Source organism: Poecilia reticulata, chromosome 14 (assembly GCF_904066995.2).
Source record: "Poecilia reticulata chromosome 14, P_reticulata-male-v2, whole genome shotgun sequence".
In the NCBI taxonomy this organism is placed as follows: domain Eukaryota; kingdom Metazoa; phylum Chordata; class Actinopteri; order Cyprinodontiformes; family Poeciliidae; genus Poecilia; species Poecilia reticulata.
This window is the reverse complement of record NC_088843.1, coordinates 25,922,537-26,066,715: the sequence shown is the minus strand read 5'-3', so window position 1 is coordinate 26,066,715 and position 144,179 is coordinate 25,922,537. Positions and strand designations below refer to the sequence as shown.

The 144,179-nt window shown below is 37.5% G+C and overlaps 1 protein-coding gene and 1 long non-coding RNA gene across 4 annotated transcripts; both read left to right on the top strand.

Moving 5' to 3' along the window:
• Nucleotides 1-28,706: 28,706 nt before the first annotated feature.
• Nucleotides 28,707-92,528, top strand: LOC103476252 (polypeptide N-acetylgalactosaminyltransferase 10-like). 2 transcript variants are annotated; one of them, XM_008428458.3, is made up of 14 exons: nucleotides 28,708-28,982; nucleotides 44,519-44,615; nucleotides 46,833-46,971; nucleotides 55,032-55,198; nucleotides 79,186-79,371; nucleotides 79,990-80,173; nucleotides 82,123-82,240; nucleotides 85,555-85,662; nucleotides 87,046-87,267; nucleotides 89,482-89,598; nucleotides 90,203-90,352; nucleotides 90,524-90,757; nucleotides 91,826-91,987; nucleotides 92,148-92,528. In XM_008428458.3, exons 1-12 carry the CDS (start codon nucleotides 28,818-28,820, stop codon nucleotides 90,686-90,688), a joined length of 1,818 nt encoding a protein of 605 aa, XP_008426680.1. In that variant the 5' UTR covers nucleotides 28,708-28,817; the 3' UTR covers nucleotides 90,689-90,757; nucleotides 91,826-91,987; nucleotides 92,148-92,528. The 2 variants fall into 2 exon arrangements, with proteins under 2 accessions (XP_017164188.1, XP_008426680.1); XM_017308699.2 differs by lacking the exon at nucleotides 85,555-85,662 and having other exon boundaries at nucleotides 28,707-28,982.
• A 31,016-nt stretch (nucleotides 92,529-123,544) lies between these two features.
• LOC108166869 (uncharacterized) lies at nucleotides 123,545-126,964 on the top strand. 2 transcript variants are annotated; one of them, XR_001777259.2, is made up of 5 exons: nucleotides 123,545-123,690; nucleotides 123,831-124,016; nucleotides 124,109-124,240; nucleotides 126,443-126,515; nucleotides 126,606-126,964. It is a non-coding gene; the product is annotated as an uncharacterized LOC108166869 (long non-coding RNA). The 2 variants fall into 2 exon arrangements; XR_014091011.1 differs by having other exon boundaries at nucleotides 124,106-124,240.
• The last annotated feature ends 17,215 nt before the right edge of the window (nucleotides 126,965-144,179 follow it).

Here is a 144,179-nt window from a genome sequence, read left to right as displayed (position 1 = left end):
TCCAGTGTCTCCTCTGGTTTTTCTATTCTGGGAAATCTCTGGAATGCTTCATTGGAGCAAGTGCCTGTAATTTGATTCTTTCATATTTTCACTGACTTCTTCACATTAATGAAAATTAACACGGTGAAAAAAATTCACCGTGTTGTACTTTTCCTTTTGGCGGAGAGCTAACGCTAAGAACGTAGCTGTTTGCGAAGAAATGCTCCGTCATAAACTGATATCCAGTTAATGGGTTTATGAAGAAGAATTTATTTGTATAATTTTAGTATTTGAAAAGAGTTTTGATGTGTTATACACAGGTCAGGTTTTTTGTTCGGTTGGAAGCTCGGTCGGAGCGAGGATTGGTCTGCCATGTGCGACGTGCACATTCACAGACGGGATTCAAGATGGCGAGCCAGGCCTAGACCTTCAATAGACCCTTTTCACAGTGACGTCAGACAATGGCTGCCATAACTCAAAACGGTGTATCTTTACTTCCGGTGTGATTTTGCCTCAGGAAACCTGACTGAAAAATTCAAGGATACTCATTATCTTAAGGATATAATAAAAGGTAAGGTTAATAACAACATTTAAGTGTTAGATAGCTGTTATTACTCATTGTCAATCCACCATTCTCTCACTCTGTATAAAATAAACAGACTCCAATCGGAGAGTAAACCAGCTAGCAGCAGCTTTAGCCACAGTTGGGAAAATATATACATATGTCAGTGTTGTAACGTTAAAAGGTTCACTTTCTGTATTAACTAATAAAACAGTATTTACATGTTAGTCTTCATCAGTCATTGTCAATTTACCATTCTCCAACTGTATTTAAAGAAACCAGCCTCCGATCGGAGAGTAAACCAGCTAGCAGCAGCTTTAGCCACAGTTAAGAAAAAATACACACCGCTCTGTCAGTGCTGTAACGTTTAGATTCACTTTATTTGTCAACTTTAATAAAGTGTTAGATAACCGTCATTACTCATTGTCAATCCACCATTCTCTGACTGTGTAATAAACAGCCTCCGATTGGAGAGTAAACCAGCTCGCAGCAGCTTTAGCCACATTTGGGAAAATATATACACCGCTGATTGTCAGTGCTGTAAAGTTTAGAGGTTCACTTTCTGTACCAACTGTAATAAAACAGTATTTACATGTTAGATAGCCTTTATCAGTCATTGTCAGTTTACCATTCTCCAACTGTATTCAAAGGAACCAGCCTCCGATCGGAGAGTAAACCATCCGCTTTCTGCCAAATAATTTACATATTCTGGTGTGATTCATAATTTCTCCATTTGTTTTGTTGTCCATCTTTCTCAACAGTAGCCGACCTAACAACCTACCATATCTGAGATGGTCTTGTTCCTCTGTCCATGGCAGGTTCATGGCAGGTTCAGTCAATCAGCTGTGGGACATCTGCTGCCTAACATCAAACTATCATGGGCCTCTTGATTTAAAAGGAGACAAACCAGTACAGAGCCTCCCTGCTCCTGCGAGTCACACTTCTTGGATGAACACTCACTACTGCTAGCAGCTGTTAGAAATTAAATCTTTGTGCATCTATTCTGTAATTAATATCGTTATGTATATATTAATACAGTGGTCCCCAACGGACCGGTCAAGACTTGGAAATTTTGCTGCGGCCCGGGGTGGGGGGTGGGAGAAGGGTGATAACCGTCAGATAAGGCTTCTGCATGTTGGTGTTCCCGCTAAATCCTTAATATACCTAATTTGGGTTGTCTTGGCCTTTTTATCGTAGCCTGTGGGGTTTTCCCTGACTGGGAACGAGAATACAACCTGTTCAATGTGACAGGTAGCCAATCAGAAAACGCGGTGACGTAAGAACAGAGGGGAATCCCAAACAGCTGACATATCGCGCAACTGTGAGTCCGGTGGATATCGGAGATGATATGTGGAAATGTTATTAAATCTAAAGGTCATTATTATGTTTATTCAGTTAAAAATGTTAACTATGAAAAAACATATTCACCTCCAAATCATAGTGCAGCAAATAGAGCGGCTGCTCCCGTCGTCTTTCATCCACAGCCTTTTCTTTTTGTTACGTCTTTTATCTCTAAAAATGACTCCACAAACTATCACTACTGCTTCGACATCGTCATCCGTGTTTGGTTATTCTAAATTCCCGTTTGCTATCTTGGGAGTTTTACTGAATTATCATCGTGATGTTCGTGACTGGAATCGGTTCGTGTTGCTCCTGCCTTGGAGACACGAACCGATCGAACCTGTTGTACTTTTATCAGCTCTGTGGTCACAGAGGTTTGGAGAATCCGCCGACAATTCTTAAATCTTGCCGTATAAACCAGACTAAAGGCTCACAAGTTCTACTCATCTCCTCTCTACCGCAGCCCAAAGGCTCTGACTCTGGTCGCTATGGTAATGTTTACATATCCCTTCAAAATAAGGTACAGATGCGCCACAAAAACAAACATTTTACTTTCGTGAAATTTTTAACTTATGTTAACTTGACTAACAGGATCCCCGAACTTGTTTCTCTGCAACCAGACAGTCCCATCTGGGAGTGATGAGAGACAATGACACCGAGCTGTGTGGCTTATATCCACAGCCTGCTTGGTCTCTTGTGGCGAAGCAGCTTGAAGCTTCATTGCCTCATTAGCAGCCGGTCGCCGCATGTTACGCAGAGCGGGCTTGTAATGTGGGACTCACCTACCGGTCCGGGATAAATCCATTCTCCTGTCTCTTCTCTGGGCCTTTTCCCCTTTGCAAAGAAACTTTCCAAAGACATCTGATTTCTTACTCATTTTGCTGCTTGTGGGCTCAATGTTGGCCCGCAAGTAACCGAGAGAATCCGGTTAAAGAATTTTCAAAATAAAAGATCCTCCAGACTCAAATAATACATAAAACGGAAATATGTAATTATTTCTTGCGCGGCCCGGTACCAATTGGTCCACGGACCGGGGTTTGGGGACCACTGTATTAATAAATGAATTTATGTTGTGTAGAGTTCTGTAAAAACTATTGTAAATAGCTTCTCTTGAGAAATCTACACATGTGCAACTTTTACATTTAAATTGCTTCTTTTTGTAAATTTTACACATTTGGCAACAAAGTATGTGGAGGAGAGGAAACGCTAAAATTAAAGCTGTCATTGTGGATTAAAGTCATAAGGTTTGTGGCTGTTTCTTTAAAACATATATTTAATAATTATATTAAACACTGTACATGGTTACTACATTACACAAACATAATTACTACAGTTAACAATTTAACCCTCCAATTATGTTCGTTTCTGAGGTACAGCAATAATGTTCGTGGGTCAATTTGACCCGGAGAGTGTTTAGTCATGCAATAGCGTCAGAAACCAAAAAAAATCCTCCAAAACTTTTTTGTATCTGATTATTAACTCCAATACTAACCATTTCAATCAATATTTGTGCAACAATGTTTTTTTATTTCTCACAAATAAAGGATCAATGACGACAATTTACTCATTTGGACATAAAAAATGTGATTTTCAATTTTTTATGCCCACTGAAAAAACCTAAACACAAAATTACACTAACTATCCTTGAAAGTGATTTTTTGTAAAAAAAAAATGTTATATTACATTTAGATTTTTTTGGAAGGGATGATCTTTATAATTGAACTTGAGACACTTTTCTGCTCTGGGTCAAATTGACCCGCTGACTAAAATCAAGACAAATGATTCCTGAAGATGATCCTCCAGCTGGATTTCCAGTTTAAACCTGCATGTCCAAAACATAACTGGGTTTTTCATCACATGCTGCCCATATTTAGCTGGTGTGGAAGGCATATACTACGTAAATGAGCAGCGACCTCTGAATGCCAGGGGTGATCTTTATGAATGCCACAAGTCTTTCATCCACTGTTACATCAGGGCCTGGATTATAAAACGGAGGAAGTTACAACCCACATGTTCCACACTGATCTATTAGCTGCTAGTTTGTCTTGTCCATCGATTGTCAAATCGGATTACTGTGGAGAAAAGTCTCCAGAAACATTATGGCCCAAAATATTACCCTGCCTGTCTCTGCATCCCTTAGACTGGCTGTTGATTCATTCTTTGACTTATAAACTCTGGTCAGAATGAGGACCTCCAAATATGCATGTAAATGCATTTGGTCCAGCTCCTTCCAGTTCTCTCTAAAAACTCACCTTCCTTTTAGATTTGTCATTTCAAGAATGATTTTCTGTATTGCACCAGGCCTGAGTAGCTCAAAGTTTGACTTGATGTCTGTAATGCGAGTTACTGCCATCCTTGTCGGCCCTGGAATGATCAACAAGAAGTTCCTGAGCTTCCAGGGTTGTCATCTTTTTATTTCCCTGCAGCTCATTTCCTGATCTCTGACAGTGACGATATCACGTGTACCTTCAGTGTGTAATGTGTTTAGGACTCCCTTGCAGAGAGTATTTATGTTCCCCTCCACTTCTACTAAGTGTCCACTCAGTGTGGGTGGAGTCCACTGGTCCAGTGCCGCAGTTAGTGGTGTGATACCGGTGCTACAGCAGCACTTCAGCAGCACTTCAGCTCACTGTTTAGTACTGTGAAATATAGGTGAACATTCATCTGTTCGTCCATTTTCTTACACCCCTGTCCCTAGTGAGATCAGGAGGGGTGCTGGTGCCTATCTCCAGCGAGACTATAGGTAAACAATTTAAAGAAAATTTGTGAGTTTAAAAAAAAACATCCACATTATTAATGAAGTGAAAGGCTTAGTTAATCTTAGTGTAATATACAAAATGCCTGTTTTGGCAGCTTAATGTATCGATCTACCAATTAAAAAGCAAAGCCCAGAAGGAAAGAAAGAAACTGAAAACTCAGCAGTATGGTGTGTTTTGAGCCTGTCAGTTAAATTAACAGGCTTTTCACACAGCAGATAGCGGTCGCTTAAACATTGGAGCCTGATGACTCAAAAGATGTTCATTCCATTACAGCAAATACACAGATCCAGTCATATATCTCTCTATGATGATCCAATTAAAGCAATGTTGTCCCATGTAATGCTCTGCTACCACTGTACAAGAAAACAACACAATAAAACCAAAATAATGTCGTGTCTGAGAAACAAATCTTTTTACTTGGCTCTGAACTTGCATCACCTCAGCCAACCGTTTATCCACTGCCGGCTCATATGCAGCGTTAAGGCCAATTTAAACACAAAACCTGGGAATCAAAAGTAAACACCAGCTTGTTCTATTTGCAAAGCAAATACTTCATGAATAATAAAACATTGGGCAGATGTGTTTTTTGCTCAGGAAAAACCAACAGTTGGACTTTCAGAGTTGGTAAATTGTCTCCAAATAAGGATTGTCCTCACAATTTAAAAGAATTAACTCTAATATGTTTACATCACTTCTGTGTTTAAAAAATTTTGTTAAGAAGCAATCTGTACTCAGATTTGTATCTTCATTGGCTCTATTCAAATTTCTAAGAACAAATAGGCAATGGGATTAAAGAAGGTGGAGGGGAGAGTAAATGTGAAAATGTGTCATGTGTTTATCCAAAACTGTAATAAGCAAATTACCAGCTCAATCTTTTCTCTAAAACAGTTTGAAAATCATAAACAAATTAAGAGACCTGCAAATTTCATATTTATGTATATTTATTAATGTATTTAAATCTTATTCCAGCAGGTTTATTTTTAAGTTATTCTTTAAATAAACAACAAAATAATTAACTAGAACATTTCTGAAGAAATTTAAATGGGGCCTGCCAAAGTGTAAGCTGCAATGTACTCAATAGCATGTGGAGAGTCACAAACATGTTGAGTAACATGGACTTACTCCATTCTGTATGTTATAATTAGTGTACAAGTTAAAATGAGCCAAATTGCTAACATTAGCCTAAATGCTGTCGCTAGCATGTTGTTTTACATTTTCTTCCTCGATTCAGTATACTAATTGTACTGTGGTTATGAATCTTCTACAGGAGCATTAAAATTATTTGAAGGTACAGAATCAGCCTAGTAGGTTTACATTCTCAGGTGAGACACTCACCTGGTGTAAAGTTAATTTTTCGGTACTGGAATTGCATCGAGGATAAATTACTTTAATCAAAGCATGTCATGAATATATGTGCATATATTCCATCTTAAGTACATAGCATAATAGTTTTTTGTTGCTTTTTCCACCACTAGTTGATATAACACAAACAGCACTATTCAGAGATGCAATGAGTTTATAGCTGCAGCCCTGATGCCAACATCTCCAGAAAACATATTAAAGATTGTAGCTTGTGTTACACACATCACGGCTGGTGTCGGTGTAACAGATGCTGATTTTCCTGTAAAAAGTCTAGAACAGGTAGGAGTGATGAGGCAGAAACAAATCTGTGCTTCACTAATCCTCCTGGAATCTGTTCTGGTTAAATATGTAACATTTCCAAACAGCACCATATCTGATCTTTCTTCAAAATAATCATTGTGTGCACATTATTGTCTTTGTCGTTCTAGACAATATACTTATTCCTGTAATAAACAGTGTTAGATCCTTTAAAACAAAGGTACAGCTTATGTCACACACTTAAGTCTCAGAATAACCCCCATTTGCTGCTGCATAAAAAATATACAATATATTTATTTTTTTTCCTGTACACCAACATTTTCACAGAAAGACACAATATAGCTATTCAGATTCGACTCATGTAAAGAAAAAACAATCTAAACATGTCAATAATACTTTCCAACAACTTCCAGAACCATTTTATTTCAAAGCTGATAACTGATGGTGTATTAAGCAATCTGTACATATAAACAGATCGCAATTCAGCTCCTGTACAGTAGGTTTGTACCTCAGCTAACTAGAACCGCCGTTGCCCTTTTTTCTCCCAGCGCCCGTTAATTCAGTTGCTATGACAACGGTAAATAAAACACAGAAGGAAAAGGACTAGTAACGGAGAGTTCCACCGTCCATGTCTGTAGTTCTAAAGAACAGCTCAGAGGGACAGACAAAAGTCTACGTCTATTTTGAGTGGCACTGTTTTGTCAGACTTTTGTTTTGAGTTTAATTTGGCTTGTTTTGTGTTAATTATGTCACCACAGTTACTCGAAATGGCAACAAAAACTATCTCCCCTCACGAGATCGAGCTGCACGTTTTGATGTATATTGTGAAGGGGGCACGCAGTAGTACGAGCCGCATTAACGGTACTAGGAAGAGACAGTTATTTTGAGGTGTAGAACAAAAGGTACTTGCCTATGCATTGCTATGGCAGGCCCCAATTCTGAAAAATTATAAATTCAAGATTTCCCCTAGAAAACTTGCCAAGCCTGGTAGTTGGGCGCTAGGCTCATCCATCCAGTGGCCCGTCGTGTTTTAGGGTTAAAAATGTTTAAAGTGGACAGAAAAAGTGCAAAAGTGTGCCTTTGACCTGTCACTGCGCCTGTTTGTGAGACTACTCACTGCCTCTGTCTGGGCCCCGTTGCTATGGTAATTAATTATCTGCACCTGGGCTGGCTCTCTCTGTCAGAGAGTATGCTGGAGACAGAATTTTTCTACTTGTGAGATTCCCAGCATCGGTCTCAAGGACCCTGACAAAAAACCATAAGCTCTAGCAAAATTTTGAAAACATTTTACGGTATGTCATGACCAACTTTTAGACCAATAGGGCGATATTTGTGCCTGTGAGGGGGAGTTAAAAGAGTTTTGGAGTCAGAAATCCACTGTGCTGTATGTGTGTTTCAGAGAGAAAGATTACTGATTCTGTGAGACACTCAGCCTCGATTTTTCTCGTTTTTATCAATTTATGTCATTTTAACTCAGAATCTATAGGTACCTGCCATGTATGGCAGGCACCTATTGCATTGCATGGCAGGCACAAGTCAGTCACTGCTGTCCCTATGCATTGCTATGGCAGGCCCCAATTAAAATGCAAGGTGTACAATTTTAAACCATGTTGTTTAACCTTTTCCCCCTGTGCATCTTTGTCAAGTTTTTTATAACCTTTGTACTTAAAATGAATACAGATTTGTATTCAGATTTGTATCTTCATTGGCTCTATTCAATTTATAACCCAATTACAACCAGTAATTTGAGAACCTTGGATCTAAATCATTTTATTGCTCTGGCTAGATTCAGGTTCAGGTTTACTCAACTTCCAAGGGAAAATCAATGTTACAGCATAAAAAAAGACAAAAACAGGCATAAAAACCAAAAGACGGGCAAACTAAGGGACAATACAGAGTTCCAAAACAACATGAACAAGATGTTGAGTGTCTGTCTTGATAGAAGGTGAAACTTTACTCCAGTCTCAGATTTTCTTCCATAAATGACACATAGTTAGCTTTCAAGAAAACATCTCCATAGTGTTATGCTGCAACACTACCAGCTTTCAGATGATGGATTGAACAGTGTTTAGTTAGTTATTGAAAGTCTGGAATATTGTCTTATAACCTAGCTCTGCAGTTGCTCAAAACCTTATATCAAATCGTTCAGCTGTGCTGGTTGGTCTTCATGATGTTTATTTTTGACTAATTAATTTCCTAATAAAACTCTGAGGGCTTAATAGAGCAGCTGGATTTATACTGAGGTTAAATTACACATATATGTGGACTCTGTTCACTTATTAGGGGACATGTAGAGGCAAGTAGTTGCACAGAAATGTGTTTATGTGTATATGAGTGAAAAGAGCTTAATACAACGCATGGACTGATGATGGATGGTTGGATTACATTTCTTGATGCATAATGAATTTTTATAATAATATTGTGATGTTTACAGTCTCCTCATTGATGTACGCTCAATACAGTTCTGCTGATGCAACACCAACCCAATCGCCGTCTCTCTATAGCTGCTCAGATTTTCCTTCTTTTTTCTCTAATGGTTATCTGCTGTGATTTGTTCCCGTTCTCTCAGAGCGCCACCTCCACTTCCCCTGAAAATCTTCTGTCACTTATTTTGTAATCCAGCCCAGGAGCATTCTTGGTCTGGCTCCATATGGCAGGGAGCTGAGGCAGCAGCTGGCCCTTTATCACCACACAGAACCTGGCCAGATTACACACTAACACACTTCAGAGAATTAGAACTAAAATGAAGCACGCAAATGCGAAAAAGCATTACCACCTGCACTCCTGCGAAACGCCAGCCAGATTACACAATGCATCACAAACATCAGGGCAGAATTTACATGGAGGGTGACACAAAGCGGAGCGCGAACACAGGAATCATGTGGATGCACGCAGTCGGATTTCTGGCACTCTGGAATGTGTACCCATTTCAACCAAAAAAAAAAGACAGACTTCATGCATGTTCAGACTCTGCCTGTATGATTTTCTCTACTTCTGTCACTTTCCCAGTTCATCAAAGGTTTCGTTTTTGCATTTTGTCGACGACGCTGCCACTTCAGAAGTAGAGAGCCTTCTGTGCTTGCCCCATCTGTCATTTTCAGCCACTCCACATTTTGTTCAAAGAAAGTGATGGAGTGCTCCTCGTTTCTTGGATGGAAGTTACTTTCTATGACCCCTCGCAGGCTTTGAGATGCAAGGCACGTTGAAAACTTGCAGCTGTTTAGTCATCATGTGACTCACAAATGCGTGACTCTTTGCATATGCCATCTGAAGATGAATGAAAACCTGCCGACCTTATTTAAGATTCTCACCAACCCTGAAAGACTTCAGAAAGTTTCTGATATGCCAGGGCTTTAATGCCTTAAAACACATATTTTCGTCTGTTTTTGGGATTAAAGACGTCAGACACTGACACTCTTCTGTCACGATTGAAACGCCACAATCAGAAGATACATCTACAAAACAGAACATAGATTGGATGTGTTTTATCTCAGAGATAACAGAGCTAGCTGTCTTTTTAAAAAAGAAAAACATGCTGTTTCACAAGATAAATAGCACTATCTATCGGCATCTAGATATGTAGTTTCTAAGTGGTGTTGAAATTGAGGTTTCTGTGTTTGTTCTGGGTGAAAATAGCAGTGCATGCTAAAGTCTAATGATAGGTGAGACAAAATGACTTTATTAATGCACTTTAGAAAGACAGAAAAAAGAATTGTTCTAAAATTGTATTATAAAAAACAATCTGGGCTTATACACAATATTTAAATCTAATGATGTTCCCAATATATGCAACTGTTTCCATACTGTAAGATTGGTAAAAGGTTGTCTGTGTAAGAAAACCCAGCAATCCCTCCTTCTGAGCGACAGTGGAAAAGAAAACTCCCCTTTTAAACCTGTTTTTCTACTAGCTTAGGCTTATGCAAGGTCAGGTCCAGGCTGGAACTTCAAGTATCCCTCTTCACATCAACGCTCTTCAGTTCTTTCTAGTGGCCACTGCGGTGTAGTGCAGTAGCGCAGCACTTACTGTTTTCACGGAAAAAAGTGCTACCTGTGATTTCCAGGTATTTCCGAAGTTCTCTGCATGTACTCCTCTTCTTCTGGACAACTTTATTTATTTATTTACTTTTTTACTCCTCTATTAGAAATCTTATAAGGGATAAAATAATGTTTTTTTCTACTTTCAGATTATGGTTCTCTTATCTTGTAAGAAAATTGCTTCACTCTGCAATACTTTGGTAAAGAGAAACCTTTTCACAGGCCATCAATTATTATTTAACCAGCTAAACAGGATGTTTTTCTGAATAATGGAAGTTTTCTGCTGGTTTCTTGGCTTTCTACGATTTTTTTTGAGCATGTGTCCAATTCAGTTTTTCACTCAAAACCTATTTTGTGCACTAATTTCCTCTTATTTCTGGTTGCATGCAAATTGCTTGGGTTGCTGCTAACATCTGATGTGAATTTGACATCAATCGCTCCATTAGAACTATTTTAACCTAGAAACACTTTGATGTGCACAATCAAGCAACCCATCATACATACAACCGTCCCCAATGGTAGCATAAAATATTTAATCCACTGCTGAATTTGCAATCAATCCCTTTGTGACTTGTGCTCCACTCCTGACACATTGGCTGCTCTGTGTAACAGATGGGGCCAAAGCTGAATCATCCGACTGTCTAATTTATTATCAATTACTTGATTTCTGCCTTGTTGTGGTCAGATACATTGATACAGTGAGGACTGACAGTGAAAGCTCCATTGTGCACATAATCAATACATCTCAGCTAGAGGCTAAATTGGCACAAGCTGGAGCTAAGGATATATGGCACCGTCAAAAGGGCAGCTCATTAATCAGGTCCAGTAATCTACTCTATTATCCATAGGTCGGTTGCTGACTGGCCAGAGACAAATCCTTATCTGCACTTTGTAATGTCCATAAGAGAGGGACACCAGTCACTGCGAGTCACTTTTATACCAATAACCTGAATCTATGCTCGAGGTATGAGAAAAGTTACCCAGCATGAGCTCAATACAATGGCTTAATGATGTTTTTTTTTCCCGCAAACAGGCATTTCTAGAGATCGTGATAATATATCTAACTACATTGGCTTTCATGAAAAAGATTCAGTGTTCCCCATGATTTTGCACAAATTTTCAATTACAGAAGGAGAAATAATTTTATAGATAAGACCTTAAGGATCATCTAAAGTTAGTTATGAGAGTCAGATCCGATGTGGTCTGACAAACCAACAGTGTTTTTCTGGACATGTTTAAGACAAAGTACAAGTCAAACTAGTCCACATTTTTTGGTTTTTCTCATTTTATTAATTTCAAAACTCCATTTGTCATATACAGATTACAGTGTTTTAGCTGTGAAGTTTGCTAAAATATGTTAAAAAGTCAGAGTAGCAGACCTGACATCTGTACATTTACACAGTTAATATTAATCATTCAATCGTAAAACTGTTTAGGTCACCATTAATATTTGTTAAAGAATTTAGGATTGGTCACATTATCACATCCATTAGAATAAATCTTTTTAAATTTTTAAAATACAAGCAACAGATATCCCAGGAAACAATTTAAGTTAATACATTGCATTTTATGTAAGTGTTTTCTTCTTTACTGTCATTTTGTTGTCCTCCCACTACAAATGTGTGCAAAACTTTACCAATATTTTTTGCAATTGCAGTGTTTCAATTTAAAAAGAAACATAATTTAAATAACATATGAACAAGTTTTTTCACACAATAAGCCAGTGAGAAACATGCTCTGTCATCATCCCCCAACTACTTCTTTGTGGTTTGTGCCAGTGGCAACATCCGGTTGTTGATCATATGACTGCAAAAAAATAGTGTGCAGTTTTGCAAAATAAATAAATTTCAGTATGGTAAAAATAAACAAAAAAAACCACCTCACTTTTTTTAACAGACACGTCTCCATTAATTTAGAAATATCAAATTATGCAATTATATGGTCAGTGAAAATGCTGCTAATGAGAGAAGCCATCTGCTATTTTTTGTTAACAGGGTTCCCAGGTGTTAGATGTTTAGGGTTGGAGTTCTGTTAATGGATCATTTATTAAAGATGAAGCATGTACATTAATGAAGAGTCTGACTGAGACAGGATTGGAGAACCTTTTTCAGTCAGACTGAAAAAGATGCTGTTTAGGGTCTGGTAGGGAGGGTCCACATACCACATACATTCTTTAGGGCTTGTATCTGACTTGCTGCACAATTTTATGCAAATAAATATAAAAGTCTAAACTCAGACATAACAGAAGTGTAAGCAATGGCATTTCTGTGGTAACAGAAACCACAATGAAAATACAAGCCAGACACGAATCGATTGGAGAGTTTGTGAAAAAAAAGTGGATGCTTATTGTTATGGAGCGCCGTTTGTAAAGATACACAGTAAAAAAATTAACAGTAATTTGGGTTATCTTGAGAAGTTATTTTGTTTTTTATTAATTCATCAATGTCACTGTTGCAAACTAAATATTTAATTAGGAAGCTAAGTACTTAGTTTGAAGCTGAACATTTAAATTGCACATAAGAGAAAAGGTTCCTCACTCTTGTTTTAAAAGGAGTAATGACTTGTAACATGTTTAACTCTCTCAAAAAGGTTAAAACATGTTGGATTTTTATTTAACTTTCAGATAATCCTGTGTAAATAAAGGTGTTTTTTTTCTTCAAAAAATGCAGTTTCAGAAATCTCTTTTTTTAACATAAAAATGTAAAGACATGGTCACACAATGGTTTTATAATTATGTCTAGTTCAGTCATCATTCTTTATAAAAAGACTTTAAAGGTTTTGGTGTTTTATTACTAACACTGAATGGATAAATTTATTCTAGAGTTTCTCCATTTTCTTGTGAAAGATGCTGGAATAAGGTTTAAACAGCATTTGCAGAATATTCTACGTTAATCAATATGGAAATGATCGCTTTGCTCATCATTCATAAAGAAAAAGACACATGGGAAATAAGGAAGGGAAGAAATAAGAGGAAAGAAGATAAAGAAGAGGTATAATTGCATAAGTTCATTTTCTACCTATTCCCTGTGCCTGAGTTTTTCATATTTGGGGCATGCCATAGCAACGCATAGGGAGAGTCAAGCAAGTCAGTCACTGCCTCCATGCATTGCATGGCAGGCACCTATTTTTCTTCACCCAATAGAATGTCTGTTTATTATTAATTTTTCTTCCATCAACCGAAATGCGGCCCGAACCGCTGCGTGCACCCCCACAAATGTGGTATCATAAATTGTGGCTAGATCACGGGAGGGGAGCTATTACTTATTTCAGCAAAATTAATGGTGCAAGTACAGCTTCGTCAACATGTTTCTGACTCTCCACAGGTTTTTGACTACAATTTAGCTCAGCTTAGCATTGATGCTAATATTAAGCATCAGAATGCTTTTCTTCCTTATTAGAAATGTTTTGTATACTGAATGGAGTAAGTAATGACAGAGAACATGCTAGTGATGCCAAACATGCTGCTGATAGCAATCACGCTAAGATTAGAATTTTGGCTAATTTCACCTTTATTTCAGCAAAATTAATGGTGTAAGTACAGCTTTGTCAACATGTTTCTGACTCTCCACAGGTTTTTGACTACAATTTAGCTCAGCTTAGCATTGATGCTAGTATTAAGCATCAGAATGATTTTCTTCCTTATTAGCAATGCTTTGTATACTGAATGGAGTAAGTAATGACAGACAACATGCTAGTGATGCCAAACATGCTACTGATAGCAATCATGCTAAGATTAGCATTTTCGCTAATTTCACCTTATGCATTAATTTTAACAAAATCAATGGTGCAAGTACAGCTTCGTCAACATATTTCTGACTCTCCACAGGTTTTTGACTACAATTTAGCTCAGCCTAGCATTGATGCTAATATTAAGCATCAGAATGCTTTTCTTACTTATTAGCAATGTTTTCTATACTGAAAGGAGTAAGTAATGACCAACAACATGCTAGTGATACTTCACATGCTACTGATAGCATTCATGCTATTATTAGCATTTTGGCTAATTTTAGCTTATGCAACATACTCAATAGTACAAGTACAGCTTAGTGGACATGCTTCTCACTCCCCACAGGTTATTTACTACATTGCAGCTTTCTTTAGCATTATTGCTAATTTTAGCATCAGAACGCTTTATTAAAAATCCGACAGGCACACTTTGGCATGCCCCGTAAAATTTCTGCAGGAATTTTCTAGTTCTGCTTAATGTGGTTTTGGGAAGACAAGGATCTAAAGTTGGTAAATACAAGAGAGACTTTCCAATTATAGACCCTATTCCATCTATGGTGAGGGAAAATTATTTTTGCATTATTTCAAAGAATTCCCACTGCCCCAAGGTTCTCATCATTTCAGTCCTCAAGCCTTCTCTTCCCTGAGCCATCTACTGCTGCCTGTGAGAACTCTACCTTTTCTTCAAAGATTTATTTGATATTCAAACATTCAACATTTTGCTTTTTGAATTTCTGCGCAGATCACGCTGCCGTTTTGAAAGATTTTTTATAAGATGCCCTCGTCTGACATTATCGCTATTGTTTTAAGTATAAAACCAACCACCAGTTCAGTTGAGATTCTACTTGCTAAATATTTTTTAAGAGAAGTTTTAAGAAGCTATCCAAGACCATTAATAACCCAGCTGATTAGTAGTCGTGCTCATGGACATTCATCTCCCAGTTTAAAACATGAAGTTGACTTTGACTTTCATTTGACATCCTTACATCCACTTACAGTAAACGTGCAACACATTATGTGTACTTCTTCAGTTTCCAGACTCAGTCTCAGCACTGAGCCTGCTTTATCAAAACTTTGTACTGTACTTGTCCTGTCCATAGACAATGATAAATATGCTGTTTTATTTTAGCTTGATCTTTGTGCCCTTCAGGGTTTGGTTGGTCCTTCAGTAGCTCACTGCCTATTTATCTAGCAGATCTTTATCAGTGGAATTTGGTAATTTTTCTTCCTGTACTGCTTTTGATAGTCATACAGTTCCTCAATGATTAATCTTGGATCCAGTTTTATTCAAGTTTCACATACTTCCCATGGGTAATATGTTCTGTAAACACAGAGTTTCATCTCACTGTTATGCAGATGACACTCAGATTTACTTACCCTGTAGTCTCAAAAACCAATCTAATGTTCCTCTCATTCTCAATTGTGTTAAATTAGTAAAATGCTTTATGGCCAATATCTGTCTTCAGTTAATTGTTAAGTTTCAGATGATTACTTTTGGCCCTCCTAAAATGCAGGCAATTCTTGGAAGCTAGGAAAAATTAATTCTGACTCAGTGTCAGACAGATTAGTCAGGACGTCATTTAAACATGAATGTTTGCTTTTAACTGTTGGAGTTTGGCAACAAGGACACTAGATTTCTTCTTATAAGAGAAAGGGGTTCTTAAGTTAATCTTCAAGAATTATTTTATTCTTGTTCTAGACATTTTGGAAGGTAGATAATAAAAAAAAATGCTTAAAAGATGTACTTGCACAACACCGGTTTAGAAATGTTCCAACCATGACAGGTTGCACTGGTTCTTCAAAATGGATGCATAACTCCTGCAGAGAGTTTCAGCATTTCCACCTCATTTTCTAAACATGCCATTTCTTCTGTCTGTGTCTGAGTGTGCAACCCTTATTGCTGTCTGATTCATCCGCCCTGTGAGGGTTCATATCACACACATGCACCTGTCATTTCGAAGCCTCACTGCTGCATTTCCCAGCTGTTCCGTCAAACCTGTTGACAGCTAGAGCGCAAACGTAGCCAAACACCCACGCTGTGAGAGGAAGAAAGTTGCCTTGAAACTTTGAAACCTGGATTGAAGAATGCCCTGTTGGACCAACCCTGTTGTCACACCTCATATCTCTGTTTGGTTGATGCTCTGACAAGCTATTATTCTACTTTTCAAGCTTTGGGATGATCGGAATTTCAATGTCGTCTTTGTTTGTCTGTCACCACTTCTTTCTCTATGTCACCAACTGCGTTTCAGTTAACCATAAATATGCACAAATCAAAATTCTGAAAATAAATTAAATTAAATTAAGCAAATATTCAAAGACACCAATTTAAAAAAAACTTGTGCTTTTCAATAAAAAGTTTAAGTTTTTTTTCGGTGGTGTTAAAACGGATGTATTTTGCAAAACTTAAATGGAAACACTTTTTTCATATTGAACAAATCACCAGATCAACAGCCGAATGTTACTATTGGTGAAAATGATGAAGAAGATGTCAAAAGGAGGATGGTTTGTTTTGGGGGGTTTTTGGACAATGTGCAGCTGACTCCACCACCTCTTCTGTCTCCCACCGGTCTCAGCTTTCATTAGAAAAAACTCCGAGCACCAAGGACACATAGCTTCTCTTCTCTCTGGCTTGCCCGGCTTGGGGCCATTCAGTTCAGCATCACCCATTCATCCTGGGCAGTAATATCTCAAGAACCAAGAAAGGTAAAGTAATTCTCTCCATCACATAATTATTTCTATTGATCACTTACCAAACCTATTAATCCACTGTTCTTCCTTCAGGTCCCGTTGACCTCGAAGAAGGAAAACTTTATGTTATTGTTATTTTTATTGTGACACAGTGGGTCTGATAAGTTTTGCTTAGGACTTAATTTTCTGGTTTATTATTGTGACTGTTTGGTTTCTGAATGACCAAATTTGCCTTTGTGACTCCTGGTTTTAGTTGGAACTCCACAAGTTTAAATGTATTTTTTTCATCATGTCAGACCTGTGGTTCATTCATTCTGTCTTTGCTGCTTGTTAATGGTTTACCCTGCATTTAGACCCCTCAGCCTTTAACCTCTGACTGACACATGACTTTCATACAACATAGAAATTCTGACATGAACGTGTAACTTTTAATTTTAATGAGCTTAAAACTCCTAAAGTCAGTTTGAATTTCAGATTTTTTTGACTGCATTTGGCCTCACTAATGTTGTATTATTTGACTAGAATTAATAAAAGATCATTGTTCCAGCTAAAAATACTTTATTCTCTTTGACTCAGAACATTGTGTAAGTCTATTAAGCTACAAGGGCAAAGTACTGGTTGGACTAGATGGAGTAAGCACTGAAGTGCGTCTGAGTGATCTTTTCCTTCATATTTTTATTCCACCAGTTTGTTCCAACTTTCTATGACATTTAAACTTTAAAACTTAGGGGAATCTTGTTGGCCTCGTCTTTGGATTAAAAGCTTCCTCGAGACTTGTATTTGCATATTTTAATAGTGTGAAAGAATTAATGTGTTTGAGACCACAATTCTTATTCAGTGCCTTAAAACATATATAAAACAATATTTTGGCAGGATTATACATATTTTATGGCCTTGAGGTGCAACTAATCTGTGAAGACAGACTTCTCCATGATAGACTTCTAACCCAGCTGGCTTGGTGTGTTTTGTAGGAATATTCTGCTTAGTATTTGGTTCAGACTGCATTGTCATATAAAGATGAGCAAAAATATTTCAGCCCTGACAGAATTAACCAATTGTGGAAAGGAATACATTCTTAGAGTGTTTCACACCTGATAGTCTAGAAGACTTGGTTCGACTTGGAACCAAAACTGTAACATTTGTTACATATTCAACTGTTTCCCTTTTAAGTGGTTGCAGGTATTTAAAAATATCACATCTTTCTATACATTTTTCTCCGTATTCGTGTTTGTATAACTGAATTTGATAGAAAAAAAATTCTGTTCAACCATGTTCAAAAGTTAGGAAGTACATCATGGAACAAAGCAATTTAAATGAATGCTACTTGTTTTACCAAGAAGGGAAGTCAAGTGACCTGATCACAATTACATATTACTAAATACTAGTGGTGAATATAGTTTAGGTTGGGTGAATTAATTTGTGCATCAGAATAAGATAAACCAGAAATATCTACAATTCCTATAAATGTATCCAGATCATGTTGTTAAAATTCATTGCAGTATGATCATTCCTTCCTGGAAAAGATTAATTTAAATAATTAAAAGCCTCCATAATATGACATTTAATACCTTTGATGAGTGCAGAAAACTTCTGATTAAAGCTATAAAATGTCAAAGGCAAGATACGAATATTAATGAGCATTTTAGCTGTGTCACCTTTTGGTCATTAGAGGTCATCTGAATGTAAACCGTTTGAAAATACCTTCATCTTTCAATCCCAGGTAAATGCACAGCTCTCAAGCAGATAAATAGGCAGCACCATCTGCCAAACTCATTAAGGTTGCACTGTTTATTTAGAGGCTGATGAAAGTATTACGGCAGCAGAGGGGAGATGATAAATTAGGAAATGGGTGGAAAAGTGGATGGCTGTGCTTTGTTTATATAGCAGAGAGACGGAGGGTTTTGTGAGGATGTTTAGAGTGCAACAAAATACAGACAAACACGTCCGGCTCGCTGGGTGTGATCGTCGGCGCTGAGAGAGGATGATGAGGCATCGGAAAGAGACAAACTGCGTAGACGGAGATGGACAAACATAGGCAGAGAGATAAAAATCCACAAACAGAGAAAGATCAAAGTATTAGAGTGGTGGGAATGGAAATACAGCATGTTTATAAGTCGGAAAATTGGAAAAGGGTTGGTGGAAAGTGAATTAGCATTTAGAGCAAAACAGCAGTGAGGAACAGAACTGCAGAAAAAAAAACACGCTGGATTAGATTATTCTGTCAAATAAGGAAGAATGAACTAATTTACATGAAACTAAAAGGTTCAGAAGCTTTTAGAGGTAATAGTTATCCAGATAAAATTGGTTTTAGATACAGCTTGAAAGTTGCATTGATGTTCTTATCCAATGTTTTCTTTTTCTTTTAGTCTAAATCTGAGGGAATGTGTATTTACTTTTATCTGCATTGTTCTCTGTTTGTTGCATTGTTGAAAAGAGGCAGCCTCTTGGTCATGAAAAAAAAATGAATAAAAGAACTCAGAGGTTTCATTCTGGATTAACATATAAGAGAAAGATAAAGAATCATATTCTGTTTTATTGGCTAGTTAATAATTTTTTATGCAATTTGGGGCTGGTCATAAGTTCCTGCTTCTTAATGCATTCTAACCCAAACAGAAATATGAGCACATTCCTTCAGCACTGACATTTCTTCTCTGGTTTCCTCGTCAGGCTAGAGCAGATTTGAAGGTGTTACTGAGCTCTAAGTGGCTCAGCTCCTTCACATCGCTGACCTCTGCACCTTTATGCCCTCCCCTGTGCTCTCCAATCTCAGGCCACTGGTTTTTTAAAGATTCCTAAAGTTAGAAAAAATACTCTGCTGGTGCACATGCTTTTTCTTTTCTCCATTTTTGTGCAACAATCTCGTTCAAGATATTTGGCCGGCTCTCTGAAGGCTTTTAAAGCTAGTTAAAGACCCACTTGTTTACTCTAACTTGCGTGTCTTAAGTCTGCTATATGTTTATTTTTCTATTTAAACTGTTTTATTTCATCTTCCAGTGAGTGGAATAAATAAATGAACTGAAAAATAGCTTAATAAACATTTTACATGTTCTTGTCATTGTCTCAATTAATTGAATTTTCTATGTAGATGGTATTTGCCAAGTTTTTAATCAACAATGCATGAAGTAACTAGACTTATAAATATGTGAAGGAAAATTTTGTGAAGAATGAAAACATTTTTCATATGTTTTTGTGCTCCTTTTGATGAAATGGGCTGACTAATTTCTAGCTCTTCCTAGTTTATAATCAGGTCTTCTCTGAGATGGAATAAATATGGAGCAAAACTAAACCAATAAGTACACTAATTCATTTACAGGCTTCAAAATAAATAACATAACCAAATATTCTTCCCTGACTGGGACTTGGATGGCTCTTGCCCTGCAGAATCTCCTGGCTAAAACAGGAGATTTGTCGAATGAAACCTGTTGTGGAAAAAATTATTACCAAGCACTGTTCAGGTAAAATCACTCAGTCATGTTTATTTATGAATTGTGCACAACTCAGAGAGCTCGTAGGACAATCAATCATGAAGCAATTCTGGATGGAAAGCTCTGCCAGGCAGAGACAACACAGGAGTTTTATACCACGGATAAAGAATTCAAAACAAATGGGTGAGACAGTCTGGTTCTCATGCAGCTGTAGAAACAACTTCTAACCTTATTCATGTAATCCAAATAGTTCTTTTAGTGAGAGTTCACAAGCATGTCAGTTAACATGATCAGCAGATGTTAACTTATAGTAATTTTCCACCACAAACCCAAACAGCTTCTACAACAGTTTTATTGTAATAGTTATTAACATAAAGAAGAAACAAAATTGCCTGCAAATAAAAACCAGGGGTTTAAGATCTCATGTGGATTTTTTTTCATCCTTGTTTTGTTTTTAGAGCGTTTTTTAGTTGCAGATTTTCAAGCATGGGTCACACATGGACCTTGCATGACCTTCAGTAAGAAAATATATCAGCTGTTGAAAGAAGAAGACAATGACTTCAACATCCAAGGAAAATGAATTAAGCAAACAATGTCAACAATCTGGCATGAACGCACTTGAATCTGCACTGAGGGACTTAAGAACCAGCATCTTTTGGCATTTCTGCCCAGATGAAGTCTACTGATCAAATAAAAAGATAAGGATTTGTGCCCACAGTATAAATAACGACCTTAGTACAAGCTACATGTATCTAGAGAGGCTGATTTTTTTTTTAACTCTCCTATGTAAGCAGCTTGGGAAGAATAGAGATTACCTCATATGACCATCAGGTAGCGATTGGGATTTTTTTTCTTCTTTAAGCGCTGCAGCCAAAGCTGTCAGGGTAAATAAATAAACACCAGGAGTGTTAATGTGATGTAGGAGATGTAATTACCGTGGGACCAGAGATGACACATTAACAGATGGCACTGGTTCAGAAACAGCTCGGGGAATATAACAACCTAATCTCTTTTCACTGCCAGTAATGCCACGAGTCTGAGGGAATTCTCCCAGCGAATAATTATTTTAACAGAAATCTGGAGTGGGCTCCGCTATTGGCAGTTCAGAACGCTCCCAGAACAGCAAAATGTTGGCTTTGGACAGTGCAGGCACCATCGAATAGAGTGGCATGGATTTCATAAACAAGTTCAGCTGAAACGCTGCTCTTCAGAGTCTTCTAGCCTTACAGTTTGTGTTTTGGTTTTCTTTCTTTTTTTTTTACCCAAGACTGTTTGGGTGTTGAACTACAGCTGGTACTGAAAATGATTTTAAAAATGGGCTTACACGACCAGATCCACTGGCTCATTTTCTGTTCTGAACTCGCATTACAATATTTATCTTGTTTGCCCTGAGAGCAGGCTAATGCCACAAACACAACATAAGATATCAGATTAGTGGTACCACTAGAACTAAAAAAATATATAAATTTAAAATGGTCCAGTTACAATAATTCTAGTCCATGGGTTCCCAAACATTCCCATACCTCAACTTTCAAAAACACTGATCAAGTCTGCTAAAACCAAAACATGTACTGTTTGTTTCTGAATCTTGTCAGAACATCATCGCTTAACTCTGACAATATTTTAGACGGTCATATGCTGTCTTGATGAAAAATTTGATCCTGTTGTGAAGATTCCGATCATAATCCATGATCACCCCTAGATTTCTGGCTTTATAAGTCAACAGACTGAAGGTGGACACTGATTTCTAGTCTGTGCTCTTTTGGTCCATGACATAAAACTTCATCTTTTTCCCCTTTGTTTAGGTAAAATTTTGACACATCCAACTATTATTTTGTTCAGTGCATTCAGTAAGTAATTGAGCCTGTTTGAAATCACTTGGTGAAAGACTAATGTACAACTGTGTATCATCAGCATAACTGTGAAACTCTGTCTTATTGTTACGTAGCATCTGAATGAGAGGAAGTATGTTAGTGTTGAAGAGGAGATGACCTTGAATATGACCTTGAGGTACTTTACATAACACACAACTGCTATTTATGTTGAGAAACAGAAGCAAATCTGTCCAATCATAGACATAATCAAATTCAGTTTCATACATTCCAGTTTTGCCTTATCAAAAGACAATGTAGTCAAAGGCAGTTTTGGATTGCTATTGTTAAAAAGATTTAAAGACCGAGGGGATCATTCCTTTCAGACTGCTGCACCTCGACTCTGAAATGAGTTTCTTTTGTTTCTACTCGTCTCCAGAGTCCTGGCTCATTTAAAGACAAGCTGAAGACATTCAAACATGCTTATATGCTTTCCTTAAGCTCTTTTTAAAAATAGTATGGGTTTTTTTTTTTTTGGTATCTGTATTTAGTCTCTTCTTTTTATTTGCTTTATCATGTTTGAAATGTAGGCATCAGCAACCCTCCCGACCACACTAAAGGGACAAGGGTGTAAAGAAAATGGATGGATGGATGGATGGATGGATGGATGGATGGATGGATGGATGGATGGATGGATGGATGGATGGATGGATGGATGGATGGATGGATGGATGGATGGATGGATGGATGGATGGATGGATGGATGGATGGATGGATGGATGGATGGATGGATGGATGGATGGATGGATGTTTGAAATGTTATAGAAATGTCCTGTCATGGAATAGTTGAAAGGAGGATCCAAATGCAGATAGGAGGCAAACAAGTGAAAATAAACAGTTATAGTTAAAAAAAAAAAAGTAAATTAAATAATTTGTTGTGAAAAAATAACAATTTCCAACCTAGTGAGAAAAAAATGTCACATTTTTATCAAATTCAAAAATAACCATGTTATTGTTATTATGTCTTATTTTATGATCCCAAAATAACATTGGTTGACCTGAGATTGGCTTTAGAACAAACTGTCAAGACGTGAATTATTGTCATATACAATACTTTCTATTCCCTTAGGAATTTTTAAGATGTTATTTTAAGGTCGCCCAGTTTTCCAGTAATTTATCCTTTATACTGCCAACAATATTTAATTCTACCTTTCTGTATTTCTTGTTCGGTTTTCTGCTAACAGCTTCAAACCATTTGAATCACTTTGTTTCTCTACAAGGATTATGTAAGTGCTGTGAACAGAGCATTGACTCATCCATCATATTGTTCTGTAATCTTTTAAAGTGGTCTCAACTGATTGTGTTTCGGGTTTTCTGAAGGTTTCTTAAAATTGTCCTCTTATTCAAAGCAAAATCGATAAAAACTGAGCTTCCATCTTGATTTTAAATGAATGTCATGGTTCAACAACATTAGGCTCATTATTTTACCCTGTTATTTTGATATCAACTATATGCTTCTTGAAATTTTGAAGGATTTTGGCTCTTTGTGTTGCTCATGTTTTGTTTTGTGCCACACCATTTCAAATAACTTTCAGGAATTTAATTTATATTTGCTTAATCATTGAAACATACAAAAGGTAACAGTTCAATAGACTATAGTACTTTGATACCACTAAATTGAATCCTGACAAAGATTTAAGATAAAAACCTGAACCTGAAAGATGAAGCATCTCCAAGGCCCTATAAAGTGTTTTCAAAGTTTCCTTTAAAGACGGTATTCAGATACTGTTCTTAAACAAGATCACAAATCTATTCATGAACACATCTAAAAGAGACACACACAAGAAAGTCAGTCTGCTTGGAAGGAAAGTATGGAAAAATTAAAGTTGGTTAAAATCTTTGCACAGTGCTGTAGCTTAACATTTCCCGATATATTTAAAGCATGTGGAAGTTTTTATTTCTTCCTCTGTTAGATGAATTTCCCCCCTTGAACTCTCCTGAGTTTAGCCCTCATGATTGATTGCTGTGCTGTACAGACATAGCCAGAAAAACTGAGCATTTATATGGGAAGCATCTTATGAGAACAGTAAAGTGGAACCATAAAACAATTCTGCCTCCGTTCCATCGCTCTACCCCGGGTCCCAGTCATGCCTTATATTATTCTTCTCAGTCTTGCAATGTGCGGCGGTAATTCCTCTGGTGAATTACCACTTCTTGACCTTTCATGGCATTAAGAAAGGGCACTTTCACACATAAACTGTGCGTGGAGACTTCCTCCAGCCTCTTTAGCGGCAAACGAAGGAAAACAAACACAGCGAGGGTGTTTCATCAGTGCAGTTTTTATTGGAAATAATTGTGATTAACACATTATTTTGACATGGGTGTTCTTACTATCAGTCTACCAACAGCAAAGAATAGTAATGTAAAACTCATTCATTCACATTTATAGAGCTCATGGCTCAAGTAGCTACCTGAAAACACATAAAGCAGAATGAAAGGGACACCTATTTCTTCCAAATGAAGGTTCATGATGACTTACAAAAAATGTAAATGTTTTGAGCACCATGTTTAGCTCTAATAAACCAACTGCACTGAAGTTACTGAACTGTAAAATGTCAAATACCCCATTCAGTACTAGGTCTATGTATAATGCCACACTCACGCACTGAAAAAAAAATTTAGCTCCAATTTAAAATAAATTGTTGATTTGTTACATGCAATAGAATTATGTTTTTTCATTTAATTTATTTACTTTTGTTTAACTAACATGACAACTTGATAAATACAATATGTTTACTAGGACAAACTTAATTTTGTGACTTGTAACAGATTAATTCATTTGTTTAAGTTGGAGCATATGTTTTCGGTTTTCAGTGCAACTGCTGTTTTTATTGAATTTACTTATAACACTTTTGAACCTGTATTTAAAACATCTACATGCACAACTTCAGTTTCCATTACTGTTCGGATTTCTTTCTCTTGGATCTGCCTTTGTCCTCTGGTTAACGATTCATTTTGTGTCATAGTTCAGCTCCCTTTGTTTATGAGCTTCCCTTTGTTCCTCTTGCCTTATTAACAGTAGTTTTCAGTGTTCAGAATTGCTTTCTTTTATTCCCCTTGTGCTTTACTAAATTCATCTTCAGTTTCATGATTTATCTGTGAAATAAACTAAAGATTCTAATAAAGTCAGTAAAAACCAAAGCATGGTAAAAACATTTTTCAAAATTTAATGAGCGCTAATGGAAACCACAAGCTCGTTGCTAACCGGATTACAAGCTAACAGACAGTAGATGGTTGAATCTTTCCTGGCAAGTTCACTTACGGAAAGACTAAGCACATATTTGATGTTTGCTCTTTGATGCAGTTGCCCTCCAGGCACCAAATCAAACACTTCACAGCCATCGGATCCATGCTCTCTATCCCTCATTTACATTCATTTTACTGTTCCGCAGACATATGTTCAATTTCCTGTTTGTAATTTTTTTCTCTTTTCACTGACTGATGTGTCTTCATTGTTCAGTTGCAACTGATTCGGCCTTTTTATCCTCTGACACTCGATGAACAAACCCTCGTTTCTGAACCAGTGAAGCATCACACTAATCTCCTCTAAAGCCTTGAATCTGGTAGTCTTGCATATTAAAGCAGAAAGAATGAGGAAGTGGAATTTTCTGACCATTTAAAATGTAGTGTGTTGGGGCCTTTATCTCTTTTATCTTGCGTAGCAACAAAAGAACATCCCATTCCTCTATCATCCTCTCTGTTCATAGGAGGCTAAGCTTACAAAGTCTGTTTCTGTGTGAATTGTGGAATGGTGTGTTTCAGGGACTGATGCTTCAAAATCTTCCTCTTATGTCAAAGCGTCAATCTGCAAGACGCTTGCGGGGGTAGGGAAAAAATCAGCAAGGTAATTTGGAGAGCATCAAAGCTCAAGGAAATGCTAGTATCATTATCCTCTGATAGCAGAGTGCTGATTGACTCCTTCTTGCTGAAAGCCATTAGCAGAGCTGATTCAGAGAGGACTGGGCCATGACTTTACTGATAAGCAATTACCGAGGTGTCATTCTGTCCCGACGAAGTGAGCCGTGAAATCTGCTCCTCCAGGTCACATAAACAGAAAGTTTTAATCAACGCTCACCAAGGAAGAGCAACAAAAATACAGCAAGATGCTTGGAAAACGGAGTGTAACAGGAAATGTTTGTGTTATATTCAGTTTTTTGGCCCAGCTGGACTAATTCTTAAATGTGGCCCTGTTTTCTAATTCCAAAAGATACAAATGCAATGTCTTTTAAGTATGTTCATACACCATAAGTATTATCACTATTGCTCACTTTAGAACCACAAACGACAATGTATGTTTTAGAGGCATTAATCCATCCATCCAACCATCCATAGCAGGTTGCTATTGACCGATTACTTTGATTCAGGTGTTGGATCATGGTTCCCCTGACTTTCAGGCCTGTTACCAAAGGTTAAGTTATCTTTAGATAATCTTTAGATAACTTAACCTAGTTACGTAAAGATAACTAGGTTATCTAATCTGTGCACTGACCCTTGTCAGGAGAAACCCCAGCGAGAGGCAGAAAATAATTTCTTTGTGTTCAGAGTAAGAAGGTGCATGGCATACTAGTAATTTTGATCCTGTAGGGAATATGGAAATGTGTAAACACCATGATAAGTGAGAAATAAGTTGTTTTGATCCATTAAAGCCTGAAGCTCTGTGTGTCTGAATGCATTAATGTGTCACTCCAGGGAGTGATTGTGCATTTTACTGACAGTTTGTTCCTTTTATTGATTGTTGTCACATCAGCCATGTGAAGCAGACAGCTTCTCTGTTTGAATATTTAATTTATTCTTCAATCGTTTCCTCAGAAAACACATGTATAGAGTGAGAACACAGCTTCTCATGTGATCCTCAAATTTATCCTGCAAGTCTCTTTAAAACTGCCTCAAGTTCGAGAGAATCACATCTTACTGGAAAATGTTCTCTGGTATCTTTTCAAAATAAAAGCGGCGCCACACAAAGCACATTTATACAATGACGCCATAATAATGGAATAATAATAATGGAAGGTTTGATTTTTTTTTCCCCAAAGCTCGCAATGATAAATTGATTAGCCTAACAAACGTGACTCTCACAGTACAGAAGAACATGTCTTGATGGAATCTTAAAGATCGAAACATATTTTTTATCATCCACTGAAAATGTGGATGAAAAACATGATCGCTCTCTTCTGGAAAAACAATGTGATCTGGCAGACTCCTTAGAAAAGGAGGCTCGTAGCAAGGAAACTATCTTCTCTAGTCCTCAACTGGTCACTGAAAATGGATGCATTTTAGGGAAAACACAGGAGATGGTGGATGGTGGATGGTGGATGGTGGATGAGCTATTTTAGACACAGCCACCTGAGAGGAAGAAGCTTTCATTTCAGGCCTGGGTGGAGTTATGCGCCCCCATTGATCAGAAGATTTCTGTTGAAATTACTGAATTGCAGCACGCTTCACTGGTCAAGGAAACTGTCTTCTCCACTCCTCAACTGGTCACTAAAAAGGAATCCTTGTCTAAAACACCAGAGACAGAGGATGAGCTATTAGTTATTATTAGTTAAATATTACTTGGTGGATGTTTTAGTTCTTGTATTCGTCTGTTGAAAACTGCGAGGGCAGCACGGTGGCAGAGTTTCTCACTAATTCTCTAAAAATTGTCACCAATAAGTTAAAAGCCTACTCTACTGATGATCTGAGTTTGTGTGTGGGTCGCCATTTTTTTTTGCAACTGAAACAAAGAGCACTGCATTCCACAGCCATGAGCGCCGCCAGGAAACTTGGGCCCCATGACAAAAAATTACATTGGGCCCCACTGCTGTTACAATTTCTTGAGTCTATTTGACCAATAAAAAGCGGCACAATTTTAAAGGCATGCAAGTGCCTTGCTTTCTTGTCATGACAGTTTGTTATGAGACAGATAATATGTGAAAAGAGGAATCTCCTCTACCTCCTCCCTGACCTACTGACAGCTAAAGATTGTGATTGACAAACCCACCTCATGCCTCTGATTGGTTGTTTCTAGAGAGCACTGGGAGAAGGCAGAGGAATTAAATTATTGTCAGATAATCTCTGGGGGTTCAATGTAAATTTGAACGTGTTCATTTTGGTCTGGGAGTGGTAACATTTATTTTTTACTGAGAAAAACAATTAAAAAAACACATTATTATTAATTTTGTAATTATTCTTTTTTCTATTTCTATGAAGAAAACAAAAAACAAAAACAAAACTATTTTGTGGAGGGTCAGGGGGCCTTGGAATTGTCCCAACTTCCCCCCCTTAACTTTGAAGGTAACACTTGATTGTGCTATGAAATGGCACTATGTGCCTGGTAAACACATCAATACCCCTTTAAACTGTTTTACTTCCATATTTGACAGTTATCTTTGCAGGGTCCCAATTTGCAGAGACCAACAACCTAATAATCATGCTTTTGGACTGTGGGAGGAAGTCTCCACGCTGAGATTTTGAACCCAGGGCAATTCTTGCTGCAAGGCAACAGTGCTACGAACTGAGCCACATGCCGACTTAATAATTATAAACTTAATCACATACTACTAATAATAATGATCATTTTAAAACTTACCCATTCATTCATTGATTTGTTTGTTATTGCCGAAACATAAAGTTTTTGACTTAAGTCATGAGCACTTTCAGTGTTTTACTTTGAAAGTCTGATCCGGGTCTGACGTCACTCATGATATTGACGGAGCTTTTAGAGCAGCGGCTCCTCCGTCAGTCGGAGTGAAAGTTGTCTCCGGCTGGAGCGGAGCTCCGTCAGGATCCCGGCAGCTTGTTTAGTTCTTCCTCCCCGGACAGAGAGAGCGACATGCGGCGGAAGGAGAAGAGGCTGCTGCAGGTCACCGGGCTGCTGCTCGCCGCGGCTCTTTTCTTCCCGAACGTCGGCCTTTGGTCTTTGTACCGGGACCGCGTGCTGGACAGCGGCTCAGCGGGCTCAGCGGACGGACCGAGCCGAATCTCAGCGCTGCTTCAGGTAAGGCGGCGGTTTTCTGTTCAAATAACCATAATAACAAACTGGCTGAGAAAATCCACACATCTGCGACTGAAAGCAAATAGAAACCACAGCTGAATTTTTTAACTGAGCACCTTTTTGCTTATAGACTAGAGCTAAGAAATGCAGAATTGGGACCTTGGAAAGTTGTCGGTACAGTTTCAGCACGTTGGAGAGCGACAGGAGTTTCATAGAAGAACCAGCTTGTCCAGGCACGAATATTCCGCATGATTTGCTTCTGTAAACTGAGAAATAATAAAAGCACAACTTCACTCATCATTCATTTTAAGCACGATTCTCAGACCCAGACAGGGGATTAGATCCGGCTTCCCCCAGGGTTCGAGCTTGAACATTTCTAACTAGCATGATGTCAATCAATCAGATCTGTGTACCATTTTGCATATATTCAAATATAACACAAATCACTTTTATAGAAGTTAAAGCAAAGGAACAAGCACATTAACAATCAGGAATCAACAAAAAAAAAAAAAAAGAACAAATAAAAAACTGAACTTGATACATAACAATTTTAGTAGATAAATATAATGAAATGTCATATATCATACAGAAAGATAAGAGCCATTTGGAAACATTTGGATGCTAGAATTCTCTGTAAAAATAAACTTTCACCATAGGAATGAAATACAACCAGAGGAAGGCAAGCTTACTTAAAATAGGACAAATATGTTTTGAAACCGGAGTAGAAAGATGTTTATGCTTTTAAAATTGTCAGCACTCTCCGCTGTCTTCAGAAAAGCTTGTTCCAGTCAATAATGCCTCCTTTCTCTCTGGACCGAAGTCTGTAGACTAAAAGCAAATCTTAAAAAAAGGTTCGACTAAAACTATTAATATGTCAATATTTAATAAATGCATCATAAATCAGTTCTAAACCATCCAGGTAGAGATGTGCTATTAACTATAACCAGCTCAGCAGATCATAGAGTATAAAAACTACATTAACTATTTCTGTCAGATGTCATCTGCAGCATCTTTTTTTGCAAAACTGACTGTCAGCATGTAATACCAGACAAGCACTGTAAAAACAAACCAGACATACTGTTAGAAAAAGTCTAAACAGAGCAAAATAAAACAACAGTTTTCATGATTTCAATCTTTGTTTTGAGTAAGTAAAAATAAAACTTGAGTATGTCTGTTTAGAGCTCAGCTTCTCCTTTGTTACGATAAACCATAAAATTACGCCAAGCCTTCATTTCATTTGTGTTTTGTTTGCTTAAGATGAGAAAAGGACAAAGAGGGAAATGTTTTATCAGACTGATGAAGGAGGGTGTGATTGTGGGACAAACGTCAGTGACAAGCTGCTTGGATGATGTTGGGAAGACTTGCCTTCCATCGGAGCTGCTTCTCTGCCTCCTGTTGCTTCACTGAAGCAGATAAAAGTCAATACCGTAATCCCATTCTGGTTTTCCCACATACAGTCTAGTTAGAGACATTTGTAGCTGGTTTTCTCTGCAGCTGCTGCTGAAACAGGTTTGAATAAAACACAAACAGGATGAGCTAGCTCACTTACACACTCACTGATGTGTTAGATAAAGCAGAATAAAAAAAAATATTTTCACAAAGAAAATTGCTTAAAATGGAACTTTTATTTGGGTTTGTTCTAATTGCTGCAGAGTATAGATTGCAGAAGTTTGAATTAGCGAGAACAATGGATCTTTTCAGCTTTGACTAACGGTGAATAAACAGTTTTCTCCATTCACATCTTTACTGCAAAGAACACGATCATAAACATCCAGTCATCATGGGCATCCTGTTGATTTTAGAGTCCAATAATCAAGTTAGAGGCAGAAGTTTGAATTGAATCTTGATGTTATGTAATCGATTATATACTTACCAAATCTTTAACGTAGTTATGATGAAAGTTCTAGAAAGTATTTTATCGGCACCTTTAAGCTTGATGTAAATTTTCCGTGCTATGTTTGGAGGGCCCAAGTTAAGACTTTCAAATCTCGGAATTACAACTGTCAAGCATGGTGGTGGCAGCATAGTGCTGAGGTGCTGTTGTATATCCACAAAGTGAGGGGAATGGTGAAGGAGTGAGATACATTTTAAACTCTTGAATTTCAACTCAAATCAACAGCTTTGGACACAGAAAGCGGTCCAAAGCAATATTCTGACACATTTTGCAATCAATTGCATTTTAATATCAGTTCAGTTCTTTAATTAATCATAAGGGAAATGATTAATTAAAATTAGATGTTCAGCATGGCTCTGTGAAAGTACAGGTAAGCACCCAAATCAAATGAACTTTAATTTGAACTTTTAGGGATGAATGTACTGGCCACTTTATTAGGTACACATTGTTATGTTGGACTCTTGTTTTGCCATCAGAACCACTTTCATTGCTTATGGCATAAATTCAAAACATATGTTGAAAACATTCACAGTAGCAGATATTCTGGTTTAAAAAGCTGTTGTGGCTTTTCTATCATCTGTAACCAGTCTCCCTTTTTTCTCTGACCTTTGACACCAACAAGGCATTTCAGGCAGCACACCTGCTACTCACTTGGTTTTCTTTTTCTATGGAGACCAGTGAGGGATGGTTGTGTTTGAAACACTCCCACCATGGTGGTGTTGGTTCTTCTGGCACCAACAACTCTGTCATGTTCAAAGTCACTTATATCCTCTTTTTCCTCCCCATTCTGAGGCTCAGCAGGTCACGACCTCTAGACGCCTGAATGTACTCATTTGCTGTCATGTGATTGGTTAGATGTACAATTTCTGCTAACAAGCAATACAATTCATGTACTGTAAGATCTGTGAATATTTAGCCTAATTATGCAATTATAAAAATTCACCCTAAATTAAAATGTTTGTATTTTGGGTCATTTCAGCCTGGAAAAGTAATGGTTAAAAAAGAGATCCTGCTTGTTTTAGCCAGAGGCGTGTTTGTTACATTTGTTTGGGCAGACTTTCAGTCAAGTCAACTCAGTGGATACTTGTTTACTGTACATATGGCTGTCAGAGAAGATAATCTAAATAGCAAAAAATGTAACACAATAAAATTATTTTAGGCTGTCTAATGGATTTAGTAACGGGTTGTAACTTTGCAGTGATGATGGTAAAGAGAATTTTTCTGTGAAAGTTTCTCCCAATCTGAGCTTGCTTATTTCCTATAAGAGGCATCAAAACCTCCCACTTGCTTTGTGTTTTTGCATGTTTTCTGAAACTAATAGGTTAGGTTTTAATCCCTCACTTTCTGGGAGAGAGGTTTAAGTTTTCACAAGTTGCAGTCTGTGTCGGGTCCTCTGTCCACTCTGCAGCTCAGCAGGATTCTGCATAATGGCTCCTTTTTGGAAATAATGGGCCTTACAGTGGATCTACTGCACTGTTTTTCTCTGCAGGGTCTTCTGCAACCTGGAGTTAGGAAGAGAACAGAAATCTTTGTGGGGTTTACACACATTGTGACGGGTTTGTGCAGCTATGAGCTGGGTTTAGAGGTTCTGCTCCGTACCCAGCCAGACTAGTGCTCCAATTCTTGTAGAGATGGGATGTGCGTCGCAACATGTTAGCTGTTTTGTCAACTTGAAGTGACTCTGTCTGCATATTCGGGGTTGAGAACCTGTGAAAACAGCCCACAGAAATGTTAGGCTGCGCTTGGCCTCAAAGCAAAAAGATTTAAAAACATCATATATCATCTTTCAGAATTTGTATTTAGCTTTCATGTGAGTGTGTTTAGATAAAACAAGCTGGGTAACTTAACTTATGATCATAATCTTTAAAGGATCTTCCCTGCTGTTCATAAATCACAGGGAAAGAAAAAGTAGCCAAATGTTATTGATTGTGGTGTTTTATAAGCTTGCAAATGGTGTTCCAACTTTAGAATTTGCGTTTTCAAATGTCCCTCGGGAAGTTGCATTCCATATTTATGCTTTTTGAAGCTATCAACAGCATTCTGGGGTAAATGTGACTGGATGTTTGGCCTTTCTCCTTGGGAAAATTGTTAGGGATCTTTGAAATCGGATCGTTTCCTACTTTTAAATGATAAAACCAAGTCCAATTTTCATCAGTTCTCTTCTTCATTATTAAATTCATTTCATGCAGGGTGGAAGTGACACTGATAAGAAAGAATTCCCTTAACCTGATGCTGCCTCCACCATCTTTGACAGTCTCATCTCAAGTCATCCATGCTGATTTTTTGTCATTGTGGTCAAACCGAGTTTAGTAAAAGTCTTGTGAATAACCAAGTTTTAGATCCCAGTTGCAGTGAATCATGAAAACTGACTAGAAAGTTATTGCCAGTGGAGTTGACAAGTAACAAATATTCTAGAACATTCAGTACCAATGGTAAAAAAATAAAAATATTTTTTACTTGCAGTTGAACTAAGCGACTATTTCTTTGAAACTCTATATTTTAACAAAAAATTTTCAGCAATTTATAATTTACATCTTATCTTATATACTTTCTGCAGATTTTCTGGTAAATAAATTTGAAATAAATACTAAATCATTTGGAGTAAATGTCATATAAACTATGATATTTATAATTTATGAATGTCATTCTTAGTCCTCAACTAAGAATAAAGTCTAAATTTAATGTTGTAGTCGCAGCTGCTGCTCACACTCAGATAGGATATAGATTCATTCCCTGGACTGAGGTAGAAATGGGTATTTTTGTGCACACAAGTTTTTGCATTCCTGGACAAAGCAAAAGGATGCTCTCAGCTCCCAGCACAAATTGACTTGTCTGTGAAGTGTCGGAAAGTGGAGGAAAACGTGGAGCAGAAGGTGAGATAAAAACAGGAAAAGCAGGTAATTGTCTCCCTGGGGTTCTGTGATCTAACGAAAAACAGAAAAGAAGACGGAGGGAAAAAAATCTCCTCTTGAGTCCAACCTTCTGAAGGCTTTCACTTTTAGCATGGAAAAAAGAAAACAGACAGGTGGTGTTGACCCAAGGTGGTCGAACTCTTTGGTCCGCAGAGAACAAATGCTCAGATCTGTTTTTTATCAAATGCACGGCTTTGCTCTTTTCCCCCTGCCAAGCAAGGCTCGGTAAAATGTAGACATCTCTTTCTTTCTTTAGCTTGTGTCGTTTTCTTACTTTACATCCATCCAGCCAGCCAGGCATCATATCCTTCTCCTCTAACACCAAAGGCAATATTTCTCACTCCTGGACCTTGGTGTCCACAGTCCTTCATGTTTGAGATGGGTTCTTCTCCAGCACACCTGATTCAAATGATTGCTCTACCTCCAGCTTGCTACCAGGTGCTGCAAAAGACAGAAGTGTGGCAGGCAGAAAGGAAACATGTAAAAGATGTAAGAGATGGAAGCCCAGAGGACTGGGGCTGAGAAACACCCATCTAAGGTGTTCAGAGGCTAAATAAAGTAGATACCTTGACATTGATGAGACCTGGGTCTGCCCTGGGCTGTCCTCCCAGTGAGATCCTGGTCAGATGTCCAAACCACCACAGCTCAGTGATTCTTGAGAATAGGGACAACATGGGTTTTAATTTTCCCCATTTTTTTTATTTTTATTTCTCAACCTTATGTATGCAAATATGACAAATAATGTTTAGGAAATGTAAAGATGCTAAGGTGCAGGCTCCCAGTTGCAAAATTCTTTTAAAAAATGATATTTTTAATCGACCTGACCCAAGAACGTTGTCATCACCATCTGACAAAAAATAAATTTAAAATAATTTTTTAATTACCCTATTAGTGATGTTTTACTCATTTTTACAGACAAATGCTTCTCAAAAAACAAAAAAAAAATATTTAAAACAAAAAACAACAAAAAGTCCATCTGACGGAGTTGACACAGTACTGAAGGTGGTGACAAACTAGTGAGTAAAAAGAAAAACTTGATACATGTGAAGTAATGCAATTCATGTAAAATGTGTTAAAATGAATTAACTACACATTTAAGTGAGATTAAATGTGCAACAATTTCACTGAAAGAGTCACAAAAACTCTGATGGAGTTGACGCCAATCTGACGGAGTTGACAAAATACCAAACTACCTCAATTTATATGATGTTATTCTGAAGGAGGCCATATTGTAGCTCATCAGGTCCATGGAATCTTTATAATATACCAAAATTAAGCTTTTATTTTACAAAATTTCATCACAGTTTTGTAAATTGTCAGTTATGGTGTTGACACATCATGGTTGTGACCAACAACTTAGGAATAAAAAGAAGAAACAACTAAAGAATAACATAAGCTAACCACAGCTAACTAGCCCTCTTAGCAAAGGAAGAGAAAGGAAGTGGTCATGGGGTCCTCAGAAGTTCTGGTGGCCCCCATTAATGCTTGATTTCTTTTACATTCTTTTTATGTCTGATGGTGTTGACAAATTTCAATGGAGTTGGAAAATATATAAAAATGATTTTTAATTCAATTTATTGATATGTTTATAATTATTTATATGACTACTTATACTTAATTGTCATAATATATAATTTTAGTATTTCTTTAATTGTTTTAAACTATTATAATATATTGAGTTCTGCTCCAGGACAAAGGCTTTTAGAGGCACCAGCAACCGACTATAATCTTTAAAATAAAAAATATATATATTCTGCAAACACCTGGAAAATATACATTGTTGTGCTCACATGACCCAGGTTAGTTTAGTCAGATATTTGAAAAAATTATATTTTGTGTAAAATTTATTCAAATTTTGTGCTTTATTCATAGGACCTATTTTGTCCCTATTCTCAAGAATCACTGAGCTGATTCCTTTAGATGTGGAGAAGCAGAACTTCTACTCCAAGCTACTGATGGTGGAGCACTTCAACTCTAAGGCAGAGCTCAATTCTGGTTCTGTTCGTCGTGATCCATGATTCTTGACCAAATATGAAGGTTGTAAAGTAAATAGTTGTAGAAGAGCTTGATTTTAGGCCATCTTCACCACACACTGGAGTGAACCTCTCATTTTTGCAGTTGAACCTGTGATTTATCTAATTGTTACTGCTATATGAAAGATACCATACTAGAGGAGGAGAATCTCAGAGGAAGCATTAAACCTGTTTCCATGGTAGAACCGTGACGTTAGAGTTACTTTGGTTGAGGCTTTGCAACAACAAAACAGTCAATTTGATCAAATTTATCAATGTTCACAATAAAAAAATCACAAATGATAAAATACATGTCGATAGCAATAGGTCATGCATTTAATTTGCAAGTTGCTTTCTAGAACTTTTTAAAACTCAGTTTTATTACAGAACTTTCAGATTACATTCAAGAACCTACAGGTTTCATTCCAGAAAATATACATTACAGTACAGAACTTTCTGGAGCTAAATGATTACTTCCTGGGCACTTGTAGGAAGATTTACATGACCTAGCAGAGTCTACATCTTTTTCAAAAGTTGGAGGTTATTTTCCAAGACCTATTTCATAGAACCAACTTGCTACATTTTACAACTTATGTTTTCTTTTTGTTGTTGTTTTTTTCATGAAACTTGCAGGTTACTTCCTGGACCTTACATAATTTCATTTGTACACTTATAATACAAATGAAACGGTACATGTCAGTTCATAAGTAATCTATCAGTTATGGAGAAGTATGACCCATAACTCGGCCATACTTTTCCATTAAAAGAAGTATGGCCCACAATGTACTAGAACTATAACAATGTACTATATCACAAGGCAACAAGGACAAGACAGATATAAAGGCAGGCAGAAAAGTGATAGCATTTACATAAATTATTTCATTTAACCATAGCAAAAGAAAAAAAAGGACATTGTCAATATTTTAACCTTCTTTGTTAAAGTTGGTCAGGTAGTGCAGCAAAAAGTTTAAAAAGGACAAATTTGACCTGTGAGGGTCGCTGCCATTTGTCACCGATCACGTCGTCTTCTCGTATTTCTCTGGAGAAAGATTTTTCTTTTAAGCTGGAACACGTCAAAAGAAGAAAGAAGAGAAAAGTTATTGTCTCAAAGTAAAATTTGGCACGTCTCTGCTGAAAAGGTGCCATCGTAGATGTTAACGTGGCATTTCCACTCATTGTACAGGGAGTTCTTTTTATTTCTGGGCACTGAAGACCTTTTCAAATCTGTTCCTGTGCGACAGGTAGGGCTGGCTCAGGGAACATGTTTTCTTCCTCCTTTTGGGAAGCCTCACGTATTATAGTTATTTGACATTAATAAATGTGACAAAAGAAGAGGTTTTTTTAATGTATTTATAAGGTTAATGATGAACCTATTGAGTCAGAATATTTTTTAAAGTTAAAAGTTCATAAATATTTCTACATGTTTAACTACAATTGTTATTTGCTTTTAAATGTAACTTCTCATAATAGAGGTTCATTTGTTTCTCATTTTATCCTATTAGAGTGCTTTTGCTGTGAAGTTGATATTTGGATGGTTCCTCTTCCAGCAACCAATGAAGTGAAAATTTTGACCTTTTAAGTTACTGGTGGATAATCCTTATGGGTAAATACATATTCAAAATGTACTTTTAACATTTCTTGGAACTTTAAAATTGATATTTTTCTGTCTTGCAGTTTCAAAAATATTAATTAACTTAAAGGAGTTTTTCTTAGGAAAAACTTGTGAATGCAGCAGTTCTGCAGCCTTATTGTATATTAAGAAAAACAACTTTATGTTGGCAGGAAAATTTATTCCATATAAAATTGTATATTTTTGAATAAATCCATGATCCCTCACTGATTGAGGTGGAGAATACATTTTAAAGCACAAAATATTCAATTTTACCTTCCATAATTTGACATACTGAAACTGATTTTAGAAAACAAAGCTTTAAACAAAGACGAGTTTATAATTGATTTATGAAGCCGTAAAGAGAGGAATGGAGCTAAATAAGTCCAAAAATGACATGTTTCAATGTATTATGGAAATATTAAAAAGTTTAAGTTCCAGCTCTTTGCGCACAGTATTTATTGTTCTCAACGTACTGCAGAGGTGTGCTCTATTAAATTGGCCTTTTTATGCTGGCATTGAGAAAACTTGGCAATATATGTGCCCGTGATTTAATAAACCTTAAAACTTTCAGCCTTAAGCTTCATCTTAAATCTAAACTGAATAGAGCAGAATTCAGCGGAACTGGAAAAAAAGTTAAATAAAGTGAACACACGGGTCTATGTGGTAGGAAAGAAATGGATGTTCCAGCAGAGAGCTGGGTTAATGCGGTGTCCGGCTTCATTTCTTGCATATTAGTGTTGAGTTATTAGGACAGCTTTTCTGGGAGTTATATTCCCTTGGCTGTTTGTTCTCTGCAAGGTCCTCTACAACTTCTGGCTACTCACTTGTGTGACTGTATGTGAGAGAGGCTGGGCTGTGGAGGGGGTACGTTGGGCCAGACAGGGAAAAAAGACTCTCTGTTTTAATCACCAGCATCTTTTCTCTCATGCTGTTTTTCACAGCCTCGGCCCACTCGCGCAAAGTATAGAGACTTGTGCAAAAAACAGTATGAAAATAAGAGTTACTCTGAAGCTTTCAGAATCAGCTTTTATTCTCTGTGTTCTGTTGCTCAAGGTCTCGTTGGAGCGGAAAGCCTCAGTGGAATAAAACATCCACAGTGGCTGAAATTTTAATTAGAAGCAAATGTGTTGGCGTAGCATCACTTCCATTCATTTGGAAAATACACAGATGGACTAACACTCTACTTGACCCACCGAAAGCAGCAAAAGAAAGTTTATCTAAAATAAATTCCTAACTGTCTTTGTGTTCTGGCAGTGGAACAATACAAACGTTTCAGTAAGTACGTTTGTTTTGTTTCCTGGATGAGGATTAGATCAACAAGTCTGTGTCGTCTCTCTTGCAGAAAGTGAGTTTTCAACTTTGGGTTTTTAGTGATCTACTGCTGATATATTTGGGAGATTGATCAACTTCATCACTTGCATTTGAAGCGATGAATCTGCTCTAAAAGGTGAAAAGCAGTAAGTTATACAGATAAGAATTCCCAAGGAGGTGTTTTTATTATAATTGTTTGTCTCTTTAAGTTGTCCCATCCTTTTGTCCTGAACGTTAACATTGACCATGTTAACGTCGATCTGCTGCTCTGCTGCAATTTGAATAGATATTTTAATGCCAGGCAGATCAGAAACCCCTCCAAAAGCAAGAAAAGGCAACATTGGTTAATACCACCAAAACAAATGTGCAAGACTAGCGGTAGTTGGAGGAATGACTTTTGCCAAAGACAAAAGAGAAAACGTGCAACCACTAAAACCTAATGTATTTTTGTTTGCGTTTCATAAAGAAGGAAGTTGAGCTCAGTGTCTTCTTCAGAAGTTCCCATGTTGTTTCCTTCAGTGGTTCTTGGTGCAGCACCACCACAGGTGAAGGAAGGAAAAAGTTTTTCAAAGGGTTTGGTTCATTTGACACACTGCACTGTAAAACCAAACTGCACCAGCTGAACATGTAATAAATGTTGAGATTTAGGATAGAATGGGTTGCTTCTTTACGCTCTATGCTGAAGGTTTTCAGATCTTCGCCAGGAGCAAACAAGGGAAAAGGGGAGATGAAAGTCTACTTTATCTATTGATATAAATCCTTTCCTGCATTTGAGTTATTATAATCATGATTTTTTTTTTTTTTTTTTACAAAGGCAGTTCCTACTGCGGGTGATGTTTTTAGCTCAGTACTTTAAAGAAGTGTGAAACAGATTTTTTTTACTTCTGGATGAAAGTTATATGAATAAAAAAAACATTAGGAATTAAATGGGAAGAGAACTAAAGTTAGGGCAGACTGCTGTTATTTATGATGCCTCAGACCAAACAGAAACAAGAATTACTATACTACTTGGAAAGAAAAGAAAAGATAATTTTGAAAATCTTAGTCAATAAAACATTGTTGTCAGCAAGTACTCAATGCACCAAGCTTCTGAGATGATGTGGCGCTGGATCAGTGCCCTTGGCAAAGCTAATTTCTTTTGCTATAATGGCCGCATTATTGCAGTTCAGAAGAGCTATCAGAGGACTCTACGCCAGTTTCAAAAGCACAAATTTGAAGAAGAGAACTGACTCATCTGAATTAGCTAAATCTGTCAGCTTTACAAAAATCGACCAACAGCAGCTTCACACCTTGTGACTAGTTTGCAAAAGGAAAACGAGAAATTTAACAACCAAAATGCTTCATTGGGTCCCAAAATGTCCCTAGTTTGTTAGGAATGTGGCGCAGGCCAGACATAAAGAAGGGAATGTTTATTCTCAAATGTCACAGACTGTCAACTATGTAGAATAAAAATGAATCAATGCAAGAAAAGCTGCTCATTTTGATTGTTTTGTTGAAATATTCACTTCCACTGGAATTGTCCAGTGACATGAATTTTCAAAAATGTCCTTGGCTGTGAACACAATCGGTCTTTTCAATTATTTCGAAGGCATAAAACTGAATAAAGGTTCAGATGGGTCTACTCAGAAGTTTATCTTGCAGTTAAAGAATTTGTGCATTTCATTCTCTTGTGACAGTTTGTATTTCTCAACATGAGAAACATGGGACTTAAAACGTTTTTAGCTTGGACCATCTCTTCTCTAGTCCAGGCAAGCATTGATGTCCTTGATGTTTTTTTTTTCTTTCTTTTCCTTCTCTGTTGCTAGAGGACCCAAATTTGGGTCCTCGGCGCTTGCCGCAACAAGATCAATTAAAAACACATGCTATACATTTATCAATATAGGCATATTGCATATCCACGTAAAGGGAAAAAGCTCTTCTAAATGATAGGATCGATATTTTCTTCCTCAACAACACCCAGAATGAACACTAAGCAGATTGATAAAAAGAAACGCAATTAGACGCTAACGAGGCTAACGAGGCACACCCGGTAAAAAACGCAATAGTAAAAGAGCAAGGAAGCCTGATATACTAAAACTATTAATCAGAGTAAAGCCGAAGCTCTGCGGTTTTTAACAATACTAGAGTCACCACGCTACGTGCAAAACTCAATGAACCAGCAGCTAAAGAAGAAAAACAGAAATAGCTCATTTCACGAAGCTAAAATCAAAAATCCAGTCCTACCTTTGCCGTTTCGTGGTCATAATCCATATTAGAGTAAATATTTCCACCTGGTCCGATAATCCCTTTTCCCTGAGTACATCTCAAATGGTTTTTGGTTCGGCACAGAGGCATTTCCGTGTTTTATGTGGATTCACAAAATGCCGGGTCAAAATTGGTCAATTTACGTCACATGCCTTTTTTTCGCTGTAATTGGTGAATGACTTTAGTTTCCGTATTAATGTCAACGCCCTCAGATTCTATTGGCTCTGACGGTTCGAACGACATGTCAATCGTCAAAATTGACCAATGGGTTCCCGAGAAACTGCCCCGCGTAGTTTTGAAAAAATGAATGGGGAATTGGGAGGTTTTACGCACAGAGCGCAGAGCGCAGCTATTGTAATGTAATTATGAGATATATTAGTTTTTCCTTTGATCATATCATTTTGACAACTTAGTTTTCATTGCTATTTGCATTTTCATTGTTGTATAATTCTATTTGAAGTGTTATTGTGAGTTAATCTGTTCCATTTTCAGTCTATTACAAATTGTCTATTTTTTTCTCTTTTTATGAATGAATGCAATGTGGATTTTTCAAAAGAACCCCCAAAAACAATTATTAGATGTAATTACTTATTTATGATAAATAATAATTTATTATATGAAAAGAATAAATGATTAAAACAGACCCTACAGAAATAAAAACTAAGAAAGTTCAAATGGCACAAATTGTGCCAAAATGGCTCATTTGGAAGGTCCGCCTAGATTTTTATCTAGTAGCACCTCTCTAAAACTCATATGATTGACTTTTTTTTCATAAAACTTGGCACAGTAAAAGGTCAGATTGTGTACTGTTGTTGCTACTTTTTTTGGCTTTCACTGCATGTTTTGAAAGGAGCATTCATAGATTGAAGTGGTTTTTTTTAGGCGGAAATTGATTTTTTTCTTAATTTCTGCTGTTTATCATATTAATACACTTTCCTCAGTAACAGGCAGGGTGGTTTTTAGAGCTGTAACATGTTCTCTAGGGTCTTGCCTTTGTTTTGATACCAAAACAATTAAAATAAACTCTGTAGTTCTTGAGATACATTCAATTCATTTTGGGCATGTTATTTTCAGCCATATTGCTCAAAAGGAGGCCTGGAGTCGAAGAGAAAATGCATGGACCGAGGCTTTGGTCCATGCATTCCCTTCTGTCTCTTTCAGCAGAGCTGTTGCTGCACATTTCTCACAGTTTTACCCTGAGCTGCTTCTAAAAGATTTCAAAATTTTATGAAACAAAATGAAGCTTAAGGTGTTGATTTGATTTCTACGTTTGTTGAATATTGTTAGAATTGTGCTTTGAAAACATTTTTTAAGGTTGGCATTGCTGAGTCAATGTGACACCAGAGGGAGGTTGCATAATAGCAGCATCATAGACAGGTGGTGTAACTTAGCGGGAACATGTTTGACTGCATGTTGTGGTGACATTTAATTTTCTCTCATTTGCTTTTTGGATTTTACCTCAGTGGAGACTATGATGTATACAACTTAATGGGTTTTGATTTTGTTACTTAAACACTTACAAAATACTGCAATTTCTCTAACGGTGTTGATTTTGTTAACAATAAAGACCAGGCATGGAGTTGATCAGTGTTGGAGCTTTGTTACACGGTGGGCCACCATGCTTGGAGATGCACAGCTCAATACCCAATGATTAGGGGATGTTGAAAGAAGTTCCTCTCTCAGGAAGTTTTGATCGCTCTCCTCATTCAAGGAGTTGCTCTTGACCAGTATTGGTAAATTGGCCTCTCTTGGATGAGACACAAGCAATCAGAGAGAGGGTTCTTTCAGAGAAAAAACTTTGTGCTTGTTCTCAGCTATCCAGGTTTGACTGCCCTTGATGTTTTTCTTAAACAGAACTGGCTTTTCTAAAATTATTTGTCTCTTTTTGTGTAGAGAGGCTCTCACACCCAATGCTGTGCAAAGCTCTGAGTCCTCTACATAATTATGTAGCAGGTGGACTCAGGATGAGGCAGTTCTGGAGCCTGCTGGGCTCTTTGACTGGAGCTGACCTTTCACCCCAAAGATTATGGTGATCCTGAAAACTGCTCTTTTAGCAGTGGTACTCTAAGCAACACTCCATTTGAAAAACTGTTTTGATAGAAAGCAATAATGCCTGTATGCTTTTCTTTGAAGGTAAACAACAAAGCAATGACTAACAATAAAACCTAAGAATTAGACTGGTTTGCGCAATTTCAGATGGACTGTTTCATAGTTAATGGCCATGAAGATATTCTACTTGTGCAAGAATAGGGTTTGGTTTGGCTATAAATAAGTATAAACAATTTTAATAGTTATTTTTTAAACCTTTTTGAGGCCTTTAAGGCCTTTGATGGCCTTTATTGGAAAGTGGACAGAAAATAGGGTGAAGAGCCGATACCAATACATATGTTTATTATTTAAGTATGATAAATCATCAAACGTTTTACCTTTAGGTGTTTTTGTTTTTTTTCTTTGAGTGATTTTGTAAAAGGGAATCAAAACAAATTATATGCACTGATTTCTAAATAAACAAAGTGCAAACAAAATATGATTGGAGAGCAAATTAAAACAAGATCTTTTTTTACAAGAAAGTTGGGAAACTACAATACAATTATGCCATCCCCAACGAGTTGTTGCCCTGGTTGGTGGCCAATGTCACCACTGAATGAGAGTAGGTTGTTAAAAAAAATATGAGTTTTTCCTTGGGGATCAATAAAGTATATTCTGGTTCCTATTCTTTTTTGTGTTTGAGCATTTTATGATGAATGAATCTACAATTGATCAATTTGCACAATCATCAAAAACCATCTCTCAGTTAATATATAATTTCCCCTGAGTATAAAATGTTAACATAAAATGTGGAACGCACCATGACTAAATGATTTATTGTTCTATGGAGTGTCTCCCTCCTTCACTGATTGGTGTTTCTCCTGAAGCCATTGTGAGGCAGAACAGAAGCAAACAGAGAAAAATTGCAGAACAGCTGCTGCAGACACTTTACACGGTCCCACGGCTCGCCAGCGCCGTTTGTTTGACTGCAGCGCTATCAGCCAGCAGCCCGGTTAACAGTATTCCACACAGTCAGCCGTGTTTCTTGTATTAACAACGTTCCTCTAATTGCGTCCTCCCATGGAGCTAATTAATTTACCATTGTGCTGTGATCCTATAACATCTCGAGCCACCGAAAGTCATTTCTAAAGCAGGCGGGAGAGAATTTCATGAACGGCTGCTTGTGCATTTTAATGCACGGCGGAGAATAATGGCTCGTGGTGAGGAGCGTGTGTTCACAGGGATGAGAGTGAATGTCATTTTGCTGTGTGTCAAACAAATAAAGAGCAGGAATTCTTTGCCTTTCCTTTGTGTAAATCCACAGCTGTGAGTAACAGAAAAAATAATGGAGGATTCTGGATGGCAGCCAGAAAAGAAAGCTGATGAGGATTGAAAGTGTCTGCAGATGTGCCTGTTTTGTTCAAATACTTTTTTTAACATCTGAAACAGATAATGTAACCTGAAATAATAAATTCATTTCAGTCTATATCTTATTGTTTTTTTTTCTCTTGTTTCTGCTCCTTTAGGGGCTCAGCCAGAAGGTGGTTCAGGTAGGAGTTGACGGTGTGCGGCGAGTCGACTGGCACGACCATGAAGCAATAAGGAGAGATGCGGCTCGGATCGGTAAGGCCAAACTCATTGCTGAATCTGTTCAGGCCACACAGACATTCACTGCTTTTCTATTTTTTCCCCGACTTCTTTCCTTAATTTCCTCCAAGTGGATTTTCTACCACATAACCAGCATGAATCAATATGGCTTGTAGCGCCCGGAGTTCATAATTAAACACACTTAATCTTCGACAATAAGCATTGATTCTGCCCCTGGCGTTGAGTTAGAAACAAGTGAAAGGATTTAATTGGCTTTTGTGGAGTTTTGAGAGAAACTTTGGATGGAAAATTACCTGAACTTTTGAAGGGAAAGGTCTAAGACTAAAAGATTGTACAGTGCTTCCTTTCAATAACTCAGTACTCAGGAATTTGACAAAAGGCAGATGTAGAAAAACTAGCCAATTCTGCTAGGTGAACATTTTTCATGTTTTTTTGATATTTTCCAACTTAAATACATCCAATTTGAAAAAAAAGTGTAATCAGAAGGCTCCTACAGAGATATGCAAGTAGCTGAGGAGAAAATCAAAACATTTTAATGTTATGTTAAAACAGGGAAACGTATAACACTCAAGAGATGTAACCTTGAACAAAAAAAAATTCAAGTATCATATTCTGTAATTCCTGCCAAGTTCTGCCAAGTTCAAGAATAATTCTCGGTTCAGTATTCAGCTCCAAATTACTCACAGAAAATTTTCCTATTCACAGTTTTATTATGTTCAAAAGAAAATGCAGTTTGAAAAGCTGAAATATCTTGGTTGTTGTGCAAATGCTATGCTGACATTTGCACAACAACCATTCCAGGAACATCTTTCATTTTCTTGCGCACTGATTGGCTGTAGCTTCAAAAGAGTGACATAAGGAAGACTCAGAATGTTGCCTTTTGTGGTAAGGAATATTTGGAGTTCATAACTATTCAAATAGGTAGTTGTAATATTTATATCTGAATTATTTGAGGTATCAATTAAGATATTTGCAGGCTGCTGTGATGCTAATCCTCTTGATTACAGAGGATCCACTGTGTACATATAAAAAAAAAAGAAAATAGTTCTAAAATATAATAGCTTTTCATCATAAATGACTGTTATTTTGACTAGAAATTGCTGTAAAAATTAAACAATGACTAAATATAACTTTTTCCAGAATTCTGTAAAACTAAGAAACACAGGTTAGAACCAGAAGTGGATAATAACTTCTACTTGAGTAACTTAAAAAAATAAAATAAAATTAAGTGTATTGTTACTGCATTGTACATATTATTTTTACTTGAGTAATATTCTTATGAATTTTTCCAAATCTTTTTTTAGTAAAATTTCCAAATCTCTCCATTTTTAAAAAACTTCACTGAATAAAGAACAGACATGTTTTAACCAAAAATACACCAGACTCAAATGTATGGTCTTATGTTAAAGTGAGACATCATGTTTTTACACAAGCTTTGTTGTTCTAATGTTGTTTCTGTTTACAGAAAACACTACATATTGCCACTAGGTTTACTTTACCCTGTTGTAACATACGCCTGCATTACCTATTGCAAGTATTAGTATCATACGATTTACAATGAACAATTTAAAAAACTTACTCATTTGTATTATTGTTTGCAGTGAAGTCCTTAAAATATCGGAATTCTAACTTGAGTTCAGACGTCACAGAACTTTGAGAAAAACAGTTAAAAAGATGTTAAGTTTGACTTGTGTTTTGTTACAGTACTTCCCGGTACAGTACAGAGTTAATTTGCTTCACATTAAGAGTGAATTTCTTTGCTTTATGTCTGGCACTGATAATAATTGAACTAATAATGACTCAGACAATTTCAAAGGAAAAAAAAAAAAGATTACAAAATGATCAAAAAAATCTTACTTCTTAAAATTAAAATGTAAACCAATTAGACTTTTAATAAAGAAAATTTAAAAGGATATAAAATAAATATTTTGTATAAGAGCAACATACTAAAAAGAACAAATACAATCCTGAGGAATATGGTTATTCTGATGCACTATTAGGGTCAAAAGGGGCAAAAGAAAAAAAATAAAACAACAAGGTTCATTTAAGATATTTACAAGAAAAACCTCCAATTTTTGATAATGAAAGGCATAATTAAATGTTTTTTATTATTATTATTTACTCCTCCTTGTCCGCCTATTTTCTTTTATTTACAGTGGTCTTAGTACTGTGTCACACTTTCCCCAGTAATGGAAAATTATGAAAATTTAAAGCTAAAAACGTGTTCTGCAGGTAACGGTGAGCAGGGGAAGCCGTTCCCTCTGACAGAAACTGACCGGGTCGACCAGGCCTACCGGGAAAACGGCTTCAACATTTATGTCAGCAACCGGATCTCTCTGAACCGCTCCCTGCCTGACATCCGCCACGAAAAGTGAGTTCCTTACCAATAAAACGTGAAGAGTATGAGTGGGTGTGCTTCAAAATAACTGAATCACTGACAGTTTTCTTGACCTGAGCTCCCCTACAATAATCTGTTAGTGCTAACAGATACATTAGAATAAGAAAATCAATGCTGCAACTCAGACAGATCAAGATGTAGATGAATGATGTGTTTTTGTTGCTAATGAAAATGCAATCTGCAGGGCTTAAAGAGCTTCGGCCGGGGGCCGGATTTCCGGCTTTTGACCAAACGGTCCACCTCAACCAATCTTTATGGTTCACCTCAACCAAACTGTAGTCTCCGGGCTTAAAGAGCTCCGTCTGGGGGCCAAACTTTTCAAGCAAAGCGAGCATTGGACCAAACGGCCCGCCTCAACTAAACTGTAGATAATAGACAAATATGTCTGCCAATCAGAATTCTAGCTCCCGTGTTCTTGACCAATGACTGTAAAACGGTTTGTAGAAAAGAAGCACATGCGTTCGGTTCGGCATTCAATCAAATGCGATATGAAAGAAGATGGAGTTTGTCTCACCCGGTGATGTTTTATTGAGGATTTTTGTACATATGTTTTGGCAGTTCTGTGATTATGTCAAAGCAGCAACTTATATTAAAAAGAGTTTTATTTCCGTCTGGATGCTGCCCGCTTCCATGGAAGGACAACAGAAAATCGCTCTTAATTACTAAAATCACGATAACTTCACTGTGTATCCCTCTGAAAAATGAACCCATCTAAATAAAGAAATCCCTCCATGGGTGATACCACGATAGAGAGCGTTCATTTTATAGCGTTAACACGGTGCTGTAAGTGGTCCGGTATGAAACGGGGGTGATAGAACAACGGTACCGCAGCACTTTTAAATTTCAATAATCAAAATACCGAAATTGTTTCCATTGTTTTAAAAGGTTTATGTCAGTCTGCCTTTTAACCATCGATACGCTTCCCGAACGCTGCGCACCTTAGGGGGTAAAAAGAAAAAAAGCAACTTTCACATTGCGCTAAACTCTGAAAGAGGAGAAGCGGGACATAAAACGGAGCGATGAATTAGATGTGAATTATGGCATAAAAACAGAGAATCCGACGCTGAACAGTAAAAAATCAACGCATGATGTGAAACACATGACGATTAGGCAGCACAGCAGGTAATGAGATTACTGAGGATGAGCGTCAATAAACGATAAAATAAATGTAGCAACAGGAAAGAAACTAAAGTGGACATAGCAATAAACCAAGACAGGATACAACTAATCAAATAAAACTATATGGAAATGAGAGGAACAAACTGGTATGGCAAGACCTTTCGAGCAATAATTAATACAGAGACTGTATGGCAAGAATAAACAGAATAAACAGACACTATTTCCAGATAAAAGGTAAAATAATATTGTTGAAGTGCCATGGGTTTGTTGAGACCACATTTAATACTGAGAATAAATATATCTTACAGACCATAACAGTAAAGAACTTATCACTTATTTATGTTTTTAATTAGATTTGATATATTTATTTCTTCAATATTATTTTTCATGTCAGTGTTAATGTCATGAGGCTGATGACTCCATGACACTTTCAATTTAACTCATTAGGATTTGATTAAGAACCAGATTATTTATTTGTAATTTCTGTCCAGTAAAACTATTAATCTATAAATCAATAGACAAGTCTATATAAAGATATAATCCATGTTTCTCTCTCATATTTGTATGACATTAAAAGGATCTGGAACTTTTGTTTTTCCACTGAAAGCTCTGGTTTGCACAATAAATGCCATGTGAGTGAAGTTTTATGGATGATACTCTGATGTCCCATTCTCCTGAAGGCAGCACAGAGCTGCACCACCAGAAACTGACAGAAACACTGAAGAGAAGAAGAGTTATGATTAATGTAGTTACAGTTCTATCCATGTTTTAATGTTGCAGAGCTCAGTCGTTTTGCAAATAGATCAAAGTTTAAACTGGCATGTTTTACATCTTTTATCTGCTCATTTTGTGGAATATTTAACAACTAGAAAACGGCACAAAATAAGAATATTTTTTCCACTCTGATTGGCTGCTGTTACCAATTTTAACTTGAATGTCCATTCATTGCATTTTTCATAGACACATGTGAAAATAATTTCTATTCCCATGGCTTTTTTCTCTAGAAAATTATTTTGATGATAAATACAGAAACAAGCATAAAAATCAAAACATCTACAATAGTGACGGTAATATTAATATTAAAATAATAGTCAGTGCAAAGTAGCCTGCAAATTCTTTGTTGGGGGCGGTGAGGAACCTGGATAAAGGCTAGGGGTGCGCTGGCCCAAAAAAAGTTGAGAAACTGATTTAGTTGGTAATGTTGCATGTTCTAAATTACTTGCTAAAACATTGACTGAAAGGACTCTTATTTAATGTTGTGGGATTGTTGCCTGTAAGGCTAACCTTTAGGGCACAGACATTTTACATTTTGTTTTGAGTTGAAATGTACTGAAGTATTTAAGTTTGAGTGTTTAGCTTAATTGTATTGTTAGAAGCAATTGTTTGCACTATTCAAAGACACTTTTTATTAAACTGTGGAAATAGAAACGGTATAGTTAATTTCTATCATATAAGCTATAAGCTTCAGGCTCAGGATTTTTTTTTACTTTAAGCCCTGAACAGTTACAACAGTTGTTTTTATTACTGCTGCAGCATTGAAAACAAATACTGAACACTACTTGAAAGTATTTTTGTTCCAAATTGGCCTTTCAGAATAAATTTCTCATCTCCTGCAACATCCAGAGACAAAACCTAAACTTTCAATTCTTGGACTGGATGATGTGGCCTAAGGTTCATATATATCATAATATATAATGTTAATTCATGCAGGTGCAAAAAGTAAGGCAGTCTCTAACTTGTCTTCCAACAGCAGGACTAAAGCAATCAAATTTGCTTTTGTTTCTCCACATACTCCAACAGCAGACGCTGTAGTTTATAAGTTAAGTTAAGCAAGCAGCAGTTTGGATGCTCAATTATAAACTGGCAAACATATATGCAAAAAAAAACAACCTTTTTTAAAGGGGACATATTTTGCCAGATTCACATTAGTACATTTTTGTACTTCCATCTGTGTCTCTACTGCTTCTAAAAATAGCTGAAATGCTTAAAAAAATAAGACACATGAAGTACATGTCTTTTGGTGTTTGGAAACTGAGCCTGTTTTAAAAACCTTGGTAATGTAATGTCACCTTGCATCCCCAGCAAAGCCCAGCCCATCTCTTAGCAACCCAAGCTGAGCTCCAGCATGCTTGGTCAACTGGTTTTACCATTGTACAATGGCTGCTAGAAAAGACAAATGTTCTGTTGTCAACTTACTATTCTGAAACTTGCTGCATTCTTGTTGGTTGTGCATGAGGCTCCACTTCTGCTTTTCGAAGATGTTTGGTTGTATAATTGCACATCTGTTTGCAGCCATTTTCATATACGAGTGTAAAAATGTAGTTGGAGTGGCCAGCAGCAGCTTATTTGAATTTAAAGCGACAAGATGCCCTAAAGCAGCTCTTTCTGAAACAAGCTGTAAACAGGCAGAACTGTGCAGTCTAAAATCTCATTTTGGTAACACTTTATTTGAAGGGGGGTGAATAAGGCTGACATGACACTGTCATAAACATGACATAACACATGTCATGAACATGAATAGGCCTTCATAAATATTTATGACTGTTGTCATAAAGTGTCATTCGGTAAATTATGACACTTTTAATACAAAGTTGACATTATTCAAAATGTCTTTGTTATGACAACTTGACATTAACCAATAAATTATTACTGATATAAATTTGTTATAAAGGTATTACTGATTGCACTTTAAAAATTAGGTAACTTTATGTTATTAAAGGTAAAGTTTAAACGGTAATGATTTCTTGGTTAATGTCAAGTTGTTATAACAAAGACATTTTGAATCCTCAAGGGGAAATTTCTTGAGTGTCAAATACTTCTAAAGTGCCAAATATTAGTAAATATAAATATTAGCATTAGTATCACAACATTTATAATGTGTGAAATTACTAGTAATTTCACACATTATATGACCAAAATATTAAATACATTCAATAAATAAAATGAAATAAAAAACACGTATGTGCATGAAATATTATGTTTAATGTCTTTCAGAGTTGGATGTTGCATAGCCTGATGGCTACAGGCAGAAATGAAAGTATCACTTTTTAGGTTTAAAGTAAATAGCATAGATTGTTCCAGGGAGCTTAGATAAATACCATGTATTAAAGCATCATAAGTCATGACAACTGTTTCAAATAAACTCTTACAATCTGCCAAAAAACAGCACTGTGTATTTAGAATAATAGCTGTTTTACACAGCTGAGCAAATTATATATGATCAAATTATTCTCTTTGACATAGGCAGTGATTTTACGGTCCATCCTCTTTTTGTCAGGTTTTCAAGTAAACGGTAGCATCCATTAAACCTGAACTGTTTTGATGGAGAGGAGCAGACTTTGTGCTAAAACGTCTGTTCTTCATCGCCTCTCCTTGATTTAGAGCTGTTTTCCTTTATAAACAAGTCGTCTGTCTATTAATCAAACATCTCCGACATGGAAAACTCTGTAACTCTTGAACGGTGTCGCCACCCCCCCTCAGCTCACCTGGCAAACAATCTGTGCGCTTCATAAATTCCCGCATGTTCAGAAGGGGGAAGAATGATGTATTTAGATGCATGAAGAGAAGGTGAGCTTCCAGCAAATTACGTTCAAATTGGCAGTGGTTGCCATGGAAATGTATGCTCAAATGATCTTCATTTTATCCATTGGAGGTTGCACAAACTGCAATACATCAGATGTATTTGTATTTGTTGTTTGCTCAGTAACAATGTTGCCTCAAGTGTGAACCAGGCAACTATACTAATGTTTAGTTCACACAGCAAGATATTTTGCTGATTTTTGACCTGATCTTTTCCTTCCGACGCTCCAATTACTGTGATATCTCTAAAGATTATCTCAGAAGATGTTCATTCTGTGTGGGTTTTATAAGAGCGATCTAGTCTAGAAAGAATGCTGCGACCTCTAAGTCTTGGCCTGGTATCTTGGCCTGTGAGTTGTTCTCTGAGGACAAACGATTACACAGCCTGTTGAATGTTGAAGCTAATCAGAAAGCGAGAAGACAGAAACACGGAGGGGAATCCAAAACAGAAAAGATAAAACAACTGCCATCAAAGGAATTGTTTTTGTTTTTTTCTTTGTTAAAAATCTCCACTGCTTCTTCCTCGTCTACAATGTTTGTTTATTCTGACATCATGTTTGATATCTAGAGGTTTTGAGAGATTTCCCATCTAACATCTAAATGTTCTCGAGTGAAATCTGTTTTAAGAGTGATGTGTTTGTAGTTTGACTGCACACAACCAAACCAGTAATATCTATGAATTTTTATCATTGCATATGGTCTCTCAGGTTTTGAAAATTAACCAACAAATCTGAAATATTGCCATGTGAACCAGACATTAATCTAATCTGTCCAAACCAGCCAGAATTGTTAACTTTTTTAAATTTTCTGTTTTGAGCTTTAACATTTGTCATCCTGAGAGAGACTAAGATTGAGTTTTGGGGTTTTCTGTCAGTTCTCTCAGCATTGTGAAGTTTGCTCTTAGATGAATTTGCTAGGAGAAGATTTGGCTGGTATCTTAAGTGTTTTCCTGTTGGTAATAATCTCTCTCTCTAAAGAATGGAGGTTTAAAAATAGCAATGACCTTTCAGCAAATTGATGGGAAACAACATTTGGTTGTTCATTGCTGATATTTGTCTGCATTGGTATGTTAACAAACACTTGAATGCTCCAGAGAAACAGAAAAAGCTAATGCATAGATAATCTCTAAGTTGTCTTCAGTTTTGCTGCAGAGTCACAATCTAGTCCATTCCCCTGTTTATTCTCTCACAGCCTATAAAAACTGACACCCTGCTGCATTGTTAGTAACTATGCTGGCCAGATGTGAGTCATTTTCTCCATGAACACCTCTCTTTGTTTTTAGTTGTGGTTTTCAAATGAACATCTTTAGCATCCTTTGCTGAGCTGCCTGTTTTCAGCCTGAGTTTGCTCCTTCCTGTCACTACCTTCTTCGTCGACTGATAAGGACTGCATTATTTATAATTACTTGAACAAACATGAATTCTCACTGACAACCATGCAAAAGGTTCCTTTTTCCGTATCAGACGTAGCGACCACAGTTCTGTTTTATCGCTGCTCTCACGGCATTATAAAAACCGAACACGTTTTAAATAAAAACATCTGCTGTCGCCTTGCACCTTTCACACATCCGTATCTCACCTGGCTTGCCCTGCGGGTGCCGTCTGCTTCGCTGCGATTAGCTCATTGTTGGTGACTCAGAGGCAATCAGACACAAACCTGCACCTGGCACATCTGAGTTCTGCAAACTGATGATTTTTACTGGAAGCACACTCTCTAACCGTTACCTCTGTCTCCCCGTGGAATTGGACGAGGTTAGTTAAAGTAAACCACCCAGTCAGCTGTCCATCACTGCATCTCTTAGTGTTTGTATGTGAATGAACATGCTGGCTGATATTCAACACCTGTATTTATCGACTGACAGCTCACTAGACACTTTCTCTGGGGGGACATAACTCGCCTCCCGTGATTAACGCCTCTGCAGGGGTTGAGCCACCTGCTGGGGTAATTTATGAGGAGATCGCTGTCTCTCATCGTTTGGAGCACATGTTGGGGCTGATAACCTCTGTACATGCTGCTAGTAATGAAATTAAAGCTGTCTGTGTCATAATACGTTTGCGGCATCACTAAGCTCTTTTTGTGCAGCACTCAGAAGGCCTTTGGTTTGCTAATTGTTGTCGTCTCTGTTTAATTACTGCATGTGTTTACATTTTTACAGATTGTTTACATTTTAGAACTGCTGTTAAGCTCTGAACATAAAACTCAAAGCCCCCTAAAAGTCACCAAAATGTAACCTAAAAATATTTAGAATTGACCTGAGGCATTTTTCTAAGTTGTTGGTTGTAGTAAGAGATTTGATTGACTTTCTGATCTATAATGAAAGAAGATCCTAACTCACACATACATGCATTTGTTCTTAATGTGATGTGAGGCTAAAACTGGTCACTATTCTGGACCTGGGCAGCTGTTATGGGTAATTTTGACTAGGCATGCCGAAATTTGTTTCCCCTTAGAAGAAAGAAAATGATAAATGATGATGAGATGTTAAGTTCTTGCTTGAATGCATACCCACATAAGTGGTCATCTGTTGCAATGTTTCAACTGTTTATTTCAATAATGGCCTAATTCTTTTCTCTTTCTTTAGTTACCATCTGAAAGTGTAATTTATCAAAACAGATATATTACCTCTGTTGTTACCATGCATATTGCTAAAACCATGACGATAACTAGAGAAATATAAAAAACTTATTCTTTAACAAAAAATGGATCTGGGTCCTTTTTGAATGGGTCATTTTTAATAAGGGACATTGCTTTTCTATCTTATTGTCCTATTGTAGACATGCCACTCACTTGCAAAGCAAATAAATTATAATATCCATTTCTGAACTGTTTCTTTACCAGTTATGTCCAATCAGAATCATTGCAGAATATTTAATTGTTCTGAACAATTAAATATGTTCAGTTATTTTCTCAGTCAGCTGCGGATAGAAACACAGGACAGAATCCTCAGTTATTGCTAGCGGTCTTAAAATATTTTTTGCATATTTAAATGAATGTTACGTGGAATAAATCCATATGTTTTTAAAGAAATTATTTTGGCGATCCACTGGTTTCTTTACAAGAATTATTTTGGAGAAATGGGCTGCATAAAGGTTTCTTAGAAGTTTGCATTTTTATTCCAGCCTGGTGAGTAGAGCTGATGTGAACGAGCCAAGCACATCCATTTAAACTCTGAATAATACATCACCTTTGTGACCTGAGATCTGCTGGAGAGCTGGCTGAGCAGCAAAAGAACCTTTGCTGGATGTCTGAGAGAAATGAATGAGACATTGTCCATTTAGTAGAAAAACAAAAAAGACACACTAAAATGAGTATTTTTATTGTGTTTGTGTCTGCAGCTGCAAACAGACGCTGTATGCAGAGAAGCTGCCCAACACCAGCATCATCATCCCGTTTCATAACGAGGGCTGGTCATCTCTGCTGAGGACGGTTCACAGCGTCATCAACCGTTCTCCTCCAGAGCTCATCGCAGAAATCATCCTGGTTGATGACTTCAGTGACAAAGGCACATTTTATTATGATAAAGTGTATTTTATTATGATTTTACAGGCTATGCACTATCAATGAATTATTGTGAAGTGAATGATGCCAGGTTTTATAAATGGGCTGTTGGATTTGCAGTTGGTAGGTCTGCTGCCTTGGACCAGGAAGGTCTTGCATGTTGAGCTTGCATGTTGTCCTTGTTTATTATTGGGTTCTTTTACAACAACAAAAAAAACCATGGGCAACTTACTCCCTAAGTTGGTGCCCATGTCTCTGCTTTTTCTCTATTTTCGCTTCTCACACTCATTGACTGATGGGAATAGGCACCAGGCCCCTGGAGACCTTGCAAGGTTGGACTATGGATGAATTGATTGTTCTCACAATTCTGTTCAAATGAAAATCTGAAAAGGCTGTTGTGCATCTGTATGAATCTTTTGAGAAAATACTTTTAAAGCAATTACAATGGCAGGTTTTTTGTGGTGTGTTTCCCCCAGGCTTGCACATCTACAGTAGAGACTGAAATGTTTGCCCCGTCTTCTTCTGAAGTCAAATTGACTCATCCATATTGAGTCCAAAGTCTTTAACATAACTTTTTAAGTCTTGCCACAGATCCCCAGTTGTATTTAGGCTTGTACCTTGAATAATTCGAAGTACTATAAAAACCACAGGATTTTATAGTACAAACCCTGTGGTTTGTACTATAAAGTACCTTTTTTTCATTAATTTAACCAAATCTGATGGTTTTTTTCTTCAAAATCGCTGAATTTTTGTATTTTCCCATTCAAATGGTTAGAAGCGAAGTCGGTGAGGCAGCAGTGAGCTGAGCCTCACTTGGGATTGCGCAACCTCTTGCTAACTGCGCTGGCTGCTATTCTATGAGAGCATGCTCCTCCTGTCTGTACGTCGCCAATGAAATGGCTAAAAACATTTAATGTTTAAACATATTTTCCATAATTTAGCTTATGTATTTAATGTACTGTATTTTTATTGTCACCAATTGTGTGTGTAACGTGTTTCATGTGCTAAGGAGCGATCAGAAACGGCAGAGAACAGATTCGAGGTGAGGCAGGCAGTTTTCGTGCCTCATGGCAGGGGGCGCTCATGAACCCAGACATTGTGACTCCACAACTGCAGAGTAAGAGACAGTAACAGCGAGCTAGCAATACAGTAGCTGCGCTGATACAGAGAGCGAGAAAGACGTGGTTTTGAGTTGTATTTTAACGGTTTCTCCCTTTGCTGTTAAGCACAGCACCAAATTAATAATATCTACATGTCTAAGTTTGATTGAGATTACGGAATTATTCTGCTGCGGCGACGCGGCTAAGCATCACATGTTAAAGAATAGTCTTTTTACCCGCCAGCATTGTACGCATGTGTGAAATTTCCTTATTTAAACAATAACATGCAGGGGTCTAGATTTGTAAATCCGGTTATAATTTAGTCGGTGCCTCACCAGCTATGAACCTCACCGCATGTTACTGGTCTTTACCAAGTCCCTGAGTTTGGCAGATTAGGGCTTATCTGTCCCTCAATCAAGGCTAAAATTAAAAAGTGGCAGAGCCTCTGTCAGCTGTAGCTGCCTCTGAGAAAATACAATTGAAGTTTTGGTTGTACCTTGACAAAATGTGAGAAATTCAAACGGTGAGTAGTTTTGCAAAGCATTCTGTAGCTTGAGATATGTGCTTTAAAAATTTAACTAAAGACCAATAATAAATTTGTCCTCTAAACTGACTCAGTGTTGAAATATTGTGTCTTTACAGAATAAACCTATATATCCGATTAACACCTCCTTGAATTAAAGGCAGCTTTTCTCAGTTATTATTCCTTACAGCACTAAATGAAGTGTTTTACACCTTGTTAATTACCGCTTACCGTCACCATCCCTTACTGAAGGATATGTTTAGTGCCCGTTCTGTCGACTGTAATGAAATGTTCCACTGCCAAAGGCTCATTTAGAGGTTAACAAACATCAAGAGCTTTGAGACAAAACCATCCCACTGCTAAGCGAAGCAGAAACAAAAATGCTGGCAAACACATGCTGCAATTGAATCCGTTTACTTAAAAATATGCCACAAAATGTTAGTTTGGACAAAACAACTATTTTACTTTTTAGATTTTCTTTGGGCTTGATTATGACTTTTTATGAACACTTTGGTTCATTTTGACATGATAGCATCATACACCTGTAGCAATTTGTTGGCTTCACATCAATATTTCACCACATTCCAAAGGTGCTCTGGTGGATTAAGATTTAGTGACTATGGAAGCTGTTACAGAACAGTGAACCGAGATAAATTGTGCTTTGTGGCATGATGCATCTTCCTGCTAGAAGTGGGAATCAAAAGAGGGTTACACAGTGCACATAACAGGATGGACATTGTCAGCCAATGTGGTACAAACAACCATGGTAACCACTGATAACATTAAATGGTAAATTTAGAATTCTGTATTAATGGCTTAGGTAATTAAACTTTTTTAAAAAATCTTCATGCGCATCAGTTGGAATGAGTCTTGTTCAGATCACAGATTATCAGTGATGAACACATCAGAAAGTTTCAGTTGTTTTAGTTCTGCTCTACTACTCTAGTTTATGTTACTCTACAGTGTTCAGTTGTGAAGTGGACAGTGAAGTTTCTTCCCTTTCAGCATCAACTGACTACGGCTTTATATTTTCCAGCTATTTAAACATTGGGGATGTCTGTTTGGATTCAAGATTTCTCTGTTGCTGGGTTGACAGCACCCTTCATGTCTCATGGCATGATTGAACCTTTCAGCCTTCTGCTGAAAGACGAGTTTCAGTGAAATGATCTCTTACTGTCTGAAAGTGAAGAATACATCTTTATTTTTTAAAGCGTGTCTGCCTTGTGGCAGATTTCGATCCAGAACCTATACTCTTCTCTCAATATCCCACAAGCCCTAGAAGCATCATGAGATTGTGTTTCATCTTTTTCATACTTCTTGTCCCCACACTTCTTTTCCATCTGCCTCTCAGGACGTGTTGCTGTCTTTCAATCAAACATGATTGCAAGTTAAATGTTAAAACACGAATAGCATCACATCTAATGCACATAAAGAATAGAGAAATATAATTTGGATGTTATCAATCACCAACACCTATGGAACAATATTCAAATTATGATACAACGGAAACATGGCTTAAAACATATGAAGAATCAGTAGGAATTCACAGCTTCTGTCATTTTTAGCAGACCGTCTAACATTTTTGTCTCATCTGACTGGAGGTCAACTCAGATAGAAGTTTGGGTGAGAATTTAATAAACATTTTATCACTGGAGTGATGGAACTATTGTTAGTTATTTTTGTTTTATTTTAATTATTTATTCGAACTGCTCAATTTCAATGGAATAATAAATAATTCAACATAAATCAATCCTTTAAATATGAATTGTTGATTTTTCTTTATCCACAAAGGGTGATAATTATACACTAAGGATCATTTATGGCAGAGTCTTGGGTTTGATTTGTGTTTCTCCTTTTATCACCTCCTTGTATATTTACTTTCTTAGATCTTGACATATGGTTCATTATTTGGTGTTAGTTGATTTATTCCTTACTTCTGCTCTCTGGGCTTTTGTATTTTAGTCACTTTGTTTGCTGCTGATTTTTAACTTCTCTGATTCCCAGTTCAACTCTCTGTTTATCATTCACCTTTCCTCAGCCTGTTTTTTTTTTATTTTTATTTTTTATCCCTTCCACAGCTGTTTCCCATTACCTAATTCCCCTCTGCTTGCACTCTACCTCAACTGTTTCCATTTGGCTCTGATTAGCCCTTTAAGTGGCTTTGATATTTCCATTTCCCGCTCAGAATAAAAACTTATCCGTTCTCATTCTTTTTTAATTGTTCCTCTTATTATCATCATCGTCTTTCATCAGCTTTTGGGGCAGGCTTCTTTTTTGGTTGCTGCTCTGAGAACATGGTGATGTAACAGTATCTACTGACCTTGACAGGGCTGTTCCAGTTGTTTCAGGTCATGGATGGCTTTGGCCTTTGTGGTTTGTTTCAGAACATTATAACATGTTCTTTCATCTAAGGAGGGCTGTACAGATAAGAGGGTTCAAATGTCACATTTGGGTGTTCTGACAGTGCAATGATACCTGGCACACATTAAAACTGGAATTGTAATGGACAAGACAGGGTAACGTTAACCTCAGGTCAAAAGGACATTTGCAAACCTTACTTATCCCTTGTGTGTGTGAGGACTGAGGCAAACGTAGAGGACTATGGCAAATAATACACGTTTTACATGTGTGGGGTAATTTCTACATACAAGGGTTAAAAGGCAGATCTATGCCATAAGAATAAATTGAAATTTCAATCTGTTGAAGACGAATAATTATCACATTCATTTTTAAAATGAGTTTATGTTAACACCTGCTATGTACTGCTTTAGATTCCTTATAAAAAAGATTACAAAATGGTAATGTTTTTCACACCTTTGGTTTAAACACTTTAATAATTACAATAAGCCCTGAGTTCAAGTTTTGCTTGTCATGGTTTGGTGGGTGGAAGTGGTGAGGAGAAACGCTGAGACCCAGGTATGGTGAAGATGATATGTTTAATAATATAGATGCTCGGAACAGTCCAAAACAAGCAGGCAGCACGGCAGAGCGGAAAACACAGAGGCTCAGCACCGGTAGCAACTGACTCAAAACAAAAGACTGAGATGATGAGCTAAGGCCAGCACAGGACTTCACAGTTCAACTGTGCCGGCAGACTAAGACACTGACAACACGAGGATCCGACGAGGAACACAGACAACAGGTGAGACTAAATACACTGGGAGGGTAATTACAGGAACGAGACACAGCTGGGATCAATCAACGGGGAGGACAGGACAGAGACTCACAGGGAAACAGGACTAAACACAGAAAATCTCAAAATAAACACACAGAAACACAGATCATGACATTGTTCTTTCCATTCTCAACCTTTTGCCACATCTGACCAGCAGTCAGCTCAAATATAGAGCCAATACTTCAACTGTGACGCTGAGTGACAGACAGCTTGCATGTTATGTGATCAGAGCTGAAAACACTTTTTATGTTTTTCTGGTTCAACTTGGTTTTCCTTCTTTGTGGTTGTGGCTGTTGTCCTTTACATTACTTTAACTTAATTTCAGCACACTTTAGGCTGTAACAGTGATTTTTGACAAATCAAATTGTCTGGTAAGATGCTGAGGTGGAAGAATATACGTTTCTGGCTTCACAGCAGTAGAGCAATTCCTCATCTTCTACATCTTTTGTCTACTGTGTAGAAGAAAAAGTTGATCCGCGCAGCTTAGCATTTGCTTTTGAGCATGAGCGATGAATTATGCTGGTGGAGCCCAAGTCATTTTACGGATTTATGATTAGACAGGATAGCAAAAGTTGCTATAACTTCACACATGGTGGGAAGAAAAACTGAAAAATGATTTCATCGTGTCTGCATTAGTAAAGACAGATACATCTGTAAAAGGTAAAGAGAAGCAAACCATGTGTAAAAGAGCAAATGGATTTCAAAATACTTGAAATCCTGAACTTAGCATGATATTAGTGCCAAAAGTTCAAAATTCTTAGTACAACCTCTTGCTTTGATTTCTTATCTGTTTTCCTGTAAGTTCATGTTTCCATCCATCCATCTCTGGTCACAGAGGTAAGGTCCACCACTGAAGCCAAAATAATTTGCTCTCCCTGTCACAACTTTCTTTTGGTGAACCTCAAGGCATCCCCTGGCCAGAAGGAAGGTTTAGCACTTCCAGAGTTCAGCCCCTGCTACTCCTCCCAGTGGGAGATGCCTCAAAACCTCAAAACGAAGCTATCCAGTAGATATCCAAATCAAATACCTTTTTCAGCTGGGTCTTGGAACAGTCCAGCATCAATTGACCGATAAATCAAGACCTTTGCCCTGCAGCAAAGCTGTTTCTTTGCATAGATCAAAGGTGCAATCTCTCTACTGCAGAGGGAGCCTGGCTTCATCTATCCATCTCCTTCTGACTTCTCACACTTATAGGGAATGTGTAGATTTTGAGCAGGCTGGTTAGTGTAGAATGAATCAGGACTAACAATGGGGTTCTGGTATGCAACCTAGTTAGATTTACTAAATAAATCAAGACTGTGGGACAAAGGGTAGTAAGATAGTGAGTTCAGATTATGTGACATGTCTAACAACCATATGGGTCTCACTTTTCACCCAGAATCGTCTTTTGTAAAATCTATTTTGACAGTTAATATAGGGCTATTTTGTAATTCCATTTGGATCAGCTACTTTGAATGTAAATGGGGCTCTTAGGTAAGCCCTGAGCAGACAACAGTTTTGAATAGTGAAGTTCACTCTCTCAAGAATGGGTGTCTTGTCAAGTTTAGATCTTCCCCCTTTCTTAATACCCCTAAATCAAATAAGTTAGTCATTACCAGGCTAAAGATGGTAAAGGAGGTAAGTTGGCCATTAATTCAGCTGTGTCAAATCTGGAATCTAAAACATGCAGGACACCAGTTTTGAGAGAACAAACATCCTTGGTTTTTACTTTGGATGATGTTCTTAATCAGTGCACAGTCCTCTGGAAACCTTAAAATCTTTTCTGACAGCAAAGTGCCTGGAGTAGAAAACATGTGAGGTAGTGATGTATACAGTGTCACCCACAGTTCAGCATTCATGTGTTCAGCTATTTGCGTTTTTTTCTTTGGAACGTAACTCTAATGCATTTATGGGAAATTAGCCGATTTGTTTTATAGAACACATCTAAGATATTCAAAAGAAATTGAGCTTGGGAAGCTGAAGTACCTATATGGAATTCTACTTGACATATGCTATTGTCAGTGTCTGTAGTGATGCTAAGAAGGATTTTGCTGTGTTTATTAATGCATCTTAAGGTTTATTTGGCATTGGAACCATAAAGTAGGGAGTTACAAGTGTTTTGAAAGGAAATTTCAAGTTTTGCTGGGACCTTTTCGGCATATCTGCCCCCTTCTCACTCTGTCTGCTTCTCCTGCCTGCTCATGTCAACAGAGGTTTACAAAAAAAACTGAATTTTCATGCAGATATGCTGGAAATGATTAATGTGTTGTTGTTTACTTACCATCTAGAAACCATTTGCTATGCTGTTGTTGTTTTTTTTACAGGAGGCTCTACCTCTGCTTTTCAAAGATGTACAATCTTTGATTGTTCATCTGTTTGCAGACATTTTCATGTGAGTGTAAAACGTTGAGTTTGGGAGTGCAGCCAGCAGCAGCTTCTTTGGTTTTCAAGTGACAAACAGTCCTAAAACAGTTCATTCTGAAAGCTCAAAATCAGCAGAACCGAGAAGATGTAATAAACATGTTCTGTATAGATCATAGACCGACCCTAACACCTGTTCAATGAAGCGTAATAGGTCACCTTCAGTGTCACATAGCATCCAGACAACACCTACAGGGTGACAGCTTGGGTTCCTTTTTTTAACAGTCAAGACTTGAAAGTGTATTCCTGCTGTTGGGAGATCATAATTTACAACGTCTCCCCTTTGCTTCAACTGTTGCCTTTTTTTAATTTATCTTATTAAACTATGTTTTTATCAAAGGATGAGAGGCCAGAATATTTACTTACAAAACCACATGTAGCATTTTACCACACATGAATATTCACAAGGTAATGTTCCAGCTCGTTAACTAACTCATAAAAAAAGCGTTTATAGATGCAACAGCAGGTGAAAGTCTTGCCGGGTGAAACCCTCACACCTGGCAGTCTGCCAGCGGGACCACCTGCAACTCTGCTGGCACATTAGATCAAGTCAAGGCAGAAAACTTTGCTCAGGATTTAATGATGCAGGGAAAAGAATTATTCATTTATCTCCCCTGGTCGAGGCACAGCAGGGACTCAAAGTGGAGAAGTTAAGAGAAGATGCCTGGTAGTCTGGCTGCCATTGTGCTGAATCAAGTCAAGTCACAAATTCTCTGGAAGATTAATATTGCAAAAAAAAGAAAAAAAAAAGTTGAATGTTTACAACATATTATATATATAATATATATATATATAAACGCAATAATATGTTGTAAACATTCAACTTGTTTTTTGTATATATATATATATATATATATATATATATATATATATATATATATATATATATATCAGTGACGTGTGGTAGGGGAGGCGTCATCATGAAAATATAATATATAATAATAAAATAATTTATAAAGATATTTTCACCCTGTGGTTTGTACTATAAAATACCTATTTTTAATTTAATTTAACCAAATCTGATGGTTTTTTTCTTCAAAATCGCTGAATTTTTGTATTTTCCCATTCAAATGGTTAGAAGTGAAGCCGGTGAGGCAGCAGCAAGCTGAGCCTCACCTGGGATTGCGCAACCTCTTGCTTACTGCACTGGCTGCTATTCTATGAGAGCATGCTCCTCCTGTCTGTACGTCACCAATAAAAGGGCTAAAAAAACATTTAATGTATGAACTGATTTTCCATAATTTAGCTTATGTATTTAATGTACTGTGTTTTTATTGTCACCAATTGTGTGTGTAACGTGTTTCATGTGCTAAGGAGCGATCAGAAACGGTAGAGAACAGATTCGAGGTGAGGCAGGCAGTTCTCGTGCCTCATGGCAGGGGGCGCTCATGAACCCAGATATTGTGACTCCACAACTGCAGAGTAAGAGACAGTAACAGCGAGCTAGCAATACAGTAGCTGCGCTGATACAGAGAGCGAGAAAGACATGGGTTTGAGTTGTACTTTAACGGTTTCTCCCTTTCCTGTTAAGCACAGCACGAGATTAATAATATCTACATGTCTAAATTTGATTGAGATTACGGAATGATTCTGCGGCGGTGGTGCGGCTAAGCATCACATGTTGAAGAATAGTCTTTTTGCCCGCCAGCATTGTACGCATGCTCAAAATTTTCTTATGTAAACAATAACCTGCAGGTGTCTAGATTTGTAAATCCGATTATAATTTAGTCGGTGCCTCACCAGCTATGAACCTCACCGCACGTCACTAATATATATTTAAATTAAAAAAATTTTCTGAACACCAGTGACAGTGGGTCTCCATAATGAATCCCAATGAAACTTAATTTAGGTTTAGTTACCATTAGATAAGCTTCGCAAACCATTGAGGCTGGTTTTGCTCTTTTTTTCCTGAAGATTTAACTGAATTAACGGCTGTAGATTTACGTTTCTCTATTTGCAGGACATCATCATCATGTAGATTCTCCTGTTTGTCAATATCTTCAAGATGGCTCAATCTTTTAGTTGTTGGAGTGTAAAAAAGAATAATTAATTTCACAGTAAAGAAAACCTTGTGACTAACACAATATGAATTAAAATCCTTGCTTTAAATTTTGAACTGACTAACTTTATAATAAATTTAATCATTAGAATTATTGGCTCTTGGGCTATCGTACTATAGATGAATGATACCACAGTCTCTGTAGGACTAAAAATATCATGCATAGTAGGTTTTCCTCATATGTCCTTATTAATTGTGCCAGATATATAAAGCTGCTGCTTTGTCTCCTTTTTGGACATAAGCATTCTTATGTTTGCCCACAGCCTGGAAAACAGAACTGCTTCTCCTGTTATTTCATTTGCCTCATGTGTAAATACTTCTGTCGCATTTGTCAATCTCACAGAATGCTCATTCAGGAGTGAGAAAGGATGTGTCATGTAATCAGAGCCAGAAACAAAGAACATATTTATTCAGCAGGACAGCTCTGGCACGCTGCACCATCAGCTCCTGTGTGAAGGAAACCTGCCATCTGCAGATTGATTGTCCAATTACTTTCCCACTTTCTGCTTCCCGATGGGATCAGTTGAGCAAATGGCTGCCATACTTCATTTCAAATAAGAGTGTGGGATGGATGTATGCAAAGGAACTTTTGATGTATTTCCAGTCTGGATGTAAAGGCAGTTTTGTGGGAACACAGAATGGCTCCCAACAGGAACCAGTCCTGTCTTTAGTCTCAAACCACTGCAGCTCTCCGTGCAGGAGGTCTGCTGCTAAGTGTGCGGAAATATATCAGGAGCAGATTTTTATGGTATTGTGGAGGAAAATAACTGACTTCTCCCACTGCAGGTGTACAGTCAGGGCAATGGATGCAGGAGTGAGGAAATAATCCCCCCCTTTTCAGGTTGAAATTCAATCAGTCAGTTGGAATGACCACATCAAGAGGAGAAAAGCTTTTTCTGAACAAGGCTTTTCTTCTTACGCCACAATTCAAGATAAGAATGACACTAATGGAGTCTGAGCTCTGACAGATTTTTGCCATTTCTGAAAGAAATATATCCTTCAAGTTGCTGCATTTATTCATCAGTTTGAAATAAAAAAATGGCCTATACTGTCCTGTTTCTGTCAAAAGAAAACCTTTTTCACAAGTCATTTCTGCTTGTCTTGAGAATATTTAGTCCTTTTGTAGTGTGGTTTTAAATGTAATTTAATTTATAATGTACAACCAAAGAGACAAGGTCTAGATTGGGTACGAAAGTGTTTTGATGGAGAAACAGAAGCACAAATCAAAACTCCCACAGTGACATAAAGAAACATCTGAACATTTAGAACTAAAAGATAAAAACCAAACACGCATAGTGCAGATTACCATCTAATGTCTGAACAAACTTGCCCCCAATCCCAAGGTCATCTGAATATTTTTTCAGTATATATTTGAAATATTGATGCTAATGATTTTTTTTCTTTGAAAGACTTGATGTGGAGGCATGAAAAAGAAGTCTGATTTTTCCAGACACAGACTTCTGATTATCTAATAATATTTGAAGAATCATCATCATAGTGGCTTTTAAATTTGGGATAATACTGTCTGTTTTAGCTATTGTAAATCGTCTTGAATGCCTTTCTTACTGGAGAGTCCTATTACTTTGAAGTTTTACTTATTTCTTTGGAATGTAACACAAGGGTAATTTTCTAAGATCAGCGCAGTTTGGACTGTATGCTGGGTAAAAAGCAGGAAGCTAGCAGCTCTTATAGTTTTGAAGAAAATTGCTTTTAGTTAATGGGAAACCTCTAAAACCCAGAAAGTACGCTTTCGGGCATCTTTTCTGTCATATTTCTTCTGTAGTGAACATTTCCAGATATCACCGTCATTCAGTCTGAAACAGCTGACTGTAAACTATTCTGTCCGACATCTATCCTGTTTAACAAGCTGCTGTGTGTTTTTCTTAGTCGGTGGCACATTTATTCATTTAGTTTTGACATAATTCAACATTTCCTGGAACATTAGGACACAGGGTGAAATATTGACCTGCCAGACAGGAGTTGAACCCCTTTCACAACTGCTTGTTCTGGTTTTCTGTTGCTTTTAGTACCGTATTTTCCGCACTATAAGATGCACCTAAAAACCTTCAATTTCCTCAAAAGCCGACAGTGCGCCTTATAATCCGGTGCGCCTTATATATGGACCAATACTGAGCCACAAAAGGTCTAGCAACTACGGTAAACAGCCGCAGATTTCATTTTGCCCGTAGAAAAAGAAGTACACGGTGCATGCTGGGAAAGTTGTCAGAACGCTGGTTTGTTAATAAAGTTTGACTGACCTACCTGATAATCAGGTGTCTGCAGATCATTTAGCATCACGTCCTCCACGAACATGCTGTGCGCGAACGGAGAAGGGTGACCATCGTCCGGCCACGCCTCGGCCCAGTCACCGAAGGCTCTCCTCGCCGACCGAGGAGGTGGGAGGGTGCGGGGACGAGAGACAGAGACTGCGGCGGCAGCGTGCCGGTTGGTCTGTGTTACCCAGAAAGCAGTTGGGCACAATATCGCAACACCAACACCGTGAGTGAAACATTGACTGAGGCAGACTACTATATAAAGCACTCGGGGATCATTTCTTTATTATTATACATCCGCATTTGTACGGGACGGGTGGCAACCCTAACTGTAGCGTCTATTCTATGCGCCTTATATATAAAAAAGTTTTAAAATAGGCCGTTCATTAAAGGTGTACCTTATAATCCGGTGCGCCTTATAGTGCGGAAAATACTGTAAGTTAGAGATAACTACACTGAACATACAGACTTTTATGACAAATGAAAGGTAAAAGGAATAACAATAATCATCTCTTCATAATGGGTTCTGGTTCTTGTTGGTAGGTATCTGGCCATTTCCCAACATCTAAGTTGATGTTGGGAAATGGGAAAATATTTGTGTGAGTTGACAAAGGCCATAAAACTCCTGCTCTTTTAGGTTGACATTTATACCAACACATTAGTCTGTTTTCAAACCACAAACAGTTGTTAAATACACAAAATGCCACTAGAAATTAATTTTTCACCATCATTTTAGCGCCTCCTCTCACGTGGTGCCCCTGTGTATCGCATACAGTGCATACCCATTTTTTTTGCCACTGGTTCTGCATCTGCAATGACCAGTATCAATCAGACTTTCCAACAATAGAAAAAGTGAAAACTGATGATTAGGATAGGCAGCAAAATGGTCTCTGATGCAGGTGGAGGACAAAGGCTGGCATATGATCACCAGAACTTGACCATGGTGCAAGTTGGTTGGGTCTGATGAATAATATTTTGCTCTACATCACAAGGCTGTGTGTGTGTGTGTTGTTTAACTAGAGAAACCTAAGATCCTGCTACTTTGGTAGATGTTACGTTGATGCCTAACGAGGAGGCATTGAGAAATTAACAGTATTTCCTATTTCTCTGGATTCTCTCAGAAAGATAATGTAGGATGTTACAACACAGGAATTGTTCAGGAACAGAGCGGGCTGCACAGTGGCGCAGTTGGTAGAGCTGTTGCCTTGCAGCAAGAAGGTTCTGGGTTCGATTCCCGGCCCCGGTCCCTGTGCATGCGTGGGTTTTCTCCGGCTACTCTGGTTTCCTCCCACAGTCCAAAAACATGACTGTCAGGTCAATTGGCCTTTCCAAATTGTCCCTAGGTGTGAGTGTGTGTGTGCATGGTTGTTTGTGTGTCTCTGTGTTGCCCTGCGGCAGACAGTCCAGAGTGAACCCTGCCTCTCGCCCAGAAAGTTAGCTGGAGATCGGCACCAGCAACCCTCCCGACCCCACCAAGGGACAAAGGTGTAAAGAAAATGGATGGATGGTTAAAGGAGCACAGCAATGAGTTCGAAGTGTTGACTTAGTCTCCAGATTCCTCAGATTTGTAGGATGACCACTCAGGTCAGGATAGTTTTGGCAACACAAGAGTTACCAGCACATGTTTAAGCTTGTGGCACATACATGTTCTGGTAAAAAATTAAATATAAGATATCTATCTATCTATCTATCTACATAAAATGTTCTTATTTGATGACTTTTTGGCCATTTTAGAACAGACGTCATGCCTTCATTGAATAAACAGTGTGTTTAAGTTTCAGGACGTATTTTCTAAATAATTTAGCTCCACTGGCTGCCTGAGAGGGCTGCTGTCAGCACTGCAGAGCTACTTTGAAGCTTCTTATCAACACATGCAGCCTCACCATCAGAATGATGGAGTGGTGGGGAGAGGAAGCCTCGGCGATGGGGGAGATAGGGAATGATTTGTGAGACAGGCGAAGGGAAAGGAAGAGAGGGAGCGAGGCAGCAGTGCAGAAACACTGAACAAAGTTCGACATGTTTATTCATTCTGGTCGGTGTGTGCGTTTCTGCTCCTGACTGAGAACGAAGGGAGATAATGAGGTAATGGTGCTCAGCGAAGTGTGACGGAGAGACGGCGGATATGAAGCGGGAGACAAACGAGGGAGGACAAAAGCAGCTAATTGAGAGTTGCCATTTAGAGATGTAGAGCCATCAGTGGTAAGATGTGTGTGTGTGTGTGTGGGGGGGCAGGAGGGGGAGTGCATGTGTGTGTGTGTGTATTCAGACATCTTCCTGGAGAGCATAAAACAGTATGAGTCAAACTTACTGTCAGAAAACAACATGAACGGCATCTACTGTAGCTTCAGTGAAATATTTACAGTCCAGTGTAGTGTAAAGCTTCATTTAAAAACCATTTAGCACATTCAGCGTTTTTGGAGACAATGCAGCTCTTTCAATGTTCATGACACTGTGATTCTAGAATGTAATTTTTACGTTGTTAAAGCAAATAAAATGACACACACAAAGCAAGAATGTTCTTCAAGGCAGACATACTGGAAAACACTTTCACATTGTTTTGTTTTCTTTCTTTTGATGCTTGGTTTTATATTCTGTGAACTCATCAATACTATCTGAATGTGAGACACTTACCACTGGATGACAGATACACTCACAAACAAACCCATTTGAGCTCCAGGAAGAATATTCTGTTTTGATAACAATTTGGTACTCATGCATTGAAAACATGCACTCAAAAGTGGAAAATCTAAGGGTGTTTGATACTGAATAGTTATGCTATAATGATATCAATTCAAACTTTATACTAATGAATATTCAAAACTAAATACCATGTTTTAGACTGCAGCAAACAGACGAAAATTTTCATTGTATTGAACTGAGTATGTTATTTCCAGGCACAAAATACCCAACGTCTTTCCATGGTCGCAGTTCCTTTATGTTAAAAGTTGCATCAAATTTCTGCATTTTCTAAGAACTTTTTACTGCTACCAACTTCATTGACACATTTAAACTTTTAGCAGCCTCTCTGTTTTATGCTCAGTCATGATTGCTGATGTGAATCTTTAACAAAGAACTTATTAAGAACAAAATAGAATTTAACTATAATAAAAACAATGATAATAAACTGGTTCATTTTGCAAATGAGCAGAAATAACATTGAACAACACTTAAATACCACCAAAATTTGAATACAAAACATACAACAAAAACATTATGAATTAACCTTATTCCAATAATGCAAAACACATTGTTGTTTTCTTGATTAAATCTGATTATGGCAAGTCCAAAGAGGTGAAGGAGAGTGCAGGCAAGCTGCTGGACAATACATTGATTTGGATACAGTTTATTAAAGTGTTTCTTTTTTTTTTTTTCTTGGATGAAAGAGAAAAGCTCCAGTGCAGCCATGTTATCAGAAGGCAGGGATGGCAGATTGCTGATTTCCACAGCCAGCTCTGTTCCATCAATGTCAAATTCATGTCCAGTACTCAGTGTGCAGTCTGTCACACTGGCTGTGCAATTCCCCACCATTCAGTTTTTGGAAGCTGAGCAGTTCTCCAAACTCACATCGCCTGGTTTTGAAATCTCTTCTTCAAGGATTTGATGGTTTTAACAATAAGCACATTAAAAATGAAATTGCTACAGTTTCCATTGCATCTGCTGTGGGCTCGCTTTGGTGCTTCTTGGTTTCTTTTCTCAGCTTCAGCAAAGGTGGGGCGGCAGAAAACTCAATATCTTTGCATCATGTCAGTGATGCCCATGCCTTCATGAGGAACATCAGTCGGTATTTTGCGTGGTTTAAAATATCTTAGCATAACGGTGTGCAAAAGCAAATGCAATGTAACCCAAAATGTTCTGCAAAGTTTGGTTTTTAACCTTCAGGTGGGACAGCAGCCAGCAATTGACCAAACTTCAGGACAGCACCTTCAAAACAGATTTTTAAAATACCACACCAAATATTAAACTAATTATTTAGATTATAAAATTTTGTGTTTTGCTTTATCACCTAATGAAGCTAATTGTGTATTGAAGAAAATAGACACATTCTAGTGACATTTAGAAGGTATTTTTCCTCTAAAATTACAAAGCAGATATTTGTAGACTTCATAAAAAATAAAAACATGTATTTATATTGGTTAATATACTGTACAACCAAATGGTTGCAAAAACTAATCTTTGTCAATCAATGTGTATTTTCTATGAGAATGTAGCTCACTTTCTCCAGTAGTTGGCATGAATATATGGAATTGTACTTTTTGTTTTTGTCATACTTCTAAACTTAAAAGTATAAATCTTGTGAACCGGCACAAGTAAAGCTGGTTTGTTTACATGCCAAAATTATTAGCTGTGTGGGCTAGCTAATATATTATCTAAAGCAGTGGTCCCCAACCCCCGGTACCCATCCGGGCCGCGCAAGAAATAATTAAATATTTCCTTTTTATGTATTATTTGAGTCTGGAGGATCTTTTATTGGCTGACGGTTCAGCCAATCAGAAAGCCCACTCCTGTTTGTAGCTTCATGGCGCAGCTCCGCTCGCATCAGTTCAGCGTTACACCAGCTGACGACACTGCTGTGATTCACTTTGTCTGGTATTTATGTAGGCTACATATGTTTTGGCAGAAACACTCAGCACTTTTAAATTTCAATAATCAGAATACCAAAATTGTTTCTGTTGTTTTAAAAGGTTTATGTCAGTCTGCCTTTCCCCCATCGATGTTTGTCATGCTGCTCTAAATTGGCATTGCTGGAGGATATTTGACATCTATTTTATTACTATTGTTTTTTTAAATGTTCCAAATATTTGCCCAGTCGTGATTTTTGTCATATCTATCTATCCTCAGCATAGTTCTATTGTGCGTATTTTGGATTTATAAGCCCGGGGCTGTACGGACTGTGTGGACCTCGAGATTTTCCTAAAATAGAAAAGTATAATTTTGACATTTTTTTAATTATCTAATCCTCTTTACTATTAACTTTTAGGAGAAAAAAAGATCTATTGTGTCAAAACATCTTGTACGTAGCGAGTCTGTGTGAGTCCGTGGAGGTGGGAACAAAGCCTAAATTTTATTGGTGAGTTTACTTTAGTAAATTTGGCTGCTTGGCACTTATATTGTTAGTTAAAAATGAATGAGCGGAGTCTGAATTCTCCCGTAGTTCTAAGAGCGTCGTTTGGATCCTGCCAGAGCTTTTGGTTCTGGTGGGTCGCTGGTTTATGAGCTATCGATAGATAGATAGATAAACACACACACGCACATATCTATATATATGCATATATATATTTATTTTTATATATATATTTACATTATATAATTTATGTATAAACTATATATTTAAATATAGAAATATATATTTATTCTTTTATTTCTTATGTCATATATATATATATACTATTTTATTCATATATTTATTTTATTTACAAATGTTGGATATATATTATCTATCTATCTATCTATCTATCTATCTATCTATCTATCTATCTATCTATCTATCTATCTATCTATCTATCTATCTATCTATCTATCTATCTATCTATCTATCTATCTATCTATCTATCTATCTATCTATCTATCTATCTATCTATCTATCTATCTATCTATCTATCTATCTATCTATCTATCTATCTATCTATCTATCTATCTATCTATCTATCTATCTATCTATCTATCTATCTTTTAGATGTGTCTCTGCTCAAACACACCTGGATCAAATAAACTGCTCATTTCCAGCCTATTGCAGAGAGGAATTAATGCTGGTGAGGAAATTCAAACATTTTGGAGCAGAGGTGATTCTACTGGAGTTGGTGACCCCTGGCCTACTGGATCATTTCAGTGGAGATTTCAGACTGTGGCAGGAAGCCGGAGTGCCCGGAGAGAAACCTGCAAACAAGAAACCTGTCAAATCTTTTTACATTTTGTCCCATAAATTTAAATCAGACACGTTTGGTCCCAGTCAGATTCTTCCAGCCTCAAAATGATTACTAATTAGATCTTCTAGGGTTCTTTTCTTCTTCCAATGTTAATATTTGTAGCTCCTCTCCAAAGGGCCCTTTGTCTTCTTCCACAGGAGGGGCTGGAGAAACTAACCTCTGGTGTCTGATCATCCCTTCTCGTAAATGTAAATGAAACCGTTGTTGAGCATGTCTTCACTGCAGTCACTGTCTGCAGTGAAGACATGCTCGTTGTCTGCCTTCACGGTTCGTTCTCCCTTCATTAAGTAACAGTAAATGTCTGTCTGCTTTAGATCCCCACAGATAACGGAGGACAGGTGGTACGTCTCCGTCCCACATTCTGCAGGCACATTGATGGTCTGAGTGGCTTTTGTTTGGTATTCCCTGGTAAACCTATGCAGAAAAAACACCAGGACCTTGTTATCGGCCAGGCAGTGTTTCTTCTGCCAGGGTGACCCGCAGCCTGAACAACGGCGTTTGCATGCCAAATCCAACCAGTATTCAAGCAGTATAGATATACTGGTTGAAAATAACACTGGTGGAAGGGCAATCATGGCGCCGTCGTTCAGGAGCCTGAGGGAAGTGGCTCCACAGTTAGAGCAAGAGTCGTTGTCATACAACTCTCTATCTGTGTCGCCGCCAAACGAATCCAGCCAGACCAGCACAGACTCCAGCAAACGTTTGACGTCGAAATCCTTTCCCACGCCTGATGGCATCTCCTTCTCCCTCAGCTCCATCAGAACTGGGGAAAGGTCTTCCTGACTAAAATGTTTGCCGGGCTGACGGACAGCTGAGAGGAGGAGACTCCCACAGCAGGGGATGGACGATGCCTCCAGAAAAACCCTTTCCTGAGCGAGACACCGCTTGGTGACGCTCAAGTTTAGGATGCTCTGGAATGCAGCGTTCACCCAGCTGTTCTGGAGCTCATTGGAGAACTTGAAGAAGTTCTCCTCCGCTTGTCCTGGTCCTGCAGATGTCGTCCCTACATCTGTCAGATCTGAGCCAACGCTATCTACTGAATTAACGTTAGGGGAACAGGAAACCTCGACAGCAACAGAGATATTTACATTTAGAGGAGGTTTTCCGGACAAACAAGCAACTCTGTTGTGTTCTGAAATACAATGTTCCCCGTCCGGGGAACGTTGTATTTCAAAGGACCCTGAGAAAATGGCCTTCAGAGGACTCTCCTGGAAGGCTGGGACCAGCGAAACCAAAGCTTTGGCTGTGACTTCAACCACAGCTTTGGCTGCGAGATCAGCCGCAGACCAATCTTCCCCAGCCGGGTCAGATTTTTCTGCGACTGCCGTCTCACCCTCACGTTGTACCATCGTTTCTGAACAAACCTCCCCAGCCGGGTCGGTTTGTCCAGAGACAGTACCATCGTCCTCTGTACTGTCTCGTTCAGAGGACGAGATGGAGTCCGAGGTCCCAACATCCAGCGCCTTTTCAGAACAAACCTCCCCAGCCGGGTCGGTTCGTTCTTTGGAACTGGATGGAAATCCTTTCCAAAACAGATCGTCCTCTTCATCCTGATCGTTTTCTTTGTTGCAGTCCTTACATGGAAAAAAACGATCGCACACTTTTTTCATCCCAGTCGTCACGGCATATCCGATGCCCCAACCAACCGGGATTATCAGGGGAACAAGCGCCGTTGCAAAACTGAACATTGTTGCTTTACACAAATATGAAACTCCAAGAAATGTCTGGATCCTGACTGATGCTTAGAGATTCCAGCATTCAAGCATTAGAACTTCTTTGATCTACTGTGATGTACATAATGTCATCTATGACCTCATCAGCGAGCTCACTGGACTTCTGGTGCCACGCCTTGCTTCTGATCGTTGCTATGGAAATGATCAGCTCAGCTCAGCATGACTCAAGCTGGCATAAATATTTAAATAAAACATAATTTTTATTTAACATGAAGAGATTAAAAGATTTGTATATGATTACATTTTTGCTTTTGTGGTTTTCCATACCTGCTGTGGTATAAATGTTCTGAAGCCTTTTTTCCACTATAATTTTTAATTACAATTACAGTAATTTATTAGGATTATTAATGTATTAATAATTGCACAGTGCTAGGAACAGTCTGTGACTTATTATATTTATTTTTATAAATTTTCGCAGACAATTTAATGCTGTGATAATTTTATGAAACATAGGAAACAACAGGATCCAGCCCTACACTTATACATCATTTTATTGAGGTCCAAAACCTAGAAGTTCTTGGCTTACGTCATTCAGGAGTCTTGGGGATAAAAGGGCTTCATGATTGAATTTCAAAGACAGATTTCAAGAACAACTCGGGCAAGGGTTTGGGTCAGACTGTGCTATTCCGGGATGTAGAGGTGTGCAGGAATCATATATATATATTTACTGTTTACTTCGGGACAAATTGCAACAAACCCACTGAATTGATTGACAGGTGCCATCATATCAATTGAACAAGAGCGCGCGCCTAACATTACAAGTGCGTAACAGAGGTAACAAAACACCCCATGGCCCCCCACCTCAAAAATGAATCCGGCGCCGCTTCCTGCACCACCTACTGGACATTCACTGACTTTATTTCCAGGATTTGGTTTCTGGTCAAGATAAGATAGTTAATTTCTTGTTTAGCAAGATGAACCAAAAAGAAATATTTAGAAAAAATGGCCTACAATCGGCACTGAAATGTTATATTGAATGTATCAGATCATTGTGAAGTTGTTAAACATTTTAAACAAGGTTTTTACAGAAGATCTTTTCAACAGCTGATTGAGAGGTTTTTCTAGTGATTATTTAAATTCAGATTGTTAAAAATGTTAGAAACATCCGTCTTGTTGAGGGTTTTAAAGAGAGATTACTTAGTTGATGAGTTAAATTAAATGAATGTAGCAACTTTTTATATTTACTCAATTAGTCTTCTATTCTGTTAGATGTTTGTCTAAAGTAGCGGTTCTCAACGTGGGTGGTATCGCCCCCCCAGGGGGCGTTCAGAGGACGGCAGGGGGCGCTGGCGGACATTTTTACAAAAGGGGGGCACTGGGATGCCTTTTGGGGGCGTTTGGTCGAAGGTAAACTTTACACCTTAAATCCACCAAAATCATCAGTATTTAAACAATAAAAGACCTGAAATATTTCAGTTGGTGTGCAATGAATCTAAAATATATGACAGTTTAATTTTTATCATTACATTATGGAAAATAATGAACTTTATCACAATATGCTAATTTTTTGAGGACCTGTATATATATATATATATATATATATATATATATATATATATATATATATATATATATATATATATATATATATATATAGTACCCCCAAAAATTTAAAACTACTTTCACCCCTGTATTTATATATAGATAGATAGATAGATAGATAGATAGATAGATAGATAGATAGATAGATAGATAGATAGATAGATAGATGATAGATAGATAGATAGATAATATTAAACTTGCTGATATGACATTCAGCTCACATATCTGTTAGTAGACTTCATGCTGTACAACTTAGTGGCTCTGGGTGTTGATTCATGGTGGAGCACTGATATCCACAGAGGTTAGACAACACAACCACTCGTGAATAGCTGAAATCTATACTTGAGACTCCGTTTAGAAACGTTTACAAATGGCTATTGTAGTAGTTTAAAATAGGCAGCACTACCGCAGAAGTTATAACATCCATGGTCTTCAGTGTCTCTTAGAGGTCCAGCAAGTCAACTACAAGGGAAATGAATAGATTAGTTCCCAATAGCATGTCAAGTGGGATTCCTTCTCATATCAGGTCTTTCCTTTTTATTTATTTTATCTAGATAATGTTTTTTGTATGACTTGATAGGTTACTCTTTTCAAGATTCAGTAAAGGTGTTGTATGACTTTAAAAGATAAATATTTTGAAAAATATCCAAAAAAATGTATGAAGATGTTTGAATTTAACCCTGTGTCCAGAATGTGAGTAAAGTGCACAACAACCTTGGACTCAGGAGGAAAATTAAGAGAGTAATGAAGTTCTCAAGGGCGAGGGAATAGTTTGGGAGAATAAATGAGCAGCTCTGGTTATTGGTGATGTGCCAGAGTCTGGGGATTAGTTCACTGCATACGACGTTGAATCCAAGACTAATTGAATTTTGGTGAAATGCCTCAGGCTAGCTGCAGCCAGAGGGAGTTCTCTTGAACACCTATTTCAGTTAATTCAAATACGGTACATTAGAAAATTCTGTCAAATCTTTCAAGTTGAGACTCAAATGTAAGTATAAAGAATTCAAAATGTAAACTTTGCATAAAATTTAAGCTCAACTGTCCAGTAGACTCTATATCACAGGACCAGCTTTCCTGAAACAATCAAACTCTACTGTGATATAAGTGAGGATTTTGAAGAGTTAGAATGTCTTGGTGACTCATTCATAAGGATGATATGTAGAATGAGGTCCCAGTTATTAGCGGCTAAAATGATTACTGGGTGGAATTGAGAGTTTCGATGCTGCTCCTCTGAATCAAAAGAAGCCAGCAGAAGTGGTGCTTGATGATGACTTCCATTTGGGTTTTTTAACTTCTGGGTTTGATGCGGCCTAGGGCCCCAAGAGCAGCGGGAGAGAAAATAGTGGAAAACAATGGATCTATAGATGAATGGATGTATAGATGGATGGATGGATAGATGGATGGATAGTATGATGTCCTTTGGGTCATTCCAAAATCTTTTCAAAGCTCTGAAGTGACCTCGGTCTCCTCCTCCCTCTTTGGTCATTCCCAACACGTTTTAATAAAGACTAATGTGTTTGCCGACATCAGCTCACTCTCATTACATTGATTAATGGCCTCCTTGCGTTTGGTAAACAGTATGAGCTGTATTCCATTTCATTCAGGGAAATTAACCAATCATAATTAAATGCCTTGATCGTATTCCCTCACCTCTCCATGAACAGAGCCTTTTCACACAAGGGCCAAATGTGCTCTGATTAATTTTTCCTCGTTTTCTGTCGCTACCAGGATGATGTAAGCCTCTCTTCGTAAGGCGCTGCGTTCATAAAGACACACAGCCCTCCGTGTAATGGTCCGTTTTTAATGGGAGTGCGGGAGCGCACGCAGAGGACAGCGTTCCTTGGCGTAGGAGGCTGACCTCTGGGACACCCTCTGTCCTTGCTGCAAAGTCACATTTCACAGCGTTTTGCAGGTCAGACAGTGATGAAGAAAGCAAAGATGCTCTCAGTAAACAGTGCTGACCTTCAGTAGGTTCAGATGGAATCTGCAAAAAAGGGAGAAAAGGCTGCATCTTGAAATCACTCCAAAAAGGCTGAAAGGATTTGATTTGGGATTAGCTTTGGATGCACTCATAACCAAGCAGGGTTTTTTTTGTGTTTTTTTATGCTTTCAGAATGAAAGGATTAGCTCAAAAAGGCAGCAGATGTTTGTAAAACTGAATTTAACGCTGCATTGCCTTCCATCTTGGCAGAAAGTTGTGTCAGAAGCAGAGTGGTTAGACCTGTTGAAACAACAGGAATCCGTTTTTTTGGGTGCCTGGAGACACTTGAGTCATTGTGGTGTTTGAATTACTTAAAGCTGTTTTGTGAAATCTGAGAAAAGTTTTCAATTCATAACTGGTTATGTCCAATTTCAATCCAGTACAGTTCAGTCAATGTTTTCAAGGAGAGATAGAAATGATTTACTAAAAACAGTCATATTAACTAAGGGTGGTGTGTAGATAATTTTTCATTATTTCCATCAATTTTCCATCCATCTGTACAGACTGTAAAGACTGTACGTCTACAGACTGTAGAGACTGTATGTCTTTACAGTCTGTAGTTTTTACAAATAGCATTATGAAAGCTGTAGAAATAACCTCCCTACTTCTTTCATCGTTTCCACTCGTATAAAAAGCTAAAAGCATTAGAACTCCTTCTGATTTCTTTTTCTTTTACTGCAGGTCAGGGAACATTTCGGATTCCTGTTGTGCAGTGCAGAAAGGCAGTACAGATAGCTCTGTACTTGGCAGGGAAGCAAATAAAAGTTTTTCAAAGATAAATTGAAAAGGTCAACATTTCAGACAGGCGGCATTGTGGCTGTTTGTAAAGAAGCTGTCAAAGTCATATGTCATGTTTTGACTGCTTTAAACCACTGAGAGCTCAGAGAGCCAACGTTCTTATCATCCTTCAGCATTCAATCCAAAGAAGAGAATAAAAAATGAAAATCTGAATCATCCCTCTTACCTGTAAGAATAAACGTTAAATATATATACTGGATACACTGATATTGAGTGTACTGTTGAGGCTGTGTGTTCAATATTGCATTAATATTAGTTAAAAGCAGTTTAACCTGGTTATTATATGCAGTTCAGATTGACATATACGTTGGGGCTTCGTCTGCAGTAATGAGGGGGTTGGTCTGGTCTTTAGTGGGGAAGAAAGTCGAGCTGAAAGCAAATAATGGGTGTATAAAGTACAAGTTTTTTAAAGCAATTACTGTAGCCAGAAAAATGGAAAAAAGTATTGACCCCATCCCCATCATTCCCTTTTCTTCTGTGCAGAGCACCTGAAGGTGGCCCTGGAGGATTACATGACGAGAATACCCAAGGTTCGCATCCTTAGGACGAAGAAGAGGGAGGGTCTGATCAGGACTCGGCTGCTGGGAGCCGCCACTGCTAAAGGGGAGGTCATCACCTTCCTGGACTCTCACTGTGAGGCCAACGTCAACTGGCTGCCGCCTCTGCTGGGTGAGGAACACACAAAGGAATTCAAAAATACCAAAAATGTCTGCCACTTAAATCGCACAAGGATGCACATTTTAATATAAAGCTGATCTATTATGCTTCATTGACAAAATAGTAAAATCAAGCAAAAGAAAAAAACATCCAAATCAACTTCTTGCAGTAGAATACTTATAAAATTATAAGAAAAACTGCAAGTGTCAAAACAAGCCTGTTCTGTCAGGGATGTGAGTCACAGTGGGTAGAGAATCCAAACACTTTACTCAAGCGATACTTCATTATAAAATTACTTTCGTAAAGGAGGAAGCATAGCATAGTAAAAATATAACTACTTGTTTTTTCCCCCCCCAAAGGTTACTCAAATAAAGGTGAGAGTAAATATAACTAGTTGAAACCAAAGTGCGTTAACTGAAAGAGAAAACATTATAGCTGACTTCTTACTCAGCTAAGATGGGAGAAAGTAAACCTCACAGAAAACACTCTGATGAATGTCCTTCTTGAAAAAAAAAGAGGAAATAATCCAGTCCCTTCAATTATCTGTCAAATAACTTGGAAACATATTCAGAATATTCCCCTGCTGTAATTTTTAAGACACAATCAAATGTGTCCCTTTGTGCTTTTTAGACCGGATTGCCCAGAACCGGAAGACCATTGTGTGTCCCATGATAGACGTCATCGACCACGACCACTTTGGGTATGACACACAGGCGGGGGACGCCATGCGAGGGGCCTTTGATTGGGAAATGTACTACAAACGGATCCCCATTCCTCCAGAGATGAAGAGGGATGACCCCACTGAACCTTTTGAGTGAGTAACATCAATCTCCAGAAATGTGGTGGCGTTGTACCATAAACAGTGGAGTAATGTCTCCATTTGATTGGTCTTACACTAAAAAATACTTAGTTTGATAGATTTCACTCTGCAGTTTTATTGGACATTTTGAAGTTGAATTTAAAAAAGGTGATGCAACTGAAACAACGTAATTTTCTTTAACGTAGCACATATTTTTACAGAAGGAAACATTTTTGAAAGGTGAAAACAAGAAATGATCTTGATGACTTGACGGAAATTAACTTAAAAAGAGCAAATCCAGAATGAAACAATGAACTTTGCCTCATCTGCTTAGATTGAGAGCAATGCTTCACTGTGGACATTACAAAAATAAATTATAGTTTAAACTTTAATGTTTTGAATATCAGAATATAATAAAAAGACAAAATTACTAAATACACAGCGGTACATGGAAACAATGAAGCAATCTTGGAAAGAAGAGTAAAAACTGCTCAACTATAATTTAAGAAAAGTTATACAGAAAACAACTAAGAGGTATTACTGCTAAAAAAATATTTTCAAAAACTGTTGAGTTATGTGGTTTATTCAGATTCTTTTCACACAAGTTTTTGCATTTTCCTTCATCATTTTTAATAGTAATTTATTGTTTGATAAATATTGTTTGGGCTGCATGTTAATAGTATAAACATCCTATCCAAAATCTGGTAAGGTTCTTGCTGCCTATACAAGAATAATATGTCATCAGCCAGAAGTTATCATGCTATGACTATTTGTATTGTGGATTAAAGGTTTTTATCTCCTTAGCTCTTCTTACTAAAACAAGAAGTTAAAAATATAACATTTTACTGACTCTGGTGTTCAAAAGATGCCCAGTATCTGCTGTGTTGCTTTGATTGTGTTCATGTCTTGTAAAAACTGCAAAGACCTGTCGGTTTTTCACAGTGGGGATCTTTTCTGCTCAGTGGTCCTGTGGTGTGAAGAAAGCCCCAGAGGTTTTCTCTTGGCTGACTGTACAAAATCTGCCCCGTTTGCCTTTAATTGATCCTCCTCAGGGACAAATTTGGCAAGAGAAGACTACCTTTAGGGATGTTGCCTCCGATCTTCTATTTAATCAAAGGCCAGTAGCTATAGCAACGTTGAGGACATTTATGCGCAGCTTAGTGTATTTCTTGCACTGGATAATACAGTTGTTGATGGGAAACAAGACAGATCAGCTTGTTTAAGTAATGCGTTTGCCAGAAGGAGATTTCATTGAAGGCTGACACAAACAAGTGTTTGTTGGTTCACTTGCTGCCCTAATTCTTTGCCTCAGGTGTTTAGCAGCAACAGTCAGGTTCAGCAGCCGCTAACAACCCTCCACTCCGCAGCTCATAGAGTCTATAGCTCTCTGAGTGGTGCTCTCCGTACATCGTTATGTGCTAGGAAGTAGTGTCGCTATAAATGCACAATCTCCTTAGAACCGTCTCCAGGTTTAAGCAAAGCAAGTAAAGGAGATTCTCCAAGTAGTGTAGTAATTTATAGTTAACTTAGTTACAACTTATTAAAGCCTAATTCTGGCACTGAATATTCTCTAATTGCTTGAACAACCATCTTGTTGATATTGAAAAGATGCTTAAGGAATATTTAGTTATTGGATTGTTTTCCTGGAAGCAAAACAAGGATCTGTTATATACTTAAAACATACTTCATATAACAAGTAGGTCAATACAGTTAAGCCTCAAATTAGTTCCACCCTTTGCAGATTTAGTAATGTTGTTTTCATTCAACCAAAAACGGTGTTTCTGCTAGGAAACAAGATCTGTATTTAAAATGCACACAACCCAAAATGATGTACAGTATAAACTCAACAGGCTCATATGCTGCAGTTCTTATCCAAGACTCAGAAAATATTCTTTTCATAGTCCAGCAGCACCTCCCGTCGTCAAAGCGATGTGTAACTGTTCCTGCTTTACTTCATCTTCCAGGTCTCCGGTGATGGCAGGCGGACTGTTTGCTGTGGACAGGAAGTGGTTCTGGGAACTGGGAGGATACGACACCGGGCTGGAGATCTGGGGAGGAGAGCAATATGAGATCTCCTTCAAGGTGAAAAGGATAAATGTGTGCAACTGAAAATAGATATTTACATATGTTTGAAAAAACAACAAAAATCCCTAGAGTAAGCTCTTTTGCTGTCAGATAAATCTGACAAAATCTTTCTGGTTTTAGGTCAACTAAAATAAGCCAACACTGCAAACACACAAAATCTAGACAAATATTTTTGTCAAGTTTCTACTGTAAATATCCTAGCACATTTGAAATAAGACAAAACTAGCTTATAAATAACTTTTCAACAAGATAGTAACATATCTTGTTGGAATGCACAAAAAAAAAACATACATTCTGAGAACGTCCCACATTCTTTTCAGATGAAATTAGTGATACAGTATAAAAACCAGCAATATTCCTTTACTGTTGTAACTAAAGCTTCATTATTAATAAAAAAAAAACAAAAACCCAAATGTTCCTTTATTTCCTCTCAAAGCACATTCAACAGGAGTACCTTCACACTCCATACTCTATTATTACACATCCACATTTGAGGAGAAATGGTCCCCAAGTGCTTTATATAGTCTGCTGCCCCAGTCATTGTTTCACTCACGGTGTTGGTGTTGCGATATTGTGCCCAACTGCTTTCTGGGTAACACAGACCAACCGACACGCTGCCGCCGCAGTCTCTGTCTCTCTTCCCCCGCCCCTCCCCCTGGCTTTAAATGTATTATCAAACTTATTAACAAACCAGCGTTCTGACAACTTTCCCAGCATGCACCACGCGCTTCTTCTTCTACGGGGGAAAATGAAGTCGGCGGCTGTTTACCGTAGTTGCTAGACCTGTTGTGGCTCAATATTGGTCCATATCTAAGGCGCACTGGATTATAAGGCGCACTGTCGGCTTTTGAGGAAATTGAAGGTTTTTAAGTGCGCCTTATAGTGCGGAAAATACGGTACCTTGTTTTAAATAAATAATTTCTTAATATTAATGTTTAAAAAAGTACTAGCTGGAGTAACAGAATATTCCACATATAAAAATACATATTTCCCATGATATAAGTGAAATAATCTCTCTGTGGAACAAAATTTTTAATCAATGCTATAAAAGTAACAACCAAGTATATCCTGCTGAAAAATTACTTGAGTCAGCTTTGTCTTATTTCAAGTGTACTAAGATGTTTCCACTATAAACTAGACAGAAAATACTTTGTGGGATTTTGTGTTTTTACGCTGTACAAAATGTTCTGAGTAAGCATTAAGGTAAAAGGATCAAATCAATTTCAGTCTCTTTGGGTCATTAGCTGAACAGTTTGGAAGCCACTCATTTTACTTATTGTCAAACTGACTGTTAGTGATTGTCTGCCATTTTTTTATTATTCACAAAGAGAATGTAGATATCTTGTTTATATCTTGTTTTTCCTTGCTGCGTCCAATTACAAGGACTTATTCAACTGTTAAAATCAGATGACGGTCACAATTTTCCCTAAAAATGTTGAATAAGCAAAAATGTCAACGTGTGTTTTAAATATAATTGCCCCCTCTCCTTCATACACACACCCTTAAATGTCTCTTAATTTTGGTGAAATAGCATAAAAATTGAAATGACACATTGCTCTAGCAGTGGTTTTATAATTAAATGTCTGTACTGGCATTGATTATCAGTTAAAATTAGATGGGAAATATCTGTATTACACACGTATAATCCAAATAAGTCTGCCTTGGAGCTAAGCGCTCTGTAAGAAGTGAAAATTCCTTCTATTTGTAGCTTTGAGTGTGAAATGAATGACAAACCTCCTCCTGACCCAGCGACGGGCACAGCCAGAAAGGCTCTGATGTTTTTAACTCTCATCTGAAGCTTTTCATCTTATTTAAGTAATTAGTGAGATAATATCCCACACCAAGGTTATTATTTCAGCCAGGATTATCATGGTAAGAAATTATTCTATCAGCACATGCCTTGCTGTGCCTCCTAGGTCTACTTTATGTGCTCAGATATTCAATTTGGTTTCGTCTTTATTAAGATCCCCATTAGCTGATACGCCACAGACAGCCAGTCTCCTGAGGTGAGGAGATTAACAGGCTCTCATACTAATCCCTACAAGCAAACTGCCGCTCCCACCGACAAACCAGGCCTGCTTGTGTGTGGAACACAATCGTTTAGTTGGTTAATCTGGAGTTCCATACTGGAAACACTGGTGTGGGAGCGCTGAATGTCTCCAGCTCACACAACGGGCTAATGTCTGAACATATTACAGACTTACATGCATAGCAGAGGGATAAGACATTTTCACATTTCACCCACACACACACACAGAGCCGCTCTTCAGACACGATTTATTAAACTAACATTAAAGAGCCAAAAATGTGTTTATTTAGTGAATGAGAAGAAAAGCTTCTAAAAGCTCAATTTAACAACCAGATGACCTCAGCAATTACGTAAAAGCTCAAATTTCAAGATCTATTTTATTTGTATTGCAGTACAAACCTCCTCAGAGTTCAGGGTTTCTACTCCATCTGGAAAAGGGTTGAAAAGTATGGAATCTAAGCCACAATACTCTGTTTCATTGTCTGTCTCCTTCCTTCCTTCCTTCCTTCCTTCCTTCCTTCCTTCCTTCCTTCCTTCCTTCCTTCCTTCCTTCCTTCCTTCCTTCCTTCCTTCCTTCCTTCCTTCCTTCCTTCCTTCCTTCCTTCCTTCCTTCCTTCCTTCCTTCCTTCCTTCCTTCCTCCCTCCCTCCCTCCCTCCCTCCCTCTCTCTCTCTCTCTCTCTCTCTCTCTCTCTCTCTCTCTCTCTCTCTCTCTCTCTCTCTCTCTCTCTCTCTCTCTCTCTCTCTCCATGTTCTCTTTGCCCTCCAGCTTCTCTTTCTTGCATTTTGCTTTTGTTGTGAAAGACAAAGCCTCTTTTTCCAGTTTGCCTGCTTTGGTTAAGTCGCCTTTTCTTTCTCGTCCTTTTTGTTTCTCCTGGTTTATTTTCAGCATCAGGAGCCAAGCGGGAGAAGAATGACTCTTTTCTTTACGTTGAAGGAGGATTAAAGTCAGAAAGTGTAATTCAGTGTCTGCTATGTCACATAATGAGTCACAAAAAACAAAACAAGAACAATTTCTAAAAGGGTGAATTGTTTTTGCATGATTGTGATTGAAAAGGAATTTAAACCTTTGTTGAAGAATTTGAAAGATATTTCAGGAATTTTATTCCTAACAGATTCTGCAGCTTTTGCTTGTGTTTTGTAAACTACCTGCCTTCTTTTGTTGCCTTGAAGTTGTGTCTCATCATCAGAGATTTTCAAGCCAGTCAGATAAAACCTTAGCATGGATTTCACACCTTATTTTAGCTTTTTTCAGTCAACACACCCATGTGTGTGTTTTTGTAGGTGTGGATGTGTGGTGGCCGGATGGAGGACATCCCATGCTCCAGGGTGGGGCACATCTACCGGAAATATGTTCCCTATAAGATTCCCGGTGGGATCAGCTTGGCAAAGGTAGTGCAGCACATTTTATGATAAAATGTTTGTTTTATAGATATTAGGTCTGAGGGCCGAGATAACTGTACTAAGTGGGGAGATAAGATGCTAGAGACTGCATAAAATGTTTTGACTTAAGTAAAGCGAGTTACTTTTGGCAAAAAAAAAAGACATTATTTTAGGAAGGTGAATATATAGATTATACAGGATATATTTGAATGTTGTTCTCATAATAATCTTCCATAATTTTTTCTTTGTTAGTCAAAATTTGTTTCAGCAGATCAAAACTTTCCAAAGAAAAACAAACAAACAAACAAACAAACATGTACGGGAGATAAGCTTTAAAATCCTGTTTGTTGCATCATCAAATGTCCACCTTCTTGCTAGATTAAGCCTGTACATATTTTTTTAATGCAGTGTTTCTTTAAATACATAAGCATAATACATACATCCTTCAATTATTCCTTGAATTTGGTTCATCAAACAGAAGTAAAATGTTAGTCTGTTGGAATATAGGAAATAAGATTCATCCACGGCAAAAATAAAACCACATTTAAAAGCTGTTTTTACACACTTTATGTTTACAATACAGCTACAAATCAGCATATGTATCTGTTGAGCATACAAATGTGAATATTACCTGAGAGTTTTTGTGTTCTAGGTGCAAAAGCTTCAAATAAAAAAGTTGATTTTACATAAATACTCAAACAACATCTGAGTTTCTCCACAGAGATAAATGAATCCATGAACCAAACTGGACAAACTTTTGTCCTTTTGCCTGCAATTAAGCAAACAGATTTAAAACAGGCTTTAAATACTTTGCAACAGGAAAAAAACGTTGGAAAGTGTGATGGGTTGCAGAGGAGTTAGGTAAAGAATACAGTGCGGTTTGCATTCTTCTCTCTCCTGGTGGTCTTTCATTAGTGAGATCTTCTCTCTGGGCCTATGCAGGTGCAGCGATGAAGAATGTGCTTCAGTTCCTTTGTTTTTAAAGCACCGCCATAGAATGGATAATTCTCCTAAAGAGCTAAATCATCTGATATTCAGCCGAGCACCATTCATTATGTATGCCCTTCGCCTCTCAGACTGGAATGCAGCTGAAGATTCAGCTCTGTTGTTTTATTCTAACCAACAGCGTTGGCAGTTGGCCTTTTTAACATGAAATTGTGAGCTCACTATTTGTAATGCAGAAAACTTTGGCCTTGTCTTGTTTCTCACAGCTTTAAGGGATTCTCTCGTTTTTAAAGGCTCACTTTCATTCAATGCTGACTGCTTTCAGTATCATAAGATTAAATAAAGCAAAACATGCTGGTAGGATTTTAAAAAACAGTGAATTGTTGCGTTTGTATGATGATACGACTTTAATATAGTGTTAACATGGAGCAATTTGATGGATTGCAGAATCTCAAACGGGTGGCGGAGGTGTGGATGGACGAATACGCCGAGTACGTCTACCAGCATCGGCCTGAGTACCGCCACCTGTCAGCTGGAGACATGACGGCACAGAAGGAGCTGCGGAGCCGACTGGGCTGCAAAAACTTCAGGTGGTTCATGAGCGAGGTGGCCTGGGACCTGCCGAGACATTACCCACCGGTGGAGCCCCCTGCCGCTGCATGGGGGGAGGTAAAGGCAAAAATGTTAAAGTTGCATCACTGCATCCATATTGAGAGTCCATAATGACTTAATTCCATGAAAAAGGCATTAAGTAAATAATTGTACTAACATTTATGGAATTATTTATATTTCACATCGATTTTAACTTTCAAGATAGATGAATTAAGAAAAACCAGAAGAGTAACTTTTAAAGGGAAGTGTAACTTGATGATTAAATGGGCAGTGTTATGCATTTTCCAGACACATAATGCCATTTCATAGAAAAATCAAGTAACTACTTTGTCTTCATTTATTATTATCTATCAAATATGACTTAAAAGAAATTTTACTTTGTAATTTAACGCCTTGAAATTAGGTCTCTGTTTCTTTAAAAACTCCTGCTCTTTCTGAAACTCCACCTTCAGGAAGTCATCACAACGTCCCTCTTCTTATTAGGTGTTAGATCTTCTTATTAACCCTTTAACAATATTTTTGCCAGTGTTGCACTGAGACGTAGCTAAAGTGCAGTTCCATCAGGTGTTTGCTAATTCTTGCTGGCTAGTCTGAAGGATTTGAGTGGCAGGGTAACGGGGGAGGGCTGCTCTGTGGGGCTGAAGCTCAGAAGTTTGGAAACTGAAACACAGAAGAGGAGCTCCATCCTTGGAGGCGGACCTAAGCCCAACCAGGCTTTTTGCACAGCTGAATTGTTGCCATGGAGATTAAATACATTCTCAAACATGCATGAATGAATTAGGGCAACACTCCAGGTCTGATCAATCAATGAAATTTTATTTGTATAGCACATTTCAGCAGCAAGGCATTTCAAAGTGCTTTACATAATTAAAATAAAAACAGCATGTGACATTGAATAAACAGTGAGAAAGAGAAAGAGATTTAAAAAAAAAGATTAAAAAAGATAAAAACATTAAAACCTGTACCCCTTTTAGGACTTCAGTTAAACGTCGTTTAACTGGGACTCTAACCCTCTGGGGCTTTAGTCAAAAACACCGTTTGACAAGGACTCCAACCTCTAGGTTTTTAGTTGAACGCCGTCAACTGGGACTCTAAACCCCGTAGGACTTCACTTTAGTTAAACATCGTTTAACTGGGACGTTTTCCGGGGGGCTTTACATAATTAAACAGTGAGAAAGAGAAATAAAAAGAAATTAATAAATAGATAAAAAGTAAAGATAAAAACATTAAAAACATAGAAGACATCAAAACCTGCACTCTAACCCTAATTTAGCCATAAGCAACTCTAAACAGGTGGGTTTTAAGTTGAGATTTAAAGGCACTCAGTGTTTCAGCTGCTTTACAGTTTTCTGGAAGTTTGTTCCAAATTTGTGGTGCATAGAAACTGAATGCTGCTTCTGATGAAGGAATAAGATTATAACATTACAATTCAAAAAGTGAGTTTTACATACTACTGCCCCTTTAAAATTAGGACCATTTATTCCCATCTGAAATCTTTACGATCACAAACAGGCTAACATCAGATGCACACAACAGCACATCATTAACCCAACGTGCTGAAGGGGTTTGATTATTATCAAACACTTTATGAATGTGAAGAAGAATTTGAACTTCTTTTCTGGATTTAACCAAAAGCCAATGAAGGGAAGCACTAAAGGGAGAAATATGATTTATGTTTTTAATTTCCTTCAAACAGTGGTTTAAAGGGTTCTTTAAAATATTCAATAAGCAAACCTGATATTTAAATATCTACATAGCTAACTACCCAACATAAATCATTGTGATAAAAGTTAACCATTGAACCCCAGAAGCTCAGAAATGTAGTGTAAACCCCAAAGCCTGGAGGGGGGTCACTGCTGACCATGTTCTGTGTTTAATCTCCTTCTTCAATCATTTTCCTGCATAATAAGGCAGCCACAGCTTTAACTGCTCCAGAAGAAACACCTACTGCTGTTTAAATTGAGTGTTAGTCAAATTCAAGCTTTTAATTACATGGGCGATATAGTGATGACATTTGTTTGCAATAACATGAATTTCTGACCTCTCACCCACAAGCTGTGGCTCCCATCAGGGACTCTGAGCTGCACAGCCAGGATCCAAAAGAAAGCCCAGACCCCTCACATGTGAAATGAATTAAAACTAAACTTCAAAACAGCAGAAGGAGAGCTTATTCCACATTTTATGTATTTCTAGAAAAGTCAGACAAGTAAGTAAAAAGACTGTCATTTAGTGCAAATCAAATTCTATATTTGTCTATTTGTTTGTGTTTAGATAAGAAATGTGGGAAGTGGGATGTGTATGGAGATCAGACACTTTGTCTCTGGGAGTCCCATCCGCCTGGAGACCTGTGTGAAAAGTCGAGGGGAGATCAGCTGGAGCCACGGACAGGTAGCTGCCAATTATTTAACCAAACATTTACATCATCTTGGATATAATGTGTGTTGTTAGCTTTTAAATTTAAAGTTGATTGACTTAAAACTGTCCGCTTATGCAAATCCAAGAAAGAATCTTTAAGTGACCTGTCAGTGTCACTTAATATAATTAATAAAATGTAAGTTTCTTGGTCTTTTAGAGGACTAGCTTGCATTATTTTTCACCATTATCAAGATATTACTTGAAAATGGTTTCAGTACAACAACATTATTGTTTATCGCATTAAGTACAGGGGTCATTTGGTGTCCAGCAAAATTTGGAGCACCACCCACAGACAAGGTACTGCTGATGTCAGCTGTGTGTGTGAAAAGTTTAGGGCTTATTGCTTGAACTGATGCTGTCGATATGCATTGCTATTCATAAATCCAATGTGCTTTGTGTTGGTGGTCAGATTTAGAAAAAAATTTTCCTACAAACAACTTAGGGAAAAAGTTTGTAAAGTTATTATCACTGAACTTATTATTCAGTGATAATAAGTGCTTATTATCACTGAATAATCATTTACTCACTTATTCAGTGAGTAAATGCTCAATGGCTTCAGTGTTTTTGTTTTGCACAGGTGTTGACGTTTGGTTGGAGGGAAGACATCCGGGTGGGTGAACCCAATCACACGAGGAAGGTCTGCTTTGATGCCGTCTCACACAACAGCCCTGTTACTCTGTACGACTGTCATGGAATGAAGGGGAATCAGCTTTGGCGCTACAGAAAGGTACAGAACTCCAAAACTGCTCTTGATTTTCTATAAAGAACCAAAATTGAATCCAGATATTTGAGTATCGGCTTTGATGCTAAATTTAACTGCTTTAACATACATTCCTACTGTAATTTGAGGAAAAGGAACAAAGTATTTTAAGATCTGTGGTTGGTTCCTGTTCTCCAGGATAAGAGTCTCTACCATCCCGTTAGTAACAGCTGCATCGACAGCAGTACCAGTGAGCGCAGAGTGTTCATGAACACGTGTGACCCCACCTCTCTGAGCCAGCAGTGGCTGTTTGAGCGAACCAACGCCACCGTGCTGGAGCACTTCAACCGGGGTACCGACTGAGGTCAGGGGGCAGCGAGACGAGGCATCTTCCAAGGAAAAGATCATGAAACTGTGATCGCCTTTGTTCAAGTGAGTGTCAAAACAAACAAAAAAAACTATGTATCTATAAGTCATAAAATCTATACAATTTGTATGAAAGTTGATATATTTAAATCTCTGGATTCCTGCGCCTTGCAAAAACTTGGCCAATTAAAGAATCTTTGTGGCATCAAGTGTCTCGAATCATAATTAAAAAAGCAATATTCAATATCAGATATCAGTATAAGTGATATTGATATCGGATTTTTATTTTGCTCTTATGGGCGCTACCAATATTCATCTATATTAAAATTTCTCTACCCTTTTCACACTGTAAAAAACAACCCCCTAAAATTCTGCTTCAGCTAAACATCCACAATTACTGTCACAAACAAAAACCACCATCAGTTATTATTATAGACTCAATTTCACTCACTGGAGCGATACGGATATGTAAACAAATGACAGTCAAATCAACAAACTGATGTTAATGCTGATATATCGTACATCAATAGTAATTTAGCTGCGATTAAACGCACAATGGTCTGAAATAGGAAATTAGAAGTGGTAGAATGCAGATAACTGATTGTAACAGTGAGACCAGGCTGTTCACACACACCACCACCAGCAGACATAGAGACAAAAGCCCCATAGTCCAATAAGACTTTAAATAAATACTACTAAATTTACACCACTTAAATAAAAATGGAAATAAATATAGTGGATAAACAAAATGTATCCCTAAGGTGTAATCATTTTAAACCACAATGATTTAAATTGGTTACATCAGGTGAATTAATTTAAGTATTGGCTATTATTATTTTATATTTATATCACTACAGGCCATCAGGTAAAAAATAAATGAGAAAGAGAAATTAGAGAAAATAAGTTTTTTTTCCTACATTTACAGCAACATTTTATTCTTAATTGTTTCTCCAGTTTCAGCAGCTGTTCTCCCTTAGTTGTTTTTATTATGCACACGTTGTAAGATTAACATAAATACTTGGAGAATCAATTCTTAATGTCTTTTTAATTTGGCAAGTAGGACATTTTTGAAACTTTGTTTCAATATGAGATCTAGAGAAAAAGATCTATCTTTGTTCCTTGTCTGTTTTCAAGATAAGCCTGGAAGTTCCAAGACAGAAGTTTGCTGCTTCCCGATCATTTCCCGTGGTACAGCAGAGATCCAGCGCCCCGGCTGACAGCTGAAGCGTTGTTCAGACCAAACGCCTCGACACCCAGAATCCAATCATACAGCTCAAGCTTGTGATGTGGAAGGAGGTAAAAGAGAGACACGCTTCCCTGAACACCAGCTACTCCTCGCTCAGTCTATCTTCTGCCCACTGAAATTCACTTGCCAAGAAATAAAGATAAAAACTGATTCAATAAAAGAAAAAATAAATAAATAAAAATATCTGAATTGTGTTCTGTCCTTCTCCAGGGTGGGAGGACCGCAGTGAGATCTGTTTGACCTGCGGGAAACCTGAAAAGCTTTCAGAGACTTTCAAAGACGGCAAATATTTGCTGAGAGCCGCGCTCCTTTCATTGACGGGGTGCATCTGTCTGCACACGCTGGTGGATTTGAGGGGTGATTTGTTCTTTTGCATTCCTTGGTCTTGTATTTTTCTATTGCTGGCATGTTTGTCATTTATGGTGCTAAACAGCTTGTGAAAGCAAAAACTGAAAAATTGATTCATTCCTGCCCAGTGAATCAGAGTATCCCTTTTTTTTAAAGGAGCAACATCTTGTTTATATTCACCTTTACAGTAAAAATTTTGTTTTTTTCTAATATGTAATAAAGAAACCAAATCACAGAAATTGACTTTGCTGCTCTTTATGTTTGTTTTGTTATTCTTCACTGCCTGCAAATTATGAACTCTGGGCTTTAACAACATCAAATCCTTAGTGAGATAAAGAAAAAGATACAAATTCAAGTTGCAACATTTCAGAAAGGGTTTAAAGTCATTTCAGGGTAATAAAAGCTTAGTTGGCCCTGATACGCAACAGACTGGAGAGCAAAGTTTAAAGCAGATTTAAGTATAAGATAAAAATAAAGATAAAGACAGAAAAGAACAGATGAAGAAAGGCAAGGAAAAAAAATCAGGCAGACTGACAACTTATATTGAAACACAAGTTTTCCATTTAACATATAACATTACACCTCTTCAAAAGGTCTGATCCATATCACGAATTGTTACTCAAGGACTTCATGGTGGTTCAGTTCATAGCACTGTTACCAATTAAAAGGGGACCTATTATGCTTCTTTTTAAGTTGGGATACGTCTATTGGCTAAAACTTGTTCATTACTTTGCATAAAAATCCTCCAACTCAATGTCAGACATTATGCATGTGAAAATGGTGGCAAACTGATTGTACAACCAAACATCTTTGACACTGAGTCATATCCAGAAGCAGGAGAAGAAGAGCCTCCAGCACAACCGAGAAGAATTCAGAAAGTGGTTTCTGGATGATAAGTCAACAACAAAAACACTTGTCTTTTTTCAGCAGCCATTGTACATACAACAGTTAAACCAGCTGACCAAACATGCTGGAGCTCTGACTGGGTTGCTAGGTGGTGGGCGATGCCTGCTGATTGTGATTTCATAATTGGGAGGTTTTTGAATCGGTTTGTCTTTCAGACAAGCACTAGCTTTCATAAAGAACCTTAACTTTACCAGAAAATGGCTGGATGATTTGTTTTAGTTCTTAGACTATTTCTAGAAGCAGCAGAGACTCAAATGGAATTACAAATGTATAAAAAGTGAATTTAGTGAGGAGCAAAATATTGCTGTGCTTTGTGTTATTTTCACAGGATGTTGCCGCTAGAAGAGAAAGATTTAGATACAAAAACACTCAAAAAAAAATCTCCTGGATTTTACAGGAGTCATAAAGGCAAACAGCTGAATTTTCCCACACAGGACGGAAGCCCATGGATTTCAGAATAAGCTCATTGTTCCAGCCAACGGGTTAGTGAGATGAGCATGTGGGCTTGAAGGCAGAAGAACTGCCAAGATTCTTTCTCTGGAGCATCATATCATGGCTGACCTTAGAAAAAATAAATATATGGCATGAAAAATATAAACATTCATGCAAAGATGCAATATTATACCAGATACAACAACAAATGGAAAGTATAAGAAGCAGTAAAAACATAAAAAACATTATCAAGCATCATTAAATGATAAAATGAGCAGCAAACTGCAACTGGAGAGGCTTGTACAGATTCCTTTTTTGTTTTAATCAAATTTTCAAGCATGTTAAGATTACTGTGGTACAAAACTGTGTCTTTTGCATTCCTTGTTCATGTGTGATTTTATACTTCTATCATGTTTGAAATAAAAAAAAACTACAATTTGAATGCTCAAAAGAAATCAAAGATACAAACAAAAAATGTTGCTTTTATTCACATGAAAAACAAATGTATCCAAATCAACCTGATTCTATCTGAGAAAGTATGTATAATCCCTTAAATCTCTTTATTTGACCACCCTTAGTAGCAGCATCTACTATCAAGTATTCACAATAAATGGCAATGAATATTTTACATCACTATGGTTACATTGTGCAGAATTGCTGTAATTTAGTCACATTCAACATATTTTGACCATAAATAACCTGCATAAGATCATGACACAGAATCTGAATTCTGATCAACACGTTCAGGCTGCAGCTCTCAGAGAAACAGAATCAGGCTGTGGTGCAAACATCCCTGCAGCATGTCTGAGTACTCAGCTCAGCACCTGTGTATACGTCCAGTAAACTGATAAAATAGAGGTCAAAAAAGCCATCAAATTTCCTCATCATCTCCACAGCCAGCTAACATGTTCCCGACAAGAAAATGCAGATTCTTGGTCCAAAGTTCATTTGCCAATTTTCTTTTCTTATTGACATAGAGTGAGTCATCGCCCTGAGTGGCAAACGCAGTAGAACTTATTGACTGTCTAATTCCAACAAGAGCAAACACAACATGGAAGACAAATAATTTGTTCAAACTTAGTCACATCTAAGGTTAAACATGCTAATAAAATGATTTTATTTCTCTGGAACCCCATGTCACGTCCACAGTGTTCGTCCAATCAGCGTTCGTCCAATCAGCGTCGCTCTTCACTCAGACTTTAGAATTGAGCTGCTCTTGGTGGAGTAGCTCTGCTACATTAGCTGAGGTTTGTTCTTTTTGTAGACTTGTGTCCATAATTCATAGTTGAGGTGTTACATGTTTGGACATGTTTTGTGATGCAATGTAGTTGGAAGGATTTTTGCTCTTTCTTAGCGTCAGACTATTTTTATGATGCATAACCATGAAAACAAAGTATTGTTTTTACAATTATAAGCAACTGATTAGTATCAAAGACTCAACTAAAACCTGAACAGTGACCCCGAATCTCAGAAAAGCTGAAAAAGAGACTTCATGGATGCAGAGGGAGGAAGTTGAAGCTATTTCTTTGATTGATTCCTTCAATTGAAAATCTTTTTTTTTTAAACAAATAACACATATGGAATCTTTGGGGAGCTATATTGATTATATATATATATATATATATATATATATATATATATATATATATATATATATAATAAAAATCAGACTACTTTGCTTCATTTAAATATTGCATGTTCATGTAAACGTAAAGAAACAAATAAATTAATTGAACTCCTGTGGACCATGATTCGATGTTCAGAAAGGATGATATTGTTGTCTTGAGACTATTTTCAAGTTATACATTGATAATGGCAAAATAATGTGAGTTCATTTTGCAAAGAACACTCCTCACTGGAACTGGAAGACATTTTAAATATTCAAAATAAATGACAACAACCAAAAGCAATAAATAAAACGAAAATAAAGACCACACACAACCAAAACCATAAACATAAGGAGTATGATACAAAACTGTCCTTCAAAAAATATTAATCATCAGAATTGAACTTATCAGGCTCAGATTTACTTATCATGTGATTAATTCTTTCATTTGTCTTTGTGACACAAACTTTAAAATCTCACTTTAGGACCAAAGATTGTAAACATGTTCAGTCCTAATTTTCCTAATAATCTCAGGCTAATATTGAAGACATTTAACATAAAAAAATCATAAGAAATAACTTTAGGCCTTTATGTTAGGAACCTTGAGCTTCTGAATTTTTTATTTAGTGAAGTTACCAACTGCAGCATCTTAAACACACTGCTTTATTGGGAACAAATTCTTTCAGGAAAGTAATGCTGGGAGGTTGTGGAAGGATTCCAGAAACTTTGACCAAGGGCAGTTCTATCAAATCATTTTTACTAGTGAACCTTGATATGCCCCACCTCTGCCGCCCGCCTGTCCCCAGCCAGCCTGATTGAACACACCTGCCTAAAATCACCTCCACCTCCTGTGTACTGATTCACTGTGTTCATAGTTTGTCTTTGTCTCTAGCAGCAAGCAGTGCAGTTCTTCCTCTGGTCTTTGGCCTTTAGTATTTTTGATCCTTTTGTCCTTTTCAACAGCCTCTGCCCACTGATTCTCATACTTTTACCTTCTTTTACCTTTTTTGAAGGTAAATTATTTGATTCTGGAAAATGTCTGAGTTGAGCAATATAGACCAGCCTGCCAAGTTCATTGCTACAACACAAAGGATATATGAATAGTAAGAAAGTTCTAAAGAAAAAGAAGAAAGTTGCACTCATTATGCAAAAATTGAGCAATTGGAAATGATTTTGCTAATACTGACCTTATTCTTGTATTATTTTCAGTCAAACACATTTTGATGTTTTTTAAACACAAACCACGCGAATGGCAGCTTGTGTCTTTTTAAGCATTGCATTTCTTTTAACTATCTTGGATTAATGTAATAGGGCAGCAAAATTTTAACTATGTGCAGTTTTGCATTTAAATTTACATTAACTTACTTGAATTACTGTTTGAATAATATAAAAATGTTACCCTGCCCCCTAACTCTGTCATACACAGAATTTGAAATGAAAAGTAGACTAATTACTAACACTGGACCTATGTCAGTATGTCAGTATTTTACTTTATCAGTATATTAGTAATAGAAAAGAGATGTCAGGTGTCATTTAACTTCATTGTCTACTACATCCACGTCTCCATTTGAATTCATTAATGTATCATCCAGCAAACTGCGCTCATCTCTTTGTCATGATGTGTGAATATCAGAAAGTATGAAATGAAAAGTTGAAAGTTGGAGGCAAAAGCTGAAAAAGAAAGCACTAATTGAATTCTGAAACCACCAAAGAGCATTGACATTTTCTTTCTCTAGCGTCAACTCGTGCCTTTTATATGTGCAAATTTGTTCACGGGAAAGAAAAAGTCAAGTTGAAAAGAATGTTATCTTTTTTTTAACCAGGCTAATGGAAGTATTAGCTTCATGTTAGAAGTACAACCAAAAGAGTCTGAGCGCTACTTTCAATTCCCTTTACCAAAGAGATTTTTTTTTCTTTTCAGTGTGACTAATGTCCAGACTTTGATTTACTGAGTCCAGGGAGCCAGAAGAAATGTGAAAGACCTTCTTAACTCGTTCCTGAATAATTACACCTTGCCTACATCCTCAAAGGGCTTCTGCTATAAATGGCTCCCTGGTCTCATACAAATGGAAGATCATGGCTGCTGCATGATGCAGTGCCAGGCTCAGGTCATCCGGGAGCTGGTGGACATTTTCGGGTCAAATCCCTATAGTCACTCATGTCTTTAAAAGGAAATTATCAGAGCAGTTCCTAAAGGTTCCGGCAGATGATATACCACACTTTTTAATCAAGTTAAATTAAAAAGTAAAATGTGTCTTTATTTAAAAGTTTACACACCTAGCTAGGAGTCAAGTGAAAAAACACTTGACTCTTCCGCTGTAATTTTTGCAGACAGAAATGATTATGACTAGAACATTTCCATTTAATCTCATCCAAAAGCAAACTGCCAACAGTGACTGCCTTGGCTTACTCTGGAAAGTAGCTGATATTTGTCTGTTTGTGGTTTTTGACAATAGTCTGAAGTAACTGAAAAATGTAAACAATCATCAGATTTTGTGTTTTGCTCCTCCTTTTTCTTAAACAAGAGTTCCTCAGGTTGCCGAAATGTAGATTCGAAGATTTTGAAAATGGGTAGGAACTGCTTTATGTGTCCATTTCAATGTAGATGACTTGACCTGAGTTTTGACCCAAGTCTGAGTTCAAAATTCATTTTGGTTTTGTCCACAATTTAAGCCAGAAGATAAATAAAAATGCTATTTAGATGGATAAGTTAAGAACAGTTTGTACTGAGTCATATTTATCACAATGAACTGCTTTGCTATGTTTTACTCTGTGGACAAAACTTGTCCAGAATTTGTGTGATCAATCAAGACAAAATCCTTCTCTCCATTGTTAATGTCTGGTTCAGTTCAAGTAAAGTTGGGCGTGTCTCCATAGACCGTGTGGTCCTCACACTGCCTATGTGTGAGGACACTGTCTATGGGCAGGAACATTGGAACGTGGGCGAGCCATGAGAGAGCAGGAACTGTTGAAGCTGGTTGAAACACTCATGGAGAAGGGCTCCCCACATATGTATGTATATAGTACATTTCTAATGAAGAAACACATTGGCAACATAACAATCAATACTTCCCACCACCGAAGGAAGAGTTCCAGACAGCAAATATCTGATGAGTAATGCAGAATCAAAGCTGTTTCCTATTTTCAATTCATCTACAGAATGGCACGACATGCAAAGAGAAAATATTAAAACATTAAAAGGATGTGTATCATCAATCTGGCTGTGTGAAGAAATGTTGGCAGAGAACAATCAGTGTGTTCTGTATTTAGGATCCATGTTTGTGTGAAACCTGGATTTAAACACAAATGTATTCCTATCTATTTGAAATTTGCTTGTTTTGTCGTATTTTGTCTTATGTAGTAAAGAATGCAGAAAAGATGGTAACATGTGGCACAACTGAAAACTAAATCTTGATCAATTCAATTTTACAACTTGTGATCAATTTTGTTCCAAAAACTCAATCATTGACATTAGCTATTCACCACAAACCAAGAGTGTTTATTGCTGACAATGTTCCTCAATAAAAAAAAAAAAAAAAAATTATTCTTTTTTGAATCATAAGCACTACCGGTTACATTATGTGGAAAAAGGAGCCATGAATTCACCTTAATTTAGACAAAAACTTTTTTAAATAACTTTTTCCAAGAAATAAACAAAACAGGCATTGTGCAAATTGTACTGGTATCTTTAACAGACTGAAAACATATGAAGGCTCTGAAGAGGCTAAATAATACAAAAAGTCAAAATAAAACCTCTCAACATTGCCAAAAAATTCAAGTATAAAACTTAACATTCAAAGGCAAATACAGGATCCATTACAATAAACAATCCTGAGTTACTGAATGAAAACTTCCTGATAGCATGGCGGCTAGCTGATTACTACTAGTTCTGACTGGCTGTTTCTGATTGAGCGGAGTAATTATGCAGAACAGGGAGGAGATCGATTATTTTTTCAGAGATTATCTGTCTCATGTTAGCAGGGGTGAAAGTAGTTTTAAATTCTTGGGGGTACTTTGACAAAAAAATAAATAAATATATATATATATATATACATAAATAAAATAAAAAAGCTGGGTAGCCCTTGAATTGCTAGAGAATAAAGCTGTATTTCCCTCAGCCCACTGGCTGCAATGTTGACACCTTGAGATGCCATAAGACCTAAATTCTGAACATAATGGCTTGGAGTGCATCCCAGTTTTCCATGTCTGGCATATAACCATTCATTTTATCTTTTGAACTGGTTATATTGATCCTGTGTCCAGACAGAGGGATAATCAGTAGCCCAGCATCATGACCTGTTTGTTCTGAAGATCCTGCAGCTTCCACTTCTCTTCCTAACATGGTGCCTCCTCACCCTGACTCTCATACTGATAGGAGGAACCACAGAGCTCTGTTAGGTTAAAGCACATCTTCTGAAGTTGGGATATTTTTCCTCCAACAGGTTCCAGAGGAATCACCTCAAACCAGATGTTGGACTAGATTTTATTTCAATGTCATTTGTGAATGTTAGAGACTCATTTTCAACAGTGAAGCTATAAAGGTTGAAAAAGGTTATTATTTTGGAGAAAATCTCATCAACATCAATATTTCCACTAAATAAGAGGCAAAAAAAAAAGTTTGATAAAGTAAAAGTCTCTTAGACTCTGAGCTCAAAGTACCAAACAATTTTTTTAATATTAGACAATTAATTTAATTTCACATAATTATCGTGGTAGAAGCCATTTGTTTGTTAAATACTTAATGAAACGTATTTATCGTGTTTGATGTATGTTGTGAATGACGTATACTCACAAAGAACGAGGTAATTAGTCCAAGTTTGTCGTTTATTTAATGTTCAGAAACCACAGTGGCTGTGATGCACCAAGACAAAGGAAAACAAAGGTAAAACAACCTGAACAGGTGATCAACTCTAAACCACTCGCACATTTTTACTCTCTGTCTCTCTCTCTCTCTCTCATTTAAGCACACCCGTTGCCATGGTTACCTCCTGCGCTCCACAAGCCGACCAGAGGTTAAAAAAACATAACATTCAGTCCGATACGGTATTAGGTTTGTAGGCTTGATATTTATTTTGTGATTATTAATAAGCCTCTCATGAACACAGCGGTGGTTGATTAGTTAATTTTAAACTCCTGCTCTGCTAGTTATTTTGGTAATGGAACCGAAGCGCACAGAATTGCACAATACCTTGAAGAAACAATAATCACTGAGATTATTACTGTTGGGTCATTAATTTGAACACATTTTGTTGATTTTTTTTGTTGTTCTTTAATAAAGTTTCGAACGTTTTAAGAGAGCCAGAGGATGACGTGCTGGTCTCAGCATCCTGGCGACATTCAGTTTGTCACCTAATGCCGAGATCGACTCAAAGCCTTCCACGATCGACATATTGCGCCCCTGCTCTGGCAAAGCACGAACAGTTCAGAAACAATATGAAATAGGAAAAAAGTTATCAACCGTTTACGTCGTGTTTTAGATTGTTCTAGAAAAACTAATCAGTCACCGCTAATTAGTGGGCGCACTCGCGGCTGCACAGTGAATCCACTGATTCTTTCCAGTAGGCAGCCGCTCCCCTCTCTTGCAGATACTGCGTACCCCCACTAAATCATTTAGGGGTACGCAGTACCCTGCCGTACCCCCTTACTTTCACCCCTGCATGTTAGGACAGCGAAAGTTGTAATACGTATGTAAAATGTATTTTTTAGGTTAGATGCTGCAGCTTTAAACAGAGGTTCGGTGTGAGAGTCACTACCAGGTGGAGCAGAAGCGGTGCTCCGTCTGTCAAATATTACAACCTGTAGCGCGTAACGGCGGTTCAACAGCGAGAACAGAACCAGCGTCTTACATTGCAGCTCGAAAACTTAAATAATTTTGCGGGCTATTTGTTTAGCTTTCTGACCATCATGCTAATTGGGGACATTGAGTCTGAGTGGACCATGTTCTGTGCCCCCATTGCAGAGGCGGCTTATCGGAGCTGTGGCCTGTCGCGCCAGTCTCTGGGGATGAGGTCACCAAAGTGGTCAAAAAACTCCTCGGTGGCAGGGCCCCGAGGGTGGATGAGATCCACCCATAGTTCCTTAACCCTACTGGGCCGAAGCCGGCTGTGGAGCAGGCAAGCACGTGACACATTTATAAGGCTTCTTAATAACACAGATGGCATACCGAGTGTTCATTTCACCTCTGGTGGACAGTACGGACTTCAAACTTTATAAAAGTGGTGTTTTTATATTGGTTTTACTTGAAAATAAAGCCAGGAATATGATCGATCATTTCCGCCTTACTGTGTGGGGGTCTAACTGTACCACATTACAACACAACCAATGAAAATGTGTTGACGGTCTGTTGCTAGGTAGAACGGAGACACGTGGGGACAAACGAGGGGGGAATTTGGATACGGCAAGAGACTAGGGAGAATTGATGCTGTGGATTTTACTAAGAGTGTTTCGGTTTTTTATACAGTAAGTATGTTATTTAGAGTTTGTGGTGTGTGTAGTGTTAGTAGTGGTTTTGCTAGCGATCGCTGCATGGCTTCGTAGCGAGCTCTGACGCACTGAGAAGAGAAAGACTGCGCGCCGGAATGGCCATTTAGACCTTGGCCTACAAGGGTTAAGGCTCTGGATGTTGTAGGGTTGTGTTGGCTCACGCGACTCTGCAATATCGCATGGACATCGGGGGCAGTTCCCCTGGATTGGCAGACTGAGGTGGTGGTCCCCCTGTTTAAAAAGGGGGACCGGAGGGTTTGTTCCAATTACAGGGGAGTCACTCTCTTAAGCCTCCCTGGTAAGGTCTATTCAGGGGTCCTGGAGAGGAGGGTCCGTCGGATAGTCGAATCTCAGATTCAGGAAGAGCAGTTTGGTTTTCGTCCTGGTCGTGGAACACTGGACCAGCTCTACACCCTCAGCAGGGTCCTGGAGGGTGCATGGGAGTTGGCCCAACCAGTCTACATGTGTTTTGTGGACTTAGAGAAGGCGTTCGACCGTGTCCCTTGGGGGTATCTGTGGGGGGTCTCCGGGAGTATGGGGTACCAGGCCCTTTGATACGGGCTGTCAGACTCTGACCGGTTTCAGAGTCTTGTCCACATTGCCGGCAGTAAGTCGAGCTCGTTTCCGGTGATAATTGGACTCCACCAAGGCTGCCCTTTGTCATCAATTCTGTTCATTACCTTCATGGACAGAATTTCTAGGCGCAGCCGAGGTGTTGAGGGGATCCGTTTTTTGTTGCCTTAGAATCGCATCTCTGTTTTTGCGGATGATGTGGTCCTCTTTGCTTCCTCAGATCGTGATCTGCAGCTCTCACTGGAGCGGTTCGCGGCCGAGTGTGAAGCGGCCGGGATGAGGCTCAGTGCCTCCAAATCCGAGGCCATGGTCTTGAGCCGGAAAAGGGTAGAGTGCCTTCTCCGGGTCAGGGGGGTCGTCCTGCCTCAAGTGGAGGAGTTTAAGTATCTGGGGATCTTGTTCACGAATGAGGGAAGAAGGGAGCGGGAGATCGACAGGCGGATTGGGGCAGCGTCTGCCGTGAAGCGGGCGCTGTACCGGTCCGTCGTGGTGAAGAGAGAACTGAGTCAAAAAGCGAAGCTCTCGATTTACTGGTCGATCTACGTTCCCACCCTCATCTATGATCATGAGCTGTGGGTCATGACCGAAAGAACGAGATCACGGGTACAAGCGGCCGAAATGGGTTTCCTCCGCAGGGTGGCTGGGCTCTCCCTTAGAGATAGGGTGAGAAGCTCGGTCATCCGGGAGGGACTCAGAGTAGAGCCGCTGCTCCTCCACGTCGAGAGGAGCCAGTTGAGGTGGCTCGGGCATCTGGTCAGGATGCCTCCTGGACGCCTCCCTGGTGAGGTGTTCCGGGCCTGTCCCACCGGGAGGAGGCCTCGGGGAAGACCCAGGACACGCTGGAGGGACTATGTCTCTCGGCTGGCCTGGGAACGCCTTGGGGTTCTCCCGGAGGAGCTGGAAGAAGTGGCTGGGGAGAGGGAAGTCTGGGCCTCCCTTCTGAAGCTGCTGCCCCCGCGACCCGACCCCGGATAAGCAGCAGAAAATGGATGGATGGATGGATTTGTAAGACTATAGTATTTACATGACAGAAGTGCAAGAATCAAAAGCCCCGGTAAATAAGTTCAATGACATACTGATGTGAAGCTGGAGATAAAAACAGAAATTTTCTTATCAATATGGTCTGAAAATACTGATAACCTCAAACTGAAACACAGATTCATTGTTGGACATTGATACTCTGTAATTCAAAGAATATTTTGCTCACTTAATCCTGTCTTAGAAATCCAACAAACATGCCAATTTAAATGGCATCATGATGTTTTTCTGTTAAAAAACAGGGCCACATATGAATTTCAAAAATGTAAACTGCAATGAAAATGTAGCACAAACTTTTGTGTTGAAGCTTTGAATTATCTCAGCATAGTTTTGAGTGAAACAGAAAAATAAGGCCAACCATCAGAAGAAAAACAAAAAAAAAACAGCCACTTTAAAATATTCACGCAGGCAGGTTGGAGCTGAGACGAATGCTTTTGACTGCGTTTCTAAAAAAAAAAAAAAAAAAGGGGAATTGAAAGTCAGATTGTTCAAAAGAAAACACTTTTTCTTCCCGCACTCCAGAGATGGCGTATCATTTTAATTTAATTCCATCTTGTTTAAAGTCTCATCTCATGGCATGCAGTGTTCTCACTCTCAAATTTGAATCATTTACCTGAAAGCTCCAGGGGTTTCTCTGAAAGAATGACGAAAACTGAAAAAAAAAAAACCTTCCACTTCGCCCTGTTATATATCCACGCTTCATGACATTCCCTTGCTCTTAAACAGGTACTATGATCAAGTGGTGTAATTTGCTCTTTCCATATCCATTTACACTCAAAACTGCTTTGCCTTTCTGCTAAAGTGTCAAATTTTATACTGTTTTCTAATACTCTGGAATCACTGGAAAAGAGGTGATTGTGAGTAAAATTTTAATTTGTATGTGCCTTCGGAAGAAATTCTAACTTCTTGAGGTTGATCTTGGATTGTCTGGTTTGGAAAATCCGGAGTAAAACCGCCTGAAATTCAGGGACAGACAAGGATGTTGTCCTTATTTTAGGTGTGGACCAGAAGGTTTGGTCTGACTTTGGAGGAAGAAAGTTTCTCATCCACCTTGAGAGGACCTGATGGAAAGGAAACTCCGTCTGTTGCTATCAGACCTTAGATTAAAATGCAGTTTTCTGCCCTTGCAGAAATATTTGGAGGTCTACTACAGTTTATCCAATCATACTTATCGTCTTTTGCTGACTGGGAAAAGGCTTAGCTCCATGTCCACCATGATGGAACATGGAGATATCATTGCTGAATTTGGAGTACAGGCCGAAATGACAAGATCCGTTTTTGTTGTCACGGCTGCATAACAAAAATCATGTCTTTTTGTTCTCAAGTTTGTTCCATCCCTTCTTGTCACAACTCCTCTGGGGAATTTTTCGCGCCTGTTTCAATGTGGATCTATTGTGTGATTGGTCTAAACTTCATGGGTGTGTTCATTTATTAGGAAAACGACCCTTTTCAATTTTCACGAGCCTCTATTCTGTGCAAGGTGGGATGGATCATAAGATAGAACACTGGTTTTCCAGTCAGACAGCAGATGTTGTCAATCAAGATTGTGTACGCTCACATTTTTCTCCTACAAACTCAAAATTGATGGTTTACTGCAGCTACACAATTGGCAGAAAAACAACCTAGTCTTCTTTACCCACCATCATCAGCGGTCATATTTGTCAGTGCAAAGGTCTTGGCTGTGATTGGTGGTTTCTGAGCTGGAGAGGTGTATTTCGGTGGACGGCAGTAGGACAACAGGAAGGAGACAGAAGAGCTTCACTGTTTTCATATACTATTTTCCTCTTATTATACTGTCATGACAGTTTTACCAAATATGTAAAAAATACATTTTTTAAAAAAGTTACCTATTACAACTTTAAATCTTAAACAAGAAAACAAAGAACATTCCAGAGTTGGATTATTTTTTCTTTGCACACTCAGTTTCAAACAGCCTCAGAGTTACGGATCATCGAAATGCACAGCAGACTGCAGAACAGATTGATTCTCTTTATTTTCTTTTGCTCTATGGTTGACTACATGAAGAATTGGGCAGGGCACTGAAAGCAAAATTACATCAACTCATTTTGCTTTAAACCATGTCTCCATCTGTAGATACAAAAATCCCCTGTAGAATCACTAAGCTATATAGTGCAGTGGCAAAAAATACATCCCATGCCAAAACAAATAAAATTAGTAAGTTTTTACCAATTTGATTTCTGAGAATTTTAATTTGCTTTTTTAAATAAATAGCCAGCTTTTGTTCTTGAAGGATTTTAATTTGTCTCCTGTGTTAAAAGACATGATGTCTGATAATCCAACTAAACATTGGAAAAACATTTTAAACTCAGGACTGTTGGTTTATTTCTCAACTCTGAAGATTTATAAAGCAAGTCATTCTTTTTACCTGGACCCTGTTTACTGTAAAATATGAAAAATAAATAAATTAATTAATTAAATTAAAATATTTTTATTCATGCTCTTGGAAACAAATTTTGTTTCATTTTTATCTTTTATAACTCTCAACTTTCTTTCACAGTAATGCATTTTGGGGGAAGGTTTCTTCAGGGCCATGCCACTTATTGTGTCCTTTTTGCAGTTTGGATGGGATTTGTCTCTGGATAATGAACCTCATTTTTCTCCACCACATCCAACTGCTGCTTTCCTGGCCAACAAGACATGGACAGATAATATATTTGTAATGAAAATTTGTTAACATTTGTAATTTTACCATAAAATCTACACCAGATGTCAGTAACAATTACAGTAAAGCACATTTACAAGATTTAAACAAATAAGTCCATAAATTACGTAAACTAATGTGAGATTACAAAGAGAACAGTGTATTCAATATGCTTGAAGAAATTTATCTAAAACTTGCTGTGGTTGGTAACTATATTTTTTTTGTATGTGTGTATATATATATATATATATATATATATATATATATATATATATCAGTGATGTGGGGTGAGGTTTTTTGCTGGTGAGGCTCTGACTTATGACTTATATAGACACCATGCATGTTATTGGACGTATGGAAATTTCATGCAGGCATACAACGCTGGGGGGCAAAAAGGGTGTGTTCATTTATTAGGAATGAACACACCCTAATAAATGTGTTCACATTTCTCAGTGAAACTAAGAAATGTAGGTATTAATTTTGTGCTATGATCCACAGCAAAGGGAAAGAGAAGAGCGAGAAAGCACTTTCTGTATCCGCCAAGCTACACGCAGACTCGTTGCCATAGTAACTGACAATACCACTTCATGTTTTAGGATTTAACACCAAAAAACATTCAAAAATTTTGAACACAGAACAGAACATTCAGTCTGATGTTGTAGTACGTTTTAGGCTTAATATTTTATTAATAAATAATTGCTGTGGTACATTAGCTACCGCTTCTACTTTACTGAATTATTTAGACATACAAACTGTTGCCCACAAAACACACATTTCATTAAAAAAAATAAACAAAAACATCTTATTACTGTCTTACCTTTATTTATCCATGAAATCCATGCACCCCACTAATTCTGCACAAAAATATCCATTCATCCAAACCCAAGTCTATCCTCGGCATGTTTTCTCTACTCCGTTTAAGAATCATCAAACTGTCTCGAAGTAAAACCTTCAGCTCCGGTGTTGGTCTTCCTTTAGTTATTATCTCCTGCTTCAATTTAAAATTCACTTTAGAAAAAAGTTTGAGTGTAGAAAAGTAGTCTTTCATGTTGATGTCGGAATAGAGGAGAAAACAAATATATAGCTGTACTTTACTTATTTTCTGTGTGGCTAGTTCCATGGCTAGCTCACTGTGTCTTACTCTGCTGTTGTGGAGTCACTATATATGGATCATGAGCGCCCCCTGCCATGAGGCAAGAGAACTGCCTGCCTCACCTCGAGTCTGTTCTCTGCCGTTTCTTGTCGCTCCTCCGCACACAAAACACAATACACACACAGTTGGTGACAAAAAACACTGTACATTATGGACATAAGCGAAATTATGGAAAATCAGTCCATATATTAAATGTTTTCTTTGCCCTTTTATTGCCGGCGTACAGACAGGATGAACATGCTCTCATAGAATAGCAGCCAGTGCAGTTAGCTAGAGGTTGCGCAATCCCAGGTGAGGCTCAACTCGCTGCTGCCTCACCGGCTTCACTTCTGAGCATTTGAATGGGAAAATGCAAAAATCCTGCGATTTTTAAGAAAAAAATAATAAGAATTGGTTAAGCTAAGTAAAAAATAGGTACTTTATAGTACAAACCACAGGGTGAAAATAGCAATATAAATGATTTTATTATTATTTTCCATGATGACAACCTGACGTCGCTGATATATACAGGTCCTTCTAAAAAAATTGCATATTGTGATAAAGTTAATTATTTTCCATAATGTAATAATAAAAATTAAACTGTCATATATTTTAGATTCATTGCACACCAACTTAAATATTTCAGGTCTTTTATTGTTTTAATACTGATGATTTTGGCATACAGCTCATGAAAACCCAAAATCCCTGTCTCAAAAAATTAGCATATCATGAAAAAGGTTCTCTGAACCTTTTTGAGTAATGAACCAGGCTGGGAGTTTTTAAAAACCTCAGGAATCTTTTGCAGGTGTTTAGAGTTACTTCGTAGATTCAGATGATCAGGTTAACTGTTCGTTCAGAGAACCTTTTCACTTCGCCCTGTTATATATATATATATATATATATATATATATATATATATATATATATATATAATGGGGAAACCTTTCTTCTTTCTATATATTTTCTGCTGCATTCCCTTACTTGAAAAGCCGTCCCAGTTTAGTCTTTAGATCAGTGACAGTATAGTGACTGTTCCCAGCTCCAAGTTTAAATGTTGGCATATTTTTGGGAAATGATTTACTGGGCCAGTCTTCAAAACAAAATGCATAATCACATTAAATAATTTAGTTTTTTAACCAAACATATTATATATTCACAGTATTTCACTGGCTGTCCTAAATGTTCTGGAGCAAATTTTAAGATAACTTTTCATTTTTTCAGTAGTGGAGTCTTTTGCAATGAGTGTATATTGACGTGTGTATATGCCTATATGCCTTACTTATCCTTTTCTTTACATTTTATTTTCATTTAGTGCTATGTTTTTAAAGCACTTGTTTTCTGTGAACAGTGCTCTGCAAGTAAAATTTACTATTTTACTTACTAATTCCAGGTTTTTCTAAAGCTCCTTGTCCTTGATTTTTTTTTTTCTTTTCTTCTGGATTATTGTCCCAACAATAATCTGGAACATTCAAAAGATTAACAACACTTATGTAGTCAGTGCTCTCAATATATTTGGCAACAATAAGTTTCCCAAGGCCTTGAGAGAGCTCTTTGCTTTTACCCATCATGCCGTTCTTCTTGGTAATGAAAAAGCTTTTTACAGGCCAACAATTGGAACTGATTTCAGTTTATTTCTAGGCTTTCTGTGATTTTGTGCAGCTTCTTTTCTTCATGTGTTTAGTACTTTCCCCCCTTGTTGTTCCACTTTATAACAAATAGTGTTATAAACAAATCACTAGCTTTGATTCCTTTGTATGTGTCGATTACTAGGATTCTTAATGAGTTCTGGTTTCAGTTTCATAGCCCCATTGGAATATATTTATTGAGAAACACGTTAATGCATTCGGTCCTTATTTTGCACTTATAATTTTTAATAGTGATTGATTTTTCAAACCACGCAGAAACACAAGGTTGCCCTCCAGAAACATGTTCCACAACAGAGTGAATGTGTCACACGGAACAGACCAAAGAGTGAAAAGCCTCTCTAATATGCCTGCTTCGCTTCTGTTCAGTGCCTCACAAACCATTTGACTTGTCAGAGTAATTTCCTTCACTTGAAATTAGCTGCTTCTAATAAAATTTTAATTCAGTTATTATAAGCACAGAAACGCCTCAAGTGCTTCCCCGAAGCCTGACCGGGCTTATGAAAATGTATCCGTCAGATGCACTTAAGCTTCTTGCCAATGAATTTTAACTTGGTGGAAGCTGGTTCTCTTCATTAGTGCTACATTAACCAAACCAGGAATGGAACGGGACCCTTCCTTTCTACACTCTGGCATCACTTTTGTGTGACACTTGACAATACTCATGGGGTCCTGTGATGTTGGTAACTGCATTTATACTAAATGACTGTTAGGATCCCAGGTTGTTTTGTAGTTTAATTTCATTCTAGCTTCATTAATTTTTGAGTTACTTTCTTAGTTTGGTTAGATCTGTCTTGTTCCTGTTTTCTTTTTGTTCACTTTATCTTAACTTTCTGATGCATGACTTATTGACTATACAGTCTTTCATGAGTGGGTCTTTTTGAACCCGTGTTTGAATCAATGTGTATTTATGATACTTTTGTAATTTTGAACAATGTTTAGTATGATACTTTCTGCTGTGTTTGAAATATTTTCATTTTTCACTTTTTTAAGCATTTTTAGAACAAATTGCAGGCCATTTGTGATGATTGCACATGGAGGGCCGGAAGTAAATTCAGCCCATTTATTTCTGTTGATCCAGCATGAAAATGTCTAAAGTCTGTGTCCTGTATGGTTGTTCCAACTGTTCTAATAGAGAGAAAGATACATGTTATTTTTGTGTTTCTAAGGTAGTTGGTCACAAAGAAGTTCATTTAAAAAAAACTTACTGAAAAAAGAGAAGAAAAGTGGATAAACAATCAAACAGGCAGTGCGGAAACTAACAATGCCAGAGTTTACTTTCTAAAAGGTAACGATCGCATCGTTTAAATTGTATTTTCAGATATTTTATTGGACAGTTAATTAGAAAGACAAGCATTCATATGTAAGGTAAGATATATTATTTTTATGCCCAAGCCTGGTTGACCTCAGAGTGCTAATGTTGTTAGCAGCTAGCTCAGGGCCACAGAAAATATAATGTTTATTCAGTGGGACTTTCATGCTAAAAACATAAAAATAAAAAAGCCAACAGTGAGCTGTTACTATTCCCCCACATGCTTCGTGTCTGCCCACGAACAGACACGGACATGGGGTTTCTGTACATCGAATAGTTGGCCTACATTGGACATGAATTCAGCGTCTTACAGTGACTCAACATTAATGTACAACTCCAGCATAAATTTGGGTTTACAGAAGCTAAATAAATTATTTTCCAGGAGATTCAGGCTCATAAAATAGCATGGGTGAGTTCATTGTCAGCGATAGCATTGCTATCATAATTACTTAAAATAGCACAACTCACTACTCACCCGGCAGAAACAAGTCGACAGACATTTAATGCTTTTTTTGATCCCAAATGCTTTACCCAACTTGAAACTAAATGATTATATTCTCCAGGCTTTTTAAAAAATGTTTCTGGCTCATTGTACAATATGACATCACAGAAAATAATCCTAAATAATAACAAATTAAAATGGATTTTAAACACAAAAATAGTCTAATTATGGTAAGACTGAACAATATTACAATATCATGAAATAAGCGTCTTATATCAGTCTGTATCAATACTTTTCTATTAGTTTTTCTGTTTTAAATATTTGGAATACTTTCCTGTTTTATCCAGTTTTCATGCCACAATGTTTTTATAAATTGTTATTTTTATTTTTTATTTCTAAGCAATTATGAGGAATGGAGGTGAAACCAGAAACTGCTGCTGTGCAAGTGATTAAACAGGCTGTTGCTAGATAACCAAAGAATGAATGAGTTGCTAGGTAACCAAAGAGTGAGAAAGTTGGTTGATTCCACCAACCTTGCTTAGCTAGCCATGAGAGGTTGGACCGCTCTTGCCTGCTGTTGCAAACGTGACATAGGGCCGCCATCTTGGAGTGGTCGCCAGCTCCACTCAACGTTGTACGTTTGATGCACAACGAAGTGTCAGCGCATTTAATTATAACTTGCTAAAGACTGAACAGATTTTCACTTTTTTACTCTAAACTTTATTCAAACAGCTTTCATAGCTACATTTACGAGGAAATAATTTTTTAAAAAGTATTCTTAAATTGAATTGATACATGGGTCAGCATATTTAAATATTAGTGAGGACTACTGATGTTAGGGCTATCGATCGGCAGTCATTCATGCCAGTCACTGTGGAGGAATGGGGACAGGGACAACAGTGGTGGTCTTTAAGCGGGAGAAGACAGGTGACAGTAACAGTGAGGTGAAAGCTTTTAACAGCTTTTACCTCAACATTCAGCCAGGGTTTCTGGTTCGGGTAGCAGGTTACTGTCCTGGTGGTGGTGACATCATCAGCACACTTCTAGATGAAGCTAAGAGGAGGTGTATTCCTCCCGGTCCATCTCTCCCTCTCACCTCTCTGAAGACCTACCAATCTGTGGACTGAAAGCAGTCCTGGAGCGCACAGGCTCCATCCCTGGGCCACACAGTGACTGTCTTCTTCCTTGGCCTAATCCGTGTCGTCAGCGGACGATATGCTGGCACCTGCAAGATGGAGATGTGGTCGGAGAGGCCAAGATGGGGGAGAGGAAGAGCTCTGTACGCACCGTGAATGTTAGTGTACACACAATCTAGAGTGAAAGAAGGATGACATGACGGTAAAAACTGGGCAGAGTATCCGTCAGTTTCACATGGTTAAAGTCCAATGCAACCACGTAAAACGCCTCCGGGTGCTTCATCTGCAGTGAGCTAACTGTGTCATACAGCTCCTTTGGTGCTTCGTTGCCGTTAGCACCCGGCGGAATGTAAACAATGGTGACGAACACCGCAGTAAACTCCCGAGGCAGATAGTGACTGACAGCTTTTAACCAGGCCACAGTACGTACATCAACCTTCATTCACTTACATACATTGTCTTCCTCCCCGTGTTTTTCCTGACAGTTGGTCTGCTTGGAATAACTGAAGACCGTTGATCTGGAAGGCTTAGTCTGGCATGTTGCTGTTAAGCCAGGTTTCCGTTAGGCAAAGAACGGCACAGTTCTTCATCTCTGCAGAAACCCTTAACTTCAGATCTAAAAAATCCAGGCTAAGCATGGCGGGCCGCCAGGCTTATAATACACTGGGGGAATCCTTGATGTTTGTTGAGGAATACCTGGAATATGATGGAAACTTTTCATTACAAAGATATTGCAAAAAGATGACCTCACCTGGTCCAAAAGGTCCCACTGGTTTTTATTCCATCTTGACTCCTTTGGATTTTGTTTGCATTCTGTCTTGGTTCATTGTGGATTATTGTAAGTTTCTTGTACATCACTTTCATTAAACCTTTTTCATTATTCACTCATGTTTCCTCTGTTCTGCATTTAGGTCATCAAACAATCTACCAACAAATCACAATGACAAGTTTAAAATAAAAGTTGGTACAATTTCCTCTATGAAATCTACAGAGGAAAAGTAGATGAAGAAGATTATCATTATAATCTACTTCAGGAAAGAAAGAATCAATGACAAATGAAAGTTAAATTTCCCAAGGAAAAAACACCAAAATGTGACATGCACTTGTTTCAGAGGGCATTTGGAGAGTTACAATAAGGGAAACCCCAAAAACAAGATTTATATGATAATCTAAAAGAGATGTAGGAATCTGTCAAATCATGTTGACAAATATTTAAAAAGAACATGGAGTACAGAAATGTTCTGCTTTCACTCTCAGAAATATTTGATATCAGTAGTAGTCCTCATGAATTACAGATGATTCTATGCATTACTGATTCTTTTTGTAATGCAAAAAGAGCAAGAGATCTTTCATTGCATGAGTAGGTTCTGTCCAATCTTTAACTTCTACACCTGTGTATTTTTTTACACAGAAAAACCCTCCATGTTTTCTATTCCAGATCAGTTTGCCCTTTTCTTTATCTACCTCCCAAAAATACAATAAAAGCAAGACTTTAAAATCCAATAATTTTTAAAGCCATAGCTAACCTAAACAAAGACATTAAAAGAATGCTTTAATTAGCCCATTCGATCAAACTCAATCACCTTCTACCCATAATTAGTCTCAGCTGGTGTCTTTACTGCGTGTAGACTAGGGGTGGGCATTCCTGGTCCTGGAGGGCCGGTTTCCTGCAACTCTTAGATGTCTCCCTGGTCTAAGACGCTTGAATCCAACAGCTGAATCACCTCCTAAGTGCAGTCAAGTTCTCCAGAGTCCTGCTAACGATCTCATTATTTGACTCAGGTGTGTTGAAGTAGAGACACATCTAAAAGTTGCAGCAGACCCTCCAGGCCTGGAGTTGCCCACCCCTGGTGTAGACCATGGTTTAAGAAGGAAGCATCGTCTTTTTAGTGAGATTTTTCTCAGTGGAAACCAATCATGGATGTTTCAGCTTATTTCTAACTTAGACCTAAAGTGTCCAAATAGTACTAAAAATATTGTTACGTTTCATGATGTTCTAAATTGAGTTTCAGAATTAGGATGTCAATGTTTGTACAAAATAAGGAGTAATTAAATGCTTTAAGAGTTAGAGATCAGACTTGTTATCTCTGGTCCTAGTCTTTCTCCGTGGGCTAATTGGCACCATAAAATGCGTGGCATAATATAAATTATAAATCCTTCTGAATTACTGACATTTTCTTACACACCATTTTATTTCCATAAATGGCATGTAGAAGCCATCCTCTCAGTGCAGCACCTGTTTCATCTTGATAAACTGGTGTTGGAATCAAGTGATCAAAGAGACAATATCTGTATTAGCCACATTTAATGATTTGTTAAACTAATGCATCCAATTTATTCATCCGTGATATTTTGGCATCAAGGACATCTCAGTTATTAGGAGGGATTTCCAAAAGAAAATAGACAAAATGTGTTGGCTTATCAAAGGAACGCTGCTGTACTCATGAAGGTCAAACATGAGTTTGCCCTAGAGCTACACAATATCTGTAAACATATGATTAGGTTAATCTCTCTCCTCTCTGCTATTATTGCAAATATAGACATAGAGGAACATTTTCAGATAGCTGAAGGTCTTAAGATCATGGTGTAATTTCTAAAAATTACTTTAGTTGTTTCAGCAAGGAAAACACCATCCTTTGATAGACCTGAGGTCTCTTTCCAGCAACACACAGATGATTGTGCACACAGATTTTATTTGGAGTGATGAACTTACCTATATTTTTGGATTTTGTCAGATAACTAGATCACGCATGAGGAGAACATGTTACTCCTTGTCGATAGGACTTCAGTTAGGATTTGAACCCAGGCCCTTGCAAACTGCAAATGGCAACACTTTGAAATCCAAAGTAAATTTGCTAATATTTATTTGTTTTTTACCACAGCATTCACAAGATTTTAGCAGAAAAGAAAGAAGCAACTTTTATTTGAAGTACAAGGACTACAGACCAGTGGAGTAACACATGTTTAAACTACTGCTCAATTATTCCAGTCTACTAGTACACTAAAACATTCAGTAGCTCAGCTGCAACCCTGGTTGCATAAGTCTTACAGCAAAACTCTTTTAACCATAATGTACCAGAATAACACAACGCATGCATATACTTAACATTTTTATTTAAAGTGGAAATATGTGCATTCATAATTTTAATTTTATTGAGTTTAAACGTGCCACATTGCTTTGACAGCATCCACTCAACCATTCTAACTCACTCCCTCCTTCCACACTGATGATTATTGTGCATAAACAATAGACAACAGCTGAGTGAAAACACAGCCTTCCAGTAAACTGTAAAAGTCTCTGAGTGCAGAGAAGAAAATGTCAAATGAAAATAACTGGAAGAAAACATCCCCAGCTGGTGTTGATTTTCTTCCCCCTTTTCGACTCTCAAAATGATCCTAAAATGAAATCTGTGATTAATTTAATTTTAATAGCTGTTTGAACAAGGAAAAGGGAGCAATTCTATTTCGGTGACATTTAAGAGTCAATGCAATAAAGTGCAAGACAGAGCTGTCAGTCATCTTTTATTATTTTATACCACCCACTCCCAATGTGGTGTCACCTGCTAATACAAATGTGCAGTGGTTACCCTGGCAACCTGGGCAAAAAAGTTGGATAAAAGTCAGATTTCTATTAATGCAGCTTGAAAATTCATTGAATAAAAACTAAATGGAACAAAGTTTGATCACTTTACACATTTTTTTATGTTCCTTGTTAAAATATATATACACTCTTGAGGAGTGGCATCTTAAAAAAGACAAAATATGACATTAGATTAACAGTATTTCAAATCATACTTCGTCACTGTTTATGTCAGAAAAGTCAAGTTTACAGTGGGAGGGATGTGCTAAAAGTGAAGTCGAACCAGCTGTTGCAGCTATAAAGCTCAATATTCATTTTCTAACTTTATCAGTCTCTAAGATCTTTGTGGAGGAATTTTGTCCTTATTTTACTTCCAACCTAGCCTCAGTGGACAGAGATCTGAAGCCATTAATTTCTACACAGCTCCCTTAATGTTGCACCTCATCATTTCACTTTTTGATTTATAGAGATTATCATAAAAATGTCCAAATCTCATATATAAAAGATCTTTGAATTGTCTGTCATCTGCTAAAAAATTTACATTACACTCCATCTCCAGTTAGTGTGGATCTGATTCATGACTAGATCAGATAATTATTGTCAAATAAGATACATTATTGTCACAGATCAAAATGACTTGGATAAATCATGCTGGAAATTATTCATTCACATAATCACATTCCTTACAGTAAATAATAACCTGATTTCTGAAATTTTCTGAAGAGTTGTGAAGCATTATTTTTGTTTCTTTATTTCAGTTGAAGACTACTGCAACATTAGAGAAACATTACAATGCAGTAAGGTCATTTTAGGCGCATAACCAAGGTGAACTGTGGAGGAACAGAAAATTTAGAATATGTCCTTGAAAACCAAAAGTTTTATTTCCACCTAACTTTGGAAAGAAACTGGCACAGAGGAGTGTTCTCCGTTTTTAATACAGTAAGAAAGTGTTGCAGAAGCTTATCACGACTGAGCAAAAAAAAAAAACTGCAGCAGAACATTCCCTCAGGGATGGTACAGATGATCCTACTCTCTACTTGATATTTCATGAAGCCTGCTGTAGTAGAATGGATGCTGCCTGTTTGCATGTCTTCAGGCCATGTAAAGGAGAAAATGCCAGAAAGGTCAGAGGGATTATTTATTGGTCTGGTAGGGATCTTGCCGGGTTATTTTTATGTTTGTTAGTATCTCCTAACTCAACAGCCAAAAAACACATTACACATCAAAATATGCTAAAATGTGTGTGGGGGGGAAAAAGCTTCATTTCTAAATATTCCAGATTGATTCTCATGTCTCTGGCTTTAGACTCCTCATAGAGAATCCAGAGGGTTTCCCAGCAATCATTGTAACACCCAAGGCTGTCCTCCAAGCTGGACGTCTCTGAAGCACAAAGAAAGGACGATACCTGAGAAAAAACCCTCAAACCACCAGCGCTGGTCCTCTTTCAACACAAAGTATCAGAACCCACAAGATATGGCAAAGATGGAGTCGTAGCGTTTTGTCCAGAACAGAGGAATTCACAGATGATAGCAAACTGCCCAGGGCCTTTAAATATTCCATGCAAGAGTCCTACACTTTTTCATTTCAAATTGACCAGGGAAGATAGAACTGCAGAGGATTGTGTGTTAAATTGTTATAAATGCCATACTAGCAGAGCTATATTGAAAATCCACAAATAAATAAATAATAACTACTTTTAGACATTTTAGGTTTAAAACTGAGACAAATTTAATCTTAATGAGTTTCAGTTTTGCATAGTTGTTTGTTTTCAGTTAAATCATTCTGAGTTACTCTGATGCTACTCACCTGTCTGCTAGGATGTTCACTGAAGCAGCTTTTCAACTTTAGTCAGATGAGTTTGAAAAACAAAATCAATGGATCAAAACAAATCAGAAAGGTCAGATAACTTGAATTGTGTGTTCAAAGCAACATAGAAACTCTGCAGTTTGTCTAGCAAAGACTCTTTGGTTGGTGAGTATAAAAGCTTTTCAAACCACACAACGTATTTGACCTTGAGTGATTCTGAAAAAAGGATAAAAACTGCAGAAAAGAACGCTGTCAGCCAACAGCTGAAATCTGAAGCTGTGCAAGGCACACGCTCAATAAACAAAACACTCAGAGGAGTAAATTCAACATCCTTCCTCCATGAATCCCACAACATTCAGAGGTATCCCAAAAAGGTTTTAGATTTGACACACATGGATTTTTTTATTCAGATCATTTTTCCTAAGGGTTTAAAAATTTAGAACATTTTTGTTTGTTGCCCCTCTACCTTCAATGGTGCTACATTAAAAAAAAAAAAAAATCTTCCTTGCAATGCCACATAATTCTTTGCACTTGTGATCCACAGTTTGACAGATTTGGACAGGTCTGCATCCAAATAAACTATAACGTTCTATAAAACATCAATAAAAGTTAGTAGAAATGAGACAAATCCCATGAATAAGAATAAATGTGAAGGAGACAAGAGGAACAATGAAGCTACAAAGAGGTTTTGAAGTGGACGAGTTCAAGCTGCTGGGATCACCCAACAGAAACAACAAGAAGTGAGAGAGAGAGAGCAAGGAGGGTGAAGTGAGTGAAGCCGCATGGCAGAAGGAATTAAAACAAAGGATTAGCAGTTGGGTCTCGATTGGACATCGAGATTTACCATTTTGAGTTGGAAAGTGTGGCTGGGAGAAAGACGTCTGGGTTTCCATGGATGGATGGAGTTCATAGCTATTTCAAGTAGAGGTGTGCCGGTCGATCGGTCACCGATCATAATCGGTTGATTTTCGTGAAAAAGTGCATGATCGGTGATCGGTGATCATTGGCTCTTGTTGCCGATACCGATCACCTGCATCTCATTTCACAGCCTGCCTGTGCAGCTGGTCTCCTCTTTCCTTCACACTGCACAAACGTGCAGCAACAAATCCTAAGCGATGTGGAACTATATCGCACTGAGTGAATAGGGAAGTTTGCATGTTGCGGCGGAAAATTGAAGCACGTCAAAATGCATCAACACAACGAAGCTAATACGACATAAAAACAATGCCATACTTGACGGAGTTTGGCTACATCGAGGCTCACTGCAGTAAAAAAGACATATGGAGGATCAGATAGCAGGTAAAGCAGCGCACAGCTACAAACACTCACCCGGATTAGCATGACGGTCAGAAAGTTAAACAAATAACCTGCAAAATTATTTAAGTCTTCGAGCTGCGATGTAAGACACTGGTTCTGCTGTTGAACCGCTGCTACGCGCTACAGGTAGTAATATTTCACAGACGGAGCGCGGCTTCTGCTCCACCTGGTAGTGACTCTCACACCAAACCTCTGCTTAAAGCTGCATCTAACCTAAAAAATACATTTTACATACGTATTAAAACTTTCGCTGTCCTAACATGAGATAGATAATCTCTAAAAAAAATTAATCGATCTCTTCCCTGCTCTGCATAATTACTCCGCTCAGTCAGAAACAGCCACTCAGAACTAGCAGTAATCAGCTAGCCGCCATGCTATCAGAAAGTTTTCGTTCAGTAACTCTGGATTGTTTATTGTAATGGAACCTGTATTTGCCTTTGGATGTTGAGTTTTATACTTGAATTTTTTTGGCAATGTTGAGAGGTTTTATTTTGGCTCTTTGTATTATTTAGCCTCTTCAGAGCCTTCATATGTTATCAGTCTGTTAAAGATTGTATTACCGATAGCAGTACAATTTGCAGAATGCCTGTTTTGTGTAGTTTTCTTCTTGGAAAAAGTTTTTAAAAACAAGTTTTTGTCTAAATTAAGGTGAATTCATGGTTCCTTTTTCCACATAATGTAACCGGTAGTGTTTATGATAAAATAAAAAAAAAATCATAATTATGTGATCGGTATCGGTGATCGGCCCTCATGGGTGATCGGTATCGGTATTGGCAGGAAAAAACCTGATCGGCACATCTCTAATTTCAAGTGATTTCTAAGATTTGTCAACATGACTTCTCCTCTGTTGGTCTTCCTTACACACTGCCTTCAAACGTCACAGCTCACTGACAGACGGTCATTGTGTTGATTCCATATAAGCTGGACAACAAGTTCCAGTGTAAGGTACAGAGTAACAGTTGCGACCGACTGTATGCAGGGATTTTAAACAGCTCGACATTCTCACCAATAATCTTTGACAGACCATAAAGTCACAATCAGTAAAACTCTGCTCTTTTTCTCTTTTGCTAAAATCTTCCATACAGGTTTCACATTTTCCTGAGAGGCCTTTTTATCAGGCGCATTTCTTCCTCTCTTCTTGTCATCGCGCTGCTCCTCTTCCTTTTGTCTGCCTCGTTGCACAAGCTTTGATTTAGAGCACAGTGAATTGAAACTGGTCCCACTCTCATCATCTATTTGCTCTCATTGTGAAACAAAGAGCCATTTACCAGAATTTTCTGCAGGTGTGCAGGGAGCTTTTATTAATTTTATATCAATTAACTTTGATTAATGGAAAGGAAAAATAATGAATGGTAAGATTTAATCAGCTGAGGACACTTCTACACTTTCTCTCTCCCACACACACACTGTTGTATATAATGTCTGACAAAGTAAGATGTACCAAAGATTTTAGACATAAGTCTGAAATACAGATCCTGCTAAAATGTTCTTTTCAGGGCTAGCGGCAAGATGAGACTTATCAGCATTTGATTAATGCACACATTATTAAACCTTTCAGCTGATTGGCTAAGTCTGTCACACAATTTAAATGCTAGAGTTTGTGAAAGTGGCACAAAGCCGATTCAAGGCCGTTTTCTTCCAATGTTTTCTACTGCACAATGCAGCAGACTGTCAGCTCCTGGAGGTAATGGGAGGTTTGGGATGGGATGAGCTCAGTTACTGCTGATCTTGTTTTCAAGCGAGAGGCAAATTAAAGTGTAGCAGCTATATTCACATAATCTTAATAAAGGAATTATTGACATCACACTGAAATATCTGTTGGATTAACAAAAGATTTTGATGCTTTTTAAGGACAAAAATCTTCTAAAAAGAAGAAAAACAACATAGGCAGTCACTTTAACTCAAGATTGTTGAACTAAAGATTATAAACTAAAAATGAATTGACGATTAACCAAGAATCAGGTAAATTGTGAATCAGCTAATGTCTGCTTGCTACTGATAAACTAAAAATAAAACAAAGTTAATCAATAGACATCTTACTGTATCAATTGAAAAATATTACTCATTAAAACGACAATCAAGCTAAAGTAATTAAAACCATTTTCTGTTTATGTCTCATCTTAACCCCTTTAACTGTCACCCAAAAACACTTACATGCAAGTCAATCAATCAGTCACTCAAATAATATTTTATTGACCAAGATAGTGCTGAGAATAAATAATTCTGTTTCCTTCTATCTCTGTTAGCTAGCTGCTAAGCTAAAGCTAGAGGAAAGGACATGTTAGGAAAAGCCCTCAAAGCTAAGATTATAGGATACTAGGTGCTAAGTAACGCCCTCTTTGGGGCGTAGCTCAGAGAGAGGGTAACAAAGGGAATGGGAAACTCTTGTGGGATGCCATTTTGACTGTTAGCTCTTAAAGGTCATAATGGACCAGCTGTATTTTGGTATTAATAAATGGAATTCATAAATTCAACTCATTGACTCTTCTGTAACCTCATACATCAAGAACTCAGCATGGAAAACTGATAATTCTCCACAATAGGAAGACAGAAAGCCAGACTGAAAAAGGAGAAGCAACTTCAAAAGATGCCAGATCTGTGATCTCTCCTGGTAAAATAGCCGGCAGCTGTCTTTTAGGGTCAATCTGGACTTCATGTCCTCTGACTTTTGAACATTTTCTTAAGGAGGTATTTTGGAAACGTCCCACAGGGCGGAAGCATTGGTGCAGATCCAACACTTGGAATGTGCTGAAGGACATCTGGAGTTGTGTTGAGGAGCTATAGAGTCTTTATGTATATATGCTTTTCCCTTCCAACAACCCACTGCTAAATAACTACTATAAGATGGATGGATGTAAGTTAAAACCAAGCCAACACCAGTGCAAGTTGTTTGCTTTTAATTAGTACAGGATAATGAATTTCCCATCCATTTACTCAAGATTAAATTTCATTCAATAGCATAAAAACTTTAACACAAATATATTAGTGTAATTTATCAATGTTTGACATATTTGGTAAAAGCAAATCTTGCAAAACTTCTATAAAGTTGTTAAAACTTGATCTTTAATGTATTCAATTTCCTCACGCCACCGTATGCAATCCATCTTTAAAACAATAGAGCCAATAAAAAGTGCATTCATTCATTGTGCTGTAGAAATAACCCAGCAGAGGAAATCTGATTGGCTCATCAAAATGCGCAGTGAATACCCACTCTGAAAAGAAGAGCCACATTAATCAAGCGGCAGTGCCGAAATGAGACATACAAGGCCCTCTGCCCCCACCGGCTCGTCTCCTCACTTCTGTCGTCTGCGTTCAGACTTCTTTTCAGCACAAATTTGAATGAGGATGGAGTGTGAGTGTGAATATGCCATTAAATTTTAACTGACCAGCTCAACGGAGCATAAAAATCTTTTCATCTATCACTTTAACCATTGACTTAATAGGTTTGTGATTAAGGTGCCATAAAAGCAAATGGAGAAGTCTTCTTTTTGGATGTTCACAGATCCGTTTTTCATGCGTTTCTGGAGTTACATTTCCACTTTTGAGTAAAACCTAAGCACATCTTGTAGAAGCAGAGGGAAGGTCAGCTAGTTAAATAAGTTCCTGTTCAAGTTTATTCGGTTTATTTTCTGTGAACTCTGCTTTAATTCAACAATTAAATGTATGTATGTGGCCACATTATGTTGTCCAGATTATCTTAGCACTGCTACCTGTTTGCATATCAAAGCATACAAATGAAGATTTTTGTGTTACTTTTACTGAAGTCAAAGTGTTTGGTGTATGGAAAGGAAAGTGGGCATTTGGATGCTTTTAATATTCCAAAAATAAAATGGGACTTTTCAGTACTTGAGCTACTTAAGTCTCTAGAGCATAATAAAGGAAACTGCACTAATCAATGGCCAATTGATTGGTGCATTGCTACAACAGACTGGTAGTTCATACTGACCGCACATGGATCCTGACACAAAAAAGGAACCAAACAGGAAATGATGCTAAACAACTTCCATTTTTCAAAAAGATGTTATTTTGCCCTAATAAAGTTGCAAATTACATAACAGAAACATTACATCATGTTAAAATATTTAAATAAATGTCAAAATGGCAAAATGCTTGCAGTGCAAAATGGTTTGTTTACCAGTATGGAATGATAAGCAAAAACCATTCGCCTCACTTCACACCTACTCCCCATCTCTCTCTGTGACTACCTCCCATAGCAGCTATGAAATGTTAAACCACAGATGTGCCTCTGAGCACGGCAACCAGGAGTTAACTACCAATCTATATATTGATGTATGAATGTGTGAGTTTGTGAGTGAGATTGGGCAAATATGGTTCCTATGTAAAGTGGTTTGAGTGACTGAAATGACTGGAATGGTTCTATAAAAAATCAGTTTATTTGCCATTAACTTTAACTCCTTCACATCATACCACTCAGAAAAAGGAAACCATGTGTCTCAGGGCTGAATGTTATAGAAGCAGTTAGTGATGCCATATTGCAAAGTTTTAAAAGTATTTGCATTTAGATAAGAAAATACAGAAAAAGCTTGCCTTGCAAAATATCCTTGTTATGGTGGACAGAGTCTGAGTTTAGTCATCAGTCTTTCAACTATCAAAGAGACCTTATGTTTTTCTCTCCTGTCTATCTCAATTTTATTGCTGACAACGCTGACAAAGTCTTTCATTTTTATCACCTTCATTTACCAAAGCAAATCTTAATACCAATATTTTTTTATAGGAAAGGAATCATTTGTGTGTGTGCGCATGCATGTGACTAACAGTCAAAATTCAAACATCTCCCTCCTATAATGAAATTACAGCAACGCAAACAAAAGCTTTCAATTTCATCCTGCAGCCTGAGACTTTCAATGCGTTTAAAAAAGATGAGAAAAAAGTGCACTAAAACACATGGCTGGGATGATGACTGTAACCTGTAGTTGTCCGTATGTAGTAATAATAATAGTAATAATAATAACACTAATAATAATAATACAATCTTTAACAGTTTCCCTCTACTTTTTGCTACAAATAAATATTAACAGCAACCATTTTGCTTTGATTACACACCTTTCATTATTACTTACCATAAGAGAAATGAAGCATGCTCTTATTAACCATGGATGTTTCATTTATGCCAAGTATGTTTCTGTCTGTTTTTATTATTTTTTAAATCTCATATCTATGTCATGTTCACATGTCACCTTGACAACCAACAAATGATTGTGCAGTTATATAATAAGAAAAACAATGTAAACTGTCACCTGCATTGTCTATACCTGCTTGTTCTTGCTGGGTCATGGCAGGACAAGCACCCTGGGAAGGTTGCCAGTCCATCACAAGGTATTATCTTCTCAATTTAAAGAAAGTTGTTTCAGCTCTTATCAGGCTCCATCACCATGGTAACTTTTGCTAGAAACCAAGTTAACTATGAAAATACTAGTCTAATATTGATTCATTGTCTTTGTTCATTCTTTCATCAGTCTTCTCTTCATGAAGGTATTCGGCTGTGGAAGAAAACCCACACTCATAGCTTGTTTCCACAGAAAAAACTCCCTTTCGAGAACTGGTTCCGGTCGGTTTTCTGGTCTGCTTTGGTGGAAAAGCCTTAAAAGGGACACTGTCTCTAAAGTGACATCTGAAGATTCCCCAGTGGCAGAATCTAACAAGTTTGTGCCAGTTATTTCTTCTCAGCCATGACTTGGAGGCAGTCATTTTTACAAATATCTCAATATATAGCCAATATTTTTTTTTTCAGTAGAGGCCAATGGAAATAGGTGCAGGAGTACAAAAGAAATTGAAATTGAGAGTAGTACCTTCATAAGAAATATCAAATTTTTGTGAGAGAACATAATGGGAGCACTTGTGAACAACAGAAACTCTACACTAAGAGGTAAGCCATGTAAAATAACAGCAGGCAAGTAGATGCTGCGATGCATGTTGAGCAGAGTTCAATATCATGTACCTCTACACTTCATGGTCTTCTGATTGGCTCAATAAATTGCATGCAGAGCATTATATGTGTTTCCATAACAAGTGTGCTCAAAACTTTCAGTATTCCACTAATCCACTAATGTCGAAAAAACACAATTTCGCAATTGCACAGTTTTGATTAAATAAGAAACACAATTAAAGTCACATAAATAAGCTTGTTTATGTGATAAGTAATTAAAAAACATGCTGCTCCATTTTTCCTCCTACCACTTCCTGTTGTCTTGTTCATCTTTTCTGCCAATAGTAGCAAAATGTCTCCATTGTTGTTTTGCAGTTTACACAAATTTTAATGCAACAGAGAAACCACATCATCATAGTGCAAAAACTTTTTATAAAAAAAAACTTGAGTTTTTTCTAAATTGCCCTGTTTCCATAAAGCAAATTTATTGTTCCAGTTTGCGCAATTTTATGATTAATGGAAACACATCTATATAGGGGGTTCCCTTGGCAAAGGTTTGCATCCAAGCCTTAAATCATCCAGATCAACGTAAAGTTTTTGATGCAGGGATATAAACATGCTATCAGTGCATTTGGAGTACACTCTAAAAAGAAAATAGTTGAACCAACTTAATTGAATTGCTTCTATAGGTAACAAGCAATTAAATTAAGTTTATTCAACTTAATTTATTAAGTTTATCCAATTCAATATATTATAATCATCCAACTCAATTTGTTAATTTATTTTAACAAATTTATTAAGTATGTTTAAGATAACAGATTTAAGTCAGTCTTACTCAAATCATTTAGTTTACTTCAAAAATGGTAAATAAACTTATATAGCGCTTTTCCAGTCATTTTGACCACTGAAAGCACTTTACACTAGAGTCACATTCACACATTTATTTAATGCACAGATCAGTAGGCAACTTGGAGTTAAGTGCCCAGGGGCACATTGACATGTGGCAGGAGGAAGCTGGAATTGAACCTACAGCTTGTGATCACAAGGCAACTACTCTACCCACAGAGCCACAGTCGCTTACCAGGGAATCTGTCCCTGGTTAGCTTGAGTCATGGTGTCAGACGAGGGATACAAATATGGTATTACACTTAATTATTTCGAGTAAAGTCAAAGTAAAAAGGTCATTTAAGGAAAAGATTTGTGTATTTAGAGGACACTGTAAAAAGAGTATTAAAATTTAGTTTGGAACTACTTAACAGTTTGAGTTGACTTTCTGTAGAATTAAGTCAAAAAGATTTTAAATGTTCATTAGAAGAAAATAAATGATTTGAGTAAGAGTGACTTAAATTTGTCATGTTAAACCCCCTTATGAATTAAGTTATAAAAACGTAGCAAATTGATTTGGAAGGACTTAGTGAATTGGGTTGGTCAGACATAGGATACGAAACTGGCATTGAACTCAATTGTTTGAAGTAAAGTCAATTCTTACTGCTTTGGTATTATATTTTAAATATGTAATATTTAAAATACATGTGGTATTATATTTTAAATATAATACCACATTAGTGGAAATATTTTAAGTGTGGTCTGAATCAAGCCAGCACAAAGTACACAAGACGTGGTCCATCGACTTGATTGGCCTGTACAGAGCTGGCAAATATACAATCTAGCATCTCTGATGAAAGTTTTTGACTTGTTGATTCCCTGCGATAAGGAATTAGTGCAGTAATGAAGGCAAAAAAGTCTCCACGCCTAGTAAAGTGTTCTAAAAGAGAGATCGGTGGATGAGTCAGTGACTAATTCTGGAATTTAAAAAATGTAAAATGGATACATTTATGAAATACTTGTAAAACCATAGAGATTATCTATTCACCAATGTGAATGGCATCAAGCACCTCCAAGGCTGGCGGATGAAAAACTCATCACCGCTGATATGTGGGGTGTGGAAGCCTAACTCCTCAATCCTAATGCTGGTTGTAGCATCATCTGATGTGTACAGACACATTCTGCTATATTCATCTCGCACAGGTCAGAGGTGAAGCGGGCCGGTGGCCTTAATTGGAGGTAAACTATAGAGCAGCATGTCAGGACTTGAAATAAAACACTTCAACTTCAATAAGCTCAGCTGCACCATAGCCAGTACACACCTTGTTTTGTGCTGAATGCCTTCTGTCAGGTTATTGATTCCCATTTCTCCACCAGGAGCGCCCCTGTGATGCTTATTAACCCTGTGGATTTAACCACACTGAAGCAAGCCGGCGTCAGACCTCCACAGGTACAAAACACTTTGCTGCTCTCTATCAGTCAGACCGAAGCAACAAGAAGAGGCTGAGCAGTCAAGTTCTTTCTTCTTTTGTGTGTGAAGGAAACATGGCAGGCTGTCAGCAGCAAAGCAAAGAAAGTCAGCCAATTAAGCTACCCGCTTGACCTGGAACTAAATCAGTACAGAAAAAAAAAAGGAAAAAAGATTGGGTTCCAAGACAGGTTTTGCAAATGCAAACTAAGATCATACAAACATTTTGTAACAATATTTTGTTGGCTTTTTCAGTCCTTTCTGTGGTAGCTTTGAAGAATGGTGAAAAACTTGATATTACCATTTCATATTTTATGTGAAGTTATTGAATAAATGTGACTTTCATTGTATTTCACTGAAAAACCCAAAACTCATTAACTAGATCTGTGTTGTCCTGTATATCCCTTGATTAAACCCAGCTGTGTTCCTTTTTCTTTGTCAGGTCCTTGTCTGGTCTAATGTCTTAAGTCTTGTGTCTAGTTGTCTAGTCTGTTTGTCTGTCTTGTCCATTGTGATTCCAGTTAATGAGCCTTAACCTTCCGCTCTCTCTACTGCCTGGATTTTGAATCATGTATTTTTGGATTATCATTAAAATCATAATTTCATTCCGCTGCGTCTGCCTCACCTCATCCACCCGCACATCATGACAGCTGCTATGCAGGACTTTTGTTTTAGATTTTTTAAGTTAAAGGCCAAAATGTTTGTTTTTAGACTGAAATATTTTCTTCAAGGTGGTGTTATTTATTTTTTGTAGGGAAACATATAAAAAAAAGCGCATATTCATGCCACCTATTCATACAATTATTAGTTGCAGTTGAGGTTGCAGATTTCTGATCTAGTTAAATTGTGCATGAATTACTAGTTTTAAACACGTATTTCTACCAATGTAAGAATTGATTAGAGGTATTCTGAAACCTTAAATTCAGTTTTTCTGAAAAAGTACAAATGTTGCCTATTGAAAAGTATTTCCATGTAATACATAGTATTTGCACTCAGCATTGGACATGATTATCTTTTTTGGAAAACTCTTTAGTCCCAAAGCTTTAATCTCTTGTCTGATGTCTTTCCTTGTGGTGATGGGTAGTTTGTAAAGTGCACCAGTCCCTCCTGTAGTAAAGCACCGTGACAAACTGATAGTGCCACCTCTGTATTTCATAGCTCATCTCTTGCCATTCTATCATGACCACTGACCTTTCCAGAAGCATGTGAGGCAACTGAAGTGTGGTCTGAGGAGCTTTAAATGATGTCCTGGGTGAATCATTGATGTGCTCTTGGAGTACAGTTGGTAGGTGGGAGTCTATTTTTTTTTCTCCAATTGTGAAAAATGGTTCTAATTGTGGTTTACTGGAGTCTAAAAGCCCTAGAGATGGATTTGAAAGCTCTTCCAGACTAATAAATGTCAACTGCTTTGTTTCTCAACAGCTATTCATTTTTTTTATTGGGGCCTGATGGTTATTTCATTCATTTATTTTTTTTCTTTTTAGCTCTGTAGCTTCTCTCTGGGAGCTTTCTTGAGTATATATAAGTCTGGCAGTAATCAGACATTGCTTAAGCCAGTGAAACTGAACTGAAAAAACAATGGCTAATAATCACACAACAAAGATTACATAAAAAAAAAAACAGTGTAATCATTGCCATAAATGTATGTTTTTTTTAGGCTTTACTGGCTCTTTCAGCATTTATTTGAGAGTGGTCAGACAGGAAAATGGGTAATGAGAGAGGGGGAAGACATGTAGCAAAGGTCATCAGGACTCAAACATGTGACAGCCACGCTGAGGACTAAGGCCTCCATAGTTTTACCTCTGAACCACCACAGCATCTCATAAATGCCTGCTTTAAATCAGCTCACTGGTAGAATATCTATTTGTGTGGAGATGATGTGTAACAAATACCACCTTCAGCAAACCTGCAAAATGCCACTCTAAAAACAGACGAAGCTGTAAGAAAGTATGAGTAATACACACTGACTAAAAACAAAGGAGTAGAAAGGCCAAAGAAACAACAGCTGGCAGTTTATACAGTAAGTAGCAACAACACAGTGATAGTATTTGTCTTGGCAAAAACTGGTATGTTAGGTGATAATGCTTCCTCCTCCTTTGACGTTTTATATCCTCATATCATATTGATTTCTACTTTGCCATGAGATGGATCTAGTTGCTAGGCAATGCATCAGAACTCCTGGGCAATTGTGTCAGTGAACTAAACTCAACTATTTTTAGCCTATTTTAAATATGGATATTTGTATATCCACAACATATCCCTCTAATGATAATAACACTTCTACAGGATCGATTGACGTTATGCTCTGAAACCAGTAACCTTCATCACAAAACTTATCATCCACAATATTGGAGGTAAAACACTAGAAAATGTTATCAATTTTCCTCCAAAGATTGAGATACTTTAGAAATCTCTGTCAACCACTGAAACATTCAGTCCACTAAGAATATTCCATTACTTTCTTTAAACCCAGAGACTTCAAGTGCTAATATACCACAGTAATAGCATCAAACCATTTGAACTGGCAACAGTCAAAGACATAACTATGCAACACAGTGGCATGCATAATCTCTGGCTTTTGTTAAGGAAGAATTTTTATACAATTAAATTTAGCAACAAATCTGGCTCTGATTCTTCCTTTTGATCCCGGGTTCTCTTGTGTGGCCACGTGTGGGGACAGAAACACAACAATGCGTGTTGACGTTAGAGAATTACAGAATTTAATCCAATCAGAAGAAAGTATAAGATAGAACAGGAAACTGGAGAAACACAGATACAAACATTGTTACCTGAGACAAGAAGACAGAGAAATACCAAGGACGTCCTTGGAGAAAGAGCTGGTGCAGAAGTATACAAAATCAGCTTTTTCTGAATTGTTTCCCTTGTGCACAAACTTTCATACCTCTAGGCGTGTTTTCCTCTTTAATGTATTCAAATGAGGCGTATCTCTAGTTGACCAACTGGAAGGCATCTCTGGCCCTTTTTGAATTTAGAAAGTCCCTGCAATTTGTTCACAAGATCAAACACCTTTTGTTAAGTAAGGTGGAAGCAGACTCTCCGAATTCATGGTGGTTTATGGCTTTCACAGATCAGTGTGAAAAGCTAGAACTTCCTACTGATTGTTTCCCAGACAGACAAAGAGCAGATCAGAGATCTTGGCAAACAATCTGCTTTAACTACAAGTAAAATAAAGATCAATAGGTCAGAATATGTTATAAATTTTAAAACTATATTATGGTATTTCAATCAAGTCATGATAAATTCTAAAACTAACTTATTTTAAATTTATTTTCTTAACACTATCCGGCCTCCTGAGGCTCTACAGCCATCTGGGCAAAGAGAAACAGATGAAGGAACCTCACAGATAGCTGTGAAATTCTGGTTTCTCTTCTGCTCTGCCAGGAACAAACCTTTAATACTGTATTTTAATTAAATGAAAAGTTATCTCCAAAAACCCAATTTGTTCTTCTGCACTCAGCATCTCCAAAGTTTAGTCCTGATATCAAACCAAAAGCAATAGATAATATCAACAGAAAATAATGGAGTACAATTCCTGTTTCTAATTAGGAATTAGAAACAAATAAGAATTAAGACATTCATTTACTATAAACCTAAGTATTTTTCTAATACTAAACAAAACATTTTGATTTGATTCTAATATAGTCAGAAATAATACAATTTCAAATACATTCATCATTAACTAAATTAATTCTAAAACAAGATAATACAATTTTCAGTCAAAGCATGTTATTAATAACTAAGAAAAGTATCTTACAAATTAAATGTTAGTGATTTAAAACATTTTATGTTATATTCAGTTTTTTGCACCATGTCAGATGTTAGTTCTGGAAGACTTCTCATCCTGGTTACGTGAACCGACCAAAGTTCCCTTTCTCACAGTAATTCAAGTTATACTGTCCTCCACCTTCCTGCATATGTTAATTTATGACCTCCTGTCTTTAATGATAAGACCCCAGGGGTCTGAGCAGAAGCTCTCCTGCAGATCTCTATTCAATACTTACCCAGCAATAGTATTTGGTTTCAAATCGCTAACAGAAACCTGTTCAAATTTTTAAAAAATGTTCTAAAAGGTTTAAACTGTGTTAAACACTAAAAATAGTCATTTTTCCTCAACACTTTATTTGACAATTGATTTATGTGTTCTCCAAACATATACAGTGCAAAATATTCCCATAAGCGATGCAAGAAGAATGAGGCAGGACGTTTTCAAAGGCCCACGAGTGTCTCCTGAGATTCAACACCTGAGCTCACTCCCAGAGAAACTTCTAGACAATCCTACATACCCAGAAATGTATGCATTGTGAATACCTGTGGGACTTATCTTGTCAAATATAATTTCATTAACTATATTGAGGACAGAGGGGCAGCTCCACAGAAGCGTTCATACTTTCTTTGCAGATTCAGCTGTTTCGAGACCAAATTTGTATAGCATTGTCTCATACTTTCTAGACTTATATATGTGGGGAAAAATAGCAGATTAGTTTGGCACTCCAAAGACTTCTGAAGTTAATGCATTTTATTGCTAAAACAGGTGAGATAATATGCAATTTTTCAGTGTCCCGAACAAAAAGGGACTGAAAATTGTTTCTCACAAAACGGTTATTTTAGCAATAATGAGAGAGAACCCAACTGAGATTTGAACTGTTGACCTGTCATGCTAATCACTGCAATGTAATGCAGCTTCTACTGCAAACAAAACAAAATATCAATCATTAAGCCCATTGTCACAGTTGACTTCGTAGATTGCTCTCCTCCCAGGTACTCAATAACGAACAGACAATAAAACTGCAGCTTACAGTTGCCCTCGTGTTTTCTGAAGTCTGTAAATTGAAGGTGATTTTGCCAGTAGGGCTCTATTCTGGCTCATTCTTTGCTGGAGGCTCCAGACATCTGTTATGACAAAAGTAAGAAACATGCACCATGGTGAACTGATGCATCATATCCCAGGGTTTCAGAGGTCAGACCTAAAAACAGAAACCCTCTGGCGGGCTCACAGATGTTACCTCGTTACAGCTAAATTGGGTCATCGTAAGTCACGACCATTACAGTTTCCCTGTCTTTTAAACCATGAACCAAGCAGGAAGGAATGTCATACACCTGCAGCTGAACCGTTTCTCCAACGGAAAACAAGTGCAAAAAATGTATTTTAATTAATTAATTTATTTATTTAGATATGCGGTCATATTCAAAAATAAGATTGATTAAAGCTATGAAAATCAGACAATCTTTAAGCAGGTACTAAACACACCTTTCATTAAACTCACATGTCTGCCCATCCATCCATCCATCCACCCATCTTTCTGCAGCTTGTCACGACTGCACTATTAGCATTTTTTAAGCTGAATTCCCTCTGCTCTTGTCAGCATATTTATCCATGTTTTGACATAATGATGTGTGGAAACACTGAGTAAACTGATGGACTACAGGGAAGAGAATTCTGCTGCAAGTGGGATTCTATAAATTGTGACAAATTCATTTGTTCACTGGTGCAAGAGGTTGGAACTTATGGGAATGTACAGCATGTTTTTTTAGAATCATAATTGGGGATAAAAATGGAAAAGACATGGGAGGGGCTCATGAAATATTTGGAATAAAGAATTTTTCCTTAAAACAAGTCAAGAACAGTAAGAAAAGGTTTTGACATTACGCTTTCTGTTGGGTGTAAAATCACTTGGTACATTTATTACTACAAGGAATGAAAATGTATTACTACAAAGTTCTCTGTTCTAATGAAACTAAAGTTAAAGTTATAAAACCCATGTCATCCTTACATTTTTAGGAAAAAGTTACGAAATAAAAGGGAAAGCTTAAAAGTGTGTGAACACCATCCTATCTGAGAGGTAAAATGTGGCAGCATTGTGTTGTGCTGATGTTTTGCTGCAGGAGGGACCGGTGCACTTCACAATAATGTTGGTAGAACGAGGAAAGAACCTGACAGTATGATGTCTACTGTCAATGTTTTACAGTAGACACCATAAGCCTTAAACTCAACATGACTGAGTTTAGGAAATTCTTCCTCACAAGAAGTTCTGTGATGAGGAATATGGGAAATTTACAGTAAACTGCTGTGAGGATATTTTGTACAAATGCTCTGAAAGAACCCAGAAATGTTTGACCAAAATCATACAAGTTGAAAGCAATACTACTGAAAACTAAGGACATTTATGTAAACTTTTAAATTTGAATAAAGTAGTAAAACATATCCAAATATTTTTAGTGCCATGTATCAAACCTTCCATATGTCATTCTAACTGACATATGCATGAAATATTTAGTCTAATTAAATGTCATTCAGCAAGAAACAAAGTCATGCCTTTTGTCAATGTATATTAGCACCTTGTTTCAGATGCAAATCCAAAAAGCAGGAATATTCCTGGCTACTGTAATAACTGTAATCTCCTTAATTTCTGACATCTTTCTCAATACGTTTGTTTTCCTGTTAGCTCTACTTTCTAGTAATCCAGCCAATTATCCCAAATGTAAAGTTAATGTTTCACAGTGGAATGGAAATACAGACATAATGACTTCCACACTTACCATGTGATGAAATGCTGAGAGGCCAACTTCTAATCAAACTGCACCAGTCAGAATCCTGACTGCTTCCCAAAAGAGACCCAGGTTGACTTCCATAGACATTTCATTGTCACCACAACCATTGTTGTGTAGAGCAGGTTGTTCTGAGTCCAGAAACAAGTCAACTTGATTACTGCTAGTAATTAACAAACGTGTTGTAAATATGAGCACAACAATCTGAATTGCATTAATTAACAAATAGCAGAGATTAATTTTAATTGAAGATAGCAACATTTTGAGCTGTACTAAGGAAATATTGTGTGATGTGTAAGTCAGTGTTACAGGTTTGTCAGATGAATGAATCATAGATTGTTAGTTGGATACCGCTTAGAGTAAAACTCAAAAGATAATTTAGTAAAACATGGTGCTACCAGAAATAAAGGGAAGAGAAGAGATCATGTGGACTTCTGTCAGACAATTTTAAAAGGATCAGTTGGACTTATCAGAGTTATCAGGACTTGCAAACCAGATGGGGAAGAGAGTCCTCTATGAACAGGGAAGGACCATCACATTATCATCCTGAGGAACATAAATGGCTGATGTTTGACTCTCTTGAAAGATTTGAAGTGAGATAAAAACATTCTAAACAATTCAGTTCCAAAAACAAACATTGTTGTAATTCTATATTCTATATTATCAGTCCCATCCTAACAAAAAAAAAGTCACTTCTGTTAGTGAATTGCTGACAATTACTTTAACTTAAAAATATTGTCACCAGATACAATCCTAAGGGTTTTGAACAGCTGATATTATTGTGTCTAGTCTTAAATCAACCACTGTGACTGAGAGCATTTTAAAAGAATCAGACTGTGGAGAAGGGGAAACTTAATTTTGATAAATGTGTTTTGTATGTGTTTGTTCTTTTTCATTGCTTCTTTAATTCTCAGCGTTCGCACTTCACATCTCCTGCACTTTCTTAAATAAATAACTTTTTTTCTTCTCCTTGTTTGTTTCATCAAAATTCCCAGAGAGAATGAGCCAAGAGGAAATTTTCCAATTTTAACTGCTCATACTGTGAATCATGCACTCCCAGCTGCTTCTTTTGTCCGCTGAGACGGCGTCTGCTGAGACGCTAAAAATGTGAAAACTATCACACAGAGAAACGCATGGTAAAAATGTGCTCTGCTCTGAATATCTTTCTCTGCTGCACATCAGGGAGACTGTATGGAAGATTTGAGAGACCTTCTAATCCAGTATGGATAAAGCTTCTGTGCCCACTGGTGAAAACCATGCTAAAAAAATGCATGCAACTCGATCCCGCACTTGTGCACTAAATCATCACCAGAAAAATAACTGGTGAACTGAGTGAACTTCTGTAGAACTGTTGGTGATGCTTCATGTTTGCTTTTGTTGAGGCGCCCCCCTCCCCCTCTCCTCCCCGAGTGGCTAAAAAGCATCTGTGTGCACGGATAAGATAGCAAGGAGGTGCAAACGTCAGCATCGCTTAAGGAATAATTTCACTTTCATCCTTATTCAAAAAGACAGCCAGAGGACGGCAGCAGCCCACATGCTCACCAACAAGCTGGGTGAGACCCTGCAGCAAGCCTGCAGTCCCTAAAACAGGAAACGATAACTCAACAAATAATTGTTGAATCCGCTACTACAAAAAAACCCGGAATATTAATATACTTCATATACCAAAAAATCACCCAACAGCTCAAATGTGTTCAATTATTAAACTGCATCAAACTTACATGCTTTTAGTTCAGTTTTGCTGTCTTCATTTGAAATTATTTTTCAAAACTGATCACTCAAGATTTAAGTGATTTCACTGTTTAAAACAGAAAAATACCATATCAAAGACAATATGTTTAGGGGTCACAATCCAGCATCGAGAAATACAGGAAGTTCTTTTTAGCTTTTTTCTAGTCAGAAAATTCAAACAAATAGGGGCAGCTCAGGCAAGTAAAATGCAATTTAAGGTCACATGCCCTACTCTTTATTTTGTTTAATGTTTTGAACATTGTCATAAAAAAAAAATCTTTTTAGACATTCTGAGATGGTGGAATCATAAAGATTACATGTTTTGATTGTCAAACATTGATCTGAGTGGAGGCCAGCGACACATTTGACCTTTACAGCCCTGATAGTGACCCTAATGACCCTGTCAGTGTAATCATTGTTAGGAAACAAGAAGAAGTCCAACTGCTTTCTATTAAAGTACTAAAGAACCAGAACTTGATACATCAGGGTAAGAATCTACCCTGATGTATCAAATCATTGTAATTTACTCAACATTTAGTCTCCTGAAAAATAAAGACATAGAGAAAAGCTTTACTTTATTAGGGTGGAGGGTCTTTAGCTGGAGGTTTATTTATCTGTCCTTGGATTGACACACAAACATATTTACTGTCTGAATCAACTTTAAGAAAAGTTCTAATGGATATTCTTGCAACTTCTCCTGTCATTCCAATCACAAAAACTGGTTTGGATCAGATTCCAACTCCCTTGCATTGGTCTGCTCAGTTGTCATCCATTAAACAAAGTGTTAGTCACTTCTGTCTGTTTTGTTGCAGTCACTCTGGAAACAATTGATAATGAAGGTTGTTTTGTTGTGATATTGGCTCAATTAACTCATTTCTAAATGACAGTTTGTTTTGTCTGGGAAGGACAGCTTTTCTCTCTTGATATTGTTTTTATTATTTTATTATCTCAAGGAAACTGACTCGGTTTTGTTAATATTAAAACTTTGTTTTAAAGTTATAAGTTTTCAACTGAAGTACCTCAACATAAGACCATATTTGTTGACACATTTAATTATAATTATTTTTACACAATTAGGGTTGTTTTGACAGGATAAGATCTCGTTTTCTAATTGTGTCCAGATAATGAAGCTTGTTTTGTCGTGATGACAGTTTAACTCTCTCATTTAAAGTTTGTTCTGTCAAAATATGCCATTATTTATATGTTTTGTGTCAAGATGGCATCTTGTTTTGTCATGAAGTCATATGCCCAACATGATGGAGCCTGTTTTATAGCAATAATAATAATAAGTTTATGTTTATATATATATATATATATATATATACAATTGTATTTTTTTTCATGGGCTTACTAAATTAACACTGTGGTCTTAATAACTACTACTCTTCAGATAATAGAACTTGTTTTGCTACGATAATATTTGGTTACCTAAACCAAATATAATTATCTTACTTTCTGTGAGTCGTTATTCTGACAGGGGTCTGTTTGGCTCATCTTGCCTTAATATGTAATTATGTCTAAATGACTGAACTAGCTGTTCTGTCATCTTAAAGAAACACAGTTTATGTCATTTTCTTGAGTAAACAAGCTTTGTTTTCTTGACATAACAATCAGAAGCATGGCCATCTCAGTGTTTCGGAGTACTGGGGTCCATGTATTTGTACTTCTTGTACAGCACTCACATTCTGTGCACAAATTTTGCTGAACAAAATTAAGGTGCTATAATAAAACAATCTACACCGAGCAAGTGGAACATCTCCTCACCCCAGATGATGTAACTATCTCTGTCCTCGTATGACCCCATCAAACTCCACATGGGCTGATAATGCTGTCTAATGTGTGTGAGGTGTCCTCTGTTTCTGCTGACCTTCACTCATTGGTTTGACTGTGTGCTGATAATGTCAACACATTTTCTCTCTGGTTTCCAGATGTGCCAGCGCTTTGTAGTATTTGCCCTTGTAGATTTTTTTGTTTTTGATACTTTGTCACGCATATTTAAGATAATAAAAAAATAAATAAAATTAGATGAAGATGATCTTAGTTAATACAAAGGGCACATTTCAGAGGATTTCCTCTATTATATCCGTCCAGCTATTGTAGCTGTTTATCCTTACAGTGACAAAGTTAGGCTGATGCCTATTCAGACCTTTGGCAATTGTAATCTGTCAACCCTCCTTGGTAAATCATGAGTTTACTCTGATTTAGCATACAGTAGAGTTCAGTTTCAGGACTCACACTACACCTGCAGAATCAATAAATCTCTTCTGGCAATAAGATGTTAAAACCCTGAAAAGCAGCACAACACTTCACTCCCAAGGTATTCAAGAAATAATTGACCGATATCAGCCTGGAAAGAGTTACACAGAAATTTCTAACTATTTAGGGCTTGAGTCATAGAAAGTCAAGATGTAAGTCTGCAAAGTTAAAATCAATCACCTTTGGGTTCCCAAACAATGCAACTCAGACATCAACTGAGATGCTTCATATTTTACCAGTTATCACAAATACTTCATGGCTTTTGTTGAGGCCAAAGGGCGGCCCAGTTGGTAGTTGCAGGGAGTGATAAAATTTTAACACTGAGCCAGGCTGGATTGAACACACACACACACATATAACAACTTAAATTACCACATTTTATTTATTTTACTTACGTTATCATGGTCTGGTATTAAGATTAATTTGATGATCTGAAACACAAAAAGCAAAACTAAAGAAACTTGAAAGACTAAGTACTTTCTAAACTCACTCAAATTTATCCACCAATCACGGCTCTCCTGTTTTTATTCATGAGTTGATCTTGTGAATGTCTTGTGTTGTTATTCCGACAGGATGCGAGACACATACTGGAAGGCAGATAGACCAGACAGAGCACTGAGAGGAACGTCGGCGGAAAAACGTGATGTAGGTCAAGGGTTCTTGTGAGCTTTTCCTTTCTCCAAGAGCTGCTGAAGGATATAAATAAACAACATAACGAGCAGCTTCATTAGGTAGATGTGACAAGTAATGAAAACTTAATGAAGATATAATTTGAACAAAAACTGTAATTTACATTAAATTACCAAGAAGTCTAATTATCCTGAATGAGGAGCACACAACTCAAACTTTTATGCTAATTGTAGAAAAGCAGGTTGCTGCAAATCACTCTGCAGCAGCAGCAGCAGCACCTGCTGTGGGGAGCAGTAAATATGCAAAGCAGCAACAGACCATTTCCATCTCTGAGGTATTTTAGAAATGCATTCTGACGCCATTTGACAAAATTTATTATGAAACGTTTGAATTACATATATATATTTATTTTAAAAACATTTTCTGTTTGCACCTCAAGGTTTCCAAGTCTGCATAAATATTAGTTTCTATTACTGACACAGCATGCATGCATGAAGGGGGATGTTTGCCTCTGCTGCACAGGCTGAGGGGATTGTGACAGCCCTGCTTCAAATTTTGATTTAGCACCAAATTACCAGATTGCTGTACCATGAGCAGCTGACAAATGTCTTTACAGTCAGACAAGCGTGTGCTTCGTATGAAAGATAGTTTTTAATTTTGTGAGTTCCAAACTTTTCATTCTTATTTTTTATCTGTGGAGGAATATTGCAGACCTACAGCTGGAATTGTTCTCCAATGCCTGCTGCAATACCAGAAAATGGTATTGCTGTCTGGGGAGTTTTGCAGGCAACACCATAATTTAGACAAAGAATCAGATTCTGTTATGTTTCACTGTCCATTAACTAATCAGTAACAAGAGTGATTTCAACATATGTCCAGACTCAATGTTTTGAAAGTAAATGAATTGAGCCATTATTACATGAATGAACTTTTGGTAAGAACAACTTTCTTTGAAGAACAAACAGTTTTAACATCTTTTGGACGAAACAGTACTTTTTTTGGTTTCAGAAAACTGGCATAGATGCAGATATCCTACAGGAGAATCAAGTGATGAAATCTACTAAAGTACCAGTACAGTGGAAAAGCACACAAAAACAGACAAGAAGATAAGAAGGTTCTAGAGAAAAAGCAATCAACAACACAGATGTGACTTTAGTTCATAATGTGGATAAATGTACTCAGAACAAAGTTTGCATTTTTTCAGACAAGTTCAGTGTGACCACAGTAAATTATTTATTAATTGCTTTTTCATATATTTGCCATGCTGGCCATGCTGTTCTCTTTACGTTCAACTTGTTCTTTCAAACACATATTAAAACCTTTGGAACATTTCTCTCACCCGCCCACAGGGATGTAATGCTTACTTTCACTTCCAAAACAGAACATTCTCAGTTAGACAGCGATATTAACACATTATGTGACATTATACACTGATACACTTTTCAGTGCATAATTTTTTCTGAATAATTAAAACATTAAAAGTGTTTTGGTTGTAACATATTGTGATCAGTGGGGAAACAGATTCTTGTCCAAGGACGACCTTGGCATGCTCCAAGGTGAAACCCAGCCTTCCAACTGGAAGCGCAGCCACGCTGCCACCGAGCTGAAGCTGCCCTGCCACTGCCAGCTCTGCTGCTGTGGCACGTCTGTCTGCTGGAGAGAAAAAGTGCTTACACCCTCTTTAATCTGATCTGATTCTGAACAGGTTCTGCAAGGATTTAATTCCAGCTAAACATGTACAAAAGCACATATTTTACACACCGTTGTAAGTTATTAAAACAAAGGTTAAGCCAAAGAGAAAACTATGATTCACCAGTTTCTAGAGCCACTTTTCGCAGCCTTTGCTCTCAGTAATGGGTTTTTGTTTGACTTAAACAGCTTTTCACAATGTTGTGGAAGAACTTGGGGTCTACTGCATATTGTTGTTTCAGTTCATTGAGAGTTACACACCTTTCCTTTCTGCACAGCTTTTAAATCCAGGCCTGGGGTCTTTCAGCATGTTCTTCCTGTGTATGCGTGGGTTCTCTCCGGGGACTTTGGCTTCCGCCCACAGTGCAAAAACAAGAGTTAGGTTAAACAGAGGAGAACATATTTGACTGTATAACTGCAAGGTGCACAGTTTTCTTTTTTTTCCCCCCCAAACATGGAGTTGTGTATTACAGCCAAGCATCTCTATTTTGGTCCACTTGTCAGAAAAATATTGTTTCAAAAGTCTCATGTTTCATTCAGATCCAATTACAAACCAAAACATGCTGCCAGAGAAGGATCTCTCTCCTTCAAAAAAATAAATCTTGAGTCGTTTTACTGTCTTTTAATGAACTTTAACATGATGTGTGATAAAAACTCAGAGATGTAGTTATTTTGACCATTTCTCTGTGTATTATATAGAATATTATATGAACATCTTCTCCATGGAGAGTCTGAAACTCCTTCAAATGTTTTCCATTTGTGAATAATTGCTGTTATTTTATATGTTTTAAATTGGTAGGATATAACTTTATAAACATCCCTGGATCAATGGGCAGAAACCCATCCTATAGTTTTAAGTCAAGTCAATATTATTTGCATATTATATTTCAGCAACAAGGCTTTACATCATAAAATCAACATATTGTCATCACTTGAAACAAGCAACCAACTTTACATTTTGTCAAATGTTATCAAAATCATCAAGGAAATATGCCAATCTATTGATCAATGTTCAACTTTCTGCTAATCAAAGGTCGCTCCAATCAGGTGGGTTTTAAGTCTTGATTTAAATGAATTCAGTGTTTCAGCTGTTTTCTAGAAGCTTGTTCCAGATTTGTGGCTCATAGAAGCTGAATGCTGGGTCTTCATGTTTGGTTCTGGTTCTGGGTAGAATGCACCAAGACAACCACAGCATCTGCAAAAAGCACAAATGAGAACAGAGACTGTGCTGGTGGATTCCAGGATGAACCTGGTGCCTAGTGGATTTTCAAGGACCTCTTACTGCTATAGCATCCTGTCAAATGTCCTAAAAGACCCTGTCAGAAGCCTTCACTAGAACCAGAAACACAAAATAGAATATTGAAACATGAATAACCCAACTAGTCTGACTCCATCATCACTACTACGTGGGCAAAGATCTGGTTCACTGATCCACAGTCAGGATCAAAACCACACTGCTCTTTCTGAATCCCCTCTCGACAATCAGCCCCCATTTTAACCAAGTAAGCTTTCCTAGGGAGGCTTGGATGTGTGATCCCTCAACAGTTAGAAGACACTCTGTGGTCCGTGGAGAGAGTGCTAATTTATATCTGTTTCAAATGCCACAGCAAGAACGCAGTGCGTTGCATTGTTCTGAAACTATGCAGAAAAGCTGTGGAAAGCTTACACAGTTTTCCCCCGTTACCCGGTGAGCTGCTCTCAGTAGAAAGCTGTGATATTTGTGTCATCCACATTCCATACTCCTGTGTACAGATGATTCACAGAACCCACGCTTTGAGCTCGGTTTCAAGCAGAAACTGCTGACAGGGAAGAGAGTAAAAGCCTTTTTTTTGTTTCTTCCCACATCAGCCGAAGTTTTCTCCATCTCTGATAAGGTGAGAAATACAGACGACATTGCTCACTTCTTGCACAAACTTTCTCGATGGAGCAGAAGAGTTTTTAGTCAGGGGGTTTACAAAACAACGTAAAAAAAAGAGTGAAAAGTTAAAGAAGGCCAAACAGTCCAAAAACAAAAGAAACTACAACTTAAGAGGAGAGACTGACTGCTGCTTGTAGCTTGTGCAAGTCTGCTTCAGTCGCTGCTAATGAGAACTGCCTGACAGACCCTGCAGCTACTTCACCAGAGCACTAACACACTGCCCCACCACCATAAATATTCAACATCCTGTCTTCATTTGTATTATGCTGACCCCACCGGCAGCCCCTGCCTCACAGCAGTGAGAACATGCAAGACTGTTTGTGGAGAAGGTTAAAATCTGAATTGGCTTGTGTTGTGATTGTCTGCCTAAACAGACTCAGAGTGGAGATACAGTACACAACCGCCAAGCAGAGAATGCCTGCGTTTCACTCACATTCATATGATAAATGGAATACAAGTAGAATATTTAGAGTTGATCTTTATGCAATTTAAAAAAAATAAGTAGAATGTATCACTTAAAACAAGACATTTTTCTTATGTTGAAAGTGAAATAATCTGCTAATGGAACTAATGTTCATCATTATTAAAGAATAATTGACTCTAAACAAAATCATATATCCTGCTGAAAAGTTACTTGTAAGTTTGTTTTGTCTTATTTCAAGTGTACTAATGTATTTGCGCTAGAAAAGACTGAGTAAGATTTTAAGGATTTGCAGTGTAGTCATATATTCCACATCTAATTACACTAAAATGTAAAATGTATGATGTGAGAGGTTTTAAAATGGGAAAATGTTCAAATCTTTCACATTTGTTCCACATGTGCCAAACAAAACAGCACAAAGTGTTATCATTGTTAGTTGACTGCTTGTGTTTTTACCGGCTTTATGTCACGATTTCATTGTTTCTTGGGCTTGTTTAATTCTTTGTATGATTTAAGATTGATTTTTATTGTACAGTGTTTTGTGATTTTATGTCTGTGAAAACTGCTTTACAAATAAACTTACTGACTTCCTCATTTGTTTACATCCATTTAAGTTTTGCCATATTCCATTTAGTGTCCTGTATTATTTATTGTTCAAAAGGTCTTGCTACATCAGTTTACTCATTTCTATGTGTTTTTTTTTATTTTTATATTTTTGTGTTGTACATAGTTTGTACAGATTGGATTTAGTTGTCCTAGATCAGTATTGTTCTGTAATTTCTTTCCTCAGTTCAACTTCTGTGTTAACATCCACCTTTTCTCAGACTGGCAGCTCTCTCTGACAGCTGTTCCCAATCACCTGATCAGTATTTAACCCTTGCATGTGTGAGGACTGAGGCAAATTATACAAGTTTTACGTGTGTGGGGTCGGTAGGACCCCATTTCTAGACACAAGGGTTGAGCCCACTTTTTTGCAGGTTTCTCTTGTTATCCTGTGCTTTGTGCCTGCTTGGTTTCTGTCTGAATTTATCTCTGAATTTATGTCCTTTATTTTCATCAATCTTTTCTTTGAAAATGATTATTTAAGAACTCAGTTTACCCTCCATCCATCTTTGCATTGGGTGCTTTCACAACCTATAAACTGTAGCTGAGTTTCCATTATAAGTGTGTGGAAAATGTTGTCAGTATTCTAATAATGTTGAAAAAAATATGTATTTGTATAGATGTCAAATTGGGCATTTATATGGTCAACGGAAACACAGTTCATTATAATATCATTTTGACATGTAAAAAACAACTATATATATATTGCTGTATGATATAAAAAGTTATAATTAATCACATGAAATTTTGAGCCTTTTGGACTCCAAATTGCTTTTTTTTCGGGCTCAAATTTTGGTACAAACATTACACAGTCATGCTGATAACACAGGTTCTCATTAGCTAATGAAAATTCTCAAATATGAACATATTTCTTTTAAAACGTTGCTGGTAGGAGGAAATGATCCGACAGCCTCTCAGTGAGAGCAGAAGGTGGCTTTTGTTTAGAACTGCTGAATGCTCTCTGAACCGGTGATGGAGAAGCTTTCAGAGCAGCAGACAGAAAGTAATAATGTGGAGGCCGATATTTGCTGCTGTGGCTTTTGACACAAATAAAACCTACAGTCTTTCTGCTCCTCACTCCTCTGCTACCAGTCACCTCTGCTACCAGTCAAATTAGATTAACAAAAAAAAATGCAGGTTCTAAATTAAAAATGTATTTTGCTCATGACAAACTAGGTGATTTAATATCTTTTAGCACACTAATTACCATTAATTTTCATGTATTTACATAAGCATCATCTTATGTAAATACATAAGATGATGTATTTAAAGCAGACAAATAAAATATTATTTGTCTGCTTTAATAATTTGAAATCACATGTAGACCTGGCATATTTATTCTTTTTTTTATGACAAACAGTGTCTGCATCATTTTTCACCACAAATATTTTTGGCCTTTTATTGAAGAGAAAAATAAATTCATGTTGCACCTATAGCAGTTGCAAAATAGTTACATGTACTAAAAAAACTACTTCAGGAATACAGTCAGCTGTCCTCTATAGAATATACGATTGATTGATTAATTCATCATGCCAGATAAATTATCTGTCATATTTTATGCTGCTATGACACAAAACACTCCAGTATTTTATCATCCGAGAAGCACGATGAACAAATCTAGTTGTCTGAATGTTTATGAAGTAAATTAAGTAATTTATCTGCCTCACACAGTCATTACACGCATCCAATAATGTTCTTTTAATGGTGATGTCACTGTGTTGATCTCATCACTCTCCCACTCCTCTCTTTTGTCTGTTGACCCTTGTATCCGTCAACTAAAGAAAGGGCTCGTGTTCTCCATTTCATTTCTTTTCCCTGTTGTAACCTCCCA

What these genes read in the sequence shown, in the direction of transcription:
- LOC103476252 (XM_008428458.3), top strand. Translation starts at nt 28,818, where the DNA reads ATGCGGCGGAAGGAGAAGAGGCTGCTGCAGGTCACCGGGCTGCTGCTC. An exon ending in TGATGACTTCAGTGACAAAG is followed by an intron (nt 55,199 to 79,185) that starts GCACATTTTATT and finishes TCTTCTGTGCAG; the next exon opens with AGCACCTGAAGGTGGCCCTG. An exon ending in AATATGAGATCTCCTTCAAG is followed by an intron (nt 82,241 to 85,554) that starts GTGAAAAGGATA and finishes GTGTTTTTGTAG; the next exon opens with GTGTGGATGTGTGGTGGCCG.